This window comes from Paramisgurnus dabryanus, chromosome 5 (genome assembly GCF_030506205.2).
Source record: "Paramisgurnus dabryanus chromosome 5, PD_genome_1.1, whole genome shotgun sequence".
Classification (NCBI taxonomy): Eukaryota; Metazoa; Chordata; class Actinopteri; order Cypriniformes; family Cobitidae; genus Paramisgurnus; species Paramisgurnus dabryanus.
Window position 1 is genome coordinate 14209148 of NC_133341.1, and position 121896 is coordinate 14331043.

General features: G+C 36.8%; 7 protein-coding genes and 3 long non-coding RNA genes across 13 annotated transcripts; 5 read left to right on the forward strand and 5 right to left on the reverse strand.

The window, feature by feature from the left end:
• Positions 1 to 22184: 22184 nt before the first annotated feature.
• On the forward strand, positions 22185 to 24171 carry fxyd2 (FXYD domain containing ion transport regulator 2). Of its 2 annotated transcripts, none has more exons than XM_065267079.2 (6): positions 22185 to 22691; positions 22906 to 22941; positions 23179 to 23253; positions 23328 to 23364; positions 23442 to 23486; positions 23577 to 24039. In XM_065267079.2, exons 1-5 carry the CDS (start codon positions 22682 to 22684, stop codon positions 23464 to 23466), a joined length of 183 nt encoding a protein of 60 aa, XP_065123151.1. In that variant the 5' UTR covers positions 22185 to 22681; the 3' UTR covers positions 23467 to 23486; positions 23577 to 24039. The 2 variants fall into 2 exon arrangements, with proteins under 2 accessions (XP_065123151.1, XP_065123150.1); XM_065267078.2 differs by lacking the exon at positions 23577 to 24039 and adding an exon at positions 24050 to 24171 and having other exon boundaries at positions 22188 to 22691.
• Positions 24172 to 24397: 226 nt separating this feature from the next.
• arhgap35b (Rho GTPase activating protein 35b) lies at positions 24398 to 41473 on the forward strand. The gene is made up of 7 exons (XM_065266755.1): positions 24398 to 25183; positions 32781 to 36738; positions 36863 to 37004; positions 37535 to 37612; positions 37885 to 38016; positions 38195 to 38300; positions 38711 to 41473. The coding sequence occupies exons 2-7, from the start codon at positions 33016 to 33018 to the stop codon at positions 39075 to 39077; spliced, it is 4548 nt and encodes a 1515-aa protein (XP_065122827.1). The 5' UTR covers positions 24398 to 25183; positions 32781 to 33015; the 3' UTR covers positions 39078 to 41473.
• A 1100-nt stretch (positions 41474 to 42573) lies between these two features.
• LOC141282240 (uncharacterized) lies at positions 42574 to 62471 on the forward strand. The gene is made up of 2 exons (XR_012336767.1): positions 42574 to 43050; positions 60906 to 62471. It is a non-coding gene; the product is annotated as an uncharacterized lncRNA (long non-coding RNA).
• Positions 44569 to 49368, reverse strand: LOC135728044 (uncharacterized). The gene is made up of 4 exons (XR_010525387.2): positions 49124 to 49368; positions 48170 to 48237; positions 47649 to 47786; positions 44569 to 46070 (listed from the first exon to the last, which is right to left on the reverse strand). It is a non-coding gene; the product is annotated as an uncharacterized lncRNA (long non-coding RNA).
• Positions 52034 to 57137, forward strand: LOC135748698 (uncharacterized). Its single transcript, XR_010532172.2, has 4 exons — positions 52034 to 52354; positions 52584 to 52671; positions 52835 to 52889; positions 56768 to 57137. It is a non-coding gene; the product is annotated as an uncharacterized lncRNA (long non-coding RNA).
• A 380-nt stretch (positions 62472 to 62851) lies between the features above and the next one.
• ins (preproinsulin) lies at positions 62852 to 63938 on the reverse strand. Its single transcript, XM_065293591.2, has 3 exons — positions 63780 to 63938; positions 63485 to 63669; positions 62852 to 63080 (listed from the first exon to the last, which is right to left on the reverse strand). The coding sequence occupies exons 2-3, from the start codon at positions 63660 to 63662 to the stop codon at positions 62932 to 62934; spliced, it is 327 nt and encodes a 108-aa protein (XP_065149663.1). The 5' UTR covers positions 63663 to 63669; positions 63780 to 63938; the 3' UTR covers positions 62852 to 62931.
• Positions 63939 to 65901: 1963 nt separating this feature from the next.
• Positions 65902 to 72367, reverse strand: panx1b (pannexin 1b). Of its 2 annotated transcripts, none has more exons than XM_065293590.2 (7): positions 72225 to 72354; positions 70083 to 70219; positions 69745 to 69947; positions 69122 to 69327; positions 68608 to 68918; positions 68214 to 68355; positions 65902 to 67597 (listed from the first exon to the last, which is right to left on the reverse strand). In XM_065293590.2, the coding sequence occupies exons 2-7, from the start codon at positions 70179 to 70181 to the stop codon at positions 67512 to 67514; spliced, it is 1047 nt and encodes a 348-aa protein (XP_065149662.2). In that variant the 5' UTR covers positions 70182 to 70219; positions 72225 to 72354; the 3' UTR covers positions 65902 to 67511. The 2 variants fall into 2 exon arrangements, with proteins under 2 accessions (XP_065149662.2, XP_065149661.2); XM_065293589.2 differs by having other exon boundaries at positions 65920 to 67597; positions 72155 to 72367.
• Positions 72368 to 75204: 2837 nt separating this feature from the next.
• Positions 75205 to 77387, reverse strand: epd (ependymin). The gene is made up of 6 exons (XM_065293588.2): positions 77266 to 77387; positions 77022 to 77056; positions 76592 to 76726; positions 76273 to 76459; positions 75665 to 75749; positions 75205 to 75539 (listed from the first exon to the last, which is right to left on the reverse strand). Exons 1-6 carry the CDS (start codon positions 77348 to 77350, stop codon positions 75416 to 75418), a joined length of 651 nt encoding a protein of 216 aa, XP_065149660.1. The 5' UTR covers positions 77351 to 77387; the 3' UTR covers positions 75205 to 75415.
• Positions 77388 to 88909: 11522 nt separating this feature from the next.
• Positions 88910 to 93297, forward strand: LOC135748528 (uncharacterized). The gene is made up of 5 exons (XM_065266737.2): positions 88910 to 88940; positions 89352 to 89513; positions 89614 to 89715; positions 91618 to 91827; positions 92310 to 93297. The coding sequence occupies exons 2-5, from the start codon at positions 89352 to 89354 to the stop codon at positions 92757 to 92759; spliced, it is 924 nt and encodes a 307-aa protein (XP_065122809.1). The 5' UTR covers positions 88910 to 88940; the 3' UTR covers positions 92760 to 93297.
• A 419-nt stretch (positions 93298 to 93716) lies between these two features.
• myo1ca (myosin Ic, paralog a) lies at positions 93717 to 120746 on the reverse strand. Of its 2 annotated transcripts, XM_065266736.2 has the most exons (33): positions 120537 to 120746; positions 120202 to 120403; positions 106777 to 106935; positions 105036 to 105151; positions 104419 to 104617; positions 103997 to 104077; positions 103683 to 103865; positions 103327 to 103425; positions 103130 to 103243; positions 102091 to 102162; positions 101688 to 101807; positions 101442 to 101524; positions 101198 to 101303; positions 99752 to 99832; positions 99570 to 99661; positions 99389 to 99483; positions 99255 to 99301; positions 99104 to 99184; positions 98843 to 98948; positions 98598 to 98715; positions 98383 to 98496; positions 98198 to 98274; positions 97956 to 98024; positions 97348 to 97432; positions 96932 to 97091; positions 96713 to 96796; positions 96538 to 96631; positions 96381 to 96439; positions 96081 to 96216; positions 94959 to 95029; positions 94738 to 94835; positions 94480 to 94579; positions 93717 to 94126 (listed from the first exon to the last, which is right to left on the reverse strand). In XM_065266736.2, the coding sequence occupies exons 3-33, from the start codon at positions 106900 to 106902 to the stop codon at positions 94106 to 94108; spliced, it is 3087 nt and encodes a 1028-aa protein (XP_065122808.1). In that variant the 5' UTR covers positions 106903 to 106935; positions 120202 to 120403; positions 120537 to 120746; the 3' UTR covers positions 93717 to 94105. The 2 variants fall into 2 exon arrangements, with proteins under 2 accessions (XP_065122808.1, XP_065122807.1); XM_065266735.2 differs by lacking the exons at positions 120202 to 120403; positions 120537 to 120746 and adding an exon at positions 112788 to 113091.
• Between the last annotated feature and the right edge of the window lie 1150 nt (positions 120747 to 121896).

The window sequence follows — 121896 nt, forward strand, 5'->3', positions numbered from 1 at the left end:
CCATTTTTGCGTCAACCTCGTTAAGTTTGCGCATTTATTACTTTTGAACAAAGATAAATATCAAAATTCTGTTCAGTCATTTCTATGCGGCTTACTCCAAAGATCATCTGTGTCAAATCTCATAAGAATTGAACAACATTTGAAGGAGGAGTAGCGAAAAAATGGAATACTGTACATTTCAAAATGGCCGCTACTGTAATGGGTGGAGTTTTACTGTAAGGTATTAAAAGCAACAAGCATGAGGAGAGCAATCACGTGTACTAAGTAGAATTTTCATAGATCAAGCGGATCAGAAGTTATAACCCTTTGAACATTGAATTTTTGCACTGCTGGTGGCGCTATAGAGTTAGTACTAGAGACCCCATTTTTGGTCACATGACTTTTTAAGACCACCACTACAACTGTGCCAAATTTCATCATTTTCCTATGTACGGTTCATAGGGCTGCCATAGACGCCTATGGCTAAGAAGAAGAAGCAGAATAATAATAATAATAATAAATATAGCTGCAAGCAGCAATTGCGGGGTCAAGCACCTTCAGCGCAATGAGCACCCAAAGCACAGCAAAAACCAGACGACGCAGCAAATGCGCAAAGCACAGAAAGCGTGCAATACAGAGCTCGAACCCGAAGCAAAGCAAATGCAGAGCAGAACCACTGCAGTGCGGAGCAACAACAGAAAAGATTTCAAAAATATAACACGTGTGGAAAACCAGACAGGTCGAGAAGAACGTGTTAAAGGGAACACAAAAGGAAATCTCAATAAGTGAAAGCAAGAGCTGGGATTCGAACCCATGACCTCATGTTCCCAAAGCACAGCACTAACCGCATGCGCCACTGAGTAAACGATTAAACCACTGAGTTGGTGTGTCCAAGCTATAGAATACAGCTTTACAGCTATAAACATTGATATCCAGCAATTACCAAAAGTGTAGAAATGATAACAGAGAGCACAAATAACTGAAATACAATGTATAGTATGAAAATCACAAAACTTAAGTGAGAAAAAAAGTTAAGACAAAAAACCACTGCACATGGGATTTGAACCCATGAACTCAGGTTCTCAAAGCACAGCACTAACTGCATGCGCCACTGAGGAATCATGGGTTGAAAGGCTGTGGAAAAGAGGCTTCAAAACTGCAAACATTGACATGCCAATCACTGAAAGGGCAGAAATAACACAACAAAGCAAAAATAAACAGAAATACAAAGTGTAGGGCAATCAGATAACTTAAATGGCACTGAATTCGTGAAGAACATTTTGTACAATAATGAACAACATGGGCAAATTTTGTCAGATTCTTTTTAATATGACAAAGGGACAGCATGACAGGCACGGTCCGCTTTACAGAGGTATTTCTCAAAAATTTGACACTCAGCAGAAAAATCTGTTCAGTCACGTCTGTGCGGATTGCTCCAAACATTATACAAGCAGAACCTGGCATAAAATAAACAAAATTTGTAAAAGGAGTAGCGAAAAAATCATTTACCATATGCCTTACAATAACACATGAACAGAATGATGGAAAATGACAAACAAGGTATTGTTGCGATCGGAAAAAAACAGTAAATAAAATTTCACAAAGAAAATGTATATCAGACAAAGTATTCTGAAGATATAAGCAGTTCTATAAGAACTGTTATAGTTTATAACCCCTAGGTGGCGCTGTACTCTGACTTCCCAGGTACCTTCAGGACATCATGCCGAAACTCCCTGACTATTTTTGCACGAATATGTCCAATAGTTCAAAAGATATAACAATTTATGATCAATTTCAAAATGGCAGACAGGTGGTGTGGTCAAACCCGACATAATACATATCGACAGATTCGGCATGAGCCAAGGAATCCGTAAACACCAACATCATAATTTTCTGACAAACAATTCAGTAGTTATGGGCAAAAAAAGCCATTTTTCATATCTCATGACCCATAGGTGGCGCTGTCACCAAATTTGGCATGGACCCCAAGTTCATGGTCCACATGAAGTGTACCAAATTTCATTTCAATTGATCAAAGAATGACTGAGCTACAGCTTCAGAACCATTTTTGCGTCAACCTCGTTAAGTTTGCGCATTTATTACTTTTGAACAAAGATAAATATCAAAATTCTGTTCAGTCATTTCTATGCGGCTTACTCCAAAGATCATCTGTGCCAAATCTCATAAGAATTGAACAACATTTGAAGGAGGAGTAGCGAAAAAATGGAATACTGTACATTTCAAAATGGCCGCTACTGTAATGGGTGGAGTTTTACTGTAAGGTATTAAAAGCAACAAGCATGAGGAGAGCAATCACGTGTACTAAGTAGAATTTTCATAGATCAAGCGGATCAGAAGTTATAACCCTTTAAACATTGAATTTTTGCACTGCTGGTGGCGCTATAGAGTTAGTACTAGAGACCCCATTTTTGGTAACATTACTTTTTAAGACCACCACTACAACTGTGCCAAATTTCATCATTTTCCTATGTACGGTTCATAGGGCTGCCATAGACGCCTATGGCTAAGAAGAAGAAGCAGAATAATAATAATAATAATAATAATACTAACAATTACAATAGGTGTCTCAGCACCTTCGGTGCTTGACCCCTAATAATAATACTAACAATTACAATAGGTGTCTCAGCACCTTCGGTGCTTGACCCCTAATAATAATAATAATACTAACAATTACAATAGGTGTCTCAGCACCTTCGGTGCTTGACCCCTAAATATAGCTGCAAGCAGCAACACGGGGTCAAGCACCTTCGGCGCAATGCACACACAGCACAGCAAGCACACAAAGCACAGCAAGTTCACAATGCACAGCAAGCACACAAAGCACAGCAATTACACAAATCACAGCAGGCACACAAAGCACAGCAAGCTCACAAAGCACAGCAAGCACACAAAGCACAGCAAGCACACAAAGCACAGCAAGCACACAAAGCACAGCAAGCTCACAATGCACAGCAAGCACACAAAGCACAGCAAGCTCACAATGCACAGCAAGCACACAAAGCACAGCAAGCTCACAATGCACAGCAAGCACACAAAGCACAGCAATTACACAAAGCACAGCAAGCTCACAAAGCACAGCAAGCACACAAAGCACAGCAAGCACGCAAAGCACAGCAAGCACGCAAAGAACAGTAATCTCACAAAGCACAGCAAACTCACAAAGCACAGCAAGCACACAAAGCACAGCAAGCTCACAAAGCACAGCAAGCTCACAAAGCACAGCAAACTCACAAAGCAAAGCAAACACATAAAACACAGCAATCTCACAAAGCACAGCAAGCACCCAAGGCACAGTAAGCACACAAAGAACAGCAAACTCACAAAGCACAGCAAGCACACAAAGCACAGCAAGCTCACAAAGCACAGCAAGCTCACAAAGCACAGCAAGCACACAAAGCACAGTAAGCACACAAAGCACAGCAAGCACACAAAGCATAGCAACAAAAAAAGCACTGCAAGCACACAAAGCACAGCAAGCACAGCAAGCTCACAAAGCACAGCAAGCTCACAAAGCACAACCAGCACACAAAACACAGCAAACTCCCAAAGCACAGCAAGCACACAAAGCACACAAAGCACACAAAGCACAGCAAGAACCACCACAATGCAGAGCAACAACAGCAAACATGGAAAAATAGAACACATTTGAACTACAGACAGGTTGAGAAGAACTGATGAGGAAGAACAAAATACCTGACTCAGGTGGGATTCAAACCCAGGAACTCAGAATCTCAATACATATGATTAACTTGATGCGCCAGTCAGATGACACAGCTCATGAGGCAGCAGAAAAGAGATTAGAAAGCTACAAGGATTAACATATGTCAAATTAGTTTATAAACCCTAGGTGGCGCTGTACTCTGACTTCTCAGGTACCTTCAGGATATCATGTCAAAGCTCCTTATCAATTTTTGCGCAGATATGTCCAATAGTTCAAAAAATATAACAATTTATGTCAAATTTCAAAATGGCGGACAGGCGGTTCAGTCAAACCTGGCATAATACACATTGACAGATGCGGCATGAGGCAAGGTATCCATAGACAGCAAGTTCATAATTTTCTGACAAACAGTTCAGTAGTTATGGGCAAAAATATCATTTTTTTAAATCTCATGACCCATAGGTGGCGCTGTCACCAAATTTGGCATGGACCCCAGGTTCATGGTCAACATTAAGTGTACCAAATTTTATTTCAATTGATCAAAGAATGACCGAGCTACAGCTTCAGAACCGTTTTTGCGTCAACCTTGTTAAGTTTGCGCATTTATTACTTTTGAACAAAAATAATTATAAAAATTCTGTTCGGTCATTTCTGTGCGGATCACTCCAAAGATCATCTGTGCCAAATCTCATAAGAATTGAACCACATTTGAAGATGGAGTAGCGAAAAAACGAAATACTGTACATTTCAAAATGGCCGCTACTGTAATGGGTGGAGTCTTAATGTAAAGTATCAAATTCAATAAGCGGGATGAGAGCAATCACGTGTACTAAGTAGAATTTTCAAAGATCAAATGGTTCACCAGTTATAACAGTTTGAACATTGAATTTTTGGACTACTGGTGGCGCTATAGAGTTACTGCTAAAGACCCCATTTTTGGTCACATGACTATTTATGACCACCTCTACAACTGTGCCAAATTTTATCATTTTCCTATGTACGGTTAATAGGGCTGCCATAGACTCCCATTGGGGAAAAATAATAATAATAATAATACTAACAATTACAATAGGTGTCTCAGCACCTTCGGTGCTTGACCCCTAATAAATATAGCTGCAAGCAGCGACACGGGGTCAAGCACCTTCGGCGCAATGCACACACAGCACAGCAAGCACACAAAGCACAGCAAGCTCACAATGCACAGCAAGCACACAAAGCACAGCAATTGCACAAATCACAGCAGGCACACAAAGCACAGCAAGCTCACAAAGCACAGCAAGCACACAAAGCACAGCAAGCACACAAAGCACAGCAAGCTCACAATGCACAGCAAACACACAAAGCACAGCAATTACACAAATCACAACAGGCACATAAAGCACATCAAGCTGACAAAGCACAGCAAGCACACAAAGCACAGCAAGCACACAAAGCACAGCAAGCACACAAAGCATAGCAAGCTCACAAAGCACAGCAAGCACACAAAGCACAGCAAGCACACAAAGCACAGCAAGCACACAAAGCACAGCAATTACACAAATCACAGCAGGCACACAAAGCACAGCAAGCTAACAAAGCACAGCAGGCACACAAAGCACAGCAAGCTCACAAAGCACAGCAAGCACACAAAGCACAGCAAGCACACAAAGCACAGCAAGCTCACAATGCACACAAAGCACAGCAATTACACAAATCACAGCAGGCACACAAAGCACAGCAAGCTCACAAAGCACAGCAAGCACACAAAGCACAGCAAGCTCACAAAGCACAGCAAGCACACAAAGCACAGCAAGCACACAAAGCACAGCAAGCACACAAAGCATAGCAAGCTCACAAAGCACAGCAAGCACACAAAGCACATTAATTACACAAATCACAGCAGGCACACAAAGCACAGCAAGCTCACAAAGCACAGCAAGCACACAAAGCACAGCAAGCACACAAAGCACAGCAAGCACACAAAGCACAGCAAGCACACAAAGCATAGCAAGCTCACAAAGCACAGCAAGCACACAAAGCACAGCAAGCTCACAAAGCACAGCAAGCTCACAAAGCACAGCAAGCACACAAAGCACAGAAAGCTCACAAAGCACAGCAAGCACACAAAGCACAGTAAGCTCACAAAGCACAGCAAGCTCACAAAGCACAGCAAGCACACAAAGCACAGCAAGCTCACAAAGCACAGCAAGCACCATAAATTGCATCAAAAACGCAAGGATCAGGAATCATAGAGCAGAACCACCACAATGCAGAGCAACATCAGCAAACATGGAAAAATAGAACACATGTGAACTACAGACAGGTTTAGAAGAATTGATGAGGAAGAACAAAATACCTGACTCAGGTGGGATTCGAACCCAGGATCTCAGAATCTCAATGCATACGATTAACTAGATGCGCCACTCAGTTGACACGGTTCATTGGGCAGCAGAAAAGAGACAACAGTATAATATCAATAAGAATTGTAATAGTTTATAACCCCTAGGTGGCGCTGTACTCTGACTTCCCAGGTAACTTCAGGACATCATGTCAAAGCTCCTTACCAATTTTTGTGCGGATATGTCAAATAGTTCAAAAAATATAACAATTTATGTTAAATTTCAAAATGGCAGACAGGTGGTTCGGTCAAACCCGGCATAATACACATCGACAGATGCGGCATGAGGTAAGCAATGCATAGACATCAAGATCATAATTTTCTGACAAGCAGTTCAGAAGTTATGGGCAAAAATAGCCTATTTTATTATCTCATGACCCATAGGTGGCGCTGTCACCAAATTTGGCATGGACCCCAAGATCATGGTCCACATGAAGTGTACCAAATTTCATTTCAATTGATCAAAGAATGACTGAGCTACAGCTTCAGAACCATTTTTGCGTCAACCTCGTTAAGTTTGCGCATTTATTACTTTTGAACAAAGATGAATATCAAAATTCTGTTCGGTCATTTCTATGCGGCTCACTCCAAAGATCATCTGTGCCAAATTTCATAAGAATTGAACCACATTTGAAGGAGGAGTAGCGAAAAAACGAAATACTGTACATTTCAAAATGGCCGCTACTGTAATGGGTGGAGTCTTACTGTAAAGTATCAAATTCAATAAGCGGGATGGGAGCAATCACGTGTACTAAGTAGAATTTTCATAGATCAAATGGTTCACCAGTTATAACAGTTTGAACATTGAATTTTTGGACTACTGGTGGCGCTATAGAGTTACTGCTAAAGACCCCATTTTTGGTCACATGACTATTTATGATTACCTCTACAACTGTGCCAAATTTCATCATTTTCCTATGTACGGTTCATAGGGCTGCCATAGACTCCCATTGGGGAAAAATAATAATAATAAATATAGCTGCAAGCAGCGATTCGGGGCCAAGCACCTTTAGCAAAATGAGCACCCAAAGCACAGCAAGCAACATAGAAGTAACCCAATGCTCACTGACCACCCAAGGTGCATCAAGAACACAAAGCGCAGCAAGTACCCAAAGCGTTGCAATGACAGAGCAGAACCACCGCAGTGCAGAGCAGCAACAGAAAACATGGCAAAAATAGAACATATGTGAACTACAGACAGGTCAAGAAGAATAGGTGGGAAAGAACAAAACTTTAATAGAAGAAACTAACACCTGCCTCAGGCTGGATTCAAACCCATGAACTCAGGATCTCTATGCGTACGACTTAGACAGATGTGCCACTCAGTAGACACAGCTCAAGGAGCAGCAGAAAAGAGCTTACATGCCATACAAAGAATTCAGAAGTTATAAGCAGTTCTATAAGAACTGTTATAGTTTATAACCCCTAGGTGGCGCTATTCTCTGATTTCCTCAGGACATCATGCCGAAGCTCCCTACCGATTTTTGCCCCGATATATCCGATACTTCAAAAGTTATAGCAAATTATCACAAATTTCAAAATGGCGGACAGACGATTCGGTCAAAGCCGGCATAATACATATCGACAGATGCGGCATGAGCCAAGAAATCCGTAGACACCACGATCATAATTGTCTGACAAACGATTCAGTAGATATGGTCAAAAATAGCCTTTTTTCATATCTAATGACCCATAGGTGGCGCTGTCACCAAATTTAGCATGGACCCACAGTTCATGGTCGACATGAAGTGTACCAAATTTCATCTCGATTGATCAAAGAATGACCGAGATACAGCTTCAGAACCAATTTTGCGTCAATCTCGTTAAGTTCACGCATTAATTACTTTTGAATAAAGAAAAATATCAAAATTCTGTTCAGTCATTTCTATGCGGCTCACTCCAAAGATCACCTGTGCCAAATCTCATAAGAATTGAACCACATTTGAAGGAGGAGTAGCGAAAAAACGAAATACTGTACATTTCAAAATGGCCGCTACTGTAATGGGTGGAGTCTTAATGTAAAGTATCAAATTCAATCAACGGGATGAGAGCAATCATGTGCACTAAGTAGAATTTTCATAGATCTAATGGATCACGAGTTATAACCATTTGAATATTGAATTTTTGAGATGATGGTGGCGCTATAGAGTTACTGCTAGAGACCCCATTTTTGGCCACATGACTATTTATGACCACCACTACAACTGTGCCAAATTTCATCATTTTCCTACATATGGTTCATAGGGCTGCCATAGACTCCCATTGGGGAAGAAGAAAAATTTACTAACAGAAACAATGACCAATATAGCTGCAAGCAGCAACACGGGGTCAAGCACCTTCGGCGCAATACACACACAGCACAGCAAGCACACAAAGCACAGCAAATTCACAATGCACAGCAAGCACACAAAGCACAGCAATTACACAAATCACAGCAGGCACACAAAGCACAGCAAGCTCACAAAGCACAGCAAGCACACAAAGCAAAGCAAGCACACAAAGCACAGCAAGCTCACAATGCACAGCAAGCACACAAAGCACAGCAAGCTCACAATGCACAGCAAGCACACAAAGCACAGCAATTACACAAAGCACAGCAAGCTCGCAAAGCACAGCAAGCACACAAAGCACAGCAAGCACGCAAAGCACAGCAAGCACACAAAGCACAGTAATCTCACAAAGCATAGCAAACTCACAAAGCACAGCAAGCACACAAAGCACAGCAAGCTCACAAAGCACAGCAAGCTCACAAAGCACAGCAAACTCACAAAGCACAGCAAGCACACAAAGCACAGCAAGCTCACAAAGCACAGCAAGCTCACAAAGCACAGCAAGCTCACAAAGCACAGCAAGCTCACAAAGCACAGCAAGCTCACAAAGCACAGCAAGCACACAAAGCACAGTAAGCACACAAAGCACAGCAAGCACACAAAGCATAGCAACAAAAAAAGCACTGCAAGCACACAAAGCACAGCAAGCTCACAAAGCACAGCAAGCTCACAAAGCACAACCAGCACACAAAGCATAGCAAACTCCCAAAGTACAGCATGCACACAAAGCACACAAAGCACAGAAAGCACAGCAAGAACCACCACAATGCAGAGCAACAACAGCAAACATGGAAAAATAGAACACATTTGAACTACAGACAGGTTGAGAAGAACTGATGAGGAAGAACAAAATACCTGACTCAGGTGGGATTCAAACCCAGGAACTCAGAATCTCAATACATATGATTAACTTGATGCGCCACTCAGATGACACAGCTCATGAGGCAGCAGAAAAGAGATTAGAAAGCTACAAGGATTAACATATGTCAAATTAGTTTATAAACCCTAGGTGGCGCTGTATTCTGACTTCTCAGGTACCTTCAGGATATCATGTCAAAGCTCCTTATCAATTTTTGCGCAGATATGTCCAATAGTTCAAAAAATATAACAATTTATGTCAAATTTCAAAATGGCGGACAGGCGGTTTGGTCAAACCCGGCATAATACACATCGACAGATGCGGCATGAGGTAAGCAATCCATAGACATCAAGATCATAATTTTCTGACAAGCAGTTCAGAAGTTATGGGCAAAAATAGCCTATTTTATTATCTCATGACCCATAGGTGGCGCTGTCACCAAATTTGGCATGGACCCCAAGATCATGGTCCACATGAAGTGTACCAAATTTCATTTCAATTGATCAAAGAATGACTGAGCTACAGCTTCAGAACCATTTTTGCGTCAACCTCGTTAAGTTTGCGCATTTATTACTTTTGAACAAAGATAAATATCAAAATTCTGTTCGGTCATTTCTATGCGGCTCACTCCAAAGATCATCTGTGCCAAATTTCATAAGAATTGAACCACATTTGAAGGAGGAGTAGCGAAAAAACGAAATACTGTACATTTCAAAATGGCCGCTACTGTAATGGGTGGAGTCTTACTGTAAAGTATCAAATTCAATAAGCGGGATGAGAGCAATCACGTGTACTAAGCAGAATTTTCATAGATCAAATGGTTCACCAATTATAACAGTTTGAACATTGAATTTTTGGACTACTGGTGGCGCTATAGAGTTACTGCTAAAGACCCCATTTTTGGTCACATGACTATTTATGACCACCTCTACATCTGTGCCAAATTTCATCATTTTCCTATGTACGGTTCATAGGGCTGCCATAGACTCCCATTGGGGAAAAATAATAATAATAATAATAATAATACTAACAATTACAATAGGTGTCTCAGCACCTTCGGTGCTTGACCCCTAAATATAGCTGCTAGCAGCGATACGGGGCCAAGCACCATCAGCGCAATCAGCACCCGAAGCACAGCAAGAAACATACAACGTATCAATCACCCAGGGCGCATCGAGCACCCAGTTTGCATCAAGAACACAAGGCCCCACAAAGAACCCAAAGCGTAGCAATGACAGAGCAGAACCACCGCAGTGCAGAGAAGCAACAGAAAACATGGCAAAAATAGAACAGATGTGAACTACAGACAGGTCAAGAAGAATAGGTGGGAAAGAACAAAACTTTAATAGAAGAAATTAACACCTGCCTCAGGTTGGATCCGAACCCATGATCTCAGGATCTCTTTGCATACGACTTAACAGATGCGCCACTAAGTAGACACAGCTCAAGGGCCAGCAGAAAAGAGCTTACATGCCATACAAAGAATTCAGAAGTTATAAGCAGTTCTATAAGAAGTGTTATAGTTTATACCACTAGGTGGCGCTGTTCTCTGATTTCCTCAGGACATCATGCCGAAGCTCCCTACCGATTTTTGCGCCGATATATCCGATACTTCAAAAGTTATAGCAATTTATCACAAATTTCAAAATGGCGGACAGACAGTTCGGTCAATCCCTGCACAATACACATCGACAGATGCGGCATGAGGTAAGCAATCCTTAGACATCAAGATCATAATTTTCTGACAAACAGTTCAGAAGTTATGGGCAAAAAAAGCCTATTTTCATATCTCATGACCCATAGGTGGCGCTGTCACCAAATTTGGCATGAACCCCAAGTTCATGGTCCACATGAAGTGTAGCAAATTTCATTTCAATTGATCAAAGATTGACCGAGCTACAGCTTCAGAACCATTTTTGCGTCAACCTCGTTAAGTTTGCGCATTTATTACTTTTGAACAAAGATAAATATCAAAATTCTGTTCAGTCATTTCTGTGCGGCTCACTCCAAAGATCATCTGTGCCAAAATTCATAACAATTGAACCAAAATTGAAGGAGGAGTAGCGAATAAACTGAATACTGTACATTTCAAAATGGCCGCTACTGTAATGGGTGGAGTTTTACTGTAAGGTATTAAAAACAACAAGCATGAGGAGAGCAATCACGTGTACGAAGTAGAATTTTCATAGATCAAGCGGATCAGCAGTTATAACCATTTGAACATTGAATTTTTGCACTGCTGGTGGCGCTATAGAGTTAGTGGTAGAGACCCCATTTTTGGTCACTTGACTTTTCAGGACCACCTCTACAACTGTGCCAAATTTCATCATTTTCCTATGTACGGTTCATAGGGCTGCCATAGACACCAATGGCTAAGAAGAAGAAGAAGAAGCAGAATAATAATAATACTAACAATTCCAATAGGTGTCTCAGCACCTTCGGTGCTTGACCCCTAAATATAGCTGCAAGCAGCGATTCGGGGCCAAGCAGATTTAGCGAAATGAGCACCCAAAGCACAGCAAACAACATAGAAGGTATCAATCACCCAATGCGCATTGAGCACCCAATCAAAAACACAAGGCGCAGCATGTACCCAAAACGTAGCAATCACAGATCAGAACCACTGCAGTGCAGAGCAGCAACAGAAAACATGACAAAAATAGAACATATGTGAACTACAGACAGGTCAGGAAGAATAGGTGGGAAAGAACAAAACTTTAATAGAAGAAATTAACACCTGCCTCAGGCTGGATTCGAACCCATGAACTCAGGATCTCTATGCATACGACTTAACAGATGCGCCACTCAGTAGACACAGCTCAAGGGTCAGCAGAAAAGAGCTTACATGCCAAAGAATTCAGAAGTTATAAGCAATTCGATAAGAACTGTTATAGTTTATAACCCCTAGGTGGCGCTGTACTCTGATTTCCTCAGGACATCATGCCGAAGCTCCCTACCGATGTTTGTGCCGATATATCCGATACTTCAAAAGTTATAGCAAATTATCACAAATTTCAAAATGGCGGACAGACGGTTCGGTCAATCCCGGCATAATACACATCGACAGATGCGGCATGAGCCAAGGAATCCGTAGACACCAAGATCATAATTTTCTGACAAACGATTCAGAAGTTATGCGCAAAAATAGCCTTTTTTCCTATCTCATGACCCATAGGTGGCGCTGTCACCAAATTTGGCATGGACCCCCAGTTCATGGTCGACATGAAGCGTACCAAATTTCATCTCGATTGATCAAAGAATGACCGACATACAGCTTCAGAACCAATTTTGCGTCAATCTCGTTAAGTTCGCGCATTAATTACTTTTGAATAAAGAAAAATATCAAAATTCTGTTCAGTCATTTCTATGCGGCTCACTCCAAAGATCACATGTGCCAAATCTCATAAGAATTGAACCAAATTTGAAGGAGGAGTAGCGAAAAAACGAAATACTGTACATTTCAAAATGGCCGATACTGTAATGGGTGAAGTCTTACTGTAAGGTATTAAAAACAATAAGCATGAGGAGAGCAATCACGTGTACTAAGTAGAATTTTCATAGAGCAAATGGATCATGAGTTATAACCATTTGAACATTGAATTTTTGAGATGATGGTGGCGCTATAGAGTTACTGCTAGAGACCCCAATTTTGGCCAAATGACTATTTATGACGACCACTACAACTGTGCCAAATTTCATCATTTTCCTATATACGGTTCATAGGGCTGCCATTGACTCCCATTGGGGAAGATTAAGATTAAGATTAAGATTAAGATTAAGATTAAGATTAAGAAGAATAATAATACTAACAGAAACAATAGGTGCCACAGCACCATAGGTGCTTGGCCCCTAAATATAGCTGCAAGCAGCGATACGGGGTCAAGCACTTTCAGCGCAATGAGCACCCAAAGCACAGCAAAAACGGCACGACGCAGCAAATGCGCAAAGCGCAGAAAGCGCGCAATACAGAGCCCGAACCCGAAGCAAAGCAAATGCAGAGCAGAACCACTGCAGTGCGGAGCAACAACAGTAAAGATGGCAAAAATATAATATCAGACAAAGTAATCAGAAGTTATAAGCAGTTCCATAAGAACTGTTATAGTTTATAACCTCTAGGTGGCGCTGTACTCTGACTTCCCAGGTACCTTCAGGACATCATGTCGAAGCTCCTTACTAATTTTTGCGCGGATATGTCCAATATTTCCAAAAATATAACAAATTATGTGAAATTTCAAAATGGCGGACAGGCGGTTCGGTCAAACCCGGCATAATACACATCGACAGATGCGGCATGAGGTAAGCAATCCATAGACATCAAGATCATAATTTTCTGACAAACAGTTCAGAAGTTATGGGCAAAAATAGCCTATTTTATTATCTCATGACCCATAGGTGGCGCTGTCACCAAATTTGGCATGGACCCCAAGTTCTTGGTCCACATGAAGTGTACCAAATTTCATTTCAATTGATCAAAGAATGACTGAGCTACAGCTTCAGAACCATTTTTGCGTCAACCTCGTTAAGTTTGCGCATTTATTACTTTTGAACAAAGATAAATATCAAAATTCTGTTCAGTCATTTCTATGCGGCTTACTCCAAAGATCATCTGTGTCAAATCTCATAAGAATTGAACAACATTTGAAGGAGGAGTAGCGAAAAAATGGAATACTGTACATTTCAAAATGGCCGCTACTGTAATGGGTGGAGTTTTACTGTAAGGTATTAAAAGCAACAAGCATGAGGAGAGCAATCACGTGTACTAAGTAGAATTTTCATAGATCAAGCGGATCAGAAGTTATAACCCTTTGAACATTGAATTTTTGCACTGCTGGTGGCGCTATAGAGTTAGTACTAGAGACCCCATTTTTGGTCACATGACTTTTTAAGACCACCACTACAACTGTGCCAAATTTCATCATTTTCCTATGTACGGTTCATAGGGCTGCCATAGACGCCTATGGCTAAGAAGAAGAAGCAGAATAATAATAATAATAAATATAGCTGCAAGCAGCGATACGGGGTCAAGCACCTTCAGCGCAATGAGCACCCAAAGCACAGCAAAAACGGCACGACGCAGCAAATGCGCAAAGCGCAGAAAGCGCGCAATACAGAGCCCGAAGCAAAGCAAATGCAGAGCAGAACCACTGCAGTGCGGAGCAACAACAGTAAAGATGGCAAAAATATAATATCAGACAAAGTTTTCAGAAGTTATAAGCAGTTCCATAAGAACTGTTATAGTTTATAACCCCTAGGTGGCGCTGTACTCTGACTTCCCAGGTACCTTCAGGACATCATGTCAAAGCTCCTTACTAATTTTTGCGCGGATATGTCCAATATTTCCAAAAATATAACAAATTATGTGAAATTTCAAAATGGCGGACAGGCGGTTCGGTCAAACCCGGCATAATACACATCGACAGATGCGGCATGAGGTAAGCAATCCATAGACATCAAGATCATAATTTTCTGACAAACAGTTCAGAAGTTATGGGCAAAAGTAGCCTATTTTATTATCTCATGACCCATAGGTGGCGCTGTCACCAAATTTGGCATGGACCCCAAGTTCATGGTCCACATGAAGTGTACCAAATTTCATTTCAATTGATCAAAGAATGACTGAGCTACAGCTTCAGAACCATTTTTGCGTCAACCTCGTTAAGTTTGCGCATTTATTACTTTTGAACAAAGATAAATATCAAAATTCTGTTCAGTCATTTCTATGCGGCTTACTCCAAAGATCATCTGTGCCAAATCTCATAAGAATTGAACAACATTTGAAGGAGGAGTAGCGAAAAAATGGAATACTGTACATTTCAAAATGGCCGCTACTGTAATGGGTGGAGTTTTACTGTAAGGTATTAAAAGCAACAAGCATGAGGAGAGCAATCACGTGTACTAAGTAGAATTTTCATAGATCAAGCGGATCAGAAGTTATAACCCTTTAAACATTGAATTTTTGCACTGCTGGTGGCGCTATAGAGTTAGTACTAGAGACCCCATTTTTGGTAACATTACTTTTTAAGACCACCACTACAACTGTGCCAAATTTCATCATTTTCCTATGTACGGTTCATAGGGCTGCCATAGACGCCTATGGCTAAGAAGAAGAAGCAGAATAATAATAATAATAATAATAATACTAACAATTACAATAGGTGTCTCAGCACCTTCGGTGCTTGACCCCTAAATATAGCTGCAAGCAGCGATTCGGGGCCAAGCACCTTTAGCGCAATGAGCACCCAAAGCACAGCAAGCAACATAGAAGGTATCAATAACCCAATGCTCACTGACCACCCAAGGTGCATCAAGAACACAAAGCGCAGCAAGTACCCAAAGCGTTGCAATGACAGAGCAGAACCACCGCAGTGCAGAGCAGCAACAGAAAACATGGCAAAAATAGAACATATGTGAACTACAGACAGGTCAAGAAGAATAGGTGGGAAAGAACAAAACTTTAATAGAAGAAATTAACACCTGCCTCAGGTGGGATTCGAACCCATGAACTCAGGATCTCTATGCATATGACTTAGTGGATGCGCCACTCAGCAGACACAGCTCAAGGGGCAGCAGGAAAGAGATTACAGAAATGCAAGCATTGACATATGCCAATCACCAAAGATGTAGAAATGACACCGCAGAGCAGAAATCACAGAAATACAATGTATATGAGAATCAAAAAGCTCAAGTGAGATTGAAGACAAGAAGAACATTCCGTAGAGTAACGCTATAAAATGTAATATAAAGTAATTAACTATGACAAATAGACAACATCACAGGGACGATCAACTTTACAGAGGTTTTTCTCAGAAAAATTCCTAGGTGCAAGAAAAATCTGTTCAGTCATTTCTGTGCGGATTGCTCCAAACATTATACGAGCAGAACCTGGCATAAAATAAACAAAATTTGTAAAAGGAGTAGCGAAAAAATCATTTACCATATGCCTTACAATAACACATGAACAGGATGATGGAAAATGACAAACGAGGTATCGTTGCAATCGGCATAAACCAGTGAATACAATTTCACAAAGAAAATTAATATCCGACAAAGTATTCAGAAGTTATGAGCAGTTCTATAAGAACTGTTATAGTTTATAACCCCTAGGTGGCGCTGTATTCTGACTTCCCAGATACAATCAGGACATCATGCCAAAGCTTCCTACCGATTTTTGCGCCAATATATCCAATACTTCAAAAGTTATAACAATTTATGACAAATTTCAAAATGGCGGACAGGCGGTTCAGTCAAACCCGGCATAATACACATCGACAGATGCGGCATGAGGTAAGGAATCCGTAGACACCAATATCATAATTTTCTGACAAACGATTCAGAAGTTATGCGCAAAAATAGCCTTTTTTACTATCTCATGACCCATAGGTGGCGCTGTCACCAAATTTGGCATGGACCCCCAGTTCATGGTCGACATGAAGCGTACCAAATTTCATCTCGATTGATCAAAGAATGACCGAGATACAGCTTCAGAACCAATTTTGCGTCAATCTCGTTAAGTTCACGCATTAATTACTTTTAAATAAAGAAAAATATCAAAATTCTGTTCAGTCATTTCTATGCGGCTCACTCCAAAGATCACATGTGCCAAATCTCATAAGAATTGAACCAAATTTGAAGGAGGAGTAGCGAAAAAACGAAATACTGTACATTTCAAAATGGCCGCTACTGTAATGGGTGGAGTCTTACTGTAAGGTATTAAAAACAATAATCATGAGGAGAGCAATCACGTGTACTAAGTAGAATTTTCATAGAGCAAATGGATCATGAGTTATAACCATTTGAACATTGAATTTTTGAGATGATGGTGGCGCTATAGAGTTACTGCTAGAGACCCCATTTTTGGCCACATGACTATTTATGACCACCACTACAACTGTGCCAAATTTCATCATTTTCCTACATACGGTTCATAGGGCTGCCATAGACACCAATGGCTAAGAAGAAGAAAAAAGTACAATTCCAATAGGTGTCTCAGCACCTTCGGTGCTTGACCCCTAATAAATATAGCTGCAAGCAGCGATTCGGGGCCAAGCACCTTTAGCGCAATGAGCACCCAAAGCACAGCAAGCAACATAGAAGGTATCAATAACCCAATGCTCACTGACCACCCAAGGTGCATCAAGAACACAAAGCGCAGCAAGTACCCAAAGCGTTGCAATGACAGAGCAGAACCACCGCAGTGCAGAGCAGCAACAGAAAACATGGCAAAAATAGAACATATGTGAACTACAGACAGGTCAAGAAGAATAGGTGGGAAAGAACAAAACTTTAATAGAAGAAATTAACACCTGCCTCAGGTGGGATTCAAACCCATGAACTCAGGATCTCTATGCATACGACTTAGTGGATGCGCCACTCAGCAGACACAGCTCAAGGGGCAGCAGGAAAGAGATTACAGAAATGCAAGCATTGACATATGCCAATCACCAAAGATGTAGAAATGACACCGCAGAGCAGAAATCACAGAAATACAATGTATATGAGAATCAAAAAGCTCAAGTGAGATTGAAGACAAGAAGAACATTCCGTAGAGTAACGCTATAAAATGTAATATAAAGTAATTAACTATGACAAATAGACAACATCACAGGGACGATCAACTTTACAGAGGTTTTTCTCAAAAAAATTCCTAGGTGCAAGAAAAATCTGTTCAGTCATTTCTGTGCGGATTTCTCCAAACATTATACGAGCAGAACCTGGCATAAAATAAACAAAATTTGTAAAAGGAGTAGCGAAAAAATCATTTACCATAAGCCTTACAATAACACATGAACAGAATGATGGAAAATGACAAACGAGGTATCGTTGCAATCGGCATAAACCAGTGAATACAATTTCACAAAGAAAATTAATATCCGACAAAGTATTCAGAAGTTATGAGCAGTTCTATAAGAACTGTTATAGTTTATAACCCCTAGGTGGCGCTGTATTCTGACTTCCCAGGTACAATCAGGACATCATGCCGAAGCTTCCTACCGATTTTTGCGCCAATATATCCAATACTTCAAAAGTTATAACAATTTATGACAAATTTCAAAATGGCGGACAGGCGGTTCGGTCAAACCCGGCATAATACACATCGACAGATGCGGCATGAGGTAAGGAATCCGTAGACACCAAGATCATAATTTTCTGACAAACGATTCAGAAGTTATGCGCAAAAATAGCCTTTTTTCCTATCTCATGACCCATAGGTGGCGCTGTCACCAAATTTGGCATGGACCCCCATTTCATGGTCGACATGAAGCGTACCAAATTTCATCTCGATTGATCAAAGAATGACCGAGATACAGCTTCAGAACCAATTTTGCGTCAATCTCGTTAAGTTCACGCATTAAATACTTTTAAATAAAGAAAAATATCAAAATTCTGTTCAGTCATTTCTATGCGGCTCACTCCAAAGATCACATGTGCCAAATCTCATAAGAATTTAACCAAATTTGAAGGAGGAGTAGCGAAAAAACGAAATACTGTACATTTCAAAATGGCCGCTACTGTAATGGGTGGAGTCTTACTGTAAGGTATTAAAAACAATAAGCATGAGGAGAGCAATCACGTGTACTAAGTAGAATTTTCATAGAGCAAATGGATCATGAGTTATAACCATTTGAACATTGAATTTTTGAGATGATGGTGGCGCTATAGAGTTACTGCTAGAGATCCCATTTTTGGCCAAATGACTATTTATGACAACCACTACAACTGTGCCAAATTTCATCATTTTCCTACGTACGGTTCATAGGGCTGCCATAGACACCAATGGCTAAGAAGAAGAAAAAAGTACAATTCCAATAGGTGTCTCAGCACCTTCGGTGCTTGACCCCTAAATATAGCTGCAAGCAGCGATTCGGGGCCAAGCACCTTTAGCGCAATGAGCACCCAAAGCACAGCAAGCAACATAGAAGGTATCAATAACCCAATGCTCACTGACCACCCAAGAGGCATCAAGAACACAAAGCGCAGCAAGTACCCAAAGCGTTGCAATGACAGAGCAGAACCACCGCAGTGCAGAGCAGCAACAGAAAACATGGCAAAAATAGAACATATGTGAACTACAGACAGGTCAAGAAGAAAAGGTGGGAAAGAACAAAACGTTAATAGAAGAAACTAACACCTGCCTCAGGCTGGATTCAAACCCATGAACTCAGGATCTCTATGCATACGACTTAGACAGATGTGCCACTCAGTAGACACAGCTCAATGAGCAGCAGAAAAGAGCTTACATGCCATACAAAGAATTCAGAAGTTATAAGCAGTTCTATAAGAACTGTTATAGTTTATAACCCCTAGGTGGCGCTATTCTCTGATTTCCTCAGGACATCATGCCGAGGCTCCCTACCGATTTTTGCCCCGATATATCCGATACTTCAAAAGTTATAGCAAATTATCACAAATTTCAAAATGGCGGACAGGCGATTCGGTCAAAGCCGGCATAATACATATCGACAGATGCGGCATGAGCCAAGGAATCCGTAGACACCACGATCATAATTTTCTGACAAACAGTTCAGAAGTTATGGGCAAAAATAGCCTATTTTATTATCTCATGACCCATAGGTGGCGCTGTCACCAAATTTGGCATGGACCCCAAGTTCATGGTCCACATGAAGTGTACCAAATTTCATTTCAATTGATCAAAGAATGACTGAGCTACAGCTTCAGAACCATTTTTGCGTCAACCTCGTTAAGTTTGCGCATTTATTACTTTTGAACAAAGATAAATATCAAAATTCTGTTCAGTCATTTCTATGCGGCTTACTCCAAAGATCATCTGTGCCAAATCTCATAAGAATTTAACAACATTTGAAGGAGGAGTAGCGAAAAAATTGAATACTGTACATTTCAAAATGGCCGCTACTGTAATGGGTGGAGTTTTACTGTAAGGTATTAAAAGCAACAAGCATGAGGAGAGCAATCACGTGTACTAAGTAGAATTTTCATAGATCAAGCGGATCAGAAGTTATAACCCTTTGAACATTGAATTTTTGCACTGCTGGTGGCGCTATAGAGTTAGTGCTAGAGACCCCATTTTTGGTCACATGACTTTTTAAGACCACCACTACAACTGTGCCAAATTTCATCATTTTCCTATGTACGGTTCATAGGGCTGCCATAGACGCCTATGGCTAAGAAGAAGAAGAAGAAGCAGAATAATAATAATACTAACAATTCCAATAGGTGTCACAGCACCTTCGGTGCTTGACCCCTAATAATAATAATAATACTAACAATAACAATAGGTGTCTCAGCACCTTCGGTGCTTGACCCCTAAATATAGCTGCAAGCAGCGATTCGGGGCCAAGCACCTTTAGCGCAATGAGCACCCAAAGCACAGCAAGCAACATAGAAGGTATCAATAACCCAATGCTCACTGACCACCCAAGGTGCATCAAGAACACAAAGCGCAGCAAGTACCCAAAGCGTTGCAATGACAGAGCAGAACCACCGCAGTGCAGAGCAGCAACAGAAAACATGGCAAAAATAGAACATATGTGAACTACAGACAGGTCAAGAAGAATAGGTGGGAAAGAACAAAACTTTAATAGAAGAAACTAACACCTGCCTCAGGCTGGATTCAAACCCATGAACTCAGGATCTCTATGCATACGACTTAGACAGATGTGCCACTCAGTAGACACAGCTCAATGAGCAGCAGAAAAGAGCTTACATGCCATACAAAGAATTCAGAAGTTATAAGCAGTTCTATAAGAACTGTTATAGTTTATAACCCCTAGGTGGCGCTATTCTCTGATTTCCTCAGGACATCATGCCGAAGCTCCCTACCGATTTTTGCCCCGATATATCCGATACTTCAAAAGTTATAGCAAATTATCACAAATTTCAAAATGGCGGACAGGCGATTCGGTCAAAGCCGGCATAATACATATCGACAGATGCGGCATGAGCCAAGGAATCCGTAGACACCACGATCATAATTTTCTGACAAACGATTCAGTAGATATGGGCAAAAATAGCCTTTTTTCATATCTCATGACCCATAGGTGGCGCTGTCACCAAATTTGGCATGGACCCACAGTTCATGGTCGACATGAAGTGTACCAAATTTCATCTCGATTGATCAAAGAATGACCGAGCTACAGCTTCAGAACCATTTTTCCGTCAATCTCGTTAAGTTCACGCATTAATAACTTTTGAATAAAAAAAAATATCAAAATTCTGTTCAGTCATTTCTATGCGGCTCACTCCAAAGATCATCTGTGCCAAATCTCATAAGAATTGAACCACATTTGAAGGAGGAGTAGCGAAAAAACGAAATACTGTACATTTCAAAATGGCCGCTACTGTAATGGGTGGAGTTTTACTGTAAGGTATTAAAAACAACAAGCATGAGGAGAGCAATCACGTGTACTAAGTAGAATTTTCATAGATCAAGCGGATCAGCAGTTATAACCATTTGAACATTGAATTTTTGAACTGCTGGTGGCGCTATAGAGTTAGTACTAGAGACCCCATTTTTGGTCACATGACTTTTTAAGACCACCACTACAACTGTGCCAAATTTCATCATTTTCCTATGTACGGTTCATAGGGCTGCCATAGACGCCTATGGCTAAGAAGAAGAAGAAGAAGCAGAATAATAATAATACTAACAATTCCAATAGGTGTCACAGCACCTTCGGTGCTTGACCCCTAATAATAATACTAACAATTACAATAGGTGTCTCAGCACCTTCGGTGCTTGACCCCTAATAATACTAACAATTACAATAGGTGTCTCAGCACCTTCGGTGCTTGACCCCTAATAATAATAATAATAATAAGAAAACCATCAATTGCAATAGTGGCCTACCGCCCTGCGGGCTTGGCCCCTAAATAACAATAAAGTGATTAGTCAATCAAATTTGAGAACAAGTAACTCAAAAAAAAAAAACAGTTAGAATGATGCTGCTTACAGGATTTACACTTTTTAAAATATAAGGATTAGTTATGCATTAGTTAGTTATGTATTAGTTATGTACCTAACTGTTAACTTCTTTGTGGGTTTTTCAGGAAATTAGATTAATTCTTAACTACTCACTGAAACCGAACTAACAGATAAATGCAGCATGTTTGGAGCCAGAATGCAGTAATACACTTAATCTATGTCTCATGGTCTGAGTTGTCAAATGACTGCAAGGTCACTTTCACCATTGCTTAAGGTTAGACATTAAAAATGCCCTAAGGCTTGTGTGTACTTGTTTTGAAGTTTACTGGATAAGATAGGTCAAAGAGAAGGGTTTGAAGGTTGTTAATTTGCAAAACACATACTTTCTCTCTCTCACTTCGTCCTGTAGCTCTCACTGATGAGTACATGAGTAACAAATTTACCATCCAGAAGGTCTAAAGAGCTCAAGTCCTCTCTCACTAACACTCTTACACACGCACAGTTGTGAAAATACCAGCTCTAAGAACTTGAAGAACCTGGAAGATTGCTAACCATGGGAGTGGGTAAGTTTTTATCAACTTTTTACAGTTTTCCATTACATTATTACATATTATCATACACCAGAAGGACAAAACTAAAAATGTACAGTATGTAACCATTTAACTTCTGTGTATAAACGTTTGAGTAATTATGAGATATACAGGTATATATTTTTCATATTCTAGAATATAAAATAAAAATTTTTTTACACAATGCCCTATGTGTTCTCTTTTTTAGAAAACGCTGAGTATTCTGATGCTGATTTCACTTATGGTATGGACATCAAATAGTTACTTACAATACAAAGTTGACACAAATCTATTGCTTTGACTATTACAAATTAATTTCCTCCCTTCTTATTTCATATTATGCTCACCACTAAACAAAAATTGTTAATGGAACCAAACTTAAGCATTACTGTTCATTAAGACAGGAAGAGATTTTTCTATTGAATCAGTTCAATAGGTGTAGATATATCTTGTTTGTAATCTGTGTATCTATTCATGGTAGATTATGAGTTCATAAGAAGAGGTGGGCTGATCTTTGCAGCGGTTGTATTCTGTTTGGGCATTGCTATAATTTTTGGTAAGCATGACTACAAATACAAATATGCATACATATATATTTTATATATTAATGGTGAAATATTTTTCTCATAGGCAAAAAACTCAACTGTGGAAACAAAGCACCAACTAAGTAAGGCACATTTAAAACACACACTCACACACACATATACAGGTTTACGGCATTTAACTCATGTGTCTTCTCTGTAGGCTTCAGGACAATGGCGATCTATGACATCTTCATTAACCTACACTGTAAGCAAGCACACATGAATTAATATTTATGAAAATTCTTCTGTGTTTATGTAATTGTTGCTCAGCCAGATACTTGTTTTTTTTCTTAAGATGTCATTCCAACACAACACTACCTGTTAAATATTTTGCCTGTGACAGTATGTCTTTGAAGATCATTATGTAAATGTTTAAAGCTAATTTATAACTGGACTTATTATTATCTGAATACATGTACACTTATTTCTTAAAATCATATACTTCTTTTAAAACTGAATAATCAGCTATTTATCAGACAACTATATCTAATGTATTCTTACACAAGTCATGGCTTTCTGTACAAAAACTGAAATTATTTGTATAAGTCTTTGTTTTTGTCACTTGCTTACAGTTTTTGCTAACACCTCAATAAATTATAGCAGATATGACCAAATACTTTAAAATGCCTGTGTATAGAGAGTACAAAGAATACAAAGTACAAAGAATGATTAATGCAAACCCAGTGAATGGAAGAAGGGTGTGCTGATTGTCAGAATTCCTGTTTATTTAATTACTAAATTTGTAGTTTTTTGCTCTGTTTCCTGCAGGTTTGTGGCACCTCACTAAATTATTTCACCAATGATGACCGTTTCTTGATCACTTTTCTTCATGAAAACAGTAACTTATTGTAAGAATGTATGAGATGTATGTACACCATCACAATAAAATTGCCAGCTCTGATAAATTGTCCTGTCTTAGAAGATCACATTATAATTGTATATTTTTTATCTAGTCGTTTAATACTAGGTAAATTGCCCGAATAATATAAATATAACTTAACTGAAACGTAATAACTGTAATGTGTGGATTCATATTTATTAACATTAACTCGTGGTTTCAGAGCACTCCAAACATTTTTAGATTTAGCACTATGACACAATTTATTTTACAAATGTATGCATATCACTACAATTTGCAGCAGAAGCCACTCATTGAAAAGATGCTGTTTCGCCTTTAGCTTGGGTCCGCGTGCGCGTGCTCGAGCTCGGCTCTTGTAATTGGCTTAGCGCTGTGCTGTTGTCCATGCGCCACTGGGCGAGTCTCGGCAGTCTCCGTAACCCTCTTTTATCCTCAAAAAAGGAGAGCGAAAGAGGGCAGACTCGGAGTTGGGTTCGGGTGGAAGGACCGCCATTATTGGGAGGAAAACCACTTTCACCCTCACGCACAATGCATACATCTTGACGTTTAAAGCCACGCGTGGCCCACATTGTCTGTGATTTGACTGCGAAGCTGGATGTTGTGTGTCACTGATAAGGCATCGCTGCATGCTCGCTGCACACGGTGAAATCAGCATTTTATGGCCACAACAAAGGGCATTATAATTGATCAAAATCAACGTGGTTTGATCGGAGGAAGACATTAAACAAGCCTTTTCTTATCGGAAACAAACAACTGGCCTCCGAGAAAGGACATTTCTTTGTTTGGATATGTTTAGCCATCGGTGGATTTTGAGGCCGGTTTCTGTAACGTTAACTTGCGTATTGACAAAAATATTTTAAAGTGCAAGTCTGTCAGGCTACTAAGACGATCAAAGATTGCCCGGGAAATTTCGCGTCCACTGGCGTTTATGTAGTTTTTGTGGTTTCTAACAACACAACCGAACCGGTTGTAAGCCCGCTACCGTTGGCCTGGACGGGGAAAGGGGGAGTCAAAAGGGAACGCGACAACGGAGAATGGCACTGGTATGTATACTACCAATAATGTTTCTAAAAACTAATATTATCGAGCAAAAAAGACCGCGTTGTCAATGACGTGACAATGTAGGAGTAACGCTATGCATTAAATAAATTGTATGTAGTTAAAAGTGCTGTCTATTGTGCAGGCAGCGCCTTGGTTGTGCTAAAACGGATTTATTTTTGGTATTCCATGCACAGTGCCTATTAAGATCTAGTAAGGTTTATTCTAATAACGTCCTGTGATTATGCGAGTTTAATTTGGCAGACTATTTTCTCACGTGGTGTACACATAATTTAGTGCTGTGCAACGCAGGACAGAATTGCAGATATAATTGTATGGTGCCCCTTTGGATTATTCACGTTGATTTAAGGAGGCGTTTTATTGTATCGACCAGCTTGATTGAAATATGTGGGTAAAATGTCACCGACAGTTCACTATTCCTGAAGCACCAGCACCAGCTGAACCGCTCATAGGAAGGCAGTGCTGAACCATGACATCCGCATTACGTAGCTTAAATGCTTGGGCTATGCAAGGGCCTAGGCTTTGGGCGTAAAACCTTAATCACTTGCTTCAAGGTATCACATGTGTCAATTGCATAATGAGTATAAGATGGAATGACATTTTGACATGCATGTACCCTACAACCACATTGTGCAGAGTTTTATGTGTGTTTGAGCCATGTATGCTACAGCTAATACAAGGCTATTATGTCTTTTTAAGGTTAAGTTATCTGTGTGTCAAATAAAGGTGAGTCTGAATAGCCAAATGACATTGTCAGTAGCACACTCTTGCACTGCACCTGACACGTTTGGGGAGCTTCAGATATTACATGAGTTTTTAACAGCAAATCATGTCAAGGCCAATGGATACAAATGTGTGTTTCTGTGTCTTACAGTAAAAACCATTACATTTATGTAAAATCTTCATAAAAAGTGTGTGTGTAAAAGAGAGAGAGAGATAAATAAAATCTTGCAATGAAAATATATTGTAATATTGTAATGAAAATGATAGTCTATGAAAATATAAGCTTTTTATATGATTTTATTCTGAGAAGTTTGCCTGGAATTCACATACAGTGCCACAAATATATTTAACCAAAATATTATAAAGACCTGGAGTGGGACTCATGTGACTTTGGCTGGTAAGCAACTATTCAGGGTGCTTTTCCAGAAGGCAACTATGGTTGCAAGTTCTGTCGTTACCAACAGAGTTTAATGGTAACTAACAACGGCCATAGTTAGCTAACGATGCTTTTGGGAAACGCAGCCTAGAACAACTGCAAAGCAATATTCTTAAAGGCCACTCAGAATGCCTTTGAAACCACATCGCAACACTCTGGAAACAACCAGAAAAGATTTGCATGGGAAGAAATTATTTATTCCTATAATTGTATTATTTATTTATGTATGCATGGTATTTCAATTTGTCAATGTTTACTATGTTACGCAAGTGACTTTTTACACAACAGCAGAATGAATAAATCAAGAATGTCCTAATTTTTTAAATAGCAGTACTAGCATTTAAAGGCCCCTAACATAGGTGTTATCATAGATATAAAAATAGTCTCTGGTATCCCAGAAAGTCAGTATCAGCTCAAAATACATCACAGAATGGCCATTTGTGGCTGCAATGAAAATTGCGCTGTTTTTTTGTGTTTCTTTAAATGCAAAGAAAGCTTCTGTTCCCCTCCCCGTATGCAAAGTAGGGGGTAGAGTGCTTACACGTGTGCTTTGGACTAGGGATGCACCGATACCACTTTTTCCTTTTCGGATACCAGAATTCTGAGTATCGGCTGAAACCGATACCTGCCGATCCGACACTACTGCAGTGTATTTTTCTTTAAAGGGGCTGAATGTAAGTTATTACTTAAAAAAATCTTTAAGATAGAGTTTTCATTTGTATATTTATAAGGCAACCATAATGTAATAGAAAGAATGACACCTTGAGTGTCCTCCACGGTTGTCTCCATCAGCCTGTAGGCTCTTTTCTGTTTGAAGGAGTCGGGTCCGAATTGGCGCGAAATTCAAAATGTGACGTCATGCGCGTGCTCGTCTTCCTGGGCGTTCCATATAGACGCGTACGTCTGTCATTAGTAAACAGCGGCAATCGCTAGCATGTTTCAAATGGACTCTGTAGACGGAAAGAAGCAAGCAACTTCCAGTACAATCCAGACACTTATGGAAACTCCTCGTAAGTTTAAAAAAAATCATTATCTAGTGCGGCCAAAATAGTGCGTGACCGGCGTCGGGGAAAAGACAAGATTAAACATCGGATTGGCATTTGATTCTTGGAGGGAGCTCCGGTCAGTGCTGGGTATGAAAACAGACCTTGAGCAGGTTTCCTTTTTACTGCAAAGGTAAGACATAGTTACAGGGCATCTGTAATATATTATGTTATTGTTTTTGTGGTGTAATGCTAACGATAGCATTTATTTTGTGGTGTAATGCTAACAATAGCATGTAGCACAGGACCGTTTCAAAAGTTACTTCTTATATGAATTATCTTTATTCAGAGCAGGAGTGCATTAAGATTGTGAGTGTCAGGAGTGTGTTTTACAGTGTTGTGTTACAAAACTTTTAGAAGTAGACTTCTGTTGAAAATAAAGTAGCACTGCAACAAAATTTTAGCACTGCTAAAATATGGTCCGTCAAACAATAACCTTACAGTACTGTAACTTTTCTTACATTTGTAAACATGCTGGTGAATCTCAATGAGCTGTCTGTGGTTGCTATGGCAACTCTGGTTGTTGTGGTCATGCTCGTACGAGTGTGCCCACCGAGTACGAGCATGAGACTGGCTGCAGTTTCTATAACGGCCACTGGTGTCAGTAACGGTTAGAAATTTCTCAACTTACGGACAGCCCCTTTAACAATTTAAAATTGCATACACCACACACACAATGTTAAATGTGTATATTGTTTTCTGCTACATCTAGTATAATTTTAAATGTAAACAATAATTTAAAATGATTTACAAGTTACACTAACATTAGTAATTATTAATCATGGCAGTAATTAGGAAAACATATAATAGGTATGTTTGATCAACTAAGTTTGCTAAATATATTTTATTAATTGCGCAAAACTGTCATAGTAAAAAAGCTTTAGGGTGCAGATGGTTATTTTGGGAATTTTGCGCTTGACCGAACCTTTAATGCACATCCCGGACGCAGAATTGATGCGCCTAAATCATTATATATGCTAGGTTTAGAGGCGTCCTGGGTGCAGAATTGAAGCACTTGAAGCATCCTCTCCTGGAAATCCTCGCTCTGCAATGGCAAGTTCATAACTGTTAAAACACACATAGAATAAATGCATCGTGTGCTCAGCACAAAGTGAATTGCATCCATCCAATGGCTTATTGAGACTTTATAAAGTCAGATCTTTAAAATAGCCAACAGTTATCGTGTGTGTGGTTGCGTCAAGACGCATTTCATCCGTCATCTTTGCCAGAGTATTAACCCAGTTGTGAGTAGGGTGTCCAGACTTCTATATGGATTATATCAGTTTATTTATATGCATATGTACTTGTATCAATATGATTGGTTCAGTTACCCAATCCCGACCCCCAACCCATCCGGTGTAACGTCTGCTCCCATCCCGAATTTCAGCCAATCTCATCTGGTCACCCTAGTTGTAAGTTACAGAATTTCTTTGAACTTAAATATCTTAATGTGCGTTTGTTTGGCTACATCAAAACATCTGTCTCTAGCACAGGGGTGGGGAACCCTGGTCCTGGAGGGCCACCGTCCTGCAGAGTTTAGTTCCAACCCTAATTAAACACACCTGGATTACTCTTCAGGATCACTTGGAAATGAAATTCAGGTGTGTTTGGTTAGGGTTGGAACTAAACTCTGCAAGACAGTGGCCCTCCAGGACCCAGGGTTCCCCACTCCTGCTCTAGCAGAAGGTTAAACTACGCACTCATAAGGTGGAGTCTGTGGGCCGGTATGTTTGAGGCGTAATTAATGTGACATCACATTGATAAGGGATCCCTTACAGCCTCTTTTGTGTGACTGCTGTGGTTTAAAGCAGATTACACAAAGAGGAATAGATGGATTTTTATAATAACAGGATAGTTTGGCACACACACTGTGAGTGGCCACTAATTTTCTGATAGAAACATATTTAGATGTGCATTTTTAGGTTAGGGTGGCTTTAAAGAGCACCTATTACTTTGCTAAAATTAAGTGTGTTTGCATGGTTTATGCTTAAAAAACACATTATTTTCCACATAGATTTTTGTTGCTCCATTAAAACCTGCCTTTCTCAAATGTATTGATTTTGTACAAAGCGCTCATCTTTCTGAAAAGCATTGTCCTCCTCCAATTGGCCAGACATTGTGATTGGCTTTACCTCTGACTTCAGCCGGAAATGTGATGAGGGGCGGCAGTGGTTCATGTAGGTTGTCTACAAATCGGAGGGGTTGGTGGTTCAATCCTCGGTTCCACCTGACCAAGTGTCGAGGTGTTCTTGAGCAAGACTAACCCTAGCTGCTGGATGGCGCCTTGCATGGCTGACACTGCCGTCGGTGTATGAATGTGTGAGTGAATGTGAGGCAATATATCGTCACCTTCCTAAACTAATTGCCCAAGTCATTTTTTGACACAAATGTTTTTTTTTTTGCATAAGTCATCTCCTCATGATCCTGGCCACGTCTGGTAAAATCGCCCAAATCCTCATTTGAACAGATCATGCTATTCTACCCCTGTTGTATAATGGCCTAAGTCAAGAGCATGACTTGGGCTGTTTTATTTTTCCTAAGTCATTGAGACTTAGGCAATTTTACAAGCTTTTCTAAATGGCATCTGCATCAAGAAAAACACAAATTTACTCAACCTCTGAAGTTAATTCCATTTATTTGTGTTTTCTGAGAAACCTGAAAAAATGACTTGGGCAATTCGTTTAGGAAGGTGACGATATGTTAAACGCTTTGGATGGCCATGGGTCCATGAAAGTGCTATATAAAGCAGTCCATTTACCATGTTTTGAAGATTAGCTTGCAATGCAATTCTGACAGGAGTTTTTACTACCTTTTCAATACGAGCCAAGTCTGATTCAGAAAACGCAGATGGCTAAGCTGATTGATCAACTTTACCAGTGCGATATGAGCAGAATCTAACAGATTGGTAAGGTAAGGATACTAAATCATAAAACCATGTCTGCGTTTGTAATCAAAGAAATGACAAACAAGGACTGCTCTACGCTGATTAAAACTTGGGTTTGAATCATCAGTAGAAAATTCATTAAATGTGATCACATCGGCTACAGGATTTCAGTCAGAAGAACCAGAGTGTAGTTGCAAAGTTGGAATTGCTCCACTTTTTAGACGACGCCTTTGTGTACATCCAGCCTTGTAACTCCCCTGTGTTTAGAAAATAGTCCTCCATACATGTGCAGCACACAATCAAACATTTGGGCTGTACTGTTCTGACACAGTGTTGTAAATAAAACCTAACCCCTGGGGTCAGGGTCTGAAATTAACACCCGGCAGCCGCCAAATGCGGGTAGATTTTCCGTTTGGCGACTAAATTCAAAAAGCTACCTGCCACACTGGCTGGTGATTTTCATACCAAAATATTAATGCAATATAATGTGTTTGCCAGTAACTAATCTGGGGACGAGGTGAGCTAGCCACAGAAAGTCTCTACGCTCCAAGTCTCGCACTAGAGACAGTCTGTTGCTAGCTAGTACTGCAGGTAACTTGCGGTCTGCAGCTATCTGCTGCATATTAGCTGATATCTGGCGACATTTACCGGGAGTGAGCCAACCTTTGAAACAAAAACTCACAGACGAAAAGGGGATGAGTTAAATAAAACAAGAAAGTTTTGTGAGAAATGGAGGGATGGAAATAATAAAGGTTCAAGAGGCTGGCTACAATATGATTCTGAAGCTGTCGTGATGAGTTGTTTGGTGTGTCACCAGTATGCTAGATAAAAACAGAAACCACTAATTTGTCATCGGAAAAAAGACGAAGAAACTTTAGAACATTTGTGACCATGAATACAGCAAATGAAATTAATGTACATGTGACAAAAAAGGCTGTTTATTATTCTGGCCAGTAAAAAATATGCTTGGCTGGTGGATTTTTTCATCTACCAGTCCCCGTGGCAGGTGAGACAAAAAGTTAATTTCGGACCCTGCCTGGGGTCCATTATTCATACGTGGATTACTCAGTTAGCTGGATGTGAGTGTTGACGATTTGGCTTGATCTTGGATTATTAGTTCTTCGAAGCTTATCCTAGAGTTGCTGTCATAGTAACAGGCCTGTAAGCCTAAACCTGCTTTGGAGCAGGCTTATTTCATGTAAACAAAGTTAGATTGCACCTTATCAAGCGTAGGTGATACGGAAAGTCGACGCAGTCAATTATTCTCCATTATACAAGCAAAATCTGTGTAGGATACACGTTTAATATAAAGGGCTTTACAAATTCAACAGGTAATAAAAAATATTAGATTTAATCTTTGAGCGATGCTATTTAAAAAAGATATTTAAAAATTTTTTTAATATTTTTTGCGTTGTGCAACTTGTTTTTGTATAGTACGTATTTTTATTTGACAAGACAAACATGCTTATGACTAGATGTATGACTAGATGATTATATCTAGCAATACTAGATGTGATGTACAATAAAAAAAACTGTGTGAAAATTTCTGTGTGAAATAAGTTTCCTTTGAATCAACTCCTCCAATTTTAGTTTTGTCTTTAGATTGTCAAGTTAAGTACAATGTCATGTATGAATGGTTGTTTAGTAATTTGTATCTATTCTATCTTCAAAACTCTGTCTACAAAGATGTTACCCTGTCCCTTTTCTGTGACAAAATAATGTTAAAAAAAACAAGTTTTTTTGCACATATTGCCACAATCTTTATCTTCTTCACCACACCTTTCTGTGCAGATGCAGCAGGGATTTCAGTTAATGTGAACTCCTGCTAGGCCTAATATAGCTGCAGTCAGAAATCAGTTATATAAGAATAATGCAATTTAAGTAAATTTATTTAGGTACATGCAAGTTAATTTATGTCAGCAATGAAAGTGTTGCATTGGCTGTGGGTTTAAGAAGGAGCAACTGTCTCCAGAGATGATCTGTACAATAAATAATCCGTTTAGAAACAACTTTTCTGTCAGGACATAACATGAAGATGCAGGAACACAACTTGTTTTTATTCTGCTTTTTAGGTAGTTGTTATAAACAGACCATTTTTACATACAGACTGAATTTAAGAGAGACTTAATGTACTTTAGCATCAAAGTTTGATTATAATCATGATTTCAACACTGAGTACTATACTGTTGAAATTTACTTTGAGATATTTAAAGTAGATTTTGAAAGAAGCGGTTGTTTTGAAGCAAGGGTTCCCAAACTCGGTCCTTGAGGGGCAGTGTCCTTCAAAGTTTAGCTCCAACCTTAATCAAACACACTTAAAGTAGCTAATTAGTTCTTACTAAGCATCTAGAAACTTCCAGACATGTGTGCTGAGTGTTAATGCTGTAATGTGTTAATGTTTTGCTAAATTAAAGATGTTTTCTGTATTTTTGGGCAAATAAAGGACATGGGTTTTAAAGTAATTGGTTTGTTCTCTCTCTCCCTTTCTCGTTTAGGTTGGCCTCAATTTCTGCATCTGTCTTATTTTCTTCAGCTTCCCTTCTAACCATTTCTGATGTGTCTGCATTAATATGGTCAAAATGTGCAAGTTTTTTTGACACGAATGAATGATTGAAAATTCGGCGGCACTGTCTCAATTGTAAATCATAGGACCTGCTGTTTTATGGACACGTTTCAAAGAATCTGTTATTGTCAATCTTTGGGGCATGGCAAGATGACTGCCTGCATACGATGATGATGGCTAAAAAGCAAGAATCCCGGATGCCTATCTACAACCTTGTTGTTGTTGGCCTGTCGGGTACTGAGAAGGAGAAGGGCCAATGTGGCGTTGGCAAGTCTTGCCTTTGTAACCGTTTTGTCCGTCCTAGTGCAGATGACTTCCATCTTGATCACACTTCTGTGCTAAGTACCAGTGATTTTGGTGGGCGTGTTGTCAACAATGACCATTTCCTATTCTGGGGAGAGGTTGGCCGGGTTTTGGAAGATGGCACAGAGAGCAGGATGCACATCGTCGAGCAGACAGAGTTCATTGATGATCAAACATTCCAGCCCCATCGAAGTACTGCTTTGCAACCCTACATCAAAAGAGCTGCCTCCACCAAACTTGCTTCTGCAGAAAAGCTCATGTACTTCTGCACAGATCAGTTGGGGCTAGAGCAGGACTTTGAACAAAAGCAAATGCCAGAAGGCAAGTTGCAGGTGGATGGCTTTTTGCTTTGTGTCGATGTGAGTCGTGGTATGAACCGCAGCTTTGATGATCAAATGAAATTTGTCACAAACTTGTTCAATCACTTGAGCAAGACAAAAAAGCCTATAGTGCTGGTTCTCACTAAGTGCGACGAGGGCGTTGAGCGATACATCAAGGATTCTCATACTTTTGCCATTACAAAAAAGAACTTGCAGGTTGTCGAGACTTCTGCACGGTCCAATATCAATGTTGACGTGGCTTTCCTAACCTTGGTACAGCTCATAGATAAAGGCAGAGGCAAGTCTAAAATCATACCTTACTTTGAAGCACTGAAACATCAAAGTCAAATGATTGCCTCAGCGAAAGACCGCTATGAATGGTTGGTGAACCACATTGTTAAGAATCACAATGAAACTTGGCCCAACATCACCCGACGAATGCAGACTGCACCGGAATACAAGGAGTATGTATTTTTAGAAGGTACAGGTAAAGCTAAGAAGCTTTTTCAACAGCATATTCACCGTCTTAAGCAGGAGCACATTGAAAGGCGACGCAAAGCATACCTGAGCACTCTTCCACTTGCCTTGAGTACCTTGGTGTCTGAGTTGGATGAAATTGAGCATTTGAGCTGGTCTGGGGTGCAGAAGGTCCTTGAGTCTAAAAAAGACTTTGACCATTGGTTTGTTGTACTGGAGGATGCACCATGGGAAGACACACCACATCTTGACAATATGGAAGATGAGCGCATCCCCTTTGATGTTCTAGACACAACAGCTGCTGAAATAATCTTTGATGCACATCTTGAACACCTGCGCAATGAATGCAAGCGTGCCCAAATGCGTCATGAGTTCAAAGCAAAATTGGTATCTTCACCTTTTGTTACCCCTGGCAAGCCCTGGGAGGAAGCCCGCAGCTTCATCATGAACGAAGACTTCTACCAGTGGCTTGAGGAGCCAGAATATTTGGACATTTATAACCGGCACCAAAAAGCAATTATAGACAAGGCGAAAGAGGATTTTCAGGAGCTACTACTTGAGTACTCTGAGCTTTTCTATGAACTTGAGGTGGATGCCAAACCTAGTAAAGAAAAGATGGGAGCAATTCAAGAAGTATTAGGTGAAGAACAACGCTTCAAGGCACTACAGAAATTACAAGCTGAGAGAGATGCTTTAGTGTTAAAACACATACATTTTGTGTATCACCCTACTAAGGAAACATGCCCTAACTGCCCACATTGTGTTGACAACAAAATTGAGCAAATACTAGCTTCATGCTTCCCTGCACGATACCCTTCCTTTGGAAAGTCCCAAATGACTGATGTAAAGATAGATAGGATTAATCTTGTCATACTAGGCAAAGACGGTCTAGCAAGAGAATTAGCCAATGAGATTCGGGCATTGTGTACCAATGATGATCATTATTTGCTTGAAGGAAGAATGTATGAGCTTGTCCTTCGACCCATTGAGGGCAATGTTAGACTTCCTGTTAACTCGTTTCATACAGCCACATTCATTCCCCATGGATGCCTATGTTTGTACAATTCTAAAGAATCCTTGTCATATATTGTAGAAAGTATTGAGAAATTGCGAGAGTCTACTCTTGGCAGAAGGGATAACCATATTTCTCAGCTTCCTCTGTCACTCTTGTTAATAACCAAAAGAGGTGTTGGAGGACTAGGCGACATTGGTGGGGAGACTGCCCAAGCTTTAATATCACAGGGTCAGCAGGTATCAATGAAACTGCAGTGTAACTACCTGGAACCTGCCTTCCCAGGCACTGGCTATGGTCGAAATGTAAATGAAAGGCAGATTAACCAGGTCTTGAAATGTCTGCTTGAAATGAGGAGGACTTCGACATTCCGTAGCTGTTCACCACCTGCACCTCCTCTACCTCCATGTATTCGAGACTTACAGCATGACCCGAGCCCAGAGGCTGATTTGCGTGTTGTCATGTGCCTAATGTGTGGAGACTCTTATGACACTGATCAACTTCTTGCACCATTTCTACTCCCTCAGCATTGCCGACCAACTTCTCCCCAAGCAAGTGGCACTTCAGTGCTGCTAGAACAGACAATTGGTGGCCACAAGTATACAATTGAGCTATCCCTACTGTCATACCATGCTGCTTTTGCCACACGTAAAAGTAGGCTGGTGCATGGCTACATTGCCGTGTACTCTGCTTGTCGCAAAGCTTCTTTTGAAACCCTGTGTGCCTTCTTATGTGAGGTTCAGGACATTATCCCAGTTCAGCTGCTTGCAGTGGGAGACACCCAGACTGACCTTCTAGACTCTGCTCATGAGTTTCTAGTACAAGGTGAGGACCTAGCCCATGAAATTGAAGGACGATTTTGCAGTACTGTTTGTAGCTCTGGTGGAATTGTTGGAGGACTTCACAAAATAGAACTCTTAGAACAATTTTTTACAGAAGTATTAGAGAAGAAAACTATTGTTGAAGCCAGTCATATGTACGAAAATGCTCCAGAAGCCTCTAGCACAAATGAGAATGTGTATTCGCCACATTGTGGCTCCCCAAGCCCTGTCACAATGCTGTTAGATTCTGAAGAAGACATGGAAGCTTCCCCGCCCTACCATGATGGCACACTCACCTCTCATGGTGGATTCAAACTGCCTGACTTGGACTCAGCTGACACATTCTCTGTGATCTCTGACCTTAGCACATTTGAGAACAAGCTTAATAATAAAGTCCTTCCTCAAGTAAGACCAAAACCTAATGTCACATTTGACCTCAGAAAACCAAATTTTAACCCATATATGGATTCAGTCAGCCATCGGCGGTCTCTTACGTCAAATGTGACATGGCCTCTCGGGGGAGACTATGATCCGTCAGACTATGCTGATCCAATGGATGCTGTCTCAAAGCCACGCCCCAGCTATGAGGACAACATTTACTCTGTGCCACATGACAGCACACAGGGCAAAATTATTACCATCCGCAATTCCAACAGGATGCACTCTAATGGAGGAGGCAATGGTTCAGACAGTGAAGGGGATGGCAGCTCCTTGGAAAGACGTCGCAAGTTCTCAGCAGCAAGGGTAAAACCAAGACTCTACCGTGATCGTTCCAAACGGCTGGGGAAGTTCAGTAACTTCCGCACAAGTTTTTCCATTGGTAGTGATGATGAGATTGGCACACTTTCAAGGTCAAAAGATGATGATGTTTCGGGATTGAAGGCTGACATACTTAATGAAGAAGGAGAGGATCCCAAAAAGAGGAACATATTGAAAAGTCTTCGTCGACCAGGCAAAGTAAGTTTTAGTTATTTATTTCTCATTGCTATTTTTACATTTTTGATATTACTACTTCGAATAATTTGAACTTCTTTAATCCCTTTTTGCCTGTCTGATCTTTCTTTGTTTTTCTATTGTGCAGAAATCAAGACCAAAGCCTCGCCATTCTATTTCTAAGCCTTTGGAGAGTAGCTACTTTGGGATTCCTCTTGTGAATGTTGTTTCCCTTGAACGACCTATTCCAGTTTTCATTGACAAGTGTACCCGTTATATTGAAGCCACAGGTACGTTTACTGTCTCTGCTATTTCACCATTATGCTCACCCCATCTAGAACACCATATAAGCTTATCTGTATCACAGTGTTCGGTTATATTTAGATGACCAATGGCTGTAGCTGTCATATATCACACCACAGTGTACTATTGCACATGTTTCACCGGATCATTTTTATTATTCTTTTATGATTGGGGTTTTGTAGAACTGATTTAATATAAATGTAGCTTTGTTTTACATTTATCATTTTATTAAATGGTCTCAAGCATTGATACTGTATTAGACATGTATGTAATAGTGGTTTGCAGTAGCTATAAACTTTGATAAGAATGTTTAGAGTAATTTGTGCTTACTGTCTTAAAACCAAATCCTGTCTTGGGAGTCAAAAGAAGTATTGCAAGAAAATGGAAATTATGTTGTTAATTGGAAATGCTCTCTCTCGCTCTCTCTCGCTCTCTCTCGCTCGCTCTCTCTCTCTCTCTCTCTCTCTCTCTCTCTCTCTCTCTCTCTCTCTCTCTCTCTCTCTCTCTCTCTCTCTAGGTTTGACCACAGAGGGTATCTACAGGGTAAGTGGAAATAAGTCAGAGATAGAGGGCATGCAGAGACAGTTTGAACAAGGTAAGTTTAGTATATTTTGATTTGTGTTTAACTGTTTTGAATTGTCATTACATTTGTGTTACCGGTATATTGTGTTTGTTGGTTTGATGATGGATTGTAACATGGTATTATTAACATTTTAAAGAGCCTAGAGTTTGCATGTTGACTTTTTTAATGTTTCTTTTTTTAAAAGAAATGTTTTTACGTGTTTGAAAAATAATGTAAGTTTTTATGGATTACTTCACATTCTCTCTTCCCACTCTGCTTATTAATTCATTTTTCTTAATTACTAGACCATAATCTCGACCTAGTGGAGAAGGACTATACTGTGAACACAGTTGCTGGGGCGTTAAAAAGTTTCTTCTCAGAGCTGCCAGAGCCTCTGATTCCTTATAGCTCACAGGTGGAGCTGGTGGAAGCTTTCAGTAAGACTTATTTATTGTTCCGAAACATACAAGAACATTGTGTTAACACATTACACTTTCATTCTTCCTGCTTCAATCACTCATTATTGGAACTAATAATGTAAACTGATAAAGTAAAATTGGGTGTTATGTTCATAAGCCTGTGAAATAATCAAATTTTCTATATTTTTGTCTATAGAAATTAATGACAGAGAACAGAGGCTGCACACCATGAAGGACGTGTTAAGGCGATTTCCCAGGGAAAATTATGATGTCTACAAACATGTTATGAGCCATCTAAACAAGTAAGTATGAAGCCAACTGTTGGAGACGAGTTAGGGGGCGTGCACACCAAAGCTTTTACCCCCGCGGCTGGCACGTTTTCAGTTGATGCCAATGGAAACTCTGCGTTTTTCAAATAATCCAGCGCTCGGCGGTTTTTCTGCGCTCGGTGCTAAGCGTCAAGAGTTGAAAGAGATTCAACTTTGGCTGAAAAGCTCCGCTCGCCAATGTCAGTTCTTACACGGCCGTCCAATCACAGTGGAGGAGGGGCGGGACAAGTATCACAACAACCAACCAGCTCACAGCTGAAGTATCACACCTAAAAAGCGCTCTGCTGAAAAATCAGCTGGAATTCAGCCGCGTTTAAAAGTTTTGGTGTGCACAACCCCTTACAGGGTAGAGACTTTTAACTCTATTTCTCTCCCTCTCTCAGGGTTAGTCAGTGGAACAGAGTCAACTTAATGACCAGTGAAAATCTATCCATCTGTTTTTGGCCAACACTGATGCGGCCAGACTTCACTTCTATGGATGCCCTGACAGCTACGGCAACCTACAAGACAATCATTGAGACATTTATTCATCAGTGTGCTTTCTTCTTTTACAACCAGCCTCCTGCTGAGTCACCCACTGGCCTCTATGCACCCTCTGGACCACTGGTGCCCTCTGGATTGCCCCCATCTCCCACAGCTGCCCCTAATTATTGCCCCCCAACCCAACATTTTACCTCCCTTTTGCACTCGCCCCCACATTCTCCGCCTCAGAGTCCACGCACATCCCCTGCAGAACCACAAACACTATGAGCGTGGGGAGAAAGTGGTCTGTGGTTTATTAAACTCCATTCACAAACATAGACTTGTGTAATGCATGCTTACACAGCTACATATACATATTCTACACAATGCCTTTAACATGTAGCTTGTTTAGGTCAGTGCTCTATGTGAAAAAAAGTGTGCTGGGTTCTCAGTACTTCTATTTGGGGAAGATTTTGGGATTTACATCTACCACTATGGACATAAAAAAAACAACACGCACAGCAGATGAATGTCTGTGCGCTTATGAACTGTACAATCTGGGTAACTAACAAAGGTGTCGTTTTCGACATGACAACACTGATGTAGTTTATTACAGAAGGGGATGTTCTTCATTTTCAGTGTAGATAAATGCTCTTGTCAGAAAGGATATGAACCGTTTGAAGGACTTTAAGATTTAAGACTGCTCTGCCTCCCGTTTCTCTTCTTTTTTTTATCTGCTTGCCCTCTGCAGTATATAAAACTCTAGTAGGACACTGTAGTGAGGGAAAATCATGAAGCACTTATACATTATCAAGGATTTCATCTAAAAATGTTTTGAAAGAAAAAAGTAGAATTTTTTTTTTCAAAGATGAATGAGATCACTTTAGCTGCAACCATATTTACTACTTTGCCTGGCTCTTGTGTCCCACATTAACATCCAGTGACAGCCGGTGACTTCTTTTCCAAGGGGCACGAATTCAAAATATGGGTTTGGAGTGTTGTGTATGGCTCGTCATGTCAAAATAGGTGATGCGACATGTTAACAATGTGCATCATGCGTCTTGTCAAAACACATGCCTGCTGCGCATGCATCAAAAGGATTTATGATTAAAGAGTTTACAAAATACTCGCAAGACACTTACTTGACACTAAACTCTGATTACACATGAGATTAAGTGATTAAGTATCTGGCAAAAAATCTGGCGCCTTTTTTATCATAAACCTCTTCGAAGCGTATGCAGCAAGTTTTTTGACATGTTGCGTGATGCACACAGGTTCACATGATGCAACGAACACGCATTTTGATGTGAAGGGCTAAATACATGCTGTGATGAGCTTTGCATCACGCACCCTCGAAAAATAACTCACAGGCCGCAACTGTTGCCATCATTGATTCATATTAAGGAAAATATACAAATATACCATGGTTTTAGAGGATGTATTGCTCCTCGCTTCCAAGACTTGAAGTTCTGTTACCTGATAGGTCCAAAGGATTTGTTTTGCCAAGTGGCTCCTGTGGATCTTTACTCATAAATTCAGCTAATGGAGAGTACATGCCCTTTTCTTTTGAAGGCTGTAATTTAAATGGTGATATCACTTGGGAATTCTCTTCAGTTAGCACTGGTGCTTGAGATCGCTGGGTTTACGAATTTTCTCGGATCCTTAAACTATAGCCTTTGAAATTACCAATTCAAAACCCTCACACCTTAATTTTGGACTCAGTTAAGCATATATATGTAAATAAGGCCTTGAAGGCCTTTCATTGATGCCCAGTCTGACTGTTTTTACCTTATAATCTAAAGCACTTTTTGTTTTTTTATAGACCTGTATTGTGCAACACTGAATAATTATTGGTTAAACTTGTGGCCACCGTGTTAGAAAGGTCATTGAACTTTTTCATGGTGAATGTAGAGTGCGAAGACGCACATTAAGATTTAAGTCCTAGACTTAATTTCACTCTAAATGATTTGTTGTGCATTAGTATGTCTTTGTCTGCTGTTTCGTATGTAATTACATGGACCTTTTGTACAGCTTGAAGTTTGGCTGACGTGGACCTTAAAGTCACATCACAATTTTTATTGTCATCTTCATGTAACTGAATCAGAAGGACTGCTTTTTCCATCCCATTTCCTCTGGACAAATCCATGATGTATAAAGATGCAATGGCTTATTGTGTGTAGATTGTATGTATATTACCTTTTTCTCTCGAAAGTGAAGCGTTTGAAATGAAGGAAATTATTCCTCAATATGTTTGCCGTGAAATACCACTTCCTGTTTTTATACAGCCAAGGTACAAAAGCTGAAGTACCAAAGTAGTCCAATGTTGGCTGATGAGGGTTCAACACCGGTTATAAAAATGTTAATGACTGGTTTGGGGATGTGCATGCCAGCTCGGATTCTTGACAAAAAGGCATATGGTGAGCAACCCATAATGAATGATTTAACTATTCTTTATCCTTTTGATTCTGTGTATCTGCTGCTTTTTGCCAGGATGAACAAATCTAAAGTGACCCGGGTATTACTTGAAGTATACGATTGTTCTTCGTGTGATTTCCAGCAAACCATTAGAATTAGTAACTATAGAGCTCCAGCTGACGTCACACAGCCTAAACTCCGCCTTTTTGGCAGGTAATCGTAGAGCAGTTAAGTGCTGTATCATTGGTATCGATAATGATTGAACCAAATTTTAAAAAAAAGATGTCGTATAAGGGTTTTATGTTTAATAGTAACCCTGAAATGACAAGAACAAATTTTAAAATGTGGAAAATAACTGATTCACGTTAAAAGGCATTATAGGGATTTGTTATGTTTCATCTATTAAGCTTTGGATGAACATATCTCTATTTTTTTAACTAAAGTGCACAGTGAGCTCTGTTGCTATAAAACTCCTGCTGGTGCTATTCATTTCATATTCGCTCCCAGCTGTCTTTGCCTGCCTGGTGGCGTAAACAGAATGGGTCACGTGACGTCTGGACCTCTATACTAGCTATGAATACAGCCATGTTTTTTGTTATACCTAAGCGCAGGTTCTTCTCAAGCTTTGATGTAATGAGTCAAGATAAAGATGGGCAACTGTGATGGTTATCATGGAAATGAATTATTTAAAGGCCCCTTTACAAGAGTGCCATAAACTGTTGAATCTTATTGTCAAAGTGTTTAAGTGAAATGATTTTTACTTCTGCTTTAGAGTTTTATTTTCATCTGAAAATTTGAATTTGTTCATTTTTGTTCTTTGTTGTTGTGGTGGAGCTGAAATACTGGCAACAGCCCAATAAAGTACTGCTCAACTTATAGAAATAAGGACCCAAGGCAAAATTCTGGGATAGTTGTTAAAGATGTGAATTCTAATCTTTCACTTTAAAGTATACATTGTTTGTTGTGTATATAAAGGCTTGTGAAACAATTTTCACACATCTGATTAGCTGCCATTTAACTTAATCAAAATTACTATTTTTTGTTAATCATTTGACCCTTTTTGCTCCTTGTGAATGAATATTCTGCTACCCTCGAGTCGCCATTTTTGGAAAGCAGGTATGAGGGTGTTAAAGGGACATTTTAAAAATATTTATTTTATTCAGCTGATCTCTGTGTCTGGCGCCTTTCACTTTTAGCATATAATCCATTGAATCTGATTAGACCATATAGCATCGTGCTCAAAAATAACCAAAGAGTTTCAGTATTTTTCCTATTTAAAACTTGACCCTTCTGTAGTTACATTGTGTACTAAGGCTGACAGAAAATGAAAAGTTGCGATTTTCTAGGCCGATATGGCTAGGAACTATACTCTCATTCTGGCGTAATAATCAAGGACTTTGCTGCTGTAACATGGCTGCAGGAGGCGCAATGATATTACGCAACAGCCAAAAATAGTCTCTTTAGTATCTTTCAATAGCAGGGGACTATTTTTGGCATTGCGTAATATCATTGCAGCCATGTGACAGCAGCAAAGTCCTTGATTATTATGCCAGAGAGTATAGTTCCTAGCCATAATAGGCCTAGAAAAGTGCAACTTTCAATTTTCTGCTGGTCTTAGTACATGATGTAACTACAGAAGAGTCAAGTTTTAAATAGGAATAATAGCGAAACTCTCTTTGAGCGCGATGCTAATGGTCTAATCAGATTCAATGGATTGTTCTAAGCTATGCTAAAAGTTGTACCGCCAGACAAGAGCAGCTGAATGGATTCCAAAACGGGGAAAATTTGAATATTTTCAAAAAAGTGGAGTGTCCCCCTTTAACCAGACAATAGTCATAACGAAAAGGTAGATTACTCTAAAATTTAAATCCTGTTATTTGCTAACCCACATGTTGTTTCACAACTATGATGATTATGTGGAACACAAAAGATGTTGAGCAAAAACCTTGTGACTGATACTTTTTCACCGTTTTCCTTTATTGTATGAGAAAAGAGAAGTTGCATCATTCTTTAAAAATATCTCTTGTGCTCCATGGACGAAAGTCGTATTTGAATGAGTAATGAGTAAATGAGTGTGATTAAAAGACAGAATTCATTTTTTTCTGCGTACCATCCTTTTAAGCATTTGAATACATTTAATTAATAAAAAGTTAAATAGTTAATCATAAAATAATATTTAAAGGATAAAACATGCTCTCTTTTGCATGCATAAACACACTCATGTACACCTAACACTCCCCTCCTGGTGCCTTTTATTTTTTTTAACAGTTTTCATTTCCAACATTATTTACTTTAATGTTGGAAAGGGACGAAGTGTTTCACTAAAATATTTATTTGATTATAAATGGTGCAGTATTTAGTTGACAGGGTGCTGGTTACGTGAGCTTAAATTAAATACCTTTCTGTTCGCCTGGTTGTGTGGTAAAACTGCAAAACGTTGCCTTTGCTTAAACATAACTTGTTTCATTATGAACCAACGATAAAAAGTGTTGGTGCTGTCTCTTGGTTTTATTTCAACTTTTTATTAGTGCTAGGTTAGTTTAGTAGAATGCATGAATGAAGATCTATACAGGGAGACATTTTTGCTGGTTTCAGTATTTCAGAATTATGAATCTGATTAAAAAGATGTATTTAATTATGAATGAGAAAAACAGCAACAAAATGATCTTGTGATGAAAGAGGGTCAGGAGGGCTTTAAAAACTGAACAACAAAAAATAAATTTTGTTACATGAACAATGTTCTCAGTTTTTATGACTATCATTTAGTTTTCTAAAGTGACATGCTTTTTTGCAGCTGTGATAGTATATTTAATGTTGATTACTGGTATTGAATATTGGTTATTAAAAAATAGATATGTTTATACACTGACCAAAATTATAAATGCAACACTTTGTTTTTGCCCCCATTTTTTATGAGCTGAAGTCAAAAGATCTAAAACTTTTTCTGTGTACACAAAAGGCCTATTTATCTTAAATATTGTTCACAAATCTGCCTAAATATAGTTAGTGAGTATTTCTCCTTTGCCGATAATCCATTCACCTTACAGGTGGCATATCAGGATGCTTATAAGACAGCATGATTATTGCACAGGCGGGCCTTAGGCTGGCCACAGTAAAAGGCTACTCTAAAATGTGCAGTTTTACTGTATTGGGGGGTTTGCATAGACATGATCAGGTTGTTGATTGTGGCATGTGGAATGTTGATCCACTCGTCTTCAATGGCTGTAAGAAGTTGGGGGCAAAAACAAAAGTGTTGCTTGTGGTATAATTTGGTCAGTGTAGATGATGTTACAGTAGCCATTTTGTATACCTTTTTATAATTTTAAATAATGTTCCAAGTACACTGTAAAAAAAAAAACGTTTTTTTACAGGTAATATTCTGTATATTTTTACAGAATTTTCCAATTTTTTCATTAAACAGTAAAATGCTTTTGTTTTACAGATATTTTCTGTTATTTAAAGATTTACCATTAAAATGACAGTATTTCCTTGTAATTAACAATCACATCAAAATTATGTTTTTTAAAGGCAATTCATACTATTTTTACAGATCAAAAATGTATTTTCACAGACATTTGCCGTTAATTTTCACAAACATTTGCCGTTAATTTTCACAGACATTTGCCGTTAATTTTCAGACATTTGCCGTTAATTTCCACAGAAATTTGCCGTTAATTTCCACAGACATTTGCCGTTAATTTTTACAGACATTTGCCGTTAATATTCAGACATTTGCCGTTAATTTCCACAGACATTTGCCGTTAATTTTCACAGAAATTTGCCGTTAATTTCCAGACATTTGCCGTTAATTTCCACAGACATTTGCCGTTAATTTCCACAGACATTTGCCGTTAATTTTTACAGACATTTGCCGTTAATTTTCAGACATTTGCCGTTAATTTCCACAGACATTTGCCGTTAATTTTCACAGAAATTTGCCGTTCATTTTTACAGATTAAAAAATTATTTTTACAGAAAATTTCTGTAAATGTTTTATTGATTATTTTTCTGTAGAAATGTAAGTAAAATTACATAAATCAGTAAATTTATAGTGTTTTAAATGTATCCCTCTTCAGCATTGAAACTTTTAGGGTTTTGCTCTTGCTGCAAAGTAAGACCACGTCCACTGTTAACTCACATTCCACCTCAATCTCTAACTGGTGAACATTGTTCAGCAATACTACAACATGACTTCATCAAATCCACTTCTTTGGTTTTGTGCTGCTTGTAGCTATACAACTTGACTAAGAAATGTTTTTGGAGCTGCAACTTGTGTCATGGTAGCCTACACTGTAAAAAAAATTACTGTAATTTTTTTTAACTGCTGTAAATCATTTAATGTAATGTAAACTAAAACACTTAAAATAACAGAAAATCACAGATGTAGCCAAATGCATTTATTGTTCAATAGTCCAAAACTTTCCAATGCATTAAGATAATAAGTATTAGTTTCCAAAACTCTCCAATACAATGCAGATCACAAAATAAGGCTTTAGCCTTGGAAATACAACAACGAATACCACTAAGCACTGCAGCATTTAATTAACCACAAAGGAACACATTACTACATAGTGACCAAACTTCAGTCATAAATTTACAGTTTAAACAAACACACAAGAAATAGTTTTAACTGTGCCTACCTTTAAATTGCTTATCTATGAAGATAAACTTTTAAATTAAACACAAACTTGAAAATCTTGTCAGAGTCTCTTCTTCAATTCCATTGGAATTAACTGGCAAGCCATTCAAAGTCCATTAGTTTTCGTAGCAGTGTTCATACATTTGGGTTCATTCCATGCCTTTATTTGTCTCACATTCCAGCAGCAAATTTTTGATCCAGTTTCCGGACTGATGCCCACAACTTCTCTGTTAAAAAAAACAACAACCAGAAGATCTTATTATAAAAAATCAGCATATACTAAAACAATAAAATAAAAATTTGCTAGAAAAAGATTTTAAAGTTTTAGTTCTGCCAAACATAAAAACTGTCCAGGGCAGTTCCTTTAATTCATACTGGGTTTATAACAATGCAGTATGGGTTGAAATTAGAAAATTATTCACAAATAGATGCACATTTACTGGTGAACTTGATGCACAGTACAATTGTATTTTACCATCCACGAACAAATGTCTTAAATTTGAATATATACAATTCAGAATTTAAATTAATGTGTATTGATTTATACAAATGGGACATGTATGTGAATAAAAATGCAAAAAATGAGATGTGCATTTGTGGTTCAGGTGACACGCCTGCATTTATCCCGTTCTGTTTATTTGGATTTTGAGACTCATTTCCCCATGTAAAGCATTATATGAGCCAAATATAAACAACTATCGATGAATAAACCAAACAAATGCATTTCATTTTTGTGTCCGTAAAATTCAATATTCAAATGAATGTGCATAGATTTGTACAAACAGAGACATTTGTGAATTTCAGTGATTATATTTTGTATCATTATATCACAATTTGTGCATGCAAAAATGCTGATGTGCATTTGTGAATCAGGTGATACATGTAAATTCACATGTTTGGTTCATTCAAATTTTGCGACTTTTGTTGCGTGGTTTGTATTGAACCAAACAGGATGAATGCATGTACATCGCCTAATTCACAAATGCACATTGATGTTTTTGCATACACAAATTGTAATAAACTAATAAAAAATATAATCACTGAAATTCACAAATATCCCAATTTGTGCATGCAAAAACAAAACCACTAATGTGCATTTGTGAACCAGGCAATGCATGTGCATTCATCCTGTTTGATGCACATAATTAAATTCCAACACAAAATGAAACGCATTTGTTTGGTTCATTCATTGATAGTTGTTTGTATTTGGCTCATAAAATGCTTTAAACGGCAAAATGGAAATCTCAAAATCCAAATGAACAGAACGGGATAAATGCAGGCGTGTCACCTGATCCACAAATGCACATCTCCTTTTTTGCATGGGCAAATTAGGATATATATAAATACATAACAAAAAAAAATTAACATTTTTATTCACATACATGTCTCCATTTGTACAAATCAATACACATTCATTTAAATTCTGAATTTCATATATTTAAATCTTATGGCATTTGTTTGTGCATGGTAAAATACAGTTGTAACGTGCATCAAGTTCGCCGAGAAATGTCCATGTATTTGTTATTTTGACTAATTTCAACCCATAAAGCAGTGGTTGTAGTGTTATAGTTATTAGTATCTGCTCTAGAGTTTGCACTTTTATCATAAACCCTTTTGATGCGTGTTCAGCAGGCACTCATTTTGACAATACACATGATGCACATGGTTCACATGACGCAACAAACACATATTTTGAATTTGCTCCCCTGAAAAAAGAAGTCACTAACTAAAAAACTTAACCTAGAAGTCAAAAAAACTTGCAAGTATACAATAGATATTTGTTAAGAGTTTATGCTCTGAATTACCTCTGAATAAACTCAAGTGTGCATGCAGCTTGATTCTGATATGTGTCTGATATGCCCCAAATGCCTCTAAACATGGGCCCAGGACAACCTTCTCTTCAGATGACAACAACATCCATTTGCTTGAGGTCATCAATTCACCTATATAAATTAAACTTGGATTAATAATGGTTGTGACAGTATGGTTCATGGCATGCACTGCAAAGAAGAGCTTAGTATTTCTGTCTTTTTTCCAGTCTAAATATATTAAAATTCTTAAATCAAGATGCAGAATATAAGATAAGAAAAACGACAAGAAATGTTGTCTAGCTTCAATCTAAATTAAGTGAATAAAAAATAATTTAAAATGATCTTTTTTGGATTATTCGACTATACGAAGAGTAAATTTACTTATTTACTTGAGCTCTTTATTGCAGTGTATGTACCTTGTGTAAACAACAACAAAAAAACAGATAACACTAGAAAAAAATTAATCATTACAAAAGAAAACAAAAAATAGTTTGTATTCATTGTATCCAAATTACCTTGGATGATCAGTGAGTGTAGATGAATCCGATAATCCTCATTCCATGTAAGCTGCAGTTGCTGCTACCTAAAAAAAATTAAACTATATTTCTTATAAACAGGACATAAAAAAAACTAAATATGGCAGCTTCAATTAGAAGGGACTAAGTATTCTTTTTCTTATTTTGGAAGTGAATGGGGCTCATTAAAGATTGGGTTACAAACATTCCTCAAAATATCTTCCTCCGTGTTTGAGATGTCATGAATATGAAGTGAAATGCATTTAACATACTATAATCTTGTATTACAAAATGAATTTAAGTAAAGCTGTACTCATCTTTCATACAAAGATGGGTTCAAATGTATTACAAGTGGTACCTAAATACATTTTTAAATTAGATTTTAGCATATTTCATATGTACTAAGGAACAAAAAATGTAGGCTATATTAAGTACAAAATTAGTACATGAAAATAGAGCACTTTGAGTAGATTATAGAATTGTACTTGTCATTGATCAAGGTACTTGACTTCATGAGGCGAGGCGCTGCAAGAAACGACATATGGATGACATCAGAGTAACGCGAGAGCGATTTGAAATCAGCCTCTTCCGCAACATTTCTCGCGGTACTCTGATGTCATCTTTGTCAGTTCTTGCGGCGCTGCGTAAAGTTGAGTACACAAAAAACCTCGAAGCAGGACAATTTATCTATTACTTCTCAGCCTGAGAAATACAAGGTTTGGCGTGTGAGCGTGTGAACTGACTGAAATGCGTGTGTATCACGGTGAATGCGTGAGACTTGACTTGAGAGCCCTGTCTTCCAGCATGCCATGTGCAACAAACTAACACGCGCATATTACATCAAATTATATGCTATAGACTCGCCCAATAAATTCAGCAAAGAAACTAACGCTAATACCCAACTCTGATGAACGTCTTGTGTTTGCAATGTGACAAAATAAAAATATTACTTACACGATTGAAGAATTATCAGATGCAACAACTTCTTTCCACTCTGTAGACACCTGTCTGCGCATACTCGCAATGCGCATGTGCACCGCGCGCAAATTTGCTGATGACGTCGTGACATCACACGTACTGCGCTATGCACATGTTGTCTATATGTGTTTCTTATCAAATATTTTTGACAAAGATTTGTACATTAAAAGAATCTACATGCATGTTTATAATTCATTTAATAGGCTGCATTTATTGCAGTTATTGTAAGGGCCAAAGCTTTTATTTCCAAACTAGTACCACAGCTGACATTTTCAATAAATACATAAAATAAAATAATAAGTGTCATTACATGTTGTCCTGTAGCATTTACATATTAGCCTATTTTAAAAATACAATATTGCAGACATACTGTAAAATTTGCATTTAGCATGCTCCCACAATTCATTGCAAACTACAGCAATGTAATTTTCAAATTATATAGGAGAGAGAGAGAGAGAAAGAAAACAGGGCTTAAGACAAATTTGATACAAGATCCACAACAACCATTATTAAAAAGTCAGCCTTTCTCACACCCCATCTGCATTCAAACAAAGCAACATTATCTGTGTATTTGTAATATGTAAACTCAATGGACACTCACGATTCTATTAAAGACTTAGACCTAGTCCACACGGACCCGAGTATTTTTATAGCCGTGGCATTTTTAAACGTGGTTCGGCCGTTTGTCCACGCAAAAATTCAGTATCAGGGCACTAAAACCAAACATTTTTGAAAATCCCTGCCAGGGTAAGGATTTTAAGAAAACGATGGATGCAGTAAAACCAGGGTTTTTGCCCTGCGACGTCAGAGTGTGCACCGTTATCTGCTGTATTTGACATCAGAGGTTATATTGTTGCCTACTGGTGTGGCATGCTCTTGACAGCGCTTGATAGCGTGTTTTTGCTTTTTCATGTGGACAGAGATTTCTTTTAAACTGAGCATGTGTGAACAGGATTTGTTTGGAGGAAAAACTCAGGTTAGAAATACCCATGTCCATGTGGACTAGGCCTAGGGTGGCCATTCGTGCCAGTTCCGCCGGACACGTCCCGAACATGTTTTCGGGTTTGTTCTCCGGAAGTTCGCGTTGCTCGACCGCATACGTCATCGAGGTTCTCACATTTCAGTTAAAATACATTAGAAAATTAAGATTTATTTTAAGAAACGCCGAGTGCAGTGTTGTTGTGTAGACAGTAAAACCGCCTTGCAACGTCACTTGTGTTAGGCTTCTGATTGGCCACGGTGGCTTTATGATTTGAGTAATATCACCGCCTGCCAGTGTGGCATGCTCTTGACAGCGTGTAATTTCGTGTTGTTCCATGTTCATGTAGGCAGAGATTTCTTTAAGCGAGCATGTGTGGAGGGGATTTTCTTTAAACCGCAGCAGGAAAAACTCCAGTTATAAAAATACCCATGTCTGTGTGGACTAGGCCTTAGCTTGGCCAATAAAAAATTACAAGAATCATTGTTGTTGCCATGAACTTTTATATTTATATCCTAATATAAACTAAGGTATTGTTATATGAAAACCCCAATTTTGTGATCAACTTTCAAGTATTACAAATAAAGGAAGTCTTGGACATTCAAAAAACATATGAAAAACATCATAAGCATTACAGGACAGAACAATCTTATTAAACTTTGATACCGAGCTATTTGAGGCTATAATACAACTACACTGAAGATCTCCACAGGAGGTTTACACAATACTCTCCATGATGGATGTACTTCTTCACAAATAGAGATTTTATCCCTTCATTTAGTATCTGTTTTTCCTTGCAAATGTCCAACATGCACAGATTTTACACACAAACGTTTTTCTTTGCCACATTATGAAAAACCAAATCCCTGTCAACAATGCAGTCTGGTTTATATTACAACTCATCCATTTTTAGGGGTCACCTTCAGCTCAGGCAAGTTCTGGGGTGTAAAACCATCTACCAGGGCTGAGTTCATACAGGACATTAATGCATGGGGCAAAGCATCCCTAATACACTTAATTATCCTGCCCACAGTTCTCAGAGATTTTAATTTAACCTGTGCAGCAAGTGATTACACAGTTTGTGTAATCATAATCATAAACACACAATAATCATAAAGCACAAGTAATTTTTACAGTTTACCACACTTTTGTTATTTTTCAGGCTGTTTACCTAGTGACTAATAAAAAGTCTCATACATGAAATTATCTTGTATGAAATTGATTTGTCCATGTTGAAAAATAGAGTGGATGATGTAGTGAAGTATAGGGTCAACAGTCATAGGCTACAGGAGAAACCCCAACAGAACCTTTGTATATATATATATATATATATATATATATATATATATATATATATATATATATATATATATATAGACCATTTCACAAGATGTAAACAACACTGGTCCAGAAGCACTTCCTGTTTCCGTTTTTTAACACTAGATAAACGTTGGGATAAAATAAACCAACAGAACATATAAACCTGAATTAACTGAAGTAAAACAAACATCTTAAAGATAATAATACATGTGAAATAAAAAAATAACTCACAAACTGTAACAGGAAGTGTTTCAGGACCAGTGTTGTTTACATCATTTGAACTGGTCTATATATGTATGTATATATATATATATATATATATATATGTATGTATGTATGTATGTGTGTGTGTGTGTGTATATATATATATATATATATATATATATATATATATATATATATATATATATATATATATATATATATATATATATATATATATATATATATATATATATATATATATATATATATATATATATATATGTGATTGTAACTTTTGTTGCCTTTTCAGACTTTGTTTTGACAAAGATCAAAATATTTCCACAGAATAATAAAAATAACATTATTCTAATTTCAACTCCATACAACTAACATTCACAATTTTATTCAACAGCACACTTTATGCATCTCTTGTTTGTGTGTGTATGTGTGCGACACAGATTCAAATTTGCCGCCAATTCCCGCCCACAACGTCGAATGTGTCGTAGGTCGTAACAGTCGAATGAGCAGCAATGATTTGGTCACGTGTTTTAGAAGTTTGAATTCACAAACGGATGTCATGCGACTCAACGGGTTTGCGCGGATATCTTCGATTCACTGCTTTAGGTGAGCCATCCTCGGATATCATGGAGCTGCATTTGCATTTTGGAATAAGGAATATGTTTTCTCCTGCGTTTCGAACGAAGGTAAGAGTGTTTTCAGTTCAATATAAAAAGTATGCATTTGTAACTGGTGTGAATTATTTGAATCGTTTTTTTTCCCTATATTGTATTATTTTCTTGAATTTACTGGTTATACTCCGTTTTATAATTAAAATGGGTTAATGAACCTCAAACAATTTTGTTCATATCATTGTTCACAAGGAAGAGAATATAACGTTGAATTAAGGGAACTTTTCTTCGGGTCTTCGTTTAGGGTGGGAACGTCATCGGATCGGTGCAACATCTCCCGGGTTTCTCCATGTACAACGTGTGATGGTGCTTTTCTCGTAGACGTTTCTCTGGTATGCTGAGTTTTATCGTTCAAATGCATATTTTTGCTCAAGGGCTCAACAGCATTTGATCGTGTTGGTTGTGATGAAGTGTTGAAGTGTTGAAGTTTTTAAGTGTAAGCACATTATGAATTTCATAATCTTATAATAATCATGTTACGCTCTGTGTCTTCAGGACAGACAGTGAGAGAGAAGCCGTTGATCCACTGATGATGTTGGTCTGTTTACAGGTATGTTGTTTGTTTCATTATTTTTTATGGAAGAAAATAGATCTGATTAACTGTTAATAAACATGCATTGTACATCGTGTTTTAAGAATCCATTTGAATGATATTTTGTGCTGTGCGTGACGCACGTGGTCAGGCCTGCACATGATGTAGGTAGGTGCTAAATGTAGTAAATGTTTCATTTGGATGTTTCTCATGTCATTGTAGTTGTTTCATTAGAAGGTTAAATCATAAGAATATGAATTAATAACATATTTCAATGTAATCTAGTATATTTAATGTTGCTATATAACGTTACTTATAATACACTATTAGACTGCATTAAAGAAGACCTTTGGTCAATTTTAACATTTTAGCTTTGTTGTTTGTAAATGGAGTGCTGTCAGTACAGAGAACAATTAATACAATTGTTGTTGGCTACACTGTGTTATCCTCTTTTAAAATTTGCACCCAGTTGACTAAAATGGGCCCAGTTATGTTCTTTAAGCCTCTTTAACACCCTGAAAATGTTATCACAAGTGCCCAGCAATGTAAAGTGTTTTCTTCTGAGTGAACACTGTAAATATGACTGCAGTATATGTGAAAGGTATGCATAAAAATGATGTTAATTCAGCCAGCTCGCATACCTCGGTTTACTTCCCGTTTTCCAGTGTAGTCCACATTAATCGATTGTTGAATTCGAATGATCCAATATGTCAAAAAAAAAATTTATTCCACAAAAAAGCTATTGCCGTGGTTATGTCTATAGTAATGAATATGTAGCAAGTAAAATAGGCCGTAACTTATGGACATACATAACCACTGCAAATTGTTTTTTTGTGGATTGCATGAGTCGACAACTGATAATTTTTATGCATATCTTAGCAGAATAAATCCCTTCACATTGCTGGGCACTTGTAATGACATTTCAACGGTGTTAAGAAGCTAAAAGCACATTTACAACAGGGCTGCATTCAGCCCCGACAAAACGTTGCACCCTGCAACACCCTGTTCTAATGACGCAAGAGTTGCAACTACGGTAGCTGAGAAGGTCATTCCTTATGTCTTTTTAAATGTTATTTTTTAAATCCATTGTACGAGCTGTCTCTTTAGTATCGCGTGTTTGCTGCAGTTATGACACACCCACCAAACAAGAGAAAATGTATCTCAAACCGCGTTGCATACCGGTGCACACCGTTTTCAGGAAATATGTTGTTCAACCCGGAAACTGTAGCTAAACGTTGCACACTGTTTTAAACTTGAACGTGCCCCAGGCCCTGTTTCAGTAAACAGGGGGCATATTCTAAAAAGGAGGATAACACTGTAAGCAACAGCGATTGTTTTCATTGTTCTCGGTACGGACAGCACTCCACATCTGCAAACAACAGAACTAAATGTTAAAATTGACTGGAGTTCTTCTTTAATACGAATGTTAATGTGATGTTTTATAAGGAAGATAAGAGATGTATATATTGTATTCCGTTTTCTTTACTTGCATGCATTTCATTATTATTTTTTATTGTCTAAGTTAATATCAGTTTACCTGGGCAAGGCTGACGAGTGCATGCACGTTGCTTCTCTAGTGGATGTTTCTTAGAGGCTGTTTACACTTGGCATTAACATGCGTTTTCGTTGATCGGATCACAAGTGGACGACGTTAATGCCAGGTGTAAACGGTGTTCAAAACGTTTTGAGCTCGTCCACTTTCGACCACTTTCAACCACATCCAGAGGTAGTCGGAACCACTTTCGATCAGATCTCTTTGGAGTTGCGGAACGCACATGTGGTTGAATGTGTTCGAACAGCCACACGCGACCGCCTTCTCTCTGCCCATTTATCTAATCTAATATACTAAACACAAGTTTTACGTCTTTTTTTTTTTACTTCTGGCGTGAACATACGGTGAACAGCTCTATTTTTAGCCTTTCATTGATACAACTTAAGGGGGTGATCTCCGTAGTTTCGTTTTGAAAGCGTGTGAAAGTTGCGCGATCCCATTTCATCAATTGCGCTGAAAATTCAGAGAAAGCTCTAACATATACATATACAAAACACTGTGCAGCATGTTTACTTAAACACAAGCAGCGGACTCCGACATAATATTAGTTTGCGTCCATATAAACTCATAATTACTCCCGCTCGGGTTTGAATGACAGCAGAGACACTCGCCCACAGTCTCACAGACCACCCCCTCACAGTATTCAGGACAGAAGCGGTCGAAAGTGGACAAAAGAGACGGATTTAAATACCAGGTGTAAACGTAATGTGTTTCTCTCGTGAAGTGAAATACGTTTTTTGGGCACACGTGAATGGGTGTTTTTGCTACTGCTTTATAATCAGTGAGGCACAAAGCAAATCTTGAAACAGCGTGAAACTATATTTGTGCAATGTGCGCATGTCAAATGATCAAATCTGAGGTAAATCTTGTGTCATATAAACACGCACATCATTCCGATCACATTAAGTGTTCATGTAAACACTATGATAGGAGGCTAAATGTGTCCATGTAAACGTAGCTACTGTTAAGTGATCCTGTGGTCAAATAATTATAATATTTTGTATCATTAAAGTAAACTTTTTTTTTCTTTAAATCAAATGATATATTCACCACAGTATTGTGGTCAAACCTTAATATCAATCATAATAACAGGTTAAGTGTTTCCTCCATTAATGAGTTTGGAAATTTTAAAGAATGCTTAAAGGAATAGTCTACTCATTTTCAATATTAAACTATGTTATTACCTTAACTAAGAATTGTTGATACATCCCTCTATCATCTGTGTGTGTGCACGTAAGCGCTGGAGCGCGCTGCGACACTTTGATAGCATTTAGCTTAGCCCCATTTATCCAAAGGTACCATTTAGAGATAAAGTTAGAAGTGACCAAACACATCAACGTTTTTCCTATTTAAGATGAGTAGTTTTAGAGCAAGTTTGGTGGTACAAAATAAAACGTAGCGCTTTTCTAAGCAGATTTAAAAGAGGAACTATATTTTATGGCGTAATAGCACTTTTGGGAGTGCTCTGGCTCCAAACCAGCACCAGCTCTCCCTTGGTGGAAAAGGGGTATCAATGCTTCCTCCATGATGAGTCTGGAAATTAAAAAAATGCATAAAGGGACACTCCACTTTTTTGAAAATATGCTAAATTTCCAGCTCCCCTAGAGTTAAACGCTCTGGGTCTGGCTGTACCACTTTTAGGATAGCTTAGCATAATCCATTTAATCTGATTACACCATTAGCATCGCGCTAAAAAAATTAGAGTTTCGATATTTTTCCTATTCTAAGCTTGACTCTTCTGTAAGTTACGTTGTGTAGGTTACTAAGACCAATGGAAAATTAATAGTTGCTTTTTTAAGGCTGATATGGTTAGGACTATACTCTCATTCTGGTGTAATAATCAAGGATTTTGCACTAATTTCGGGCACTGCGTAATATCACTGCTGCAGCCATGTTACGGCAGCAAAGTCGTTGATTATTACACCAGAATGAGAGTATAGTGCTAACCACATCTGCCTAGAAAATCACAACTTAATTTTCTGTTGGTCTTAGTACACGATGTAACTACAGAAGTCAAGTTTTACATAGGAAAAATATTTGAACTCTTTGTTTTTTTTAAACATGCATTGCTAATGGACTAATCAGATTCAATGGATTGTTAAGCTATGCTAAAAGTGGTAAAGCCAGACCCGGAAATCGGCTGAATGGATTCCAAAACGGTAAGAATCAAATGTTTAACTCTAGGGGAACCGGAAAATGAGCATATTTTTTAAAAAAGTGGAGTGTCCCTTTAAACTAATCCATTACACTTTAAAGGTGCACTATGCAAGAGTTATTCATAGTTAATCCTAAACCTAAATGTTAATAATTTTTTTTTAAATATTTCCTCCTTTTGTGATTTCAGATTATAGAAAAACCTGTGCTTGTGGATCTACATCGGATGACCATGGCAACCCAGGTGTGGAAATATTAGACTGTTTTTAATCTGAAATCTGTGTAATCTAAGATGGACAATTCTTCTGACACCATATGAATGCATACTGTCGTCTGGCAGAAGCTAGATCATTTAGATTATAAAGTTATATGTTTTTACACATGCATCTATTTGCTTCAGAAGGCCTTTATTAAAGGATTAGTTCACCTCAAAATGAACATTTCCTGATCATTAAAGGAATAGTCTACTCATTTTCAATATTAAACTATGTTATTACCTTAACTAAGAATTGTTGATACATCCCTCTATCATCTGTGTGCGTGCACGTAAGCGCTGGAGCGCGCTGCTACACTTCGATACCATTTAGCTTAGCCCCATTCATTCAATGGTACCAATCAGAGATAAAGTTAGAAGTGACCAAACACATCAACGTTTTTCCTATTTAAGACGAGTAGTTATACGACCAAGTTTGGTGGTACAAAATAAAATGTAGCGCTTTTCTAAGTGGATTTAAAAGAGGAACTATATTTTATGGCGTAATAGCACTTTTGGGAGTACTTCGACTTGCCTGAAAAGTCCGCTCCACTTCTCACTCTCATAATGGGAGAGGGAGGGTGTTACTGCGCAGAGTCGAAGTACTCCCAAAAGTGCTATTACGCCATAAAATATAGTTCCTCTTTTAAATCCACTTAGAAAAGCGCTACATTTTATTTTGTACCAACAAACTTGCTTGTATAACTACTCGTCTTAAATAGGAAAAACGTTGATGTGTTTGGTCACTTCTAACTTTATCTCTAAATGGTACCATTGAATGAATGGGGCTAAGCTAAATGCTATCAAAGTGTCGCAGCGCGCTCCAGCACTTACGTGCACGCACACAGATGATAGAGGGATGATTCAACAATTCTTAGTTAAGGTAATAACATAGTTTAATATTGAAAATGAGTAGACTATTCCTTTAACTCACCAATGCCATCCAAGATGTCCATGTCTTTTCTTTCTTTAGTGTAAAAGAAGTTAAGTTTGAGGAAAACATTTCAGGATTTTTCAACACAATGGACCTCAATAGCAAATTAATGCAGTCTCAAGAGGCTGTACACGTCACAATCCCAGCTGAGGAATAGGATCTTCTTTAGTCATTTTCTAAAAAAACCCACAAAAACCTTTATAAACTTTTTTTTATCACAATTGTTCAGCTTGTGCTGGTCTGCGATGCGCCAGGCATAACGTCATCACGTTGGAATTGTCACCCGTCATGTCATTTATCTAATATATTTATCTGTGTACTCCATTTAAAAAGTCAGGGAAGGGCAGCAAATTCCATCTAATTTTCCCTCCAATTTCAACATCTTTGTTTTTTATTTTATTATTATTTAAAATGTTTCCAACGTGATGACGGAATGTACTGGTCTTCAATGTGCCAGGCAAGATGACCATTTGTGGTTAAAAAGTATATAAATGTTTATTATTATTATTATTATTTTAGAAAATGATAGATCGTTTCAGATACTGTAAGACCCTATTTCTCAGGTGCGACTGTGCACAGCCCATGAAACTGCATTGATTTGGACTTCAACATTTTGGTTGCAATTAAAGTCCATTGAGTGGAGAAAAGTCCTGAAATGTTTTCCTCAATGAAATGTTTTTATTTTGCCAGTAAAAATTTTTATTTGACACAATTATTTTATTAATTATCATAATGTAGCTATTTTTCATACTTTGCTTGTATTTCTACTGTCCAATTAACATTACATTTTTGTTTACAATTCACTTAAATGACTGTTCTGTTTTAAAGGAGGTACCCTTTACATTTTTATAGTTTTTATTTTACTGCAAGAAATAACATTTCTTAGTTACTATGCATGAGATTAGCTATATTTTAACACAAAATTATTGTTGGTAGACATGGCTGTTTTATATAACGACAACTAAATACCTTAATTTCCAGATTATGTATGTAGCTTTTGAGGTATTTTAACATACTATGATTATTTTTCTATTGTCCAATAATTCTGTTAAAATATATTTCTGTAATATTTTAGTCTTTGATTTTATGTACTTATTGGGTTTTATACATTGTTCTTAGTTGTTTTGTAAAGATAAGCTATATTTAAGAGTAAACTGTTTTTTTACAATGTATTTTCACATACTTATTACGCTTTTATACACGTCTTTTAAATAAAATGACTAATAAAAACCATACCTTTACAGAGATTAACCTGAAAAGTAGTTGTTTTTCGTGCATTTTCACATACTTGCTACGTTTTTACACGGGTCTTTTTAATTATTTTACAAAGATAAACTGTATTTAAAAAAATATTACTGTATAAATACAGAGAACTTAATAAAGTAACTATTAAAAGCCGTACATTTACAGAGATTAACCTGAAAAGTAGATGGTTTTCATGTATTTTCACATACTTATTACGTTTTTATACAGTTTTTTTTAGTTATTTTAAAAGGATTTTACTATATAAATACAGAACAATTAAATAAAATAACTAATAAAAGCTGTATATTTACAGGGATTGACCTGAAAAGTAGTTGTATTTCATGTATTTTCACATATTTAATACGTTTTTATACAGGTGTTTTTTTTAGTTATTTTACAAAGATAAACTGTATTTTAAAATAATATTACTGTATAAATACAGAGCAATTCAATAAAATAACGAATAAACGCCGTATATTTACAGGGATTGACCTGAAAAGTAGTTGTATTTCGTGTATTTTCACATAATTTATCTGTTTTTCTACAGTTTTATAACAATTATTAACAGTAATATTCTGTAATTTAATGAATTAGGACTGTAAAAGATTCTCTGTATTTTTACGGTTTTTGTATGTAATTTTAAAAAACATTTTTTACCGTAATTTGACGGAATTTCTCTGGCGACCGTGCTGCCAGAGATTTACCGTTTTTTTACGGATTTTTTTTTACAGCGTACTTCATGTATTTTCACATACTTAATACGTTTTTATACAGGTGTTTTTTTTGTTATTTTACAAAGATAAACTGTATTTTAAAATAATATTACTGTATAAGTACAGAGCAATTTAATAAAATAACTAATAAAAGCCGTATATTTACAGGGATTGACCTGAAAAGTAGTTGTATTTCATGTATTTTCACATAATTTATCTGTTTTTCTACAGTTTTATAACAATTATTAACAGTAATATTCTGTAATTTAATGAATTAGGACTGTAAAAGATTATCTGTTTTTTTACGGTTTTTGTATGTAATTTTGAAAAACATTTTTTTACCGTAATTTGACGGAATTTCTCTGGCAACTTTGCTGCCAGAGATTTACCGTTTTTTTACAGATTTTTTTTTACAGTGTAGTGCAGGGGCTGCAGCCTTTTTTTTTTAAAACAAAATTGAAGCAGCATCCCACACCATGTACATGATAATGACAAATAGACAGATTCAATTCATATGTATTTCTATAGCACTTTTCACAATTTTGCATTGCAGCAAAGCAACTTTAAAGTATTTTACCAGTTCTTCCGAAATAAGGAAAGAAACTGTAAATTTATAAAATACATGATATTACAATATATAGTATCATAATACCATCAGCTTTTGACACACATGGTCTACATTTTAAAAAGAGAACTCACTTTATGTTAAAATATTTATGGCATATTGACATTTAAATTGCAAGCGTAACTTTTTAAACAGTTTATTTTTGTTCACATTTTCCTGGCAAAAAACACAAATATTGCACTTTGCACTTTTAAAAAAAAACTTTGCTGCCTTTAGTTGTCACAACTTATAAAATATAGTTGAGAAAAGTCATCTTAAATTTATAAGTTATAACAACTCACCTGTAGTTATAACATCTCTAGTCTAGATAAATAATAGTAAGTTGAAATGACTTTTAAATCCCAGTTGATTCAACAAAAAATTTAAGGCAGTAAAGTATTTTTTACAGTGTGGAGATATAAGAAAAAAATCAATCATTAAGGCTGGTAAACAGTTTATGAAGTAATTTAGTTGATATTTGACTTGTTGTTCAGTGCATTACCAACTTACAATCTTTTCATGTCAGTACACCACTATTCAATGCTCCTCTACTATAAACATATTTTATTTTATCCATAGGGTCAACCTCTCACTTGAATGGAGCTATAGAGATGAATTTGAGAGCTTTGACCAGGTGAGATCCACAGATGTGCTTTGCGTCCCCTATAGATTAGACGAGATGGTCAAGATGAGAAATGTGAGGTTGTTTGGGAAGATTATCTGGCCCATTTCTCTTTTACATCTACACAGGTTTACCAGTCTTTGCCTGGGCCCTGGGTGCACAAACAACTCCACTGTGTGGCTGTCCAATCATACATGCCACATTAGCTGTGTTTACCCAACTAATTCACATTAACACCATGCAGTATTATTACATTCACAAAAGACAAACACATTCTGGTGTAAATGCAGATCTTGTATGCTATTCTTAAGAAGATGAGAAAAGATAAAATCTCTCTTATTAATGTGATGTTTTCAGTGTGACCTTCCTTAGTAATGTACGTGCACGTAAAATAATATAAACACTAGATGAATGATAATAGACAAATTGCTTTTTTCTTTTATATATTAAAAATAATTTAAAACGTATGTTTTTTTAAATGCCACAATGTTCAACTTGACAGTTCTGACAGTTCTTTTGTTCAAGACATGCGACTAATATTCATACCTATAGGATTTGATTCACTAACGGTGGAAAATTACACAAACATTTGCAAAGAGCAAATTGAAAAGTATTTTTGGATAATCTAAAGAAACACTGTACAATTTTTTTTTTGTTATAGCCTTCAGCAGTGTGTTAAACAATATTTATCTTGTTTTCCTATCCAAACCCTCTTTGGCTTAATGTTGCCTCTGGGCAATAAACTCATTTTCTACACTTTGCAAGCACATGATCCATATAACAATGCAATAAAATGATTAGAAAGGAAAATATGGCTTTGAACAAACCAATAAAAAGCTTTCTTTAGGTCCCATTACATACTTCTGGTCACTTTACGGTAAAATCCTTTTCTGACATGATGCATAGTATAAATTATGTAGGCCTACATATCTGTAATTGAGATCAGATTTAAAAGGATTTCAGCTTTTAGTCATTTCTGCCCCCGTGAAAAATATAATGAGCATTCATTTCAATCAAAGTTCCCTAACCTACCTCTTGTTGTGTCTACTTGTGTAGAATGCATTAGCACAACATATTAGTGCACTGTTATCATGAATAGTTATTTTACTGTAAAATTTAAATTCTGCTGTATGACGATTCTGTGGAACACAAAAAATGTTTAACAGAAATTTTGTGACTGATACTCTGATACTCTTTACTTTCATTGTATGAGAATAAAGAGAAGTTACATCATTCTTTGAAAAATTATCTGTTCCATAGAAGAAAGTCATGTGTTTACAATGATTTATTTTTGGAGTGAACCGCTATATCTGGAAAAGTTGTCATTTTTGGTGCAGCTCCGGTGCAGTCTAATGCTATCTGGGTGGTAACCGGTTTTCAGAGTTACTCTGAAATTATTGAAATGATATTAAAAAAATATATATATTAAAAATAGAAACCTTTTGACTCCCGTTTTTTTTTAGGACATGGTTTTGAAGATGGGCTGTATTATAGATTCTATGAATAAATGATTAAATTTTTGATCAATTGCTTTCTTTTGTGTGCACATATACACATGTATACCTACCACCATATCACCATCCCTGGTGCCTTTAATTTATATATTCAATTCCTGCATTGAACAGTTGGTTTGTTTCTATGAACGTTTGAAACATCCTTAATGATTCAGTCAGAATCTAAGTTAATAGTCTCAAATAAGATGCTAATGTTTCTATCCCTTCACATTATTTTTACTCTTTAGTATCTCTAATAGCTTTCAGCACCCCTAGGCTCCTACATCACATGAGAACAGAACTCACTTTAGTAAAAAAAATGTTCTTATTTAAATACTTATTTTTGATGAACTTTTGCCATCTGCAATGACGGTTAATACAAATATTGTAAGAAATACCAAAACACATCCTGTGTTTATTTGATAAAATTTTATTTTCTATTAAAAACAAGGAGCATTAAGGCTGATCTGGAAACAGGTGGTGAAGTAATTTAGTTGCAGTAATTCTGCAGTTCCAAGATGCTGCAGGGTTTATGGCAGCACTGTTCCACGATGCCTCTCTTCCTTATTAGCTCAGCGTGATCTTTAAATGCAAAGTCAGCCACTTCATTTTCCTGGCTAGATTTAGGAGGAAGGAAACCTGAAAAAGTAAAACAATATGAAGCATTAAAACATATATTTCAAATATATTCAACTTTAATTTTGTCCCTTCTTTGTATTTTTCCTCACTGTAAAAAGAGAATACAGATATATATTTTTTTCTTAAAATGTTAAGAGGTTTAACCTTAATACAATACTATTAAAGTCTTTTGCATTATTGGTCTTCCATACTTCAACAGATACTGTAACATAGACAATATACCTGCTTTTATGAATTAGTGTTAAACTATTTCCATTTTACCTGGCAGGTCTTCTTTATACTTTGCATTTCAAAGAGCATAAAATAATCTGTATAATGTCAAATATATGTTTTAGACCCAGACAGAGAGATATTTTCAATGACTTAGAATCTTGTTTAAAAGCTATAAACATATTCTGTCTTACCATAAAGGGAGTCAACATCTCTCTTGGGGTTATAGAAGAAGCCTGTTGGACCACAGACCAGGTAGAGGGCATCGACTAGATGAGATCCACACAGGTGCTGTGGGGCTCCTGGATTAGCGTTAACACCAGAGATGGCCAAAAGGACAAATAGAGCACCAGCCTGAAGCCACAATGCCATGGTTAGCCTGAGAAAAAGAAACAAAAATGCACTTTAAATGGATTCAGCAGTCCTTGTGTTATATACATAAAAATGTACATCCATACACAACAGTTTCAGCTTTTTTACCATCCTTACCTGTTCTTGAAGACTAGAAGTGCATACAAGATGGTAGCCGAAATGAGAGAGGTGAGGTGGTTTGGGACGATCTGCAGGTCCTTCTCTCTTTTATACCTACACGGGTTCTGCAGTCTTTACCTGGATCAGCGGAAAATGAGTCCTGTGTGCACAAACACATTTTAACTCCTTTAAGTGGCTGTCCAATCACACATGCCACATTAACTGCGTTTACCCAACCAATTCACATTAACACCAGAGCTGTATACGTTCACAAAAGATAAACACATTCTGGTGTTCATGTGTGCCATGTTGTCAATCTGAGGTCAGCTGTGGTTAATAGTTAATAACTGTTGAGAGACGTTTAAACAGAGTCTCCTAATGAAGAATATTGAGTAGAGTGACAGCAGGTGGACTTTCTTTGTATAGATCAGCAAAATCTTATTCTTGAAAAAACAGGACTAAAGCACTCCATTAGTCCAATTAGCAATGTTTGTGACGTTTTCAGTGTGACCCTTTTGCTAAAATACTTTCCACGATTTTAAAGATCAAATAGCAAACTACACCAAACATTAAGGTTATTCAGATATCCACGCTGTTAATAATGCAGCATTTTGTCAAATCAACATATTTTTTTAGTGCAGGCATAGATTAATCTAGAAAATAAAAGTATTTTTTGCATAATATATGAGTTTGTGCTGTGTGTTGTGCATTATTGTATGCATTTAAGAAAAAAAAAATACAATTACGTGTGTATATATATTTATTTATATTTTTATATATTTTATATTATATATAAATAATAAATGATATATAAATAAAACATTTCTTAAATGTATATATCTATGTGTGTGTGTGTTATAAATAAATATACATATTTACACACAGCACAAACTCAAATATTATGCAAAAAATTACTTTTATTTTGTATGAGATTAATCTAGATTAATCTATGCCCAGCACTAATATTTTTGATTACTTTAACTTAACAAATTAAGTTAAACAATATCAACTTATTTTTATAAGTTATGTCAACTTATCACAGGTCAAAACTTAAAATAAAAGGTTGAATTGACTTGCAAAACCATTTTTTTTTTACTCCATCCTGCGTTATTTTTACAGTGCAGGTTATTTAACCCTTATATTATGTTCCAGGTCAATTTGACTTTTTAAAGCTTTTGAAAACCAGTTAACCTGTGATTTTAGGATACACTGATATGTTTTAAAGTGTATACAATTAATTTTGTAACGATTTTGATGTTCACAGATCAATTTGACATGTCTTCAGTGTATTTTTTACTATACTGAAATGGGGTAAAAATTCAATCTCAATCTTTTCAGCACTGAAAAAGACTTTTATAGACATAGATGTTAAAAGTGATCATTTCTATTTACAATTTACAGTATACATTATTTACATTATCTTTTCTTCTAGACATTTTGTGACTTTTTCTCATTTATGGCCATGAGCTTGCATGCAAACTGAGGATACACTATTTGTGTACAGTACACATCATGTTTTTATGATTTTGATGTTTGCGGGTCAATTTGACCCATATTTTTTATTCCAAGACAACTGTATAAACACAAATTAATACATTTATTGTGCATACGTTGGCGTTTTACTACCCTGGAAAGGGAAAAGTGAGCTTTTCCACACTCTTTTCAGTACTGAGTTCCTCAGAAACAGAAAAGTTAAAAGTGAACTATTATTTCTATTTTAAATGTATATGAAACACCATGAAGCAGATGAATTCAGACCCACAGAAAATCCAGAGTTGAATATAGGTGAGGGAAAAAGATGCAAGTTGTGCCACACAATAAAATGACACCAAAACAAGCAATGCAACAAGACAGAAAGCATATGCTTGATGTGTGCACATCAATGTCAACACTTTTCAGATTTCTTTCAGATGTTTTAAACATACATGTAAATAAAAGAATAATAAAACATTGTAAATATATTTTTTTAAATGTTACGTTTATTTTACAGTTTATTTTTAACATTTGTTAAAACAAACATGTTAAAAATTGTGCTTAAATGCATACTTTTAATATTAACTGTTTATATGACAAATACTGATACTAAAATAGTCCTGTTCATACCCAATTCCTTCTTGTTTTTCATAATGTGATATTTAGAGAATTGCATTGAATGCAATTAATGTCAATTCGACCTGGTCCATTAAAATCATCACAAAAATCGAACACAATACAAGGGTTAACAGAGGTTGAGGCTAATACTCTCAGATCAAAAGCACAAACTACATCTGATTTTACTCATAATATACAAAATGGGAAGACATACAGTATAATCCTTTGTGAGATTACATATATAACGTGAAGTACAATGTGAGGTATGTCTGCTTGTTAGTAAACGCTATAAATGTGTAACTCAATTTTGCCCTAAAACTGTCAAAAAGATCATTCCAAAATTGTTGGAGTGCATGATGATGAAGTGAGTTAGCTGTAAACAAATGACACCGGAAGTGCATAAATGTATTTATTTGCAACTTGTCTGACAATAGTTGAATTGTTCAAGACATGCAACATTAAATATCTTAATATCTTCAGGCTAAAGAGGTACAGTATGAAATTATACAAACAATAACAAAGAAAATAACTGAAACATGTAAACATTTTTTTTTTTTTTTTTTTGGATAATATAAAACAATTTAGCGATAACAAAAGAAACTACACAATTAAGATAGTAAAATATTCAACTTAATACAAAAAACAGCTCTCATATATACAAAAGTAAAAATATTTGAAATAAATGTATTAAACCTACATTACAGCTTATTTGAATAATGCTTTTCAGTGCATTAAGCAATATTTCTTGTTTTTCCTACTGTATCTTAACCCTTGACTGCTGCCTCTGAGCAATAAACGCTTTTCTTTATATTAAAAGATCCATATAATAATTCAATTATTGAAGTAATGAAGTATTGGCTTTGAACAAACCAATAAAACACTTTCTCTGGGTCATATTACATTCCGGCAGTTACGTCTGAAAAATCTGGCATGGTACACAGTATAAAGGATGCATATATTGGATCTGGAGAACAGCCCTAAGAAAAGGATTGTAAAAAATGTGTTGGTTTAACCTAAAAAAGTTAGCAGGTTGCCTGAAAATGTTTTAGTAATTAGTTAACATACTCTATACACCATTACAACTGACAAGCCCCCAACATTCATATCAATTATGCAGGTGCAGTCTTTAGTTGCGTGCTTTAGTAAATGTTAAGTAAAAGTAAGTGAAAAGTAAGTTACTAACGCTGCCTTAAAATGAAATTTAATTAACTCAAAATTAGAGTAAAGGCAACCAGGTATTTTTTTTTAAGTCAAAACAACTTTTTTACATTGAAGGCATTGTTGTATTTTTCAACAAAGAAAAACATTTCTTGTTTGTTTGATCGCAAAACATAGTCTATACCCCATTATAAGTGACAAGGCTCCTACATGCATATCAATTGTGCGGGTGCAGGTCTTTAGTTGCATCTGGCCACCCACATGTTAACTTTATCCTTTAGTAAATGTAAACATTTAAATATCTCACTGTTAGTCTCAAGCATTGCATAACCTTGTATGTTAATTGCGATTAGTTTAAACCTTTTATTTAATATTGATGAACAGCCACAGGCTTTTTTATCAGTGCAGTGGCATTCTATAGACTTCCTTTCACAGTGTAATCCGTATAGCTTTTTAAACACCGATTATTATATTATATGTATCAATCAAACAAAAAGTACTTCAGACCACCCTGTGTCTCACATCTTTCACACAACCGCAACTTTTCTCAGGCTGTACTGCATCATCCAGCAGAAGAGAAGAAACATCTAGAGATAAAACATAAATAAATATACACACATTATGAGATGCTTTGGTAACAGATGATGCAACAACACTGAATTTATTTTTTGATGTTTCGTTGTTTTATTTCAGAAAGAATGCATATGAAATAAACCACATGACATTTAATGTCTTTATTATAGTTGACAGCCAAAACATGATTCAAAATGTTGTTTTTTTTATCCTATGCTTTAGTTTTTTTGTATTTGTAGTGTATTTGACTTGTAGGTCTTAAGAATTTGCTAATTTATGTTTTACTTTACGTCATTTTAAAGGGATAGTTCACCCAAAAATAAAAATTCTGTCATTATTTACTAAGGTTATTCTAAACCTGTATAAGCTTTTTTATTTTGATGATGCTTAATATATGCAAAATAATTATGCAGATTTTGTCTGCTTTATATCTGCTTATAATTTATTGTGATGATCTCCAACAAACATTCGAATGACCTGAGCAAGTACATTTCAACTGACTCTACTAACCACATCCTCAACCCTAATGTGCATTAAAATGTGTGTTTTATGATGTGTGTATGTTAACTGCGAGTGTTATGTGTGTGGTTTTGAATTTGAAAGAATTTGCTTCACCAGTGTCACACTCACCATTTTGTTCTGTCTTAGTTTCACCATTGACTGTTTGGGGTTGTTTTCTGTCCACCATGTCAGTCCTTACTTGTCCCAAAGTCCTAAGAAGACACATGGTGTCAAACGGTGCCTCTCCTTCCTCTGACAGCAATTCTAATACCTGCAAACACACACAAAAATTCTAATTCTGAAAAAAGGCCATGACAAAGAAATTAAACAGATACATAAGATAATGGCTCTGTACATTAAAGGTATAGTTCATAAAATTAAAATTACCCCATTTTCTAAAAAGTGTTAGTCTGAAAGATGATGGACGTATGCATCACAGATGGCTTGAGGGTGAGTAAACATGGGCTAATTTTTATTTTTGGACAAACTAACCCGTTTAAACACACAGATACAGTACACTGACCTGCAAACATTTGTAGCTCTTAAGCTCACTTAAGTTCTCTTCCAGAAAAAGAAGATATATGCTGAGGTCATCATAACGACGTGCAGAAGGCTGCAAATCGAGGCTACGCCCGAAAGCAGGCAGCAGGCGGTATGGTTGGAGGCACTGGGCATGCTGGTGTTCAATAAAAGGTTGGAGGGCAGAATAAACCACAGCCGGTACTAACACTACATACATCACCAGATTAATGCAGCTTAGGAGGCGGAATACCCCCACTGCTACTAGTTTACACTGCACTGCTTTTGGTATCCCACTCTCATTTGATAAAATACCTGGGAAAAAAAATATGCACAATTCAGCACAATCAACAATAGCAAATAATTAGCAAACTAAGACAAGCACATTCTAATCCTCATATATATACACAAACCTTATTTCTGGGATGCACTAAATGCATGCAAAAACACACACACACACACACACACACACACACACACACACACACACACACACACACACACACACACACACACACCTGTCCGCAGGTTACAGGAGAATTGGTCACTGGGTGACACCCAAAAGATGTAGTAGGTCAGATAAACGCAGGCCAGGAGTAAAGTGAGGAGCGTTAAAATTCGACAAAGAAGATATTTTGCTGCCAAAGCCTTTGATGCGCGCTTTGTTTTTAGGTACTGCTCTACCAGAGGGTACTTAAAACAACCTTCAGTCAATTCAATACCACTGAGAGACAAAGCGAGAGCATGAGAGACAGAGAAAAAGAGAGATTAGGGATAAGATTAGTATTAAGGATATTCAAGTTTGGATTAGGATTGATTCTCAAGACGTAAAGGAGATACAAAGGAAGTGTAGAATAGCAAAACAGCCGCAAACACTCAAGCAAGAACAAATAAAGGAAATATGTCATCATTTCAAGATAGGAAGATTAGTTAATTAAATTAATGCATCACCTTAAGATGTATGTAAAGGCAGATGCTTTTAATCAAAGCGACACAGTGCATTCAAGGTATACAATTTACTAATATGTGTATTTTCCATGGGAAACAAAACCATGACCTTTGCACTGCTAATGAAATTTTATTATGACTAGACCTCTGTTTATTGATATTGATAACATTCAATGATTAAGTGTTAATGTACCCATGTGGATCTTCTGCTATGTCTTTGCCATCGAGGTTGGACGTAAGGCTCTTGGCCAGGCGGATGGCACGATTGTAGCAACGGTCAAGTTCCTCCATGATAAAACAGAGGTCAGAGGAGAGGGAAGGGGCACTCGTGAAACGCCAAAAGAGAGCTGGGATATACATAATGACGGCGACCAGCAGTAAGATATAAGGAAAGAACTGCAGATAAAAAGACAGAGAAAAAATTAGATAAAAATAATAGTTGAATATGACTAACTTTGTTGTTAATCACTTATGTAAATGACATTCCATCCATGTAATGAATACAGTATAACATACAGTAGGCCTTATTACCTTGTGTAGTTGTAGGGGGACGCTATTAACCCCATCCTCTGTTGAGTGACTCTCTATTGCAGCCCAGCAGAAGGAGTCTACATATGAAGCCTGTCGCATTGAGAAGCTAGAGGGTGCAAAACACGTGATCTGGGTACCTAAATGGGAGGGAATGAAGAAAATTATGATTGGGTGAATTTTCCCTTTAACCTCTTCAACCCTGAGGACCCTGTCCCGGGTCCAAAATTTCGTATTTTGACTTAATATAAAAGATTCTTTTAATCTTTAATGCTCCGTCATGGACCCCAGTAACACATATGAGATACTGTTTGAAAGCTTAGAGTCTCTACTTTCTGCAGATATGCATCACTTTGACATATCTTTTACTGTAAGAAAGTTATTTACACTTAATTTACACTATCACCCCCCCAATATTTTATTATATCATTTAATATTTACATATTTCATATTTTTCAAAAATGACAAAAATGGGCAAGTCCTTATATCAAATGAAAGCTCTCACTCTCGGGAATAAGGCTACAGCATTATTTTTGTTCTAATATCAACACATATCCAACAATCATCGAATGAATAATAAGGTAAAAAATGGTCTTTTGTAAACATATGTGAAACTTGAGTGTGAACTGCCTCAGATAGCACATATAGCCACAAATGATACATCATCTTTTATTTTAGGTCCTACTCTAAACAATGAGTCCATTCACAGCATTTTCTTTGGTTGTTTGCATAATTAATCCCTAGCTTTTTATTATATGTGCAAAACAAAAAATTAATATTTTTATGAAAAATGTATTTCCGCACCCTTCAGTAAAATAAGAATATCTTTTGAATGCGACATGATAAAGAGTTCATTCTTTTTTTGGGTGTTTACTGTCTGCTGCTGCTAACAACCAGAACTGTCTGCAGTCCGCTAGAGCATCCAGAACCAGAGTTATATACTATCAAAGACAGTGTTTACAACATAAAAAATAAAATTTTTGTGTTTCATCATATGAAAAACAACATAAATAACAATATTTGTCACAAACAGCAGCTTTTTATGTAACTTCAAAGGGTTTTCTTTAAAATGATATAAAGAAATTGCATTTATTCCACTGTATGTGGTTATGGTAGCACTTCAAATGTTTTTTGGCAGAAATTGTACACCATAAGCGTATTATTCCTCCCATCAGTTGGAGTAAAATAACTTTTGCATACATTATGATAGAGAAAAAATTCCATTTTCCACTGTAAGCTGACAATTGCTGGAATCAAACAAAACTGTCTGCAGGGACCTGAGATACCCAGGACCAGAGTTATATACTTTCAAATAAAAACTTTAGAAAAAAACATCAAAAAGCGCCTATTTATTTTTGTGTTTATTAGAGGACTGATATCACATACAACCATGTTGAGCACTTTTAACAGTGTTTTATGTAATTTCAAAGGGTTACCTGCAAAATGATACCAAACTTTTGTATGTAAACCTCTGCATGTGGGTATGGGAAGCTTTTGAAATTGGGTAGGCCAAATCCATGCGAAAATCCCCAAAATAGCTTCAGGGTGTAAGAAGTTAAAAAAATTACTGACAGACAACGAGCACTGAACAACAGTGAAATAAAAGAAATGTAAACAAAAGACATGTTCACATTGTGCAGGGCAAACGATTTCTCATAAAATTCATAAAATAATATATACACACATGTAATATATTCTCGCTAGTTTACTAATTATTGCATTAGTAATTTTGCATTATTCATGTTGTGAACTGGCATTACAACAGCACGGTGACGCCCCATTCTGTTTTTACCAACAAAACAGATGATCAAGTCATCCATTAGTAAATAACAAAGCAAACATCATCTGTCTCTTCTAACAAACACCTTAAAATACTGCAAGTGTACATTTTTCTTTAACCACTCACCAGTTTTTATAGATCTATATCAATGTTTCTTTTATTAAAAGATTGTTCTGCAAATATCAAACTACATTTAACTGAGGACAATGGTTAATTTCACGTAATTTATCAGATTCTATGTTCATTTTGTTGACCTTTGCTGAAATGAAGATAGCGATTAAATGCTTTTACTGACCCACAGATACTTCTTGTGCAAAAGCGAGTGAGATGAGTAACAAAGGAAGCCCGACCGCGATAAAACTGACCAGTTTGTCCAGGGCCAGTTCCTGCCGCACGCCTTTATACTTCGAGTCACTCGATTCTTTTAATAAAAAATCTGAAAATACATATTCGGTCGCAACGTGCGCTATAGCCATTGTTCAACCGTATTTGACAAGTGCCGCCCTACTTCCGGTGGGCGGAGTTTTCGTGGACTGCTTACCAATCAACGATATGAACAAAAGAGAATCAGAAATTATACAGAATATTACAAAAACGTTTGTTGCACGGCGACGTCACTAACTGGTTGCGCGCGCAACCGAGGGGCAGAAAGAAGAGACGTGCATTGTGTTGTATGCTAGTAGCGGTGTCTGTAAGTCAAAATGCCAAGGAATTTTTGCGTGGAAAATAGTACCAACAGAGTCAGTGCTGGGTGCCTGATGTTAACATACCAGTAGATGCGACTATTACGTTACTAGCATTATAATTATAAAATTATAATTCATACATGTATCACAGTAACACTGCAAAAATAAAGACAGAAAAACAGATACAACTAAAATCAAGTCTTATTTATGTACAAACATTAAAGAACGCTTCAATAATTAAGGTTGTTGCAGTAGCAGATCAGCTCACCAATCGGTCTTTCTGCCCCTTGGTTGCGCGCGCACCCTGCAATGTTTGTAAACTTGCAACCCCTCTATAGATGACCAGTGCGATTTTTTGAGAATCAACGATACAGTTTTTTTTTTTTTTTTTTTTTTTGAGGGAAGTTTGTGTAAAATAATGTGTGGAAAATCTGGGTAAATACACTCAAAAAGTGCAGAAATGTTTCAACCTATTTTTTACAGTCTATGGTTTCGGTTTCAACCAGGTTTCAACCCATGGTTGGGTAAAATATGGACATTTTTAGGTTTATTTAAAGCAGCGGTTGAGTTTGTCCACACCCAACCATAAACCAGCATGTTTTAGAGTGCAATGTTTTGATTACACATTTTTTTAAGCTTCTTTGAAAACCTTTTCCGTTTGTTATGTACCATTTGATTAATTTGCAAGTGCTTTGTTGATTTAGCAAATTTTCATAAAATGAGAAGGAAGATGAAAAAGTAAGAAATAGGAAGTGAAAAAATAAGAAGTGAAAAAAATATTTTAAAGGCACCAGCCATTGAAGCTGGGAATTTTCCTCAGATTTTTCAGGTTATAAACCTCAGACAGTTAAGAGACGTTAGGATGTGAGGATGAGGATGTGCTAAGTTTGTTCTATATTGTCAGACACCCCATAACATTTAAATAATATATTCAGTATTTATTATTAGGAAAGCCAAAGGTTCTAGTAGCATTACAGTAACCACAAGGAAATAGTTAATTTACCATTCATCCTTCGAACATCAATTTTAACACAGCCTAACGCAGTATTCCTACTGCATTTATGTAATTTCACTAAACAGCTTTATAATAAGAAATTTAATTTGTAATAAAATGTTGGGGCGTACATCTCGACTTTAACGTCACAGTCGGTGTTATGTTGATTGGCCTGTTTTCCAGCGGGATTTTTTGTATGCATTAGGTTTGCATAAGAAAAAGGAAACAATAGTGTTTAAGGCTCACAATATGTTCTTACAAAGAACAGTAGTAGATAGATGGAACTTTGAGGGTAAGTACAGTAAAACTCACTGCTAAATCAATTCAATCGTCCATACGGTGGTGCTACAGTACAGTGATGAAAATAAAATCAGAATTAGAATGAGCTTTATTTTGTGTATATTTAATTTAAATATTTAGTTAAAATATTAAATATTTAAATAGATAAAATATTCAATATTAAACATTAAACGTTAAATAAAGATTTTTTTTTATTAGGTCTTGGAGGTTAACCAGGGGAACATTAATCCTTTCAGTTATCTTAAATAGTGCATAGTACACCATAAAATGAAAATTCTTTCATAATGCACAATAGGGTCCTCTTAACCAGGAGGCTTTTCTGTAATTTAAAAAAATGCAGCATAAAGTTTTGACTTTTTGCAAGTCAATTCAACCTACTATTTTAAGTTTCGGATTGTGATAAGTTGACATAACTTATAAAAACACGTTAAACAAAGGTTTGTCATTGTTATAATTGTTTATTATTGTGAATTTGTTAAATTAAAGTAACTAATATATGTTGATTTTGACACCATTTTAACAGTAGATTATCTTGTGTGTAGATTAAGCTGTAGATACAGCATGAAGTTTTAGTTATGCAAGTTAATTCAACCTACATAGGTTTTGAACTGTGATAAGTTGAAATTAACAAAACAAATTGAAATTGTTTAACTTAAGTTTTTAAGTTAAAGTAACATTAAAATATAAATTGATTTGATATCATTTTTATACAGATTTGGCAAACTTGTCAGTTATAGATGCACAAAGGACCTACTCGAAAACAGCTGAGTAAAACTGTGTCATCAACTACACTGAACTTCCTCATTTGGCTGAGGAAGTACAACCTTTACTGGACATTTTTAACAATGTGGGTTTCCCAATCCTGGTCCTGTAAGATGTTGAAGCCTAGAAACCTGAATGAATCCACAGTTGCCACAGTGCTTTTGAGCGTGGTGAGGAGGAGTGATGGGGTTTTTTACTTAGGTCCTCTATCATCTCCAAAGTTTTGAGCATATTTAGCCCTGTGTTGTTTAGCCTGCACCAGACACCTCTCTTCTGTAAGCAGTTTCAAAACCATCCTGGATGAGAACATTGACTGTCGTGTCATTGCAAACGTTTAGCGCTTAATCTGGGGGGGGGTTGAAACCCAGTCATTGGTGTATAGAAAAGAAGTGAAGGGAGCACACAGTCCTGTGAAGTACCAGTAAATGCCCTCACTAATCATCAAAATCTTATCATGATCACAACTTAAAGCCACGTTTCTGAATTCATATTTTTGTATTTGGTTGATGGTTTTATCCAAAGCGACTTACATTGCATAACAAAGTAGGCCTATATCTGTCTTTTCTGTAGTTTGGGTGGAAAAAGTTCAAATAGACATCAAAATGGTTTTCAGTGAAAGCTTAGCTTTATTGACTTCATCAAAGTGAAGAAACAGTTGCAAAAGACAAAAAGTTATTTAGAAAAGATTGTAATAATGTCAGAAACTGTAAGCATTCTGAAGAAAGAAAGATGAATACAGGAAATATTTTTTATTTAAATGCTTTTTATAATTGTGAGAAGCCATTTTTTGGCAGTTTGTGCATCAACTTTTCTTTCAGTCATGGAACAGGTCGAAGAAGCTGTGGTCATCTGGTGCCTCCTCAAATTGCACACCGTCACAGTAGGCCGGTAGCACAAAGTCTTGTGGGTCATCAACTTTAGTTTCAACGTTATAGAAACTGGTACAGAAAATTGCTCGGTTACATGACCATTACATTATACTTCCATACAGGATCCAATATGTAGATCTTTAAATTTTTCTGTTATTTACAATCAGTCTGCAACAGTTTTTTCTTTAATTTACCTGAAGACAAGGTCCTTCTTCTCACCATAATAGGAGCCCGAAACTGGCAGACAGCCACAAGAAGTGGTCGACAGGGAGTAGTGCGCTGAAAAGGATAAATAAAAGCAAAGAAATAAAATGTTAATATGTGACCCTGTATGTGAAATCCAGACTACAATCTCATAATCTATGAGAGAGGCATCAAAGTTACTTAGTCAATATTATAGATATCAAGGTTATATTTGCACAGAATGTTCTTTATATTATGTGATTTTATGTAGAAAACAGAAAATGACTTCAGCTGGGTTTTCACAGACAGGGTCACATATTATTATGTGTAAGTCCATTTCAGTTTTCCTTCAGTACAACTGCTTAATTCTCAATACGAAAACACATGAACAGTACACTGTAAAAAGTAAAAGTTGGATAAATTAAAAAAAAAAAATTCAATTTGTAACGCCAAAACATTTAACTCTTTTTTTCAACTTCACTTGTAGTTAGAAATTTTACGTTTATAAAATTTGATTTTATTGAGTGCTACCAATTGAAGTAAGTTTTTTAAGTAGAGCAGCTTTCACTTTTTACAGTGTATAGAGACCAAGCACAAAATAAGTAAAATATGTAATGACCGTGAAGTTCAGGAAACTTCCCGGACCACACCCGGACTCTAAGTCCTTGCTCTGTGATGGAGGGGCTGCCCAGGTAAATCTCAGATTCGTTAGTGGCATCGGGTGGAATCTCCATTAGGTGCTTACGGAACTGCATAGTCTCCTTCTTGCAACTCTCATTTTTACTGTCCAACTCATAAAGCAGGCCCTGTGTTTGTATAAGACAGAAATGTGCTTTTTTATAAATTATTTTGATTTAAAAATAGCTTATATTGAGAAAAACACAAACTGTAATTAAACTGAAAGAGGATGTGGAATTAAGAGAATTGATGAATCCTACCTCATCGAAATGTACGAGCACATCCAAATAAGAAGTTTTGTTTGCGTGAGTAGTGTCCTCCACAAAGCGGAATTTATTTGCTTTGGAATCATAACTGAATTCTCCAGATGCAAGATCATGACCCCCTGTTGAAACCTGAATGTGACAGAATAGAAGTCAGCTTTAGAAAAAATTGAAGTTACTTATCTAGCTTTCAACTTTAGCGTTTCAAAAATTTATTTGCATGTTAGGCACAGTTTTGTTTTATTATCTGTAGTTAATAAATCATTTTTTTTGATAGACAATTAATATTTCTTGATAGGATTTTGTCCTCTTTACTAAAATCGTTGAGCAGTATCATTAACTGTATATCTCAATAGAAGTTAAACTGATTTTGCATATTCTGTATTTTTGCAGGTTCTATATATTTTAAACGTATATATTAACTCACCACTGTCAATGTTCCACTGGTCAATGGTGGTGTATCTGCGAAAGAAATACAAAAAAGTAACAGTTATTACACTGCGTCATCATTTTAAGCTTGGAAAAGGAATTCCCAAAATTCTCCAAAAGTTAATGGCTGACAATGTAAATGCAAACCTGAGCATTTACTTGAACCAAAATATTCCCATTCTAGTTCTGGACAATTATACAGATATAACAATTGTACAGGTATTAATTAATAAATCTCTTACGACATGGCTGGCGATTGGATGACGCCCAGGCGACGGCACAGAGGCACGAAAACACCACACAGAGCAGCTTGACTGTATGCATCATGGCTCTTCAACTTCTTCAGGTCCAAACACATCCACCCTCATGCTTCTTATATATAACCCTCGATTGCACCCTAAATAAATTCCCCCTCCTTCTTACTCAGGACCTCCAGCAATGCAATAAACAAAAGATGTTCACCTCGAAATCACATTGCCTATTGTATGTGCAAATGAGGAGGCTGAACGCCGGAACTACACAATTGGCACGAGTTACCTTTATCAAATATGGTCCAAAAAATTTTATTTCAACAAACAATCCCCTGTCTGGCCTCTGATCAGCACTCAGGGGTGCAGGCTCCATTCTGGTGGAGCACAAGTCCCGAGACTGTTGGTGTTGTATCCCATGAGGGCTTTATGAGGTTCATGTGAGGTGATGATTACACTGCAGAAGTTCACTGACTTAAGTTCTCAATCTAAAAATTTAAGAAAACAAAAACATCTCAATTACACAGGTGTGAAAACAAAAGCCCATCTGGTACTTTCTCTGTTGTCTGGTCTGTCTTGGAAAAGTACTAAATCAGAAAACTACACTATTTAAAGTTTCTTATATAAAGTTTGCTATAAACAATTGTAATGCAGTACAATGAGGAAGTGTGTTTTACTTCAGTCCTAAGTTAATTAATAGGCTTTAGGCTCTATGATTGTTCGGTTTTGAAACAATGTGCAATAGGAAAGACGCTATATAAATCAAACTGAATTTAATAGAGTTTTGACTCTGATCAGTAAGCAATCTAGACTATGCCCATGATCAGGTAACCACCCTGACAGAGATTGGAGCGGTCAAGCGATACAAACAGTATTCCCCTTTTGAAAATACAAACAGGAAGTTAGTAAATTGAGTTATATAAAGATGTCCTATGGCTTGGACTGAGGGAAAGTCGAATAGGTAACACCTTACAGTAAAGTTCTTTTGGTTAACAGAAGTTAATCACATACACTGTAAAAAATGATGTGTTCATTTTTTACACATTGTGTGTGTCATGCAATTTAACGTGTTATTTCATGTTAAAATAAATGAAAGGGACAACACAAGTTGTGTTAAAAACAGTGATGGGAGTAACGCGTTACAAAGTAATTCCGTTACTGTAATTCCACTACTTTTAGCGGTATTGAGCAAATTTTTTTTATAAAAAATTGTAACTGCCTTAATTGGTTTAAAAAAATACTTTGTTACATGCTCATTACCGCTAAAATTAGTGGAATTAAAGTAACGGAATTACTTTGTAACGCGTTACTCCCATCACTGTTTTTAACACAAATTGTGTTGCCCCTTTCATTTATTTTAACATGAAATAATGCGTTAAATGTCATGACACACACAATGTGTAAAAAATTCTGCTTTGTAACACAGGTAGTAAAATCAACGGCCACTTAATTAAAGGCCTTTCCATAGATCATTGCCAATGCATGTAGAGATGGTTGGTGTATGTCATTTAAACAAACACAAAACACCATGATGATAAAACATGCTATGAAAATGTATTAAGCAACACAAAATGTAACATATAACACCCTAATGTATGTAACTTTATGAAACATAGGAAACATAATTATTTAATGAAATATGTAAAGAGTCACACAGATAATTGCTGGAACATCCTTTTATGGTTTTCACCATAGATTTATGGTGACTTGTATTTTTATTTACAGAAACCATAATTTGAACAATATTTTACTGCAAAAGAACAGTATACATGTATTATTACGGAAGAGGATTAGGGCCACTGGTGAATTTTTTTTTTTTGAATTCTGACTTTATTCTCAGAATTCTGACTTTAATCTCAGAATTCTGACTTTAAACTCAGAATTCTGACTTTAATCTCAGAATTTGAATTCTGACTTTATTCTCAGAATTCTGACTTTAAACTCAAAATTTGAATTCTGACTTTATTGTCAGAATTCTGACTTTAATCTCAGAATTCTGACTTTAATCTCAGAATTTGAATTCTGACTTTATTCTCAGAATTCTGACTTTAAACTCAAAATTTGAATTCTGACTTTATTGTCAGAATTCTGACTTTAATCTCAGAATTCTGACTTTAATCTCAGAATTCTGACTTTAATCTCAGAATTCTGACTTTAAACTCAGAATTCTGACTTTAATCTCAGAATTTGAATTCTGACTTTATTCTCAGAATTCTGACTTTAAACTCAAAATTTGAATTCTGATTTTATTGTCAGAATTCTGACTTTAATCTCAGAATTCTGACTTTAATCTCAGAATTTGAATTCTGACTTTATTCTCAGAATTCTGACTTTAAACTCAAAATTTGAATTCTGACTTTATTGTCAGAATTCTGACTTTAATCTCAGAATTCTGACTTTAATCTCAGAATTCTGACTTTAATCTCAGAATTTGAATTCTGACTTTATTCTCAGAATTCTGACTTTAAACTCAAAATTTGAATTCTGACTTTATTGTCAGAATTCTGACTTTAATCTCAGAATTCTGACTTTAATCTCAGAATTTGAATTCTGACTTTATTCTCAGAATTCTGACTTTAAACTCAAAATTTGAATTCTGACTTTATTGTCAGAATTCTGACTTTAATCTCAGAATTCTGACTTTAATCTCAGAATTTGAATTCTGACTTTATTCTCAGAATTCTGACTTTAAACTCAAAATTTGAATTCTGACTTTATTGTCAGAATTCTGACTTTAATCTCAGAATTCTGACTTTAATCTCAGAATTCTGACTTTAATCTCAGAATTCTGAGATTAAAGTCAGAATTCTGAGATTAAAGTCAGAATTCTGAGATTAAAGTCAGAATTCTGAGATTAAAGTCAGAATTCTGAGAAAAAAAACAGAATTCAAATATTTTTTTCACCAGTGGCCCTAATCCTCTTCCGTATAATCACCTTGAATATTAAAGTGATACATTAAATCTAATGTTTTGTTAAATTTATTACTGTTTTTTAGAGTTAACCAATGAACAGCTTTTTATTGTAGAATTTTTACTTTTTTATTAAATCACAGAATTGTTACAATTAACAATATTTTGCTGGCATGTATTAACCTTAATGTAACATAAAAAAAAAAAAAGTTGTATCTGGTATTGCACAATGATCTAACATGAACGAACACTTACTGTAACGATTTGTACTGACAAAATTGAAAAAGTCAAATTGTTGGTTTTTGTTAGCTAATGGATTATTGATAATAGATAGGAGCATTCTTTAAAGTGTAACCATTGGTTGTTATGATAATTACTAAGAGTTCTTTTAACTACTTTGCTGCAAAATGAAATCATATTTAAAAGACAGTAAATGGACTGCATTTATATAGCGCATTCGTAGACCAATGGCCATCCAAAGCGCTTTACAATTTTGCCTCACATTCACTCCCACATTCTTACACCGACGGCGGTGTCAGCCATGCAAGGCGCCATCCAGCTCGTCGGGAGCAGCTAGGGTTAGGTGTCTTGCTCAAGGACACCTCAACACTTGGTGAGGTGGAGCCGGGGATTGAATCACCAACCTTCCGATTTGTAGACAACCTACATGAACCACTGAGCCACTGCCTCCCCCAAAAAGACAAAAGACAAAAACTTTTATGTGAGCAGCATTTAAAGTGACCACATGAAGGTAGTGACCTGGCAACCCCTTAATAATTTCTTCTACAGAGTTTGATTTATTTTAACACCATCTGGACCAGGGGTCTCCAACCTATTTGTGAGCAAGGGCTACCACAATGGAAAAAACAATCTAGAGGCCTACTTTTTGATACAGTCTATACTCAAAACTTTTTTTGTTTTAGGCTACTTGTTGATTTTATTTTATTTTACTTGTTGATATGTTTAGTATTGTTTAAAATGTTAACATACGTAAACCAAGACAAGATAATATAAAAAATATGTAATAAATAAATATTACAATTGAGACTAGTAGAATGTGCTTTGGCGGGCACATCACAGACTCTGTGTGGGCACCACGTTGGAGACCCCTGATCTGGACTATCAGAAAAAAAATGTGTACCTTATCCTGTTACTAGGGCAGCACCCTCAACATTTACCCCTGAAAGTGTGAATGGTACACAAAAAGTATGGCAGATGTACCTTACGGATACCTTACGGTATCTGGTATCTGGTGTTTTATTTATCATCATAATGTTTTTCACTTTTTGAGACATGCAAGTTTCACTTAATAGCACGAAACATTTAAGTGCTTTCAAGGTATTAATTCTGTTTTCTGAGAAAGAGGACACAAGAAACCCCCTGAATGTTTGTCGGCCACTTTCATAATTGCTGTTTTATGCACACTTGTGAATTTTTGGTAAAGTTTGTAAACGTTAAGATGTAAATTTGTGTGTGGAAAGTTGCTTTTAGGTCAATTAAAATAAAACGCTTCTAGTATCTATCTTTCACAGAGAAAAACAGCACATCAGATGGTATTGAGATGAGAAATAGTCTGAAAGAAAAGTTTTTAGTAAGATTTAGTACAAACATGGTCTGTCTAAATGAGTTTATTATACAGAAGATACTGATTGCTCAGCCTATACTGTAACTTGTTCGAAGAAACAGTCTTATTGTAAAAGTAGTCTTACATTATGCATGTATTTTATGTTGAAATAATTAGTGACAGAAAACATGCACAGTCCATCTTTGTGTGGTTGATACAGTGTGCAGAGCCCAGATGTTGAACTGAAGTCGCCTGTTGTGTTCTGTTGGAGTCAATGCGGGATGCTTGTGACTGGTGAAATTTAGTTTATTTGCTTTCCCTGCTTGATGTCAGTGTTGTTTTCTAGGCAAAAGGGAACATTAAGTCAGAAGGAAAACATGTAGGAATACTAAAATATTAAAGACAATTGTAAATAACTGATAAGTATATTAGCCTAACATCAGAACACTATTCCTGTATATGCATCTTGCATCAGGTGCAGGAATATCAATATTTATATCAGTTGTTATTATTCATTTTCTTTTACATTTTTATTAAATTATTCAACTAATTAGTAAGAACTATGCTATAATGTGAACTATAAACTTTTCATAGTAAAATTTTGATTTGACTACTCTTAAGAGTTTAAATTTATTCTTGAATGCTTTTGAGGTACTCAAAGAGTACCTCAACAGGTCATGTGTGTTGAGGTCATGTGTGTGATGTCATGTGTGTTGCTCGTGTTTTCAAAATATGTGTTTGTTGCATCATGTAAACCATGTGCATCACATGTTTTGTCAAAATGAGTGCCTGCTGCACACGTGTCAAAACCATTTATGTATGATAAAAGAGACGCTCACATTCACAAAATAAACGCAAGACCACTCCCTTAACAGTAAACTCTGATTATGCGAGTATCTGGCAAACGCAAGCGTTTTTTTTAATCATAAACCCTTTAGATGCGTCTGCAGCAGGCACTTATTTTGACAAAACATGTGATGCACACAGGATCGCTCGGCACGCAGAGCACATATTTTGAAATTACAAACCATAAACATGTGACATGACGGGCTACATACATGTTGTGACAAAGTTCGCATCGAGCGCCCTGGAAAAAAAGAAGTCACCGGCCGCCACTGCTCACACCTGCATTCGTTTCATATTCTTTATCTTGGTTTTAGGTTCTCAACTTTGTTTGTAAGAATTATGTGCACTGAGGATTTGTTATGCAAAATGAACTAATTTATGATGTTTAGCAGTATATCAAATAGACCTTGCCCATGCAGATCAAGCTATCCACAACATTATCAGTGACAGCTCTAAATTATTATTGCCATCTTGAAAGAAACTGCCACCAAGAGTGTGTGCACACACATAAGCTGTCCCAATCTTTCGAAGGCTGCATTCCAAAACTAAATGCGTCACTACAAAAGGCAGTCACATTTCAAAGGCTCCTGGCTTACATGTAGAAAGACGTTCTTCTGTCATCTAGCCGTAAAGAATCAAACAAGTGGATTGTTCACAGGCCAACGCATCCCAAGATTCCCTGTGCGCCAGTAATGGCATTCAAATCCTTAGTTAATGTAAGTATTTTCTTGCATAATGTTTATTGCATGTGTATAATACAAAAAAAATATATGTTATGATGTTTTGCATTAACATTCCTTCTGCTTTTAATTCTTTACCATATATGTTTAATGTTGGTTAATCCGATATGATGGTGGGATGTGGAATCTTCAGCAATACATCATATTCTATAAAAGTGGGGCGGTGAGATAGCCCAACTTTTCATTTTTTGATATTTGTTGCTTTCCCTTACTATAATGGCTTGTTTATATAATTTATTGTATGTATTGTATTGTATGTATTGATTACTCTGCATGTTTTGTCTTTTGATACTTGTTTAACGTAATGTACCTGTATGTACAGTGTTTTGCATTCTTATTATTTTTTAAAAATACAACTGTATGATTATTTGTCATGTCAATAAAGCTGAAACTGAAACTGAGAGAGAAAGAGAGAAATGTAACAAAACTTATATCACGCGAAAAACAATGTACAGTATTTGTTGATTCATGACTGAAAATGACAGCTAGCCAGAAATAGACATATTGCTGGAAAAATAAGAAAAGAGGAAGAACTACTGAAACATATTAGAAGGGAAGTCATTTGCAAAAGTGTGTATATGAAAGTGACGCATCACAGTGAGTAGTGAACACACTGCAGCATTCAGGAGCACCTTAGTCACTATCTGTTGACCATGATATTGAACTGGCGACCGTTGGGTTACTAGACCAATTCTCTAACTCGCCCTACTGCTCTAAATATATACATGATTGCCCTATGCAATATATTGAGTATAGATAATTTTAGTGTAATAATGTTAACACAAACATATGATATTACATGTTAACATGATGTGCTAATATTACATAAATATACATGGATGTACTAGAGAGCCACACGAGAGCAAATATGTGAATACTGTATGTGTTTTTAATGTCTGTCCTCTAAATCAAGGGTTCTCCAAGTGTGGTCCACAGAGAAATTTCTAACCGGGGGTCTGCAAAATAATTTGCTATGAATGATAAAGTTTTGCTGTATTATTAAAAAGTGTATTTACATATGGGGCCATCTAATGATTGTGACATATCACAACAAATGGTCATACTGTAAACCTCTCACTTCACTTAAAAAATAAACTCTGTACTCAAGAGTGCAATGAATTGTTCCTGCTTCAATATTTCAGTTTCACAAGGAAACCTGGGCATATTCTATCTAAATAAATATACAATTGTGGCTATTAGTTTGGATTAATTGAGAGTGTTAATTAGGTTTAAAGTGTTTTAGGTAACTTTGAATTAGTAATTTTAATGTTTAGGTTTCTAAAACTATGCCAGTCCTGCTATTGTTGATTTTATAAAACTTTTAAGATAACTTTGTTTTTGAGTCCAAATGCAATCTAAATGACCATCAGTTTGAAAGCACATACGTGGTATTAACATGATTTAAATTGTGTTTTTGTTTCATCACTATAAAAAAGGATTCAGGTTTGAAAAATGCACTATGCAAATAGTTCAATATATAAGTATAAATTATGGTAAGCATATGCTTCATAACAGTTAAAATTATTAAGTTGAGAATCACCAAAAGTTTGAGAACCCATGCATCAATGCAGACAAATTCACCGAATTTGAGTCATAACCAAAGTCCCCCTACTGTACGTAACGTGACCCCCACTGACATCTGAGTGTATGTCTGTGTGTTGAGGATAACCCCCTCCTACAGGTCACCACTGACCAACAAGAAATGACAAAATTGCCACCACTTTGCTCCGCCTCCAACCTTGTGGTTGCTTTCTACTTCTCTGTTTTCGTCCCCCCGCTCCCCATATTCTAGCAGTTACCAGCAAGAATCATGAGAGAGGGATTGCTAGACTTCCTTGAACTTGGAATAAATGTCCAAACTACAAAAAGTACCAAATATAATACAAATACTCACCGTGACATTTAACAAGGTCATATGATGCTATTTCTTGATTTACATTTTTCTTTGGAGTGTTAAAAGATGTTTGTGCATATATAGTTGGCAGTTGTACGATATACTTTCTTAAAGTGAATGTCCATTCACCCTAAAATGCCTCATTCAAACACGGCCCCACATAACTATGTCACTGTGTGGAAAGATTTGCATATCTTTACGTCAAAGTGGCCAGAAATCATTCATTTTTAATGAGAGCCGGCGGCGAGGTCCGGCAAGCACCGGCACAACACTTCTTGAACAGTGTGAGCATCCAGGAGAATTCAAAACAACTTTATGTTAATAAGCTATGACGCGGTTGTAGTCGTCCGCTTGAGAGGATTCCAGATAATGCCTTCAACTGTCAGAGCGTCCACTAATCTTTTTGTATAGCCTCATTACGTACATTTACACCACCCAAATGTATCATCGTGTATCAATGCGTTACAGAAAGGCAGGGTATAACCATAATCGCAACAATTATGTCCAGTATGTGGAAAACCTAACCTTAAACCGCGTAAACACATTGCATAACAGCAAATACACAAAATAATGTTATTTTAAAGGGCCGCTAATGTAGGTGTTTACAGCAATATTAAAATGGTCTCTGGTATCCCCAGAATGATTCTGTAACGTTTCAGCTCAAAATACATCACAGATCTTTCATTATACAATATCGAACATGGCGATTTGTGGCTGCAATGACAAACGCGCTGTTTTTGTGTGTGTTTCTTTAAAGGCAAAGAAAGCTTCTGTTCCCCTCCCCGTATGCAAAGTATGGGGTAGAGCGCTTACATATGTGCTTTGGAGTACATCAAAACATCTGTCTCTGGCCTGAAGATTGAAATACGCGCTCATAAGGTGGAGTCTGTGAGCGGTTATGGTTGGGGCGTAATCAATGTGACATCACATTGATAGAGAATCCCCAACAGCCTGTTTTGTGTGACTGTTGCAGATTACACAAAGAAGTATACATGGATTTGTATAATTACAGGATAATAACACACACTGGCCAATAATTTTCATTTCATTACATTTGACTCAAAGTGCATTTTCTAAGTTAGGGGGCCTTTAAGCAACATGATCGCTTTAAGTGTTTAAATTGCTTACACAGCTACTTGTCCTTTTATCAATCTAAAAATCTATACATAATATATAACAAAGCCTTAAGTAAATAAGCTTTAAGTAAAATTTGATGAAATTAGAGAAGAAATGTTTTAAATTATGTAATACTGTAGGTGATTTCTTTCTCACCAAAAAATGTGTTATGACATTTTCCATCTGAACCACTTTCCATGAAAATAAATATTTATTTGCCCCTAAAGGAGCACACAAAATATTCTTTGAAAAATAAGTCATGCTATGACATGACTCATTCGATTTTGCATACATGTGTCTGCCAGCTTGAGGGCATGATGTAAAGAAAACATAGTACCACAAAAGGTTATAAATGTCACTTAATTCTACTAAGAATTATAACTACAAAGTGAATGGATGTTGTTAAAGCATTTTTTTTTTACCTTGGACAATAAACACCACCAAAGTCAAACTAAACATTTGTTCTGTGAGATGAAACCTCTCTTTTTTTACATTACTGCATTGTAAATAAAGCTGACCAACAAAATGTGAGGGAGAAAAACAGCAGTGGAAGGAAGTGTTGCTCAACCTAAAACTACTCGGATTAAAACATGAAGTGATGCTCATGTGGTGTAACTGTGGTTTTACATCACCAAATATACCGCAACTCCGATTTCCATTTAGATACTCTCTACAAATATTACAGCACATAACATCTGTGGAATAAGTGTGCACCATTTTCTTCTAAATGCTTGTCATATGAATTGCCTAAAATCGCAAAGCCTCATAATGCATGTTTATTATATTTTTTTGACAGCAACTGAAATTGGGTGGCGTTACAATGGGTATTCCCTCAAAAGAGGAGCGATATAGAAAAAAGTTTTGTAGTAGTCGGATATCCCAGTTTAGACAAATTGAAAGAGAGTGATCCCCAGTAATTTGATAGACATTGGGAATGTACAAGAATAATACAGAGGGTTTTTTCAACCTAACATTTTTTTATTTCTACATAAATTTCACTTGTGTCAAAAACAACATTGGTAACATTTTATATAATAAGGTTAATTAGTTAATGTATTAACTAACAGGAACAAACCATGAGCAATACAATTTTTACAGTATTTATCAGTCTTTGTTAATGTTAGTTAATAGAAATAAAGCTTTTAATTGTTTGTTCAACGTTAACAAGATTAGTATTAGTAATTGTCGAAATTAACATTAACAAAGATTAATAAGTGCAGTTCATTATTAGTTCATATTAACTCATGAAACTAACTAATGGACCTTATTATAACTAATGAAACTTATTGTAAAGTGTTATCCAACATTTCAGGTCAAACTCCAGGATCTACTTGCACTTATTATTGCTACTGTTTGTAAACTCTGTTCCTAAAATCCTAAATCCAATAATTATGATGAATAAAATATATTAAAATACAGCGCTTACACAGCAAGATTAGTATATTCAGAATTCTTAACATTAACATCAAAACAACAGCAGCATATTTCAATGCACACATGTACTATAGCTGTGTATGAAAAGCTGTGTTATTTTCAACCCAGTATTGGGTCAAAAAGGGACGAGCCCAGCCTGTTGGGTTGTAATTTAACCCATTAGTAATTTTCCCAAAAGTGTTTGGGTTTGCCCATGTTTTACCCAGCCATTAGTTAAAAACAACTCAGTACTTAGAATTTTATTTGCAGACTGATTATTGCACAACTAAGATAAAAGCCTATACACTCAAAAAATAAATCTAGAGAAAGGATATAGCACATATGCCACTGCAATAAGAACGAACTTATCAGTGAATCACATTCTACACAGCTGTGATTATACAAATCCTCAATGCATTGAAGGTCTGTTGAGACATCAAATCTTGAAACTGTTTTGATGTATGTGCGTGTAGATGTTTCGATTAGGCTATGTGGTCTCATCATTTGAGGAGGTACTTTTTATGAATGTACACACCAGGTGGTTCTTCATTTCACTGGAGCAAAACAGAAATTTCGTTTTATGTAGAAAACTGCAGTTGAGTAAGACTATGTCAGAAAGAGACAGAGACTATAAGGAAGCTTAAGAGGGTGTTCCCCAAAGGGACTCTTATGAGTTTCCACCATGGGTCTTCAAGGGGCTGAGTAAACATTAGGAAGACCCTAAAACTTCTATAATTAGGATAAGCTACAAAGTTAGATTATTTTATTAAAGGGATACATTTTCATACCTCAGTCTGATATTTGTATTTTGTGTGTCATTTTTTCTATTTTGATTAGATATATTTCTAGGGTTATAGTTAACAATATTAACTATAACTCCAAAAAAACATTATTAAAAATGTATAAAAAATATTAATGAGCATTTGAAAATCAATTTGCCTGTCATAAATGAAAATACAGTAGGCTATCCCTCAGCAAGATTACTGTACTTCTTGAAACTCCTTGAGTAACAAAACGTATGACAACCGAGCTGAAACAAGAAAAAAAGGGGAAACTAAAAACGAAGCGGCATTCCCGAAGCATAACGAAACAGAAACGAAGCATCATTATATAAACATGTCGCAAATAGCACCTCATCACTTCACATCACTGACAACGATTGATCGATCAAGTGCTAATATTCAAGGTGAGCGCCATCTTTTATATAAAACAAACAGGAGTACAATAGAAAGTGTACACGGGATTTCTTGACGTTTTTATATATTTTATGTTTTAAGTATTGTTTAACAAATTAATATTAGACCATATGGCAGCAACCGATATGGGCTTAAACAGGTGCAACAAGTGCAATTTCAATCGACTGTTCTTTGGATAAAAGTGTATATTCCAACATTCATGTGAAAAATCAAATGACATGTTTTATAATAAATTTAAGTGTATTAAGTATATTTAAGGTCTGTTTTTGTGACCTAATTGTGATATGCTGTGATTAGTTATTTGATTTACAATCAAACTTGAACATGTTTATGCATTGGTGATCTGATAATGAATACATTATATACATTGAATATATAATGAATTTAAACATTTCTCTCAGATGTTTTGCCGGTGTCTACCTGTTGTGTGCATCCTACTGATGTGTCTGGTGTTTGAGAGTCATTCCTCTCCTCGTGGTCAAAGGGGGTCGCCGACCTTTTCCAATTCACTGCGTCTCACGCGCGCCATCCGTACACATGTCCAGAAATTGCTCAACCGATACGTAAGACACACATAACTGATCAATATGGTTGATTTTACACTATACACCTGGTATATTCTTCAGTTCGTGATATTAATTTTTCATGCTATGTTTTTGTCAGAAGGAACAGATGTTTGGTGACGAGCTCTTTGAAAACAGAGAATTAACGCTGAGCTCATTACCGGCTGTCACTGTCTCTTATAATAACTGGATACAAATGCAGGTGTGTTTTCATTCACTTTTTTAATCTTTTAAATAAATAATCATTAAATTCAGGTTTTTCAGATACGTTCAAAATATGTTTTTAAAACAAAAAATATTATATACAGTACAATATTTTGGAAGCACTTTACAGTAAGGTTGTATTACAGTATTACCTAATTAATGCATTAGTAAATGTGCAGTAAAACATGGTTCATTAATTAATGTTAATTTTGATTTTATAAATGTATTAATAAATGCAGAAATTAACATGAACAAAGATTAATAAATTATATAAAAGTATTGTTTATTGTTCGTTTATGTTAGCTAATGCATTAAATAATGGTTAACAACAACCTTATTTTAAAGTGTAACCAATATTTTGTAACGCCTTAGTTTTACATAATTGGTGAATTAATACATTTCTCAAAATTTCTCAGTTTTAGGGTTTATTGGCTTTATTCTCCCCTTTATAATACATTAAATATTATTTTTCTTTAAAAACAAAACCGAATATGTTTTCACTGTATTTGAAATGTAAACTAGGAGTAAACTAACTTTTTGCACAGTATTTAAAAAACTTTTAATTTGGAACAAATTTTATTGGTAAGATTTTGGAAGGTTTATTTGGTCCAAGGCATAGCCAAAAACATTTTGGGGGTCATATCAAACAGTGAGAAATGTCACTAAAATAAAATATAAAATATTTTTTGATCAAGGACATGGTTAAGATTTTTTACAGAATGAAGTTTGATAAAGTTTCGTTAAGATTTAAAGTATTAGAATGCTTCTCAAGGTTCTGTCTTGGGTCCCATTCTGTTTCTCCTTTACATATTTCCTTTAGGTCAGATAATTAGCCAGTTTAGTGATATATCTTACCATCTATATGCAGATGATATCCAACTGTATTGTTCCTTTAAGGAAACTGAGTTCTTCAAATTATCATCTCTAATCAACTGTCTGACTAGTATCAAACAGTGGTTATGTGAGAACTTTTTGCTTCTAAATTCTGACAAAACAGAAACACTAATTATCGCCCTGAGAGCAAAATCCTAAATATAAAACAACATATTATATCTGTCAAACCGAGCCTCAGGAGCTTAGGTGTTGTGTTTGAGTCAGCTATGTCCTTGGAGCTCCACACTAAACATTTAGTGAGAAACTGTTTCTTTCAATTGAGGAATATTTCGAAATTAAGATCTTTTGTGACTAAGGGTGAGTTGGAGATGATCATTCATGCGTTCATCTCCTCTCGTTTAGACTACTGCAACAGTCTTTTTACTTGTTTGAGTAAGAAGGACCTTTATCGTTTACAGGCTGTCCGCGGCAAGGCTTTTAATCCACATTAAGAAAAGAGAGCACATCACACCGATCTTAGTAACACTCCACTGGTTACCGGTCCAGTATAGGATACATTTTAAAATTCTGGTTCTCACTTTTAGGGCCTTACATGGCCAAGCCCCTACCTACATCACTGATTTGATATAGCCTTACACTCCAATTCGAAGCCTTAGGTCATTAGATCAGAACCTATTAGTCGCTCCCCGTACTCATTTTAAAACTAGAGGGGATCAGTCATTTAAGGCGGTTGCTCATAGGCTTTGGAACGCTTTGCCTCTTTTTTTGCGCTGTGCGAATTCAGTTGATTCTTTTAAAAAACAGCTGAAGACTCTGCTATTCAAACAGGCTTTTGGTTAGTCTGAGGTTTTTATGGTTGTTTGTTGTGTATGTTGATTGTATCTTGTATTCTGTAGAAGGTTTTTAAATGTTTTTGTATTATATTTTATTGTAAAGCACTTACTTTGATTTTTATCTGTGAAAAGTGCTATATAAATAAATTTTACTTACTTCTAACTAATATAATTCCACTTAGTTTACTGTATGAGTGCGGTGATACAGTTGTTAACAGAATGTGTTTGCTTAGGACACTGAGCGTTTGCAATTGGCCTCTCACCACCTTCAAACCTTCTGGATTCACCTGGAAGATCAACGACAGCAATTAGAGAAAGAGAAGGACGGAAATAGAAAAGAACCGAGAAGAGATAAGCGTGGAAGGCCTCAGTTCACCTTATTTCAAAGCTTTATGGCTCTACAAATAGATCTGCGGGACCTAATGAGACAAGTCAACTCTCAGGTACAAGTCACAACTTGCTATATCAGCAATCTATGAGCCAGCGTCATGCCTTATTATGAAGAAGCTAAATGTATGTGTTCATCATTCACAGTATTACATAACTTAGATGAGCAAACATCATGCATCATTTCTATTGCCATTACAAAACAAGGGGGCTATCAGCAAAACATCCACAAAAATTCCAAGGGGAATTTCGTAAGACATATAGAAAAAAATTGTTATTAGCTTAGTAGTATTCTAATGAACACATTGGCATGTGGTCTACTTCATGATCTGTTGTAACAAGTACAGACTAGACTGATTATAGAGAGACCACTCATGTTGTGTGTTTGTACTACCAAGGTTTTCTGGGAAACATCCTGCCATTTTTCTCACTGCTCTGAACTTCAATCTAACTTTGAACACATAAAAAAAAACTGCAGACAAAACATGTTTCTGTTAAAAATAGGCTATAAATCATGCTTCTCTGTTTTTATCCTCAGCTTGAGAGTCTCACAGCCAAACAGAACTCTGATTCTACATCCACCAAATCTCCACAGCCCTCTCCCTTATCCTCCACTTCAACCTCCAGTCCGATTCCTAGCACGCATAGATCCACAGCGAGCACTACTCTCCAGACCTCATCCCACACTGATGCTCCCCAAAGCTCCACGCATTTCACTGTAAAATCAACTGAAACCTCAACTGCAACCAACACGAAACCTTCTGCAAAAACAGAGGAAACCTTTGTAGGTGTCACAGTGAACCCTAAAAAACCCACCCAGACATCAACAGTCCATCATTCAAGGGGAAGCCAGCAGAAGACAGAAGCTCTGTCCTCAGGGACGTCCCGCTGGGTCCAGCATCTGAAGGGCTATGTTATACTGAGAGATCTTGAGCGGTACCTGAGCAGATTGGCACGCGATTACACTATACTCCGAGCTAAACACTGATAAACAGACATGGAAACAACAATAAAACAAGTATTTAACAAACATTCACACATAATTGAATACACTAACATTTACATCCACATACAACTGCAATTACAGTCGCTGTTTACCTAATTTATTAGAATTACTGTATTTTTATGAGATAATTTATTATTTTTTCTACTGTTTGATTATTTTGATGACAGATGTGATGTGTGGAAAGTATTATGTCAGTATGTGAATATATTTCAGGCAGCTTGTGCTTCCTTTCCAAAATATTTAGGAAAAAGATGTTTACCACAGTATTATGTTTTACAGTAGTATTAATGAAAAAGTCAAGAACAAATTTGGTTCATTTCATGTTTTTTATTAACTTCAGGTTATCTTCATGCTCTGTTTGACATCTATAAGCACTTTAAACAGCACACACTTTGTTTACATTAGAAAATTTGACAGAAAAAACAAGTTAGCTATTCTCGAAAATCAAAATTCCCCAAACACCCCACTTCCCTCCTTCGCTGATAATCAGCCAATCAGAGCACAGAATGATGAGATATTAACTTTATATCCCCTTTCTTTGTCTATCCCCTGTACTTTCCACCTTGTGTTATTTATTAAATTATTTATTTTATTTATGTGTAATGTATTCTAAACATGCAGTATTTATATTTATGTAATCATTGCAAATGCAGTGAAATATTTTTTTGTACAACTTTTTATGTATTTAATAAAATTATTAAAAGAAGCACTTACAGAGTGTGTGCTCATTTGTATCACAAAGTGTTTCCATTTCAACAAAGTCTGATCACATGCATGTTGTAACTGATCTGTTTCCAAACACCAGCTGAAACAAGTTCTTTGACGACTAAACTGAAAATAAATCAAATGTAACAGGCCTTCATATTGCTCAGGGGCCTTTGGAATCAATACAAATTATTATTGTCAAAAAGTTTTTTTTTTCAAAACAAAAAATTAGGATCATTTTGCACTGACAAATTGTGATGTTATCTGGTGAGCATCTACCGTATATTTTGTAGTTTTAGATGACTAGCTAATAATATTTAAAACAATAAAGTATATTTGCAGTAAAGATTGATAATAACAATAAACATATGCATCACATATCTCATTTGATTATTTAGTAAAAAGAAAATATGACTCTTCAATTCATTTACAAAATCATCATTATATATTGTAAATGCAACCTCAGTATTCCAATAAGTGATCAAACAAAATTGCTTAATAAACATTTTCTGATGTGTGGCTTTGGATTGACATTTAGCATAAAAAGCATAGTCTGGCTTTTTATTAGTGATTGGCTAATGACTGAAATGACAATGAGCCCTCCTGCTGATCTCATTGGCTGATTATGACATCTGAGGCGCAGTCTAGAAAAGAAGAAACAGATTATAAGGATTAGTGTGTCTGCATGCAAACAGTTTTGCTAAATAAATCTTTTAACATTAAAAATCAACTGCATGCATGTAAAAATAAAGAATATAAATATAACATTAAACCTCCTTGAACTAAATCCACCTGTTGGTTTTTGACCTCATAATTTGTATTTCTGCGACTTCACTATATAAACCAAAAGCATTTCACTTCCCCAGTTTTGTTTTTGTTTTGTGCATGCTTGCATACATGTTTGTGCATGCTTGCATACATGTTTGTGTGTGTGTGTGTGTGTGTGTGTGTGTGTGTGTGTGTGTGTGTGTGTGTGTGTGTGTGTGTTGTAGCTCACCACAGACAGGTGCCCCTTCCTGATCTTTACCACACGCAGCGCCTGACCAAGGGTGAAATGTATCACTCCCTCCTTTCCCCTCGCTATAGCAAACCTGATACTGGAAGGCGAGAAATTCAAGACTTTAAAGCTTTAAACTTGTTGGTTGTAGGAACATATATGGAAAAAATACTATAAATGAATAAATAGAGATACAATTTATTAAATAAATCAAGCAATTGTACAACTGGACACTGTATAGCGCACATAAACACACACCTGTCCTGACTGATGTTAACATGGTGCATCTTGTCTGCCATGATAGCCAGTTTGGTGACGGCCTCAATCACATGATCACATTGCAGCACCAGGTCACCCTGGATGTCGAAAGGCCAAAAGATTAAAGGTTACAACACAGACAGAAAACGACTCCGGACCAGATCCACACCGGATCTAACTACTCAATTACAGACAATAACCGTGTTTAACACCTCTCTCACCTTATGCTTACTGTCAGCTGTGGGAACGTGCAAAACAAAGAATCCATCGCTGAGGGAACTAACAGAGATGCCTGTAAAGAGAAACAATGCGGTTGTTTAAAATTTGAAGGTATTGTAAAGTAAACTTTGTAAAGTAAAAAGAGTCAAAAAGTTTAAAGGTTACAGCACAGACAGAAAACGTTCAGCTTCGCACCTAAAGAGTTAATATTAGTAGCTCTAAGATACATATTGGTGTCTCAACGGTACTGTATTGGTTCCAAATGTATATCTGTACCTAATTGTACATATAAGAACCTTTTCAAAGGGTACATACATTCACCTAAAGGATTATTAGGAACAGCTGTTCAATTTCTCATTAATGCAATTGTGTTATGATGTGGGGGATGTTTTCTTGCCACACTTTAGGCCCCTTAGTGCCAATTGGGCATCATTTAAATGCCACAGCCTATCTGAGCATTGTTTCTGACTATGTTTCTGACATATTGATAGGATAGCATCTTGCATTTGATGGAGATTTGTGGGATGCACCCGTTCCACCACATCTCAAAGATGCTCTATTGGGTTGAGATCTGGTGACTCTGGGGGCCATTTTACTACAGTGAACTCATTGTCATGTTCAAGAAACCAATTTGAAATGATTCGAGCTTTGTGACATGGTGCATTTATGGATGGGATGCCTTTATGACCACCATGTACCCATCCTCTGATGGCTATTTCCAGCAGGATAATGCACCATGTCACAAAGCTCAAATCATTTCAAATTGGTTTCTTGAACATGACAATGAGTTCACTGTAGTAAAATGGCCCCCACAGTCACCAGATCTCAACCCAATAGAGCATCTTTGAGATGTGGTGGAACAGGTGCATCCCACAAATCTCCCATCAAATGCAAGATGCTATCCTATCAATATGGGCCAACATTTCAAAAGAATGCTTTCAGCACCTTTTTGAATCAATGCCATGTAGAATTAAGGCAGTTCTGAATGCGAAAGGGGGTCAAACACAGTATTAGTATGGTGTTCCTAATAATCCTTTACGTGAGTGTATTTTGATCACTTTTTTCTAACAGTGTAGTATTAAGTTAGAGTGGGATGAGGTTGAGCTGGATTACAGTAACATTACCCAGCAATGTGCTGTAGTCGATGCGTTGTTTGATTTTTGCTTCCTGCACCAGCACAGCAGCAGAAGTGGTCAGCAGTAGCTGACGAGCACGGGCATGAAAACCATGCCGATCGTATTTGATGACAGCGATACCATACTAACAGAGAATGACAGTTCAAAGAAGATCAATGACACATCACAAAGTGACAAATGCATAAAAATCATATGACAAATGCATTAAATGTAAAAAGTAATTACAAATGACATTTATGTAAAATATAAAAAGATTACACAAAAGGCATAAACACACATTTACAGTACCTTCACTTTGTTTTCATTCCCAAGAGTCTGCCGTACTTTGAGATTGATTTCCTCAGGCTCTGTAGTAGTAATGATGTGTCAGTAGGTGTCAGTATTGCCTTGCATGTGCATTGGATGAGTTTTATCGTAAAGGAATCGTTTGTGCCGTGGGTATTACCTAGCCTTGTGGAAACGAAAAGTTTGGGAATGCTTTGAGGGTAGCAATCCTTCTGGCCCCTAAAGATTGCACTGGCAACAACCTTCTGTTCCAACTGCGGATATTGAAAGTATAGAAAAATGTTTATCTAGGCATGTGTACAGTATGTCTATGTTGCAATGTATAAATAAAGTACCTGCTTCATCCACTCAGGCTGGATTTTTCTGCAGTAGTCATTGACTAGGTTGTGTATGCACATTCTGTGAAGATGCTCAGATGCCTGTAGAGGGAGACAAAGAGGATTTTCTGTTTTTCTGGTACAGTACCATTATTCCAGCCTTATTTTAGTGTCCTGACAAATTATAAAAAAAATTGTGTTTAGCACTAATTTTTTTCCACTTATGTGCTTATATACCTCAATGAGTGAAGGTGGAGGTTTTGGCCAGCTCTTGTCAAGCACACTTTTTGGCAGATTCCGTCTCACTGTCATCAAGTAGGAGTATCGTACATGGTCCAGAAAGTACTCGTTGTCTGGGCAACGAGGCTCATTGCGCAAGATAAAGCCTTTTATTAACCTGTGAAAGGACGAAGCATTACAATGGATAAGAGAGACACGGTTATACGGAGCCCAGAAGGTTAACCGTTAGAGAAAAAAACAAGACCCCCATGATATGGTTTTGTAATTCATCCCCTTAGTTTATAAACCGCAGTCAGATTCTTAACCTTTTCAGTCAGTTTAATAAATCGTGCCCACTGATTTACCCTGCGGGGCTCCGCAGTAATTCACACAACTTTTGTTAACATACACTACATATACAAACACACTCATACTTGCGTATGGTGTCTGCTGCTTGTCTACGATGCTTGGCTTTCCTGCGACCTTTGACCCCTCTCCACCATGCCTGGATAACAATTACTGTTGAAAGAGACAAACAGATAGGTTGTTTTCATGCAGAGCATATGGACTGCTTACACATTAAAGGGGACATTTCACAAGACTTTTTTAAGATGTCAAATAAATCTTTGGTATTCCCAGAATAAGTATGTGAAGTTTTAGCTCAAAATATCATATAGATAATTTATTATAGCATGTTAAAACTGCCACCTTGTAGATGTGAGCAAAAATTTGCCGCTTTTGGGCCAAATGAGCTGATCTCTGCACTTAATGGCAGTGTCGTGGTTGACTAGTGCAGATTAAGGGGTGGTATTATCCCCTTCTGACATCACAAGGGGAGACAAATTTCAATGACCTATTTTTTCACATGCTTGCAGAGAATGGTTTACCAAAACGAAGTTACTGGGTTGATCTTTATCACATTTTCTAGGTTGATAGAAGCACTAGGGACCCAATTATAGCACTTAAACATAGAAAAAGTCAGATTTTCATGATATGTCCCCCTGTCTGTGATGTGTTTGCTCTGTTTTTGTGTCTATTCTACCTGCATGTCGAATACAATGATACTTGGCTCGCTCTCTGTAGCCCCGCCAAGACGTCTGCAGAGTAATGGCTAAAAAAATACAATTATAAACCTTTAGTTATATAAACAATAATACACCACATTCACCACATGTCAACTGTGTACAAAAAATCTAAAACATTATCACACTTATCACACAAAAATGGCAATACTGTAAACTAACATAATTATCCCCTTATTTATAATCATCTTCTTCTTCTTACCAATGGTTGGCTTCTTGGCCTCAAGTGCATCCTCAGTCACAAACAGAGTCCTTGGGAAGCGGATAAAGATCTTGGACCTAAACCGAAAGACAGACTTACAAACATCTGATAGTACTTATCTGTCTAATTTTGTACTTTATATTAAAGTTCAACACATTATATTGTCTCTACAAAAATAGTCTCACCTGCCCAGTTTGTATTCCTCAGGTTTGTAGTTGAGGTGTTTTACCAGAGTAGCAACACCTTCGGACAGTTTCCCATTCCAGTTTGGCCAAGTATCCGGACACAGAGGTTTATACCTGTGTATGCACACACATACACATAAAACATGTACATTGCAAAAACCGCTAACCATTATTGGTGAAATATCTCTGCATATGTGTGTGAGAGAGAGACCAACCTGTCTAAGAATGCCTCAAAGTTTCGTCTGTATGCAAATCCAGCTCTCCTCACTCTCAGATTCTCCATCAAACCCAAATACTTCACCTGATGCCTGACCAAAACCTCATCAAACCTACCTGTAAAAACATCAGAAAGAGGAAGAAGATGCATAAGTAACTTCATTTAAAATTTTCTTGGTAAATTGTATTTTCTACTCAATTAGTGGCAATAAACTTGAACATATGATACTGCACATATTCCTACCTGGCTGTTTAGCATCATTGGGTTTTATACAACGAACGTATGATGGTTCCTTAGACATCAGAATCTCCATCAGTTTGGCCAAACTGAGCTTAAACTGTGTGGCAGCCTGAGCAAAAGACAACCAGACTTAGTAAAAGTGGGGATAGGGTAACTGGACTTTGGGGATATAAGATAGCATAAGCTCAATATAAAAAGCATTAAGCATATGAGAAGTCCCCATAATGATAGCTAAACCAACATAAGTGTGTGTGTTCATCTAACCGTCTCTGGTCTTCTCTGGTCCATCAACTCTTCTGCATGGAAACACTGACTCACAATTTGTTTCTTTGATTGACACATCACCTGCAGTAAGATACACACGGTTTAGTAACATATAAACATTCATCACACTCACACTGTAAACACACTGTACCTCTTTTAAGTGTCTGTAAAGCAGGTCATTATTTTTGTCCAGAAAACCTGAAAATAATGAACAAGCAAAACCTGCATTGAGCACAAGACTTATGGATGGGAAACAGAAAAACTGGACAGACATTCTCTCCTTACCATGGACATTGTAGTTGACCTCTCCAGCATAGTGAGCCAGCCTAAATTCCTCCCGACCAATTGCCTTGCGAACCTTTCCATTAGCTATTTTATGACTGAAACATCAAATTGATCAAAAACATTTCAATAGCATCATTTAGAGTTATATTTAACTACATTTTAACAAACAAAAAGGTCTTACGTGACAAAATGGGCATGACCTCCCAGTGTGTCCTCTAGTTTCTCCAGAAAAGTGATGTCACTGGCGTCTCCTCGTCTTAAGCACTCCTCGTCCTGATTAAAACACATTATTGAATTGAGATCTGCCCACTTCACTGATGAACAGAAAAGCTAAAATTTCTTTATTTAAAGACCCAAACAGACCAGAATGGCAATGATGCCTTTATGTTTCTCCTCCACAAGGTCACAGATGATTTTGTTGTTGAAATATTCCACTCTCTCCCACTGGGCAGAAAAAAAAATGTGATTTTTACATAAAAGTAGCATACATGTGCAGTAAACATATTATCAAATTAATTTCAAGATTGTGTAAAGTTAAAATAACATTTTATTTAATCCCAACAAGTGAAGTTATTGTGTTTCTCTGTGAAGTCTACAAGACGTCCCATTTGTCTTTTAATGATTTATAATGGTACTAAGGAGCATCACTTTAAGCCCTTTACCTGAGAGGGCAATTTTGCATCCTGACAATACTCCACAACATGGACTTACATCATTATAGTATAGACTGTAAGAAGGAAAAAGGCTGAGAGCACCATTTGGGACACGGCATGAGTTTGTTTACAGATTTTTTTGCCCGCTCTTGCCATGTTTAGTGTTCTTCTTAATATCTGCCTGTATAATGAGTAGCTTATGCTTTCGTTATAAACAAATGATTTCAAAGTGTTGGAATTAAGGAGCTTCAGTAAACGTAAGAAATGAGTTTTACTGGTTTGAATATTATTATGACCTAATGGCTTGAGGGTTACTGAAATGTAAGTTGCTTTGGACATAAAGTACGGTATCACCTGAATGAGAAGTATCAGTTTACTCCCTACAAGAGTGTATTCATGCACACATATATGTAACAAAATACTTCCCGTTCACCCTTTCTCTCTATTTTGCAGATGTGTACACACACACGCGCGTGCGCACGTTCTGGTTTCCATGTTTTTTGGGGACATTCCATAGACGTAATGCATTTTATTCTGTACAAACTGTATATTCTATTCCCCTTACCTGCCCCATTCCCTAACCCCAACCATCACAGGAAACTGTCTGATACCTTAGATTTTCAAGAAACATCATTCTGTTTGATTTATTAGCTTGTTTCCTCATGGGGACATCAAAATGTCCCCACAAGGTCACAAAAATACTGGTATTCCTATCTTTGTGGGGACAATTGGTCCCCCCAACGTGATAATTACCCGGCCGCGCACACACACACACACACACACACACACACACATATCACACTACACAAATAATCTTTTTTATATAATTTCTTTTGCAAGAAAGAGATCAATTTCTAATTCACTTAAAATATTATGGTTGAGTTGGGATATCAAGAGACTCATCCCAGACGGCAAACGACTCCGGGCCGTATCTGCACCAGCTGCTGACTTTGGCACAGATCCGGCCCGGAGTCGTCTGCTGTCTGGGATCATTTTGGCAGCCTTAAAATCGGAAACAAAATAAAAACAAAACATAAGCTGCCTACGTGAAAACGAATACAAATGAATCTCAACGAAAGTGAAAAATTAATCAATGTGACGTGTCACATGTACAGTAACAGATATAAAAACACATTGTTTGCTTGTACACACTCACCACGATCCCTTCAGCTTCATATTCTTCCTGTTCGCTCTTCAGTGTGAGTTCAATAAACAACTGCTGAAGCTTCTCGTTGCAGTAATTAATACAGAACTGCTCAAAACTAAAAAGACATGAATAAGTTTAGCAATGCATTTTCTCTTCTTTTAATCGCATGTGTACATACTACACGTATTTTCTTTAAATATAATCCTATGTATAATTAAATAAGTGTTGTATTATTTTAGTAAATCAGACAAACCTGTTGTGTTGAAAGACCTCAAATCCATATATGTCTAGCAAACCAATAACAGAAGAACATCTGCTAGTGTAGTAGACCTCATCCTGTAGAACAAACACAGATGAAAATCATCTCCAATCTGCCCACTAGAGGGCACAGCAAAATCACAAACAGCAAACTTAGCTCCTGTTCATGCATTTATGATGATTATGATGATGTTTACAATTAGATCATTTCAATAAAGCCTTCTATCAACCAGGAACGCACCTTAAAAGCCAATGATTGATTCAACTTCTGGACAAGCCAGGTAAAGGCACGACCATATATGGCTTTGGCCAGAGAGTCACGAGCAGAGATAGCCTGCTCTAAACTCAAGGGACTGATCATCTGAAATAAACACACACACAACATTAGCTATACACATATTTGTTATAGTTTCACAAAATATTCTTTACACATTTAGGATGATTTTATGTAGAAATTAGTAAGTTATATAATTTATATATTTAATAACTTCAGCTGTGTTTTCACAGACCGGGTCACTATATAAACCACCAGTGTACCTAATGGACTGAATGCATGCACGCTGAGTAAACCATGAAATTACCCAACATAAAGTATCTTAAAAGTTGAAAGAGAGAGAAACAGACACAAAGAGATAAGATATTACCTCCTCCCCTTTGGCAACCATTTTCCTATGTGTAAGAGCTTCTGTCAGAACTGACCCATCCACACCCAACAGCTGTTGATAGAAACAAAATAAGATGCATTACTTGTGTGTATGGGTGCATGTTGGCCATCAAGCATGACCAGTGGCATAGTTTCTTTTAAGGACAGTGGGAGTGCAACATTCAAAACTAGCAACTACAACTCCCCCTCATATCCAATGATTTATATAAACAGATGTACAGATGACATTTCAACATCCCCAATGTTTCAAATCAAATCTATATCTTTGAGCATGAAAAAGCTGAATTGAGGATTTAATCTGGGTAGGCCTATACAACACAATACCCAGCTGAGATCATATTTAACCAAGTACCCATCCTGAACAACCACACAGAACATTTACCTCCCATCACAACAAACCAGAGACTTTAATGGGTGACTTTAATGAGACTGAAATCTAATTCCCATAATGTTTTTTTATAGTGACAGAGAAAAGATTTTAAAGGGATAGTTCACCCAAAAATGAAAATTCTGTCATCATTTACTCACTCTCATGTTGTTACAAACCTGTAAAAATGTCATTGTTTTAAAGAACACAAAGGAAGATATTTTGAGAAATGTTTGTAACCAAACCGTTCGTGGAACGCATTCACTTCTATAGTAGGAAAAAAGGAATACTATGGAAGTAAATGGGGTCCCCGAATGGTTTGGTTACAAACATTTCTCAAAATATCTTCCTTTGTGTTCATCAAAACAACAAAATGTTTACAGGTTTGTAACAAAATGAGAATGAGTAAATGATGACAAAATAAAATTTTTGGGTGAACTATCCCTTTAACTCACTTCTGTTACATGATTAATTGCCAATAGTTGTTGTAATATAAGGTAACACTAACTTAACTAAATAAAAAAGACAATTTTAAATTTTTACATAACTGACTTACATTACAATGAAACTATTAATTTGGACAACTTGGTATAAATTATATATAGCTTGTAGCTATGGAAACTGCAAGCACAAATTAAGCATAATAATTCACCTGGGACAGATATCTGAGTTGAGGTTCAGTGGTGACATGTGTCTCGCCCTCTTCATCCTCACCAAACTGTGTGTTACCCAAGTGTAACACACTGGCCACTATCTCCATCAGTTCCTGCAGAGAGGAGGGGCTTTGTGAGTACGTGTTTTTATACATTATAAGGTCTGTAGCTGTGAATGTCCTATGTGTGTGTGCACCTGTATCTCCTCATCATTAAAGCCAATGACAGTGAGTGCGTTGCTAACAACTTTCCAGCCATTTTTATCACTGATAGAGGACACCCGTGGACAGTTACCCTGATACAGAGAGAAAATATCTGTTAATTATATACACATGCATGCCAACATACAATATGTATACATTCATCTATCCATATGCAGCATCATCTTTACACAAATTCCTTGTAAATGCAACTTGCACGGCCAATACAGTTGTATTTTGATTTGATATAAAGCACACATGCTGATAAAAACATGTATACCTTGTAATGCACTGTAAGTCGCTTTGGATAAAAGTGATTTTAGTTGGGTTTTCACAGACAGTATACACTCACCTTTACTAGGTAATGATAATGTTGGGGGTTGGTTTTCTCCAAACCGAGTCTTCTCAAAAAAAGGTCCTCTCCACCCTCCAGCAGCTGATAGAAGATGTGAAAGTTTCTCTCCCCTGGGCTCTGATGGGCGACACGGGATTTCTCTAACAGGTAGTTGAGAATGTGACCTCCGATTGGAGCCCCCTGTACAAAGCAGAGGCAAAAACACTGCAAGTGAGACTTTTAAAATCTTTCATCACCTAGACCTTTGTGTCGTTTCCAACCAGGGCATCAAAAATGAAACCAGTGGACTTAAATGGTTGGCTCACATTTACCTTATAGTCAAACTGAATGTCCATGTATTTCCCAAATCGACTTGAATTGTCATTGCGAAGAGTTTTAGCATTCCCAAAAGCCTGTGTAAAAGAGCGAAACTGAGAATTACCATGCTGTGCTTTTGGACTTATTCTTAATAAGGAACAGCATACTGTTTCTACAACAACAGTAAACAGAAATGAATAGAGAATGGGAATGGAGAATGAGGAAACAACAGCCGAAACTTCTTTAATCAAGCGCAAAACAAACCAATAACATACCAGAATTATAGATATATATATGTACATAATTGTATACACAATTGTATCCTATGCTGCATAGTTTGTTGGTCTTTGTTAGGCGTATTCTTGAAACTGGGCTCAGAAATATTCAACAGAAGTCTCTGTTGCTGTTAATGAGAGTTTGTTTGTGTATGTGGTACCTCTAAAACAGGGTTGGATTGTAACAGTCTCTCTCTAATAGTGTTTGTGTTTTCACGGGTAGGACAGATGTGTGTGTAGTACTGAAGTATCTTTTTGGACGCCTCAGTCTTTCCAGCTCCACTCTCTCCTGAAATCAAAATACACTGATCTCTTCTCTCGGTGCGCAGTGCACGGTACGTATTATCAGCCAGGGCAAAACTGAAGTCACACAGAAAGACACAAAAACATAAATATAAATAAAGATGGGATGGTAATAGTTGAGCATAGTCTTTAGTTGCATTATAATCACAAAACATTGAATTTAAGAAAAATCTATGTTGAGTATATGTGCTAAAAGTGAGATCTTACAATACAAAAAAATCTTACATCCACAAAACAGATTCTGTAACAGAGAAACAGTGGCTTGGATTAGCATGGGTGTGGGGAAGGATTTCACAGTGTGTACTATAGGTGTGTGTGTGAGTTTGTGCGAATGTGTGTAAGTGGAAAGTTGTGTGTATGGTCCAATCTCCGGAATCTCCAGGAAAGTGAGTCATACCGGGAGAATTGGCGGAATGTTCTCAGGGATTCTCACGACTATGGCACACATAAACACACACACACACTTTACACTCACATGTGAGGTGAGATCTCATAGAAGTTGACTCCTCTGTGCCGCTCCATGTTTTGTTTGGAGTAAATCTCCAGTTCTCTGTAAGGATTCACTGACACCAGCACTGAACCAATATACGTCTTATAAAGAGAGAGAGAGAGAGAGAGAGAGAGAGAGAGAGAGAGAGAGAGAGAGAGAGAGAGAGAGAGAGAGAGAGAGAGAGAGAGAGAGAGAGAGAGGGAGGGGGGGTAAAGGGGTAAAAGAGAAAAAGAGAGTAACACCTTAGAATGACTGTGTAACACAGTAAAATGAAGGGACACTCATTTTTTAAAAAATAGGCTAATTTTCCAGCTCCCCTGGAGTTAAACATTTGATTTTTACAGTTTTGGAATCCATTCAGCTGATCTCCGGGTCTTGCTGTACCACTTTTAGCATAGCTTAGCACAAAACTTGAATCTGATTGATTAGACCATAAGCATCACACAAAAAATAACCAAAGAGTTTTGATATTTTTCCTATTTAAAACTTAACTCTTCTGTAGTTACATCGTGTTCTAAGGCCGACGGAAAAATAAAAGTTGCGATTTTCTAGGCCGATATGGCTAGGAACTATACTCTCATTCTGGCGTAATAATCAAGGACTTTGCTGCTGTAACATGGCTGCAGCAGGTGCAATAATATTACGCAGCACAAGAAAATAGTCCCCTTGGTAACTTTCAATAGCAGGGGACTATTTTCAGGCACTGCATAATATTATATCCATATCGGCCTAGAAAATCGCAACTTTTAATTTTTCGTCGTCCTTACACTGCAAAAAATGACTTTCTTACTTAGTATTTTTGTCTTGTTTTCAGAAGAAATATCTAAAAATTCTTAAATCAAGATGTATTTTCTTGATGAGCAAAATGACCTAAGAAAATAATACTAGTTTTCAGACAAAAAATAAGTGAATTTGTGCTTAAAACAAGCAAAATTACCTGCCAATGGGGTGAGAAAATTTTACTTAAATTAAGTGTTTAAGAAAAAAGAAATCTTATTTCACAATTTTTTTTCTAACTCCATTGGCAGATAATTTTGCTTGTTTTAAGGACAATTTCACTTAAATTGTATATTAATTGTCTTGTTAAAAATAGACTTATTTACTAAGGTCATTTTGCTCATCAAGAAAAAGCATCTTAATTTAAGAATTTTTAGATATTTCTATAAGACAGAAATACTAAGTAAGAAAGTCCTTTTTTGCAGTGTAGTACACGATGAAACTACAGAAGAGTCAAGTTTTAAATAGGAAAAATATTGAAACTCTTTGGTTATTTTTGAGCGCGATGCTAATGGTCTAATCAGATTCAATGGATTATGCTAAGCTATGCTAAAAGTGGAACCGCCAGACCCGGAGATCGGCTGAATTGATTACAAAACAGTAAAAATCACATGTTTAACTCTAGGGGAGCTGAAATAGTAGCCTATATTCAAATAAAAGTGGAGTGTCCCTTTAAGTAAGTTATGTTTGCATTAAAGATTGAACAATCAGTCATGCCCTGTATAATCGGATTGACACAGTGAACAAGCTCCCATTTTGAAGTGTTTCTCTGAGATAAATGTATAATTTATACTGTATGTAATTTTGTGTCTTTATATTTCCAATAGGAGAAACATCCCAAAAAAGGTGATACTTAAATGAAACATAACTGAGAACTTAATAAAGTCCTTTGATACACTGAACTCTGAGCAATAATAATTCTCTGGTACAAACAGTGCATGTTTCTTACATATATGAGGCCCTCTCTGTACCGCCGGCGCAGGTTTTCAATAAATGCGGCTTCACTGTTATGGTTCTCCAAGAGCAGAAAGTCTTGGACACCGACCCGATCTCTTGCTGAGAGTGAGCTCTCCATCACTAACCTCACCCCACCCTCTACACCAACCTCCTGGACATAGAGAAAGAGGGACAAAGAGTAAACAAAACACTCATCCAAAAACACATATAGAGCTAAACCACATTGAAGGAACTGAGTGTGTATGTGTGTGCGGCCGGGTAATTATCACGTTGGGGGGACCAATTGTCCCCACAAAGATAGGAATACCAGTATTTTTGTGACCTTGTGATTTTGTGACGCACGTTCTGGTTTCCATGTTTTTTGGGGACATTCCATAGACGTAATGCATTTTATTCTGTACAAACTGTATATTCTATTCCCCTTACCTGCCCCATTCCCTAACCCCAACCATCACAGGAAACTGTCTGATACCTTAGATTTTCAAGAAACATCATTCTGTTTGATTTATTAGCTTGTTTCCTCATGGGGACATCAAAATGTCCCCATGAGGTCACAAAAACACTGGTATTCCTATCTTTGTGGGGACAATTGGTCCCCCCAACGTGATAATTACCCGGCCGTGCGTGCGTGCGTGCGTTGGTGTGTGTGTGTGTGTGTGTGTGTGTGTGTGTGTGTGCGTGCGTGCGCGTGCGTGCGTGCGTGCGTGCGTGCGTGCGTGCGTGCGTGCGTGCGTGCGTGCGTGCGTGCGTGTGTGTGTGTGTGTGTGTGTGCGTGTGTATGCGTGTGTGTGTATATGTAGACTTCCAAACAGGCCCACACATAATCTACACTCTTACATAACTCTGGAGAAATTTTGGCAGATTTCCACAGTATTGGAATGTCTATCATTCACAGTGTTCAACATGTGCCCCGCCCCTTGCATGTTTGTTTAATAAATCATCTGGGTAACCGGATAACGGTTTCTTTTAAAGCTCCATTTAATAGCAAGTCATCAAGGTTTTGATTTAGCATTTAAATCCATTTTGCTATATTATATAGATTATGTCCTTACTTCATTGCAAAAGAGGCAAAAAGTCAACATTTGGGCCTGCTTACAAGTAAACAAAATATAAACAGAGACATAACACACATGCCAATCTACTAAGAAAGGATGCTATGGAATAACTTGTTGGGATAGGTTTCCTGACAAACACAAACACACACACACACACACACACACGCGCGCGCGCGCGCTGGTGTCTGTTTTTCAGGGTGAGTGTTGATATGGCCAGCAACTGATCTGTGCTTGTGAATCCAGTGGAAAATCCTACAAGAAGTGTTTGAGGAAGTGGGTTTTTGGTGTGGGTCCAGCAGGGAAAGAGAGTCTATGTGGGGTTGAGAAGGAAAGGCAGGAAGGTCACCCATGGAAGCTCATGCTAGAACAATAATCTGCTTGGAGGTAAAAAGTTTGTGTGAGATGTTCACTTTCCTTGGCTCTGCTCCACTGTTGTTTCAAAAATTATTTTCCAATGAATTAGCGATAACAGATCCTTAAATAACAAGATTTTAATGACTCGCTGGTCTTACCACACACCTGCATTTAAATCGTTTGCCATTCTTAATCTATTGTTCTCTAAACATGTGTATGTTTTGTTTTTTAATGTGTAGGCTACTACACACAAGGATGCACAAACAAGCTCCAGTAATAGATACAAAAATCCGTTCCCAAAATAAATTCTGCTTTCATTGTGCCGTCTGCACTCAAGAATTCCAAAAACCATTAACAAAGTTTACAACACTAGCATATTTTCCACATCCAGATCCTATTGGAACAGTTATTTGTTATACTGTATCTATGACCTCACTCACTGCACTGCATCTTTAGGTTACTAGACATATGATGGCCTTGGTGTTGGACTTGTAATTATTAACACTACTTTTCATGTGAATTTGAAAGATTTATAAGCTCGACTAAAGCCAAAAGTAAAGTCATCTTTTTTAAAGGGGTCATATTTTAAAAAAAATTTAAGATGTAAAAAAAATCTTTGGTATCCCCAGAATGGGTATGCGAAGTTTTACCTCAAAATACCCCACAGATCATTTATTATAAGATCTTAAAATTGCAACTTTGTAGGTGTGAGCAAAAATGTGCCGTTCTTGGGTGTGTCCTTTAAAATGCAAATGAGCTGATGAAATGCAAACACTGATCACAATGATGGTGGTTTGTTGAAATTGAAACTCAATTGCGCTGTCAATCACCCCCCCCCCTCTCTCTCTCTCTCTCTCTCTCTCTCTCTCTCTCTCTCTCTCTCTCTCTCTCTCTCTCTCTCTCTCTCTCTCTCTCTCTCTCTCTCTCTCTCTCTCTCTCTCTCTCTCTCTCTCTCTCTCTCTCTCTCTCTCTCTCTCTCTCTCTACTAAATGGCAGTGCTGTGGTTGGATAATGCAGATTAAGGGGCGGTATTATTATAATTGGCCTTGCTACCTACGTCACAAAACAAGCGAAATCTGAAAGACCTATTTTTTCACATGCTTGCAGAGAATGGTTTATCAATACTTAGTAACTGAGTTGATCTTTTTTCACATTTTCTAGGTTGAAGAAGCCCTGGGGACCCAACTACAGAACTTAAACATGGAAAAAGTCAGTCAGATTTTTACACTATGACGCCTTTAAATTGAAACATTGATACAGTAATAACAGTCTAGTCGCCAACTCTGGTAAAGTTTAGTGCTACCACTGTCTCAACGAAAATCTGTACAGAACCTCAAAAACACATCTATAAAATAATCATAGACATTAACACTCAGGTGAACCACACAAGCAAAAGCTTCTAATAAACTTTGGAAAAAATACTTAATATTTACTTTTGATATTTGTTTTGTTGTACACCAATGATAATTTGAACTGTTATATGTTTTTCAGTTGTTATTGATTTTAAATAGCAAAAGTAAAAAAAATTCTGATCAGTAATGAGGATGGTGGGGGGAGATCATTGCATGATGTAAGCCAGAAAACTGCTGTGTTCAAATAAACAAAATCAATAAACACAATTCAATAGATCCAATGGAAAATTAAAAAAGAAAAGCATGTTGCTTTCTTGACTACAAAATAAAAATTCAAGGTGAGAGAGCTGAACATAATGATGTAGTGGAAGATTTTTCTTGAAGGAAAGCAAAAAAAGATTTATGCTTAAGGTAGCAACACATAATCTTCTAGTTAATAATCTTTATTAAGGCATAAAATGTACGTTGTTTGCATTTACATACGCAAAAACCACTGCGCAGTGCCATATGCGGAAGTTTGTGCGGTGCAGAAGTAGTAAAATCCAGCATACTGGGCTATGGTGGCTTCTATCAAGCCACACTGTTGGGCTTACATTACTATGTAGTGGTTATTAAACTATATTTTAATACGTCATCATCCATGAACATGATTTGTATGGATTGATTCTGATTGGCATGCCTTGTAAATGAGCATTTTTAATTAGACTCTTAATGGATTCTGCCAAACAAGGCTGGGGTATAGCGGATTTGAAGGGAAAATACTTGACGGATGTATTAAGGGACGAGAGACATTCGGTTAATATTATTATCTTATTTTTGACTGAGATGGAGTTTAGTGACACTACTGTATGCTCAAGGATATCAGGTTTTGTTTGACATCAACTGCTTCAAAACCTTTTAATATGTTTTCTAGATTCATTGTCTGAATCACAGAACCTTTAACAAATCCAGCAACTCATTGTAGCAGCCAGGTAGCTACAACTTTGTTTCCTGGCAGAACTGCAGGCTTTGACAGTAGCTAGCCAACTCACAACCAAAACAGATCTTCCACAGTTAGGAAAATGACCATGGATAAAAAAAAATACAGGAACAGTTAGGGTTCAGAAAAATGTGATATCCAGATATCTTTCTAAATTTTTGTGATGTCTATATATACAGTTTTTGAAGCATATTGACACCCTTGGCAAATATGAGCAAAGAAAGCTGTTAAAATAAATCTACCCATTTTTTTCTTTTTAAGCTTTACTTTAAAAAATTTTGAAAAGTGCAATGTATTATTGAAGAAAGCAATTGAAATGGGGGTAGCATTATTTTTTCTCTAATACACACTTGACACAATTATTGGCCCCCCTAGACAATTTTATGAGTTAAATAAATCTGAAGTATATTGACATTAAAATTTTCTTAGCATACCAGGTGACTAGAAACATGATGTTGTCCAGTCATGGCAGGAGAAGACAATATTAAGTAAGACAAAGCTCAAATCCCTTTAATCATTTACAACAATGGGTAAGAGCAAAGTTCTGATGTCTAGCAAAAGATCTCCTCCCCTCCTCAAAACGATCTCTCTTTACTTCAGGGCATATAGTATGGCAGGTGGGCAGTGTCCAAAAATAGATTGGCGTGATTAGCAATTAGCAACAAGACCCAACATCAAACGATCAAATCAGTTCTCAATGGACGAATTTAAGTCCAGCCCTGCCTAATTTCATTTCAGAAGCCGGCTTCACTCAGATATATGTCAACACAGAAAAAAAATCGCTTCTTCCGTTTCATGGCATAAGGTACTATAAATTAGTGGGCTTAAAAATGTAAGATATAGGCATTCTGTCATGTACGCCAGTGGTTTTCAAACTGGGAGCCGGGGCCCCCAGGGGGGCAGCGAGATGGTGCCAGGGGGGCCCCAGTTTTATGACATTTTATGAAATACATTAATTTATTATGAATTCTGTGTAATTAAACCTAAAAAAAAATAAGGCTACTAACCAAAACCACTACTTTTTGTATAATTTAATGTTTTTTATTAAAATGTTGAGTTTTAGAACAGTTTTTTGTCACAAATTTTCTTTGGGGGGGCCGCGAAGGAATGCACCGCACACAAGGGGGTTACACGCCGAAAAAGTTTGGGAACCACTGATGTACGCCAAAAGCCTGCAGTTTTATGACATCATCCTACGCTTCAGTTTCTCATTAAATTTCCTCCAATCAAATGCTCTCTAGAATCTGAAGCATCCCACCTCCTACATTATAAAAGTTGTTGAATTATGAGCTGAAATAAGCCACTTGTTCATACATTTTGTAGTTCTTGTATGGTGAATGGCACAGAGTGCACTACTGTATACAGCAGAAAATTAAGACAGGGTAAAAATGCTGTCCATGGGGGAATGAAGTGTGATATTTCAGGCGAGCTGCTACATCACACACACACACACACACACACACACACACACACACAAACATACACACAGTGTCCTCCGGTCCAAAGACATGATAGCACAGAGCGGATCATATGCAGGAATCTGTGATGAAAACGTATATAGTTTAGCGTCTATGTTGTATTTTAAACATGGCAAATGGTTAGACACCCTTAACATTATAAACACCACTTACAAGAAGAGTCATTCCTATAGCTTGTAATCCACTGTAGGTGACTTTGATAAGCATCTGCCAAATGCTTAAAAGTAAAGTTACTTGTTACACATTAAGGACAAACCATAATGGCACACAAAGTAAAACTGATGTGCTCTGTATTGCATTTTGGAAGAAGGGGCCTATAGAGACAGAATGTGGGTACTATAGTCCCTAAGGGAGATGTAACACAGCTTTCCTGTATAAATTGGCACTGGGCCGTTTCTCTGGGCTTTTGAGTTTATAAGTCCACAACTCTTCCATATAAGGGCCGCTTCTCTCCTCTAAAGCCCATATGAGTACACTCCGAGTAGGACACTAAAGTTGGTCTTCAACGGAAAGAGACATTGTGCAGTCTGTCATCATAGCTATCCATGATGCATACATGAGTAGCAAACCATAACAGTACTCAGACTAAACAAAATGCAAAAACAATCACTGTACTCACACACACAATGAGATAAATACGCATATACGTATAAACACACACTGTACAGGTATGAAGCAAATTGGACTTGCTTCCAAAAACGTTACTGTGCGAAGGCAAGCAAAAGACGTATACGCTCACGAACACACCCACATAGACAGATGTTGGTTAAAACAAGAAGGCTTACCCTGCGGCGATATCTCATCCTTCCTTCTCTCTTTTTCTCAGTCTTTCTCTTTAAGGGAATCCCTCGTTCCTTACTAATAATCTTCAGGGTGTGTCTGACAAATCAGTGAGTGCATGTCGGTATGTGCTTTTTATTACATGCAGGTTTCCTCTCTCCGGTCAGCAAGCAACGCACACACATCAAATACCGTCATACACTTCCATATTTATACAAACTCTCTTCACATCCACTAAACTTGCCCAGTGACCCAGCTCTACTCTCTAACACAAACGTACAAGTTCTCTTCTTTCTAAGAGGGGAAAACTTTGATGACAAATCTCCCACACCCAAAGCCCCACCCACAAATCATCGGTCAAAAGACCGCTTAAAAAAACAACACAAATAAACCCTTCACTCTCTCTCTCTCTCCTGCTATTAAGCTCTTTTGTTTTGTTCTGTAAGTCAACATCTGTCTGACATCTTTCTCTTTTTTTAATCTGATCTCTTAGTTTCTTTTTCCACTCTCCCTCTTGTTCTCTTTCTCTCCCTGTGCAAATAGAAAAAAGACAGGGTTGAGTCACTCTAAAAAGTAGATGGAAAGAGAAAAACATTTTCATGTTTTTGCCTTCTGCAGAGTGTAAATCCTTTAAGTCAGAGACAAATAAACGGTGTGAAAATCAAGGTGCTAATTGCTAGATGAGAACATTTCTTTAGGCTATTAAAATAGCAAAACTTGTCAAATGATTCAACCTCATATTTTCGCTCTTTCTCTCCCTCTTCAGCCCCTCCCTCTTTTGCTTTACCCACTCAGGCACATTGGGAGTGAAAGATCATTGAACAGCTGTCAGATGCATAAATGTCACACGTCTGCACAATTCTAACTATTTCTCTCTCTCTCTGTTTCTTTGCCTGTTTTAAATTAAAGTGATAGTTCACTCCAAAATGAAAATTCTGTAACTATTTACTCCCCCATCATGTTATCATGAGTTTCTCTAGTCTGTTGTAAAGACGATATTTTAATAAATTATGGTAACCACACAGCTGATGGTACCCATTGATTTCCATAGTAAGATAAACAAATACTATGGGTGCCATCAACTGTGTGGTTACCATTAAGTATCAAAATGTGTTTAGAACAACATCATTTTGTAAGTAAATCATGACAGTATTTTCTTTTCTAAGTAAACTATCCTTTAAAAACAGTTGAAGAAATACTGCAAGCAGCACTACTGTAACAATCAGATGCCTTTCAACTCTATCTGCCAAGCAGCATTCCAGTATGGCTGATTTTTAGTGTTACAGCACCTGAGAAATGTAACGGCATCATTCCAATTATCTACTGTAGGCTGTAAATATGTCATATGTGAGTATTGCGTAATGAAAATAGAGCACAGTTATGATTTCATCAAGAGAGTGGAACAAGTTGGAGTTCTCTCTAACTCCAGGATTGCTCAGAGGGTTTTTTTTCACCAGTGAGCTGGGAATGGGAAATGCAAAACCCGGAGTGGAGCTGGACCTGATTAAATACTGAATTCATTCGTTTGTTGTTTGGTTTGGCTGGAGTCTCTATTAACTTCTTGTCAGCTTTGTGGCATGCCATGCTAAAATTCAGTACAACAGCACAGGTCATGTGAGACTGCTTACATATCTGAGTAAAACTATAAAAAAAAAGGTATTTTACCCAAGATAGCTCACTGCTAGTGCTTAAATGGGGGGAGATCACAACGGTCAATATGACCACTCTAGCAAATGAAGTCCCGCCTTCCAGTAAAAAGAGCCAATCGTTGTTAAACATTAACTCATTCCCCGTCGGCTATTTTTGACCCATAATGGGTAAATATTGGACAGAACACATGCTGGGTTAAAAATGACCCAATTTTGGGTTGTTGTTATGTAACCATGGGGTGTTATAACCCAACAGTTGGTTTAAAACAACCCAGCATTGGGTCAATTTTGACCCTGCATGTGTTCTGTCCAATATTAACCCATTATAGGTAAAAATAACCCAGCCAGTGTATAAATATATAAAATTACAAATATATCAAATGAAAGAACAGACTCTCTGCTTTAAAAAGAAACAAACAAACAACAAAACGGAGGAAAAAACATTTTATCCTATCTTCATTTGTTCTCTTTTTATAACCTCTTAAAGGGAAGTTCACCCAAAAATGAAAAAAAAATGTAATTAATTACTCACCCTCATGTTGTTACAAACTCGTAAAACGGAACAGTTTAAGATGTTTTAGATTTAGTCCAAAAGCTTTCTGACCCTCCATTGAAAATCTATGTATGGTATACTGTCCATGTCCAGAAAGGTAATAAAAACAACATCAAAGTAGTCCATGTGACATCAGTGGGTCAGTTTGAATTTGTTGAAGCATCGAAAATACATTTTGGTCTAAAAATAACACAAATTACTACTTTATTCAACATTGTCTTCTTTTCCAGGTCTGTTGTGAACTGCGTGCACGACACTGCAGTGATGCTGCTGATGTACGACGTTGCTGACGTGTTATCTGGTGCACCCCAGCTTTTTTTTTGCACTTCAATTTCGTTTACAGTCTGAGGGAGATGCACCCTGTAAGTTTAAAAAAAAAAATCTTCGCAAACATGTCTGAGGATACCACTTCAGCAGCGTCACTGCAGTTTCGTGCACACAGTTTACAACAGACACGAATGAGAAGACAATGCTGAATAAAGTCGTAATTTTTTTAATTTTTGGACCAAAATGTATTTTCGATGCTTCAACAAATTCTAACTGACCCACTGATGTCACATGGACTACTTTGATGGTGCTTTAATTACCTTTCTGGACATGGACAGTATACCGTACATAGATTTTCAATAGAGGGTCAGAGACTCTTGGACTAAATATAAAACTTATTAAACTGTGTTTCCAAAGATGAACGGAGGTTTTACGTGTTTGGAATGACATGAGGGTGAGTCATTAATGACATTATTTTCACTTTTGGGTGAACTATCCCTTTAAATATGAGTAGGCTTCTTCAAAAATACCAAATTTTGAGCAAAAAGCTGAAGTAATTGCATTTTTGTAAAGGAATTTTTTTTAGAGGTCAGATTCAGAACGATTATCAAAACATACATGGAGTATAAAATGTTGAAAAAAGTAGTGACGCAACTTCCTTCAAAAAAAGCAAAATAAGCAAGAGCAAGGTAGAACTCCCATCTTATCTGGGCTGCATGCTAGCTGGCTGCAGCTAAGCGGTGCAATTGGAAACAGTTGGCGTGCTAGTGTAGAGGAGGCATGGCGTGTAATACCATCATTAATCATATTTATAGAGCTCATGCAGGGGGAAGACAGAAGGATGAGAGTTTAATCAATCCAGCATGCCACCCATCATAAGAATAAGGAGAGGTTTGCCATAATTTCTTAGTTAAATTTAAATAAACTCAAAACTACACACATCTACTGTACCTATGAGGTGCATGTACATTGTAAACCGAAAAGCTGAATGAATTATTCACAACATCAGACATAGCAAACACAGGGCAGTGATGGATGTGGTAACCATAGAAGTAGACAACAAACACACAAAAAACACATCTAGTACATAATTAATCCAGTGATAAACGCATGATAAGGACACAAACAAACGTCATGCCAACCCCCTCCAGGCCCATACGCTCTACTTTTCATAGTCAAGTGTTAATAAACAGTTTGTGTGTACTGCTGTCTCATTTGAGTTTCCATTTCCAAATGAACAATCGAGTCTTTCAGTAACAACCAAACATACACAAAAGAATCAGTACACACACACGGGTGCACACAAACATCCTGTACTCTATTCATTCTTCACTGATTCCCCCAAAAAAACAGACGCTCACTCGCTCTTTGTACTGTGTTCATACCAACATACAGTACTGACACTTAAATGCACCCAGACACACGATGCATGCAAAGACACACAAACACTCAAGTGTTTTGTTAATTCTAAAGCAATCACAAAAAGTTGAATCATACATTTCAAAGCTGATGTAACTGAAAGCATCTTTGAGCAGAAATTACATCTTTATATGTTTGATATGTCCTCAGATTTAAAAGAACAGAACTCCCTTTATTTTAGCAAAGCACGTGACCACCCAGATGCTGTAGAGACAAGTACAACCCTGTGTATTTGAGTAGATTATTAACTTTATGTGTTCATGACAGGTTATTTTGAAGTAAAACTTTTAAAGCAAAGTGTAAAATTGTCTTTATGAATAGTTACATTTTTCTTAAAGCGATCTTTAATAATACCATAATAATAAACAAGCACTGGACTATTGCTCTAAAGTTCCTTGCTTTGAGGGTTTTATAAAGTCACTATGCACTCTGTCCCTAAGTGTGACTGCTTAAGGAATAAGACCTCTGAATAGGCTCAATGGGACTAAACGCAATAGGAAAATATTCTGTTGCAAGTCTTGCAAAAATGCTACATTCCTTAACACAACACATGCACTTGTTGATGGCTCAACATGTTTTGCCTAAAATAAAACTGATTTATAATAATACTTCCCATGTAATTCCTGGGATACAACAGCTATTTTCGTTGGACAATGAAACTTTCGGTTGCTGTGTCCAATAGAGGCACTGAGACACTTTTTCTCCATTTTGATGCAGGTTCAAAGTTACAAAGCAGACAATAGTGAACATTATTGAAGCATATTCTTTTGGTCATCCTTGTGTGACTGAGGTAGATAAATGTTTGATGTAGTTACTGTCAGGATTGATCGTGTTCTGCCGAGGTCAAAAAATTGTTGTTTACAGGAAACATGGGGAGATTTACAAAAGAGAGAGTCATGAATACATCTCTATGTATCAGTGGGCTGTTTTTTATTAAAAATAAACCCAAAGGACACTGTAAGTCGCTAGGCATGCCACGCATTTGCACTTATGACTAAAAATAAGTACCAAACGACACAAATCTACTTAACAAATTAGTGAGTTTTTATTTGTATGTGTCTTCTTTAACTTTTAAAATCCTGCATCAAAACAGACAAAAATGAAACACCTCTAGTGGACATTCCACTGGGATAGATACAGAGATACTCTACCTGGAGCACAAATTTTAAATTATGCAGAAATGAGGTACGTGTGACAAGTGAGCCTATGTTGATACTTTCATTGGCATAAGGGATAGGAAATATTGTCATAATAGCTTAGCCTGACAATTGTATTATAGTGCCTATGAAGAATTCATCTAGTTCAACTGAGTACAATTACTGATACACGTCATATTCCGGACAGAAGAATAACCAACATAGCAAACTTTCATAATTTCCTTTCGTATTGGCCCGAAAAGGGCTTTTGCCAAACAATTACATGTGGGGTGTTTTAAGTTAAATAGCACCTATTTCATTGCTAAAAAAAACTTTATTTTGTGTGTTAGGTATAATATAATGTCTTTGCATGGTTTATGGTAAAAAAACCACATTATTTTCCACATTTTTGTAGCTCCAGATTTCACTCTCTTCCTGAAACACACAGATTTGAAAAGCTTTGTGTCCATGATTGGCCAGCTAATCTGTACGTTGTGATTGGCCTGAATTCCTCTGACATCAGCAGGAAATGTGATGCTCCTAACCATGTTTGAAAGATTCAGTTGCTAATAGGAGTTAACGTACAGGCTGTAAGTCCGAATCGAGAGGAATTATGAAACTTTCAGTCTTGCCTACATTACCAATCTCAGGAAGTAAACTGTTGCCTACAATTCGTGTTTTTGTCATTGTCTAAGAAAAGAGATTTACGTTGGAGACAATAACGCGCATCAACGTTTACCTTGGGGTTATGTACTTTGCATATTGTTAACATGTACTAATACACACTAACCACACCAAAGGAAATTAAAAAACGTGAATCGGGCAATAGGTGCTCTTTAATGCCTTTATCCCTTTGAGTCGGTCTTGCTCAAATACATAATTTGAAGTGCTTAATGGGTGTTTTTTTTTACCAATTTAAGCCACTAATAACTACAGATTATACATAATAAAAAAATGTAGGGTTTGCGAGGACTACATTTGCTCAGGCAGAAAAGCTGAAATAAATTTGGGTTGCACTGACAGCCCCACCCCTTTCTACAGACTGCTGTCTGCTTTTTCTCAACATACTTGCTCAACAAACTATGCGATTTCTTGCAACACAACAAAATTCAACACAGTTGAAATTAGTCCCAGTGCAATTTTGGCCCAATGTGATATAATGGCAAGATGTAAAAGTTTATCCAAAGATGCTTTCAGTTGTTACCAAAATAAAAGTCATACAATGACTAACAAACTGTCACACATAGTGCCGTACCTACCGTCTCCATTGTCACAAACGTCAAGGCTATCTGAATATTGTTGGGAATAATCAAAGCTGATGATTAATGAAAAATTATTAGATCAGCTCCTCTTAAACATAAGAGGAGGAGAAAGAAACAAAGTCAAGGGCATACACTCTCAGAGATAAAGGAGCTGTCACTGAGGCAATACACTTTCAAAAAGTACATAAAAAGTGCATAATAGTACATCAATGGAATATATTTGTATGTTCACATAGCTCTACCTAAGGACCTTTATAAAGGGTCCTGTCCCAGTGACAGGCTTTTTACCTTTATTTCTGAGAGTGTACAGTATGTGTAATATAATCACTGAAACCTAAGATTTGGCAACAAATTCATAAAAATACAAATGAGTTTAAACTTCAAAAGACATCTCAATTAAACACACTCTGATCTTACAAATCAATTACATACAAATGTCTATTTCTCTCTAGTCATAATAAAGTCGATCAAAACAGAAGAAGCGGGCTATTACAAATTATACAAAACATACTTATGTTTGGCACTTCTTATAGACAGGAGTTTGGAGCGATGCAAAATAAAATGTAAAATAAATAATGTGTAGGCCTATATGTGTGCATTTTGAATGTATATGTGTATATCTATTTATGCTATAGGTGTTTGTATTAACAAACGCTTTAATGTCTTTTAATTTATTAGCATATCGCAATATTAAACATAACTCTCTGTTTATTTAAACAAATATGACTTTTTCTTATTTCATGTTGTTAGTTTTAATTTTGACTTTGAGACATGACCACAGGTTGTGTAACTGAAACCATTAAAATCCTGAGGTGTGTAGCCTAATTCACACCTTAAATTGCTGTAAAACCAATTACTGCCACACACGCGACTCGTGTTTCTTGAAACATAACCTTACTAGTACTCTAATGAAATAGGATTAACAGGTGCAGTAACTCTCCATTGTTAACCACTTTAACCACAACACTTTCAAAAATAAGAAAATGCCTAATGGACCGCGACGAGAGCGAAAAACGATGAGGGTGTTAAATTGCCACCCTTCAAATACCACAAATAACGGTAAAGAAAATAACATTTACGTAAATTAAATGAAAGATTACTATGAGTTGCAAAAAACAAGATCTTTTTCTTACCTACAGTATGTGTAAATTTCCCGATCAAGTTTAAAAAATGATGGAGTCAAAGCATGGAGTTGAGTCCACTTAAGGTCACGGTCACTACGCGCTTCACTTCCTCTGTGACTCTGTGTGTTACCGTCCGCTTCGCTTCAGTGATGCTTCACGGGCAGCATCACATAGCATCATCCCGTGGACAGGTGTATAGAGCTCAGCCGACCTGTACCAAACATTTAAAGTAGTCTTTAAACATATCTGAATAATAATAACATATAAGACGAAGATTAATAAATGACTTATGACTAATGAACAAAATAACCGCAATTGGGAGATAATGCGACTGCACAGCTTACCTTAACTTAAGTTAGGCAGCTGGAAGTCGTTAAGTTACGATCCTGCATATAACTTGCTAAAACAATGGTAAAATGCCTAAGGTCCCGCTCACACCCCAGCAAAAATAATTGTTTTCTCAGATGGTTTCCTCTTTTCGGTCCAGCCCTTGTGGCGCCTCAGGATTGGAATTTAAGAATGAAATAATCGAAGTAAAAACATCTCTGTTGAAGTGTGAAGAGTAGTAATGCACTGAAAACTGTTGTCGACGGTAAATTAACAGAATATAACTGAGCATAAATTATTAAAGGAGCAAATTATGTTTCTGCAAAGCAACAGTCTGGCGCCCCCTGCCAGACTTTGTGAGGACATTTTTGGTCACCATGGGGAAACAAGCTTTAAATCATACAAAATGATGTTTATCTAAAATAAAAATCTAAAATAGCGGTAGGGGAAGGGGATATACAGTTTGTACATGAAATTCATTATGTGTATGGAATGTCCCAATAAAAAATGGAAACCTGTGTTTGCGCGTGTGTGTGTGTGAGAGAGTTTATTAAAAAAATAAAACAATGTAAAATTGTTACATTACGGCAGTGGTTCTCAAACTTTTTGGTTTAAACTTCATGACATAAAACAATAAAATTTAGAATCTGAACTAAACAAAACCTTTTATTATACAATGTAGAGTTGTTGGTTAGTGGCTTTATTTATCTAAGGTAAATGCACATAATTTATGATAAAGGTATTTTAATGTTTTAAAACTGGGGCTCCCATGGCACCATCTCATGTCCCCCAAGGGTCGCCCACCAGTTTGAGAACCACTGCACACTGTTAGACATTTCAAAGTGTTTTTACAGTAGTCTACTGGCAACACTGTTGTCTCGCTGGTAAAATATTAGCCGAAGAAACACTGTTGTTTTGGGGAAACTCCACGTTAAAAACTCATTCGCTTAAAAAAAACTCCTCAGTTTATTTGTTCCTTGCATCTGTGTCACCTTTCCTAAAAATCTTCATCGAAAAAGCACTGTTATTTGGGGGAAAAACTTATTTGAAAACTCCTCAGCTTATAACAACTCTACCGTTTATTTGTTCCCAGGATCTGTGTCAGCTTATAAAAACTTCACCGTTTAGAAAAACTCCTTATTTTGTTCCCCACATCTGTCTCACAACTTGTTGTTTTGGTGAAACTCCTCTTTAAAAACTCATCAACGTATTTGTGTAATGGATCTGTGCATGGGGCTTTGGGGGTTCTAATCTGTAAACGTAGGGCATAGCCTGTACATGCATTTGTAAGAAATTAGCTAAATTAAAAATGGCTTAGGTCAATGGTAAAAAGACCACCAAAAGAGATATTCTGTTAAATAACGTAGCATACTTCAG

Excerpts from the sequence above, each read along its gene's own strand:
- myo1ca (XM_065266735.2), bottom strand. Across the intron at positions 104,618-105,035 it reads TATGAGATCTCACCTCACAT|TTTTGCCCTGGCTGATAATA; the intron begins GTGAGTGTAAAG and ends GTGTGACTTCAG. Across the intron at positions 98,497-98,597 it reads TTTGAGGCATTCTTAGACAG|GTATAAACCTCTGTGTCCGG; the intron begins GTTGGTCTCTCT and ends GTGCATACACAG.
- arhgap35b (XM_065266755.1), top strand. The coding sequence starts at position 33,016 with ATGATGATGGCTAAAAAGCAAGAATCCCGGATGCCTATCTACAACCTT. Across the intron at positions 38,017-38,194 it reads GGAGCTGGTGGAAGCTTTCA|AAATTAATGACAGAGAACAG; the intron begins GTAAGACTTATT and ends TTTTGTCTATAG. Across the intron at positions 38,301-38,710 it reads GTTATGAGCCATCTAAACAA|GGTTAGTCAGTGGAACAGAG; the intron begins GTAAGTATGAAG and ends TCCCTCTCTCAG.
- ins (XM_065293591.2), bottom strand. The coding sequence starts at position 63,662 with ATGGCATTGTGGCTTCAGGCTGGTGCTCTATTTGTCCTTTTGGCCATC. Across the intron at positions 63,081-63,484 it reads AGATGTTGACTCCCTTTATG|GTTTCCTTCCTCCTAAATCT; the intron begins GTAAGACAGAAT and ends TTACTTTTTCAG.
- fxyd2 (XM_065267079.2), top strand. Across the intron at positions 22,942-23,178 it reads TGATGCTGATTTCACTTATG|ATTATGAGTTCATAAGAAGA; the intron begins GTATGGACATCA and ends TATTCATGGTAG. Across the intron at positions 23,365-23,441 it reads GGAAACAAAGCACCAACTAA|GCTTCAGGACAATGGCGATC; the intron begins GTAAGGCACATT and ends TCTTCTCTGTAG.
- LOC135748528 (XM_065266737.2), top strand. The coding sequence starts at position 89,352 with ATGTTTTGCCGGTGTCTACCTGTTGTGTGCATCCTACTGATGTGTCTG. Across the intron at positions 89,514-89,613 it reads AGAAATTGCTCAACCGATAC|AAGGAACAGATGTTTGGTGA; the intron begins GTAAGACACACA and ends TGTTTTTGTCAG. Across the intron at positions 91,828-92,309 it reads TGAGACAAGTCAACTCTCAG|CTTGAGAGTCTCACAGCCAA; the intron begins GTACAAGTCACA and ends TTTTATCCTCAG.
- panx1b (XM_065293589.2), bottom strand. The coding sequence starts at position 72,335 with ATGGCTATAGCGCACGTTGCGACCGAATATGTATTTTCAGATTTTTTA. Across the intron at positions 70,220-72,154 it reads TGCACAAGAAGTATCTGTGG|GTACCCAGATCACGTGTTTT; the intron begins GTCAGTAAAAGC and ends CCTCCCATTTAG. Across the intron at positions 68,919-69,121 it reads CTCCTGTAACCTGCGGACAG|GTATTTTATCAAATGAGAGT; the intron begins GTGTGTGTGTGT and ends TTTTTTTCCCAG.
- epd (XM_065293588.2), bottom strand. The coding sequence starts at position 77,350 with ATGATGCATACAGTCAAGCTGCTCTGTGTGGTGTTTTCGTGCCTCTGT. Across the intron at positions 77,057-77,265 it reads ATCCAATCGCCAGCCATGTC|ATACACCACCATTGACCAGT; the intron begins GTAAGAGATTTA and ends TTTCTTTCGCAG. Across the intron at positions 76,727-77,021 it reads CCAGTGGAACATTGACAGTG|GTTTCAACAGGGGGTCATGA; the intron begins GTGAGTTAATAT and ends TGTCACATTCAG.